General features: G+C 47.5%; 2 protein-coding genes and 1 non-coding gene across 3 annotated transcripts; 1 reads left to right on the plus strand and 2 right to left on the minus strand.

Moving 5' to 3' along the window:
* Positions 1-2,048: 2,048 nt before the first annotated feature.
* Positions 2,049-27,897, minus strand: Cmtm7 (CKLF like MARVEL transmembrane domain containing 7). The gene is made up of 5 exons (XM_038322865.1): positions 27,602-27,897; positions 8,198-8,374; positions 7,152-7,250; positions 4,033-4,114; positions 2,049-2,561 (listed from the first exon to the last, which is right to left on the minus strand). Exons 1-5 carry the CDS (start codon positions 27,734-27,736, stop codon positions 2,548-2,550), a joined length of 507 nt encoding a protein of 168 aa, XP_038178793.1. The 5' UTR covers positions 27,737-27,897; the 3' UTR covers positions 2,049-2,547.
* Positions 27,898-35,210: 7,313 nt separating this feature from the next.
* Positions 35,211-93,008, minus strand: Cmtm8 (CKLF like MARVEL transmembrane domain containing 8). Its single transcript, XM_038323278.1, has 4 exons — positions 92,636-93,008; positions 43,319-43,492; positions 36,534-36,650; positions 35,211-35,566 (listed from the first exon to the last, which is right to left on the minus strand). The coding sequence occupies exons 1-4, from the start codon at positions 92,780-92,782 to the stop codon at positions 35,483-35,485; spliced, it is 522 nt and encodes a 173-aa protein (XP_038179206.1). The 5' UTR covers positions 92,783-93,008; the 3' UTR covers positions 35,211-35,482.
* LOC119810886 lies at positions 88,724-88,830 on the plus strand. The gene has a single exon (XR_005284830.1). It is a non-coding gene; the product is annotated as a U6 spliceosomal RNA (small nuclear RNA).
* Positions 93,009-144,179: the final 51,171 nt, after the last annotated feature.

Here is a 144,179-nt window from a genome sequence, read left to right on the forward strand (position 1 = left end):
TCATCTCCTGAACCCTGGGGCTGCTGGGAAAGACTGGGCAGGTTGCAGCTTCCCTACTCTCCCCTGGGAACCCTACTTTCTCTCCTCTCCCCTCTTATTTGAACACTTGGCCCTGCCCAGCTGTGGCTAGGCAGTAGTTTGACAGTGAACCAATAGGAGACAGGGGAATGGTTTCTTTGTTTATTGTTTTGTAGCCCTGGTTCTGCTGGAATGGGCTGTGTAGACCAGGAACGGACTGTGTAGACCAGGCTGGCCTTCAACTCAGATCCCCATCTGTCTCACAAATTCTGAGATTAAAGCCATGTGCTACCTCTCCTGCCTCTTGTTTTGTTGCTGTTGCTCTGTGTTATTTTTGTATTTTATTTTTTAAATTGAGACAGGAGCTCACTTGATATGTATTGGGACCATTTGGAGTCCTGGCTTCCAGCTGCTCTTCCCTACTAGAGATCTTTACTTTCCTTCTGATTTGAGTTACTGAAAGCTGTGTCAAAGTTGTTTACCGGCTCTGCTTCATGAGCACGTGTTGCCTTGCCTTGAGGATCAGAAGATAAGGTTTTCACCTGTTGGCCCACCTGACTGTTGGGTATATGAGCCTCCATGGTGCTATTGAATAAAGGGCTTCTTACCAGTGACTAGAGGTCCCTGTCTCTCTCTGTCTGTGTGTCTTTGTGTGTTTCAAACTCCAGCCCCTTGCCTGAAGCTCACAAACTGTATGGTAGCACATAGAGTGCAGACAGGCGTTGTGTGCTGCAGATATGTAGCTGATGATAACCTTGATTGTGATCCTCCTGCCTCTACCCTCCGCAGTGCTGGGATTACAGGTGTGGGCTGCAGATATAGGGAAGTAGCCTGGGTTCCCATGATGGCCAACGGGCCACTTCAGAAAGCTGCTCCTTGACCACACCCTCAGCTCCTTCTCCCCTGGTGGGGGCCTCCTTAGACTCGTACCCAGAAAGGGCTCCTCCAGTCCAGCAGGGCTTCCTAGATGCAGAAGAGAACACCTTGGTGTCGGGGTGCCCAGGGCGTGAGTTCCCACCATTCTGAGCAGCCCCTGTGGCTGCACAGCCATGTCACCTGTGGACAAGGCTTTAGGAGATTCTTCCCTTGTGACACATCTCTGCTTTCTTGGATGGAGTTGGTCAGCTCACCCAGGGCACCTTGGTGGATCAAGGGCTGGTTCCAGTATTGTCCCCCTGCATTAGCCTGCTGGCCCACAGCACAGTGGCCACTACAACATACCCAGCCTCCCCTCTCACTACCCTCTCCTCTCAGCTTCCATCGGTGTCCCTGCCACATGCAGTGGATGCTTCCTGATGACTCGTCAGACTTTTTGGGTTTCTTTGCGTAGCCCTGGCTGTCCTAGAACTCACTCTCTAGACCAGGCTGGACTCAAACTCACTGAGGTCCGTCTACCTCTGCCTCCTGAGTGTTGGGATTAACCATGTGCCACCACTGTCCAGCATCACCATATAAGGATTCTGTCCTGTGTTCGCACTGTCCCAGTGTATTCCTGAAAGTGACATCAGACCCCACATCCTAACTAGAAGAGAACTTAAGGTGCAGAAAGTGGAAAGTCAAAGCTGGACGCGGTGGTGCACAGCGAGGATCCCAGTGCTCGGGAGGCGGAGACTGGAGAATCAGGAGTTCAAAGGTCACCTTTGCCTACAAAGCAAGTTCAAGGCCAACCTAGACTACAGAAGATTCTGCCAAAAATGGGCAGGGTGTGTGTGGCTGGGCATGTAATTCAGTTAGTAATGTGGTTGCTGAATGTGCACGGAGCCCTGGGTTCCATCCCCAGCACCGCATAAAGCTGGGTATCCTGGCACACAGCTGTAATCTCAGCACCGGAGAGGTAGAGGCAAGAGGATCAGGTGTTCAAGGTCATCCTCAGCTGCGGTTTAGTTTGAAGCCAGCCTCAGAGGGAGAAGGGGGAGATAGGGCATTTAGCATGGAGCTCATACCGAGCACGGGGGTTGAATGTGTAATTGACACAGGCTGACATAGAAAAGCCTGGTGTTATAGGTATCTCATTCAATAACAGATCCTGCTGCTATTGACTGATGTTTTATTCAAAACCAACCCCCTCCCACACACACGGTGACAAAGGCAGAGATAGGGACCGGACAAACGGAGTGGCCACATAGTGTTTCTGCTGGCTCCTCACTTAGAACAGAGGCTCTTGAAGACCAGCTTGACAGGCCAGATAAATTAGGGTCCGATGCTTCTGTGAGGACTCTGGGAGGTCTTGGTCCTGAGGGCTATGAAAAAAGGCGTGTCTCTGCAGGCGGATCCAGAAGTCTCTGTTAGGCTCAGTGCAGTCCTTCCTTGGTACCTGAGTGGTGCTAGGAGCCCAGAGTGGAGAAATGTTCTCTGTGGCAGACTCGAAGGAGGCTGTAGCTGCTTGATGCTCAGGAGCCCAGTGTCCTGGCAAAGCCAGGGAAGGTACTGGCCTTGTCATCTGAGCAGTCCGTAGCCATGTCTGGGGTCCTCCTGGGGCGAGCCTACATCCCGCAGGTCCTTTTGCGGGGACCAGAGGCGATGGCCTTGTCAGGCAGATGCATCTTGAGAAAGAAATGGAAAGTTAGGTCACCTTGCCAGGAATAGAACTCATCCCGAAGCCATGGGCTTCTGCTCCACATGTCCGAGCTTCAAATAGAATGTGTGTGCGTGCGGCAGGGGAGGGGGAAGGGAGGAAGGTGGAGGTCAGGCGTCTTCTTCTTGCTTTCCACCGTATTTTTTGAAACATGGTGTCCTTGCTGAACCTAGCACTCACTGTCTAGGGTTAGGGTGTCTGTGCCCGTAAGCTGCCAGCATCTGCCGGCCTCCATCTCAGTGCTGGGCTTACAGATGGATACCACCATGTTCGCCTTTTTAAATGAGCACTAAGGATCTGGATAGCAAGCATTTTACTGCCAGAACCCTAGCCCCCTAAATGTTTTTAAAAAGGAAGAAAAGAGGGGAGCGGAGAGGTGACTTGCCAGTGAAGAGCATTTGCTGCTCCTGTAGAAGACCCATGCCAGGTGCCTCCCAACTGTCTGTAACTCAGCACTGGAGAAACTGAGGCAAGAGGACCGCCAAAAGTTCAAAACCAGCCTAGGCTACACAGGTAGACACTGGCTAATCCTCACCCACCCAAGCCTCCAAAGAACTTAAGGATAAAAAATCATCAAGGATGTGTATCAGGGTTAATTTGTGAGGGCATTCATTATAGCAGCATTTAGTAAAAAAAAAAAAAAAAAAAATAGGAAAAAGGGCGAGTGACCCCATCAATGAAAAAAATAAAATAAGATTCCTAATGATGCCAGGACAATGTCTGGCACGAGATGAAGTAGTGGGGAGAAAGGGCAGGTGTGGTTTCGTGTTTGAGATAGGGTCTCACTGTGTGGCCTTGGCCTGGCACAAGCCCAGTAGACTAGGCTGCATGGTGGCCTTAAACTCAGTGATCCACCGGCCTCTGCTTCCCAATGTTGGGATTAAACTTGTGTACCACCGTTCCCTTCCCTGGTTCTCTTTAAGCACATTTGCAAGTTTTTTTCAGAGAGGAGATGTTGGGAAGAGACCAGGCACTGCTTCTGAGTGCTAGGCTTGGTGTCACACACCTGCAATCCCATTGCTTTAGAGGCTGAGACAGGAAGGTTGCAAGTTCAAACCTACCCTGGGCTTCATCATGAGATTTAAGAAAAAAAGCAAAACAATGAAAACGACACCTATATTTTGTAAGAGTTCTGAGTCTTGTTATTGTTCCAGGAAGCTTATTGTAAGAAATGCTTGGATAATCCCAGCGCTTGGGAGGCAGAGGCAAAAGAATCAGAAGTTCAAGGACATACTTGGTCATACCCAGAGCGTCCCAGGATGTCTCCCTGGGCATGTAGAGAAGGGTAGGAAGGCAGGCAGGGTCCTTAGGTTCCTTCTTCCTTTTGTGCCCTGCCCTCTAATTCTACTTTGGCCCTTGGTACCAAAACATTCCTTATTGCTGAGCCAAGAACGAACCTCCCTCCCTGTGTGCCCTGTGTCCTGAAGACGGGAGCTTACCTGTTGACTGGGTTATGCAGGTGATCTTGTAAGACAGCCACAAGCTTGCCAGGCAGAGGAAGCTGGCCAGGAACCCAAAGATCTACAGTGGGAGAGCGAAAGAAGCTCACAGTCATGGGGCCATCGCTCTGATTTTCCTCTGTGTGCCAGGAAGGAAGCTGGGGAGCCGGCTGACCTAGTCATTTAGTCCCCACTCAGTTACTGAGGGGAAGTTCAAAAAGACCCAGCCTCAGGCTTCTGGTCCCCTGGCCAGGCTCAGGAGCCAGGTCTCTGGGTCTCTGGCCTTGTCCTTATTACTTTAGGTAAGTCTAAGGCCCTGATTTGGGTTTATATTCACAACCTAGTTTGGGCCAAGCCACTGGACCCTGATGATCCAGAAGCAGTAAAAATGAGAGAGGTGGTATTGTTAATTTTAATTTAGATTTAAAAGTTGGACCGGTTCAGAAGATTATATAGCATCATTGGGTTTCATTGGTACCGGCCTCTGGTCTCAGCCAGCTTAAGCTGAGGCTTTATGTCTACACACATTTAAACATTATCAGTAAAAATAAGGTAGGGCCGGGCTCCTACCCTTTCAGGGGTCCATCTAGTGCTGGGTTTGAGGAGGGTTGAACTTGACCTAGTAGGCTTCTCAAAGATGGTTGAGGGAGAATAATCATGGCCCTGGTGTCTTGGGAGCCATAAGGCTGGTGGCCAGGTTCCCTCCTTGTGACACTCTCCAGTAGCCAGCAAGGGGTATCTCCACATCTGCCATGTTTCTTAGCCTTCAGGTAGCTGACTCAGAACCTACAGTCCCCCAAGGCGAGGATGGTGCTCCACCCCTGCCCTTCCTGCTTCACAGCTCCAATGCTTAAGACCCCAGAGCATGCCGGGTGCAGGGTCTGACCCCGGGCAGTGGGCTCCAGGACTCACACTCTGCTCGCCTGCCGCCCAGGTGTCCACAGACCCACACGAAGGCCTCGGGTCACCATGCTCCCACTAGTGCTGACGCTGGTCAGCTGCTGACATTGGACAGGTGTGCTCCAAGAGCAGCCAGACAAAGGGTAGATTTCCAAAAATGGCTGGTGTTCTTTCCGGGCCCAGCTCACTGGTTTAGGTACCCAGTTGTCCCCAGCAGCCCATGCCCAGAAGCCTTCTCCTTGGCTCTCTCTGTACGGATTGTCTGAGTCACATAATTAGCCGACTAGAGCCAGCCCTTGCCTTCCATTGTCTATTGTGCACAATTAGCGCATCACTACCCCAGTCCCCAACTGTCTGTACTGTATAATCCAACAGTCTATTATCCCATCCATGCAGAATGCCCATCTACACCACAGTGCCTTGTTTGTTGGCTAATTGTCACATGGGCCCTGTCCTCCTCGCCTGTGCTAGAGGGCTACTTTCTCATGAGCAGGGACCTCATTTTGTTTTATTTATTTATTTTTTTTCCTGGCTTCCCTGTGGTGTGATAAATGTTAGCTGCTGGGGCTGAGAGACCATGGGGTTGACACAGTTTATGTACGACCTGATTATACAGCCCAGTGGGAATCCCTTCGTGTGTGCCCTGAAACACAACGTATACGGTGGATTCCTGGGCTCTTCCCACGGCGTGTACCAACCTGCAGGTGGTAGCACCTATCTGCTCAGAGGTCACACGGAACATGAGGTGCACTGGGCAGCACTGTTTACGGACTTGGCCACCCCTCTGCAGTCATGTTTGGTCCCCACTGTGTGACCCTGAGCAGAAAGGCTGAGGCAAACTCCAGCAGCAAACAGGCTGACAGACCATGGTCTGGAGAAGTCTGGTGATATTTGTAAGAGAAACTTGCACAGACCCTAAAACTCATTTTAAAAGTCTTAGCTCAGTTGGTAGAGTGCCTGCCAGCAGGCACCAAGCCCTCAGCTCCATCCTTAGCACCACACACACCAGGTGTGGTGTTGCATGCCTTAGATCCTAGCACTCGGGGGCTGGAGTCAGGAGAATCTCAAGTTGAAAGTCATCCTTGGCTACTTCTTAAGTTAGAGGTCAGCCTGAGCTACAAGAGACCAAGTCTTAAACACAAAAAATTTTCTTGCCTGGGTACTGGACTAAAGGTCACTCAGATATGAAGTTGGTGAAATCGCAAATCAGATCACAAGAGTCTATGGACGTTTCAAACATGCTCCCATACCATATGTGTCTACACATTCGTCTGCTCATGTATGTCCCACAGGGCTGGACTTCTGTACAGTCTAGCTAGCTGGACATGGCTATTGGACAGATCATTTTAATCTCTGCAAGGGATAAGGAGCCCCTTCTGAGCCTGAATACTGTTGAAACTAAAATGGAGACTGGGAAGAAGCTCAGTTGGCAGACTATCTAGCATGCAGGCAGTCTAGAGTACGGGTGGAGCACCCCTATAATCCCAGAACGGGGGGAGGTGGAGGCAGCAGGATCAGAAGTTCAAGGTTATCCTCAGCTACATAATGAATTTAAGTTCAGCTTTGGCTATGTATATGTGCATATATATATACCCATACACATTTCTTTTAAGATCTGAGCAGGGTGGTGCATGCCTACAACCCCAGTACTCAGGAGGAGACAGAGAGATGCAGGTGCAGGAGAATCTCTGTAAGTCAAAGGCCACCCTGGGCTAAGCAATGCATATTAGGTCAGTTTTAGGTCAGCCTGGTCTGTCTAAACAGTGCATTCCAGGCCAGCCTGGACTACCCAGTGAGACCCAAAAGAAAAGAGACAAAAGACTCATGGCAGACATCACTAGTTCATTGCAGTACCCTTCCCTCTTGAAGCAAAAGAGATGCCCAAATACTCTGCCGTGAGCATACGCTCAGAGTTGGCATGGGGATTGAAACCCTTTTGCTCTGATGTAAGCAGTGGCTGTAAGGGAGATAGACCCAGAGATAGGGTGTAAAGAGTGGGCCGGCTACTCCTGAAGCTGTATAAGTTTGTCTACAGTCCTCCAGTCTACTTCCCAGACCCTCTGAAATGAGCCCAAATGTCAGGCTCTTTGGAGAGGGTAGCTGGCTGGATTGAGGTAGGTGTGAGTTTGAAGAAGGAAGGCCCCCAAATCAACCCCTTCCCTGGCCACTATTAGGAGGAAAGGAGCTAAAATCTGAACTGGTTGTAGAAAGCATCTCACCGCTCCCGCTACCAGGCCACTCTGGTTGTAGCTCTTGGAGGCTGCCACGATGGAGGCGATGAGAAGAAGCAGGGTGCCAATGACATAGTGCAGAAGCTCCTGGAAGTCGGGCGGAAGAAAGAAAGGTATGAGTGGAGAGCTCACCTGGGGCAGGGAGACAGATGGGAGCGCTCACTCTGGGGCAGTGAGGAGACAGATGGGAGAGCTCACTCCGGGAGAGCTCACTCCGGGGCAGGGAGACGGGAGAGCTCTGCTCTCTCCCTTGGAACACTTAGGACAGAAGAAGGGCATGTCGCTCAGGTGACCAGTGTAGAGTGCTGGGCTAGGAGCCACACTGGAGAGAAAGGATGCTGGGCAAGCAAGAGACACAATCTCTGGTGAGCAGAGCCAGAGATCAAGAACTGCCCAGTTCCCAAGATCATTTTGTAGGCCTTTTCCTAAGGAGCTAGGTTTAACCCAGCATTAAATAAGCAAAATGAAACAGAAGGAACTATGACAGTAATAAATGCCCTCAAAAAAACTAAAACAAAAAGCAACAACGTCTAACACAAAACCCAAAAACAAAACAAAACAACAACAACAACAACAAAACACTCAATACATTAGGGTCTCTGTCTGATGACAGATAACTATAAAAATTCATATCTAGCTTCACGGCAACATGAAAGATACAATGCTTCCCTTCAGAGATCACAGGAAAGGTCATGACACCTGCCTTCCAAGCACATACTTTTAACTCGGGAGGCAGAGGCAGGAGGATATCTGCGAGTTTCAGACCAGCCTGGCCTACATAGTAAGACACAAAGCAGATCCTTCTGGTTTACCTTCTCACTCTCTTTCAAGGCTTGTCCTTCTACACGCCACACACATAGCGGATAAATGCCAAAGGAGCCACAGCCTTCTAACGCTGGGATGTGAGTTTGAGGGACCCTCAGGAGGCCAGCAGAGATTCCACCAAGCACTGAGGAGTCGGGGTCCAAGCAGCCGTGTCCCAACCCGTGTCCCAACTCCTGTGTGCTGACACTGGGGCCAGGTATCCCTCTTACCGACAGGGGCCAGCTGATGCAGGTGAGCACACGGTAGAAGCGGAAGAGGTGGACCAGGTAAAAGACGAGAATCATTATCAGGTCGCAGATGGTGACGACTTCAAAGAAGCTGTAGGCGCCATAGTCGATCCAACGGGAGGAGCTTCGCACACAGATGAAGGCGATCAGCAGGGTGACCTGTGGCAGACATGGAAAGGTTAGCACACTTCTGCCCAAGACAGGCACCCAGGAGTAGGGGGACACACAGGGAACCAGCTGGGCTGTCCCTGTGTCACGGCTACAGTCCAGGTTATTCCCACACAAATTGCCTGGGAGGTTGAAAAATTTGCCTTCATGTAACACAGGCTTTAAAAAGACATTGGGTGGGTGGGGGGGGGGGAGCCAGGGCTTATGTATTAGCTAAAGCTAATATACAGCTGTTTCAGATGGCAAAGATAGCAACTCATCTATTGAACTTATCAGTGGACAACAAGTTATTATTGATTGACGTGTGGCATATATGATCCAATGGAAGCATTCAAGAACTCTGCCACGTAGACAAAAATCATCCCTGTTTCATAGAGAGAAATGGAGGTCACTGGGTCACTAATAATTAGTCCAACTAGCTCAGCTTGCAGGCAATAACATATTTGAATCAGTGTCCATGCACGCGTGTGCATGCATGTGTGCGCGCGCGCGCACACACACACATATACATGTGTGGACTTCTAGAAGAGCAGGCCGTGCTCTTAACCACAGAGCCATCTCTCCAGCCCGCAGCACGGCCTTGAAGCAGTTACTCACGTCTCATCCACAATCAGGAAGCAGAGGGATGAATCGTCCCAGCTCCCACCTCTATTTATACAGTCCAGGATCCAACCAGAGAACGGCGCCTCCCACACTGAGCAGAATTTCCCACTTCGTATGTGTGAATGTGTGTGTGTGTGTGTACAGGTGTGGGCACATGGAACAGTGCCAGTGTGGAGGTCAGAGGACAAGTGTCGGGGGTCATTTCTCTCCCTGCACCAGATGAGTTCTGGGGATCAGGCTTAGCTGTGAGAGCCTTTATATGCTGAGCCAGATTACTGGCCTTGTTGGCTTATTTTTGAGACAGAGTCACATTATCCCAGCTGGCCTCGAATTCCCTGTGAAGAGGCTGACTGTGAACATCAGGTCCTCCTCTGTCCACCACCTGAACTAAGACTGCAGGCATGTGCCATCATATGCAGTTTTATGTGGTGCTGGGGAATGAATCCAACTCCCCAGCCCAGGAATAGCCACTTTTAAGAGACTTATTAATTAATTAATTAATCTATATTTTATGCACATTGGCGTCTTGCCTGTGTGTATGTCTGTGTGAGGGTGTTGCATTCCCTGGAGCAGGAGTTATAGACAGTTGTGAGCTGCCAGGTGGGTGCTGGGAATTGAACCTGGGTCCTCTAACAGCCAGGGCTCTTAACTGCTGAGCCATCTCTCCAGTCCCAAGAGAATGATTTTTTTTATTAGTTTTAATTGCATGTAGCTGTGGGTGTGTCTGCATGAGAGTATGTGCACATGCGTGCAGGTGACTGAGGAAAACAGAGGTGTTGGATCCCCTGGAGCTTAGAGTTACTGATTGATGATTGTGAGCCTCCTGACAAGGGGCTGAGAACCAAACTTGGGTCCTCTGATAGAGCAGCAAGTGCTCTTAACTGCTGAGCCATCTCTCCAGCCCTGGAATAAGCACTTTTAAAACAGGCCCTGGTCTGTGGAGGTGCAAGCAGGGGCAGACAGATCTCTAAGAATTCAAGGCCAGCTTGGTCTACGTGACAAATTCTAATCCAGCTGGAGGTACGTAGTAGACTCCTTCTCAAAACAAACAAACAAACAACAATAGAAAACAACGACAACAAAACAAAACAAAAACCACACACACACCAAAAAAAACCACACTTGGCGTGTTTTGAAAGTGATATATGAGTTGTTCTGAGTTTTGTGTTTTGATTCTTGCTCGGAGAGCTGGACTCTGCCAAAGGAGAATGATGGGCACAGGTGAGGAACACACTCCACACCTGCACCTGAGGGTCTGCCTGACAATGTCCCCTGGCCAGAGACACCATGGGGGAGGTCTTAGCTGAACCACAGCTGATGCCACTAAGAGCCCTGTCCTGAGGATGACCGACAGCCCCACGTCTAGTACCAGTGGAGAACAGGGTGGTAAATCCCCACCTCTGAGCCACAGGCCTGGTGGGTGAGAGTCCTGACCCGTCTGCTGCCTGGAGGCAGGCGCCCAGACCTGTAGACCCGAGAGACCTGTAGACCCGAGCTCTGCTATGGACAAACAACAGCTGGCTGGTGGCATGCAGGACCTCCAGCATTCTCTAGACCCCCATGCATGCTTCCCTAGGAGCAGGATCTGGTACCAAACACTCACGCACGTTGCATTCTTAGCATTAAATGTGACCTCTCCTGGGACTGGGGAGATGGCTCAGTGGATAGCAGTGGCTGCTGCCAAGCATGATGATCTGAGTTCAATCCTTGGGACCCTCATGGTAGAGAGAACCAAGCCCCGTGGCTGCCCTTTGACCTCCACATTCATACTATGACAGGTGTGTACCCACACATGTTACATGTGCACATAACATAAATAATGAATAAACAAAGAGCCACAGAGGAAGGCATGTGTTCTGGTTTGCCATAACAGCGCGTTTCAGCTCACTTTTCTGTTTTTCCTTGGAGACAAGGGTGTCATGAAGCCCAGGCTGGCTTGGAACTCACTAAGTAGCCAACTCCTGATCCTTGAACTCCTGATCCTATTTCTAGAGTGCTAGGATTACAGGTTTGTTCTACCAGGCCTGGTTTAGGCAGTGCGAGGGATTGAATTTAAGGCTTATTGCATATGAGGTAAATAAACACTCTACAGCTGAATCACATCCCCAGCTGTCCCTACATTTTTCCTCTAAGATACCGTCCTGCTGGATCAAGAGACTTTGGAATAGTGCAAAGCCATCCCAATTACCCCACTGGAGGCTGCCCAGAGGAGGTGACATCTGCCAACCCTGGCTCACAGCAGCTCAGACTCAGACCCCTGAGAGTCCTGTCCAGCCAGCAGTAAGTACTTACTGGATTGTTGGGGGACTGCGAACCACCAGATCCTGAATTTCTTGTAAACAACTTGTTTTCCTCTGCTCTGAGCAGCCTGCAGCTGATGTGAGCATGAGACCTTGCCTACAGCTGCTCTGAATAGGAGACCCTGATGTCAGGGGTGTGGATTCTGATGAGTCTGCAGCTGAAAGATCCTGAGAGCTGGGGCATGGCCAGAGCCCTATATAAGTTGCCCCTGAGCACAATAAAGTGGACATTCTTAGCATTCTTGTAGCAAGGATGACCTGTGCCCCTGTGTCTCTGTCAGTGTGCATGTATCTTTTTTTAATTTATTTATTTTTAATTAAAAATTTCCACCTCCTTCCCTCCTCCCATTTCTCTCCCCCTCCTCTCATCCCCCGCCCCCTCCCCCCCAGTTCAAAGAGCAGTCAAGGTTCCCTGCCCTGTGGGAAGTCCAAGGTCCTCCCCCCTCCATCCAGGTCTAGGAAGGTGAGCATCCAAACAGACTAGGCTCCCACAAAGCCAGTACAGTGTGCATGTATCTTTATGTGTTTTTAAGTCTCCAGCCCGGTTCCTGGCTCACGTATCATAGAGTGGACATTGCGTTTTTACATTGGATGTCATTAAGATTTTTGGGGGGAGTCGAAACAGGGTTTTTCTGTGTAACAGCCCTAGCTGTCCTGAAACCCACTTTGTTAGACCAGCTATGCAGAGAAACTCATTTGTTTCTCATTGAAACTCATTGAAAAGAACTCATTTATTTGATAATTATTCATTGAATATCAACCACATCCCCAGTTCTAATCCTTGTCTGTCAGGACATAAATTTACAATAAAGCTAAGCATGGTGGCCCTTGCCTTCAATCTCAGCAGAGGCAGAGGATTGCTTCAAGTTCGAGGCCAGTCAGTGCTACAGAGTGAGACTGTCTCAAACCAGAATTAAACCAAAGCAACCGACTAACCAACCAACCAACCAACCAACCAACCAAACAAACAAACAAACCGATGTAGGGACTGGGGTCTAGTTTGTTTGGCAGAGTGCTTGCCTAGTGCTCACAAAACCGTAGGTTCAATCCTCAACGCCTCATAAACCAGGTGTGGTGGTACAAACCTAATTCCAGCATTTGGGAGGTGGCAGAGGGAGGATCAGAAGTTCAAGGTCATTTCCTTCTACTTTGTGAGTTAGAGACCAGCCTGAGACCCCTGTCTTAAAAACAACTTTAATCCCAGCACTCGGGAGGCAGAGGCAGGCAGATCTCTGAGAGTACGAGGCCAGCCTGGTCTTCAAAGCAAGTTCCAGGATACCCAGGGCTGCACCGAGAAACCCTGTCTTTAAAAAAAAAAAAAGCAAAAAATGCTGGGTGGTGGCGCACACCTTTAATCCCAGCACTGGGAAGGCAGAAGTAGGTGGATCTGAGTTTGAGGCCAGCCTGGTCTACAGAGTAAGTTCCAGGACAGTCAGGGTTGTTACATGAGAACCCTGTCTTGGAAAACAAACAAAAAGAAACAAAAAAGAAAGAAAGAAAGAAAGAAAGAAAGAAAGAAAGAAAGAAAGAAAGAAAGAAAGGAAGAAAGAAAGGAAGAAAGAAAAAGAAAAAGGACAACCACCCGTTTGGTGAGACAGTCCAGCAGATAAATGCACCTGCCGTGTAAGCCTCATGATGGAGTCCATCCCAGAACCTGTGTGGAAAATGGAAAGAGAACTGTCTGCACACGGTTTTCTTCTGCCCTCCATCCAAACATGAGCTGCGGGACGCACGCCGTGCACACACGTATACACCACAATGATAAAGTTGAAAGCAAACAAACACCAAAAAGGCCACACCAACTTCCATTTTGCCAGGGAGGGCCCTCAGGAGTCTTGGACAAAGAGCACATGGTGGGACTGGCACTCTGGCCAGTATCATGGGAAATCAATCCTTAGAGAATCAGCGAGGCTTGTCAGACCCTGTAAGAGGCCTGGCACGCAGCTTTGGGTAAGTGCCAGAAGTGTGTGCCTGCTGAGTCCCTCAACAAGGCTTCAGGATGCCTTGATTCAAAACTGAAGCAGCCGGAGCCAAGCCTGCATCAGCCTGAGGAGAGGGATTAGTCTGGAATGAAAAACGACCAAGCAAGTACACAAGAACCATGATGGGCCTGTGCCCTGGGTCACAGCCCGACAGCCACTATTGTTCAGCATGTGGATCATCCCCCCCTGGGGACCCGGATAGACCGAGGCTGCTTGAAGACCCGCCTTCGGTAAGAACTCTGGAAGCCGAAGGGGAAGGCTGGCGACATGCTTTGGAGGGCAAAGGCTGTTACTGCCAAGTCTGAGGGCTGAGTCTGAGCCTCAAGTTTCACATGGTGGAATGAGAGTATCATTCCTGTAACAGCCAGGGGAATGCCAGGAGAGGGGAAAGACAGGAGTGGGGAAGGCAGCAAGAGCCCCCCTCAAGACCTCCAGGGGTTTGGGGGGACTCTACTGCCTGGTGATGCAGGGAGCCCCGTGGGTACACAAACAAGAGGGTCCATGCACCTCCCCAATCCTCCCTCACTGCTACGGAGTCCTGAGACTTTTTTCACAACAATTTCAGACTGAGTCTAACTCCTCCCACAAACCACCAAGCAGTAATGAAATCAGCACGGGCCTCTCCACCTCAATCCAGCTGAGCCTTGGTCCTCTGAGGGGCAGCTAAGGAGCAAGCAGCCTGGAAAGCTCCTTAGAGCAGCAGTTCTCAACCTTCCTAATGCTGCGACCCTTTAACACAGTTCCGCATGGTGTGGTGACCCCAACCATAAACTTATTCCCTTGCTGCTTTATAACTGCAATTCTGCTACTGTTATGAATCGTAATGTGAGTTTCTGTGGTTTCTGATGGTCTTGGGTGACCCCTGTGAAAGGGTCATTCAACAACCCCGTCAGGGAGCATGACCCAGAGGTTGAGGGCCGCCACCTTAGAGGAAGGAAAGATGCCTCTGGGGTCCGAGGCCTGGATACCTTGTTCTCCCGAGGTCTGAGTGCTGTCATCTGTACCCATGCACAGAGGAAGGTGGCCTTCCCTGGCCTGTGAGTGAGTTCTCCTCACTGTGTCCATGGTGAGTTTGTGGAGACAAAGGCCTCTCTTCAGCGAGGTCCCCGCCCCCTTAGCCTCCACTTATTAAAAATAACCTGGCATGGCTGACCTTGGCTAGCCCCACATGCTCCCTTCACCAGCCTGCAGGGTTGGCCACCGTCAAAGCCTGTTAGACAAAGCAGGCTTTCAGTCTCTACAGAAGGCCTCACCCCTGACCTGGAAGTTCTGAGAGGAAGTGGGGGGGGGGCACGAAATCTGCCTATATGTCTGTCCTCCATAGTGGCTACACTCATCCACCTATACCCAGAACTCAGGTGACCCAGACACAGGCCAGCAGTCCTCAGGGTGACAGCTGGGGAGAGCTACATAGCAGGAGTCGGCTGAGGTCTTCATGACCCTTGCTCCTGAGAGCAAAGGCTTCTTAACAAACCCTGTCTCAGGCTTGGGTTACAGAATGCTCCTTTCCTAAAGCATGGCAGAACTGAAAAAGAGGTTAAAAAATAAAAAGTTAAAAAAATATCATCTGGGCATTGGTGGCACACGCCTTTAATCCCAACACTCAGGAAGTAGAGGTAAGCGGATCTGGGTTCGAGTCCAGCCTGGTTGGCGGAGTAAGTTCCAGTACAGCCAGGGATACACAGAGAAACCCTGTCTTGAAAAACAAACAAACAAACAAACAAACAAACAAAAAACCATAAAAGTCAGTCACAGAAGAAGCAAAAGGTATGGACTCTGAAAAACTCAGAGTGGACTGTTCACATGCAAATGTCTCAGGAGTGGTTTCTGCCCCTCAATTGCATCTTAGTGCATCAGGCCAGCAACACAGACGAGATGGGAGCATAGGGCACCTCAGAAATGCACAGCTGGTCTAAGAGTTTCAGATGATTTGAACCCACACAGAGAGACAGACACGAGAGGCAGCCATATGTCCCCGTCAACTGATGCAGAAAATGCATATGGCAAGCATTTCATGATGAGAAACAAAACAAAAAACTTCTCAGGAGGCAAGGACCAGCCTTAACCTGAGTACAGTGTATAGCAGTATATAGTGTATGGTGTACAGTTATAATGGTGTACACTGTATGATGTGTATATATAGTGTACAATGTATAGTATATAGTTTACAGTGTATAATTACATACAGCATGCAGTGTATGGTATACAGTGTATCATGTGCAGTGTATGGTGTACAGTGTATAATGTACAGTGTGCAGTGTATAGTGGTGTATAGTGGATGGTGTACAGTTATAGTGGTGTATAGTGTATGATGTATATATATATAGTGTACAATGTATGGTGTACAGTGTATGTGTACAGTGTATAGTATATAGTGCAGTGTTTAATGTACAGTGTGCAGTGCATGGTGTACAGTGTATAATGTACAGTGTGCAGTGCACAATGTATAGCGTGCAGTGTATGTATAATGTATAGTGTGCAGTGTATGGTGTACAGTGTATATGTACAGTGTATGATGTGCAGAGTATCATGTGCAGTGTATGGTGTACAGTATTGATGCTCTTCAGAATCTGGCCACACTTTGAACCCTTTAATGGGCTGTGTGAGTTTGGCATGGCTTTTATAACTAATGACCCACGCACATATTGATTCCCTTGCAGTTCTGGAAGCCAAAGCTGCATCCCTGGGTGGAAGTGAAGATGGCAGAACCTTGTTCTGTAGTCTCCAGCCCAGGATTCGTTTCTTCCTTCAGCTCCTGTAGTGCACAGGTCTTCCAGGGCTCCCAACCACACAGCCACACACCCTTCCTCTTTTTCTTCTTTTTCCCTCACACTGAGTTCAGTTAGTGCTACTTCCGGGAGCATGTAGCATTGCCAGGAACTACACCACTGAGGAAAATGTCTCTCTTTCCCACTTCCAGAAATAAATTTTAAAATCTGATGGTTCATTTTCAAAAATGCTTCAGGCCAGCTTAGTTCCTGCTGCAGATGAACAGAAAACACAAGACCCCTGCTGATGCCTGCTAGTCCAGCTATTCCTGCCCACCCAAACTCTGCTAAACTACGCCACCCCCCACAACCCAAACTACAAGTTTAGAGTAGAAGGTTATAGTTAAGCTTGCTGGCTGAGCCCAAGCAAGACAGCTGTGTGTTAAGCCTGCAGCAATTCCTGTCACCACTGATGGGGACTGGAGACACAAGGATGAGAGCATCATAGTTTACCTGGGGGCTTACTCAGTTTCAGAGGCTCAGGGCGTGATCATCACGGCAGGAAGCACGGCAGCAGGCAGACATGGCACTGGAGCAGTAACTGAGAGCTTCCATGATGAGACAATGAGCAAGCCAACTGGACGGTGTGGGCTTTGAAACCTTAAAGACCACCCCCAGTGACACACCTCCCTAACAAGGCCACACCCCCAATCCTTGCCAAACAGTTCTGCCAACTGGGTACCAAGCCTTTAAATCTATGAGCCTGTGGGGGCCATTCTCGTTCAGACTCCCGCATGTACCTTGCCCTAGAGTTCTTTCATCCACCCAGAGTGATGCAGTGAACAGGACATCCTGACCAATCCTGAGAAGCCTTGGAAAGCTAGTGTCCCAGCTGGGGATGATGGCACTAGAGAGGTGGAGAGGCAGGGGATTGTGAGTTCCAGGCAGCTGGGGCAACCTAACAAGACCTTGTCTCAGAAACAAAAGCTAGCATTGCACCATTGATGTGCGTGTCTGTGGTTTTCTGGCTTTCCAAGCGAAACCGTAGGAAGGATTGGGAAGGTCCCCACTCAAGCAGTCACGTACTGTTCTCCAGGACACATCTGTCCATGATTGTGACCTACGTTGTTACAAGGAGTTAAAAATGAGACAGTGTGCTGGGCAGTGGTGGCGCACACCTTTAATCCCTGCACCCCGGAAGCAGAGGTAGGTGGGTCTCTGTGAATTCAAGGCCAGCCTGGTCTACAGAGTGAGCTCCAAAACAGCCGGAGCTGTTACACAGAGATACCCTGTCTTGAAAAACAAAAACAAACAAACAAGCAAAAGGTCCGGTGAAGTGGCAGGGGCAAGAGCTCAGTGGGTAAAGTGCTTGCTGTGTAGACAGGGGGACCCAAGTGTGAGCCTCAGCACCTGTGTGAAGTCAGGAGCCATGTGGCTCACTTGTCACCCCAGTGTTGGGGACGTGGAGATGAGCAGGTTCCTGGGGCTTGCTTGGCCAGGCGGATGAGCTCCAGGTTCAGAGAGAGAACCCATCTCAAAAGGGGAACAGTAACCGAGGACACTTGAGGTTGATCCTTAGCTTCCACACACACATGCGCACATATGCATCTCACCAGCACACACAGCTAAGCACGCGCGCGCGCGCACGCACGCGCACACACACACACACTGATTCAGTTATTGTTATTGCCACAACATTGTTGAAACAGGAAAAGGCTGTTGAAATAATTTTCTTCCCCATCGACTTTATTTTCCACTCAGCAAATATTGATCCTCACTCCTGCTCTTATTTGCAATTAGAGTCGGATAAAAACAACAAAAACAACACAGCTCTTTCAGTGGACAGCAAAATGTGACATGAAGTCCTGAGGGCGTCTGTGCTTGGAGCTGGGGGTTCAGAGGGACACTAGGGAAGACAGCAGGCAAGCCAGATCGCAGCCTGCAGCAGGTGTGCAGACCCACAGAGCATCCGATTCCGCCAGATGTGTTCAACCTGTGGCCAGTGGGCTGCATGTGCCCTGGGATAGCTCTGAGCATGAACATGGCTTGACACGAACTGTTAACTCACTTAAAATAGTCAGGTGTGTGTGTGCAGCTAGGGATGCTGCTGTGAACTCAGTTCTCTGTGCCCTCTGTCCTTGCCCCCTTAGGCATTTACAGCTGGCCTCTCTTTACACTGTGGCCAATGAGGACTGGACTGCTCTCTCTAGTCCCCAGGACAAGCTATGTAACAGGCCTCCTTCTCCAGAGCTTCCCCATGAAGTTGGCTGAGGCTGGGCCCAGGAAAACTTGCTTTTGTCTAGCTCCATTCCCCTAAATGTCTTTCCCACCTCACAGAAGAGCTGCAGCACTCAGGAAGCAGAGGCAGGAGGATTTTGAGTTTTGAGGCCAGCCTGGTCTACAAGAGCTAGCTCCAGTACAGGTAGGACTGTCACACAGAGAAACCTTGTCTTGAAAGCCAAAAAATCAACCAACCAACCAGCCAACCAACCAACCAACCAACCAAAGGCACTGCCTTCTGTCCTTTTAGGGCCTTACTACATGGCCTAGGCTACACTCAAACTTGGATCTTTCTGCCTCAGTGTACATTCTGAAAACTGGAATTACAGATGTATGCCACCACAGCTGACAGGATTTTAATTTCTTCAGAATAGCTTTGGGAAGGGACCATGGAGAAGAGACAGGTGGACAGCAGAGGTGGGGAACAGATTCTGTAAGCCAGGTGGTTACAAACAAGACCCTCAGGTGGCCTATATCACTGCCTCATCTGTAAAATAGGAACACTTACTCACACCCGACCGTGATGCAGTAACGATATGAGCTCTTAAAAAGAACCTTTAATTCATGTATGTGTGTGTGCGTGCACACCAGGAGGCCAGGGACATAAGTAGTTTTGAGTCCTCGATGTGGGTGCTGGGATCCAAACTTGGATCCTCTGCAATGGCAGTACATGCTTTAACTGCTGAATCATCTCTCTAGTCCAACAAAAAAGTTCTTACTTTACAAAATTTCACACAGGAAGCCGACCGGGCATGGTGGTGCAGGCTTTAATCCCAGCACTTGGGAAGCAGAGGCCAGCAGATCTCTTTAATTTCAAGCCAGCTTGGAACACAGTGATTTCCAGGACAGCCGGGGATACACAGAGAAACCCCGTCTTGACAAAAAAAAAAACAAAAACAAAATTCGATCCAGGGCTGGGAATGTGGTTTGGTTGGTAGAGGGCTTGCCCAGCATGCAGGAATCGCTGGGTTTGATCTTCAGTTCCACCTAAAACTGGATGGTAATGTGCACCCCTGTACCTACAATCCCTTGCACTTGAGAGGTAATGGGGCGAATCTCCCCGTTTAGGAAGATGCAATGTTCCTTCTAAAGGCTTTTCACTGCACGTGTTAGGCCCTCCTAAGGGATAAACAGAAGTAGCTGCCTCTGAGGCCCTTAACTGTATCCTCGGCAGCCCCTCACCTCTGGGACAGTGTGATGTACCCATGGGGATGATGCTCCATCCCTGTTTCCTATGCCATCAGTCAGCATGCACTGACTGAATTCCACCCTCACTCAGGACAGACTACATAAGAGTGTGTCTCCCTGGGGTCCCCCAAGGATGTGCCTGTCATGCTGAGCCAGTCTGGAAGAGCCTGTTCACCACACACAAAAGCTACAGGTTTGGTGAGAAAGTGACTCGGTTGGCCCTGGTCAGGTTCAACTGCAGAGGTGGAATTCAATAGAGGGTTTTTTTTTTTTTTTTAAACATGGGGAAGGTTGTAATTTTCTCAATGCTTGTTTATCCAAAAAGGGGAAAGAAAACTACAGTCAGAGAAATAGAGAAATAGCTCAGTGGTTAACTTATTGCTCTTCCGGAGGACTTGGGTTTGGTTCCCAACACCCACATGGCGGATCACAATTGCCTATAGTCCGTAACCCTCTGTTCCAGAGACTGTCAGGTACTGTGGTGCACAGAAACTCATGCAGGCACACACACATACACATAAATAAGAATAACAAAATAAATCTAAAAAAGCCGGACACAGCCAGGGCCTGGGGAGGATGGCTGGCTGGTAAAGCATCTACTAGCCAAGCAGGAACCACAGCACCCATGTTTGTATTCTTGGCACTCTGCAGGGGAGGCGCCAGGGTCAGAAGTGCAAATTTATGTTCAGGTACACGGTGAACCGAGGGTGGGATACATGAAACCCCATCCAAAACCAAACCAAAACAAAACAAAAACCAAAAGAACTTAGGTTCTGGGCTCTGACTTGGTTGGAACCCGAGTGTTACGAGTCATGGCTTTCAGGCCTTAAGACGAACGACATAGCTCCTCTTCCTCAACGCTCGTCTGCAAACGAGGGCATAGGACCCAGCATAGGACCCAGCTTCCCCAAACACGAGAGTTTAGCCAGGAAACATGAGAAAACGCCTACCTCAGCGGCTCTGACCTGCCGGGTGCTCAGCCTGTCGCTGTTTAGTTTAACTGACACTTTTCTACTGTAAGGGGGGAACGTTCTTTGTTTGTTTATTTTGTTTCTTCTTAAGCAAGGACTGGAGTTGCTGACAGCTGCTGCGGGGGAGGGAGGGAGGGAACACCTGTGGGAAGGAAAGTCGGGAGTCCTGCTGCAGGTTCTCATTTCCCGGCTTCCATCTTTCAAACCGTCCCCTTGGCAGGAAGGGGCTTCTGAGGGCCCCATAGCTGTCCTCTCAGGGCGCCTGGAAAGCTCTCATGAGCAGCTTTTCACTTGCTCCATCCAGCCATTTGTCCTAACCATGGGTGGGTGAGCTGCCTCAGGACACAGCTCTCAGCTTTGCTGACTGCCGGCATGAGCCAGGGGAACCTGCCTGCCGTCTGTTGGAGGCTGCCCCTCTGCAGCTGCGGATAGCCCACAGGGAGTGGAGTGGGGTCAGCAGAGGTGTTGTCACATCTTGGAGTCCGTGGGGCTCCCTCCCAGCTGGGTCCAGGCCCTGCCGAGCCCAGGATGCCTTTACTGGCCTGTGAGAAATACAGGGAGTGTGGCCAGCCAGCCAGTGAGGAAGCTGCAGAGCCAGTCTGGTGACAAGGGAAGCAGCAGCTGGCAGGTCAGAGGGGGCTTCCAGGGCCAAGGCTGGCCAGCAGCACAGGCGGTAGGCAGATGGCAGGCAGGAAACAGATGCGCTGCCCATGGGCCATGCAGGAAACCGGGTCGGGGGAAGAAGGGGAGGTCTTGTCTACAACTAGAATTTGAAGAACTACTGTCCCTAGGTGCCACCCCCAGCGCAGTCAGGAGGGCCCTGGAGGGTCTCTGGGACCCACTGAACAGTTAAACAAGCAACCTGTTGGAGTGTTGGCACACTAGGGGACCACACACCCTTTCCCCTCTGCCGCCCTTAAGCCTGGTGCACCCTCTTCCTGTTTCCAGGCAGTGGTTCTCAGCATAGTAGCGACTGGCTTTTCAGGGTGCCTAACAGGGCAGGGGATGGGATACTTGGCTGTGCCTACAAAATCCTTTGGCTTTGCAACTTGAGGATATAAAGTCTCCTACTTGTGGGGCTCCACCTTCTAGAACTGTCTACAGTCATTGTCGCCATTAATTAAGTACAGGCACATTTCAAAGCATGACTGATTAGCCTGTCATTGCTCCTTTTCCAAAAGGCCAGGCAAATCCCCTTTTACAATTATGATCACTATTCTACTTGGCACCTTGAAATTTGTGGATAATAAAGGGACAGCTATGGATTTATAGACATCGAAGTCTAAAACCTGGGCCAGGGAGGGTGATAAGTGCAGCCTGGGAGAGAGGCCCTAGCTGTGCACACCGGAAAACTCAAGTTCCGTCTCCAGAACCCACATGAAAAGCCACATGTGCAGATCAGGTGTGTGCATGCAAGTTCTTGTGGGTGCACACACACACGCACACACACACACACACAAAGTACAATAAAAATATTTGTAAAGGTCTAGAAAAGTCTGGGCCATGGCGGTGCTGCCTTTAATGCCAGCACAAGAGGCAAGGGCAGGAGGATTGCCGAGAGTTTGAGGCCCGCCTGGAAAAGTGTTCAAAGCCATTCACCTCTGAGGGGCACCGTCTCTCTGCAGAAGGCAGGTGGCATCTATTCCGAGGAACAACTGGCACGTTTGTTCAACATGATTTCTCTACAAGGAGGGGCACGTGACCGCATTTACACGGACAGGACTGGAAGTCTATGAGCTTGAAAGTGTTGTGGGGGAGGTGTATGGCGGATGAGGGTGAGGGGTTGGGGAGGCTGTTACATGAATCGGTGCCTCCATGCCTGGCTGCAAAACACACTAGGAAAAAACACATTGCAGCTAGGCCTGCTGGGGTGTGCTGTCATCTCAGTACTCTGGAGGTGGAAGCAAGAGGGTCATGGTTCAAGGTTGTTCTCAGTGAGTCTGAGACTAGTCTGGGCGGCTTGAGACACCGTCTCAAATACGGGGTGGGACCAAGGGGTGGGGCGCCACAACACAGCCTGGTACGGTACTTGCCACATGCTCCATCACGGAGTTGACTTAAACCCCCAGACAGATGTAAAAAGCCAGGCGTAGCGACAAGCACCTGTAACCCCAGCACTGGGGAGGTGGGGCAAGCCAGTCATCTAGATGCGTCAGCAAGCTCCAGGTCCCAGTGTGGGACCCTGGCTCAGAAAACCAGACTGGCAGCTCCTAAGGAGGGACACTGGAAGTTAACTTCCAGCCTCCAGACATGGGTGTGTGCACATGCATGCGCACGCACGCGCGCGCACACACACACACACACACACACACGCACGCATGCACGCACGCACGTACACACAACCCACTCTTGCACACATAAATGAATGGAAACAAACATACCCACAGACAAGCACCCCACAAAGATTTAAAAGCCAAGCAGCAGGTAAACAGTAAGTTATAGTCAATAAACCCAAAGCGAGCATCTTATATGTACACGGTCATTCTAATTTTGTTGTAAACAACACAAAAACTATATGTATCGTCTACGAAGTTCTAAGAAGTCTTACTTCTTGCTCCCATTGGAGGAGAGTAAATGGAGAGCAGGTGTTCTTCTTTGTCCTCTGGATGTTATGTACAATGAACAAATCTCTTTGATTAGGATGGATAAAACCCATAGTTTTATTATCAATTAAAAAATAGATTTATTTTTCTTCCATGTGATGAGTGTTTCTCCTGTATGTTTGTCTGCATGTGTACCTGGTGCCCACAGAGGCCTGCAGAGGGTGTCAGACCCCATTCTCTGAAACTTGAGTTACAGACAGTTGTGAACTGCCATGTGGGTGCTGAGAATCGAACCCAGGACCTCAGGAAGAGTAAGTAGCCAGTGCTCTTGACTGCTGAGCTGTCTCTCCAGCCTTATCAATTTTTAATTTGTTTTTGCCTTTAGCAGAAAGTGGTTGCCTGTTCTCAGGTCAGGATTGGGCAGAATCTTAGCAGTGTTTCTTGGCTGCCCTTTGGCCTCTATTTCTGGCGTTATAAAATGAGGGTGCAGGTCACACTTGGATGAGGTCTGAGCGTACTTTTAATTATTACAATGTTTGAGGGATGCTAACATATTTATTTAGTTCTTTTTGAGGCAGGCTCACTCCCTGTGTAGCCTAGGCTAATACAGAGCTTGGTATGTAGACCAGGCTGGCCTTGAACTCACAGAGATCCACGTGCTGGGAATTCTGGGGTTCAAGGTGTGCGACACCATGCCCTGCCCATGTTGTAGTTCAGGTTAGTTTTGGACTCTGTGTAGCCAAGGATGATCCTAAACTTCTGATCCTCTTGGCTCCACCTCCCGAGTAGCTGGATTACAGGTGTGCACAGCACTTCTAGAAGATTCCAAAACTGTCCTCTGACTTCCACACCCATTCTTTCCCTTCCAGCTGTGACCTCTTGGGCACCTAGTTGACACCAGAAGACTTCTCATCAGCCTACACTGTCAGGCTGGGCAGACTGTGGGTGTCCCTGAAATACAGTCCCACTTCCCAAACCTGGAGGCTGCCCAAATGCTGCCCTCCCCCACCCCGAAACTGCTTCTCTAAGGCTATTTTTTCAAATGGCTGACCTGTGAAGTCCAGCGGCCGTTACTAGAGTCTCAGTGGTTGTCTAACCAACCACAACGTTTAACCGTTTCAGACACCACCTCAAACCTCTACCACCAACAGTCACTGCTGACTTCCTTCCACACGGCCCCGGCCCGGCCCTGAGCAGCCCCTGATTTTCATCTGTGTCTATAAATTTGCCTATTTTCAACATTTCGTCTGATCAGAACCATAGAATGTCATCTTTTGGTGGGCGGCTTTCCCGCTCCCACTTAGCACAATGTTTTGAGAGTTCCAACAGAGTTGCCTATCTCACAACCCCACCTCCCTTTTCTTTTGTGGTAGGATACTTAAGTGTCGTGCTTTTTTTTTTTTTAAATTCATCTACCATTTATGGGTTCTATGTGGTTTCTAGCTTCTGGCTATTGTGAATAACGCTGCTATGAAAATGAATATATATGAATGTACATCCTCACTTCTCCTAGGCTAGCAGGAGTAGTGGTCATAGGCACCTATTTAATGTGCCTGTGTGTGTACACACTTGTGCACGTATGCATGTGTGTATATGCGTGTATGTGTGTACACACACGTGTGTTTGTGTGCCTGTGTGTATGCGTGTGTGTGTGTGTGTTTTGGTGCGAGCGTGGGTGCGTGTGTGGAGCAAATTCACCTTTCATGCTTGTGTGTCTACTGCATTCTGCGTCCTTACGGTGGCTGTGTTAGTTTACATGCCCACCAGCGGTGGCCCAGAGTCCCAGCCTCTTCATACCTTCCACACCTTAGCCACTTGTCACCTGTCCTTCATTATCATCCACTTCATGCGTGTGACACTGTCTCACCGTGGTTTTGATTGCTCTGGATTGTTAGGAAGTTCAGACTCTGCCGGAATTGTGTGTTCTGGGGATGCATGGAGATACCTGTGCCAAACAGTCTTCGGCTGCTCCCGCCCTGTGGCTTTAGGTGTTCGCAGCGGTTCAGGCGGTCTCCTCACTAGTCAATGACATGACTCACTCTGTTCCTTAAAAGCATTTAGTGCGAGGATGCAGTCATGGCGTACAGAATGCAGCTTACACATTATTGAATGCTGGCTTAAAAAAGAAAAGAGCCAGGAGTGGTAGTAAGTGTCTTTGATCTCAGCACTCAGGAGGTAGGGGCAGGCAGAGCTCTGAGTTCAAGGCTAGTCTGGTCTACAGAGGAGTTCCAAAACAGCCGGGGCTACACAGAGAAACCCTGTCTGGAAAAACAAAACAAGCAAAAAGATGCTTTTAAACGAATTCCTTCAAGTTAGGAAGAGTGATCACATCACTGCCCATCGAGGAAGATGAAAGAAATCGACCGCAGGATTGCAAGACTCACACCTGCATAAATGCCATACGAGTACCAGGGCTCACTGGAGACTCGTTTCCTTCCTGACCTCTGGCCCCTTCTTTTCTAGAAGTGACAAGCCCAGAAGAGCCCAAGGCCAGTTCCCCTAAGTAGTTCCCCCCTCCTCTCCCCACCCCTTGTCAGGTCCCAGGTAGTCCAGGCTAGCCTGGAACTCACTGAATAGCTGAGAATGACCGTGAACCCCCTGGTTCCCTTGCCTCCACCTGAGGTCTGAGTGCCGAGATTAAAGGCACAGGCCACCATACCCAAATTTATGGGGTGCTGGGAATCGGTCACAGGGCTTCATACGTTCTAATCAAGTACCTAACCAACTAAGCTAACCAACTGAGCTAGTCTTAGGCTTGGCCTTTGCAGGTTTTAGTTTCTAAGGGATGTGTCTCTGTGTGGGGGCAGGTGCAGGAAAGTGTGGGTGCCCAAGGAAGCCAGAGGCATCAATCAGATCTCCCTGGAGTTATAGAGCCGCCTGAATTGGGTTTGGAAATCAACTTGGGTCCTCTGGAATGGAAGCACCAGTTCTTAACCAGGGAGCCATCTTTCCAACCCCAGCCTCTGTGGTTCTTAAAGAAACATGAAAAATCTTTTGATTGGAACACTGAAAGCTTAACACAAAGCTGAGAAGCAGGTCTGTAGGCCACGGAGATAGTGGCCCTCTGGGTGCTGTCAGCACAGCTGCTTCTGTTGGTCATCCTCAATTGATAAGCGAGAAGTTTCTAACAATGAAGATTCCATGTCAGAACAGAGTCCCAGAAAAGTGGGGCAAAGGCAGGAGCCAGACAGGAGGCCCAAGCAGGTAGCCTCCCTCCCGGGGTTTGATCAGCTGCAGCGAAGGTGGGAGACTCCTGGCCTGGGTTTTAAAAGAGAGGCAGCAGGCACGTGAAGTCACTGTTAAAATCTTTGCTCTCCGATTTGGAAAAGGCTGGTTTCACTGTCACCCACAAGCTGGCACAATATCCCTGTTCCTCAAACTCAGGGACCGGCATAAACGCGAGAATTCTCCCCTCCATAATTAATTTTGTGCACCCAAATCACAGGCTAACAGGGACAATTTTCATCTGCTTCACTTGTGGATGGAGGCCTCTGATCCTTGGATCTCATCTCCACCTGTGCCTGGAGTCTCTCTGACTCCCGCCAGCTTTTAAAGATCAAAGAGGTAGCCTCTTGCTTTTGTTTGGCTGATCTAGGCCGGTAGCTTGGGTCCTACACACCACTCTGCTCAAACCAAAACTGCTTAGCACCACACCTTTTTAGTTCCTTTTAAAAACACCCCTGTGTCCCAATTTTGGTCCCTCCAGGTTCCCTTCTTAAGAGAGGCGAGAACTTCTCCTTCCTCCCTTTCCACAGGGAACCGCTAGGCAACCAAAATAATGGTTACGATGGTAGAAAGCTCTGGCCCAGTATCCCAGCCCCGGGGGGCTGCTCCCGCGTAGCCTGCCGGACCCCGCTTCCGGGTCCGTGACTTTGCACCAGGTTCCCTAAACTTGTGTCCCCACAGCTTTCTACAAAACTACCACTCCCCTCTCCAGCCATAGTGAGTGGAGCATCAAACCGTCCGACCCAGTTTCAAACACACCACACAAACAGAAAAGGCGTTGAAGATGAGACATTTCAAAGAAGTTGAAAACAGCAAACAGGAGGGAGAAAAGAAGGGTGGGTAAAGAGCGAACTGGAACAGGCCTGCCTGGCAACTTCTGGCCTGGCCAGAGGCTTCTGTGCAACCCTGCTCACACTAACAACAGCCCCCTCACCCTGCCTGGCTCCAAGTGACCATCAGAAGTCCCTCAGCCACAGGCCTTCCCAGTTAACCATCGGCCTTCCGAGGAGCCTCTGAGGCCTGGGGGAGCGCAGGGGGCCCAGCGATGATATTAAAGGCGGCGCTTCTCCCCGTCCCCAGCAGAGATCGGAACGCCAAGCCGAGCCCTCCGCTCTCCAGCGGCCGGGGGCACGGCCCGGGGATGGTAGGGACAGCAGGGGACTCTCCCTTCCCTGCCCGGGTGCGAGACGCGCGGCCTGGAGAAGAGGAAGGAAGACGAGGAGGAACTCGCACCCCAGGTTTCAGTGGAGAGGCGGGCCGGCCCAGCAGGGCGGCGGTTGGAGATGCGAGGGGACGGGAGACCTTGCGGGCTGCTCCGGGAACTTTTTGGGAGGACACTAAAGCGGTGCGCAGTGATCCCGCGGTCCCGGCCAGGTGCAGCCCGTGTACGCGTCCCCAGGCCACTCCACCCTTCTTACCATCTGTGCCACTTTGAGCAGGGCGCCGTGGGTGCGCGGGTACACCCGGTCCAGCAGTCCCTCCGAGGGCTGGCCTGGCCCCGGCGCGCCGCCGCTGCTGCACGTGGTCCGGATGAGCCCCGATCCATGCGACATCGCGGGGGCCCAGACCGGCCGGCGGCCTACGGGCCCCCGAGACCTCTGGCTAGTAAAGCAGGGACGGGGCGGGGCGGGGCCTCAGGGGCGGGGCGCTCGGGTCCCTCTTCCCAATTGTGGCGGGACCCAGAGGGGACCCGGGAGCAGATGCTCCGCAAACTTCTGCCCACCAGACGCGCGGAAGTTGGACTGGCGTGGGCAGGAAACCGGACGCCTGGGGCCCTGGCCTCTCCCAGAAGCGCACCGCCCAGGTCACAGCTGGTGACGAGCCTCCAGGGATTTTTTTTTTAAATGTGTGTGTGGGTGCGGCTGCCTCTGGGTGCTGACACCAGTAGGGCGAAATGCCCCGGGCATATCGTGCTGCGCTGTTCATTTCTGCATGTGTTTGTGTGTGTGCACAGATGCGTGTACACACCGTCCTTCCCCCGTCCTCCCTCTATTCTGCTTTTTTTCTTTGTTTTTGTTTTGTTTTAAGGCAGTCTCTCTCTTGCTGGTGGTGGCACTTACTTCACTTCCAGCCCTGGGGAGCAGAGGCAGGAGAATCTCTGAGTTCGAGGTCAACCTGCTCTACACAGTGAGCTCCAGGACCGCCAGGACTACGTAGAGAGACTTTGTCTCAAAAACAAACAAACAAGTTAGAATCTCTATAAACCCAGCTAGCTTCAAACTCACAGAGATCCTCCTGCTTCTGCCTCCCCAGTGCTGGACCGTAAAGGTGTGTACCACACCCCAAGGAGTTGCTCCTTTTAGATGCTCTAGGCTGTGTAAAGGTGGCAGTTAAAGTTAACCAGGAAACATCCTCGTGTTGTGGTACATCTTTTTGATTTTGTGTCTGCCTATATTGTGTACACACACACACACACACACACACACACACACACACACACACACGGAGGCCAGAGGAGGACCTCTGGAGTCCTGCTCAGTCACTAGCTGTCTTCGTCTCTCCCCTGCGATGCAGAGTGCCCCATAGCCCTGGTTGTATTGGTTACTCTTGCTCCCTAGACTGAGAAAAATACCTGGCAAAAGTGAGATTATTTGGACTCATGGTGGAATGTTTTTTCTGGTCTGCTGTTGGACCTGGGGTGAATCAGTGTTTTTCGTGTCTCAGAAGTCACACAACACAGGCTTAGTCCTAGTTTTTTTCTCTGTGACTGTCCTGGAACTCACAGAGGTCCTCTGCCTCCCCGGGTGCTGGGATTGAAAGGGTGTGCCACTGCTGCCGCCCGATTTAAGACTTAAAAAAAAAAGACTCTTTGATTTTTAAATTTATTTATTTACTTTCTGTCTATGAGTACACTGCCTACATCCATGTCTGAGCACCATGTGTGTGCCTGGTGCCCGAGGAGACCAGAAAAGGGTGCTGGATCCCCAGAACTGGAGTTACAGACAGTTGTGAGCTGCCATATGAATGGGAATTGAATTAAGGACCTCTCTGGAAGGGCAGCCATTGCTCTTAACCAATGAGCCATCTCTCCAGCCCATGGAAACTGCTTTTCTTTGATACACAAGGTTGAGGCCTCACTTAAAGTGATAATGGCTGGAGGCCAGGCTAAACCTTTTGCTGATACACTCAGCAGAAATGGTTACCCCTGATGCCAGGAAGCCCCGCCCCCATCCAGTCTTCCCTCACATGGTCCAGTACCTTCCTTTACATCCGCTCCAGCCCACAGCATCATACATCACCTCCCTGTATCCCACATCAGCCACACTGGAGCAGAAGTCTCCCCTTGCCTTTCACAGCTTCCTGCTTACAGGTCGCTTCCCGTTTATTTTTGAGTATTTTGGAGACAGGGACTCACTAAGTAGCTCTAGCTGGTCTGGAACTCTCTAGGAAGACCAAGCTGGCCTCCAACTCACAGAGATCAACATGCTTCTGTCTCCTGAGTGCTGGGATTAAAGGTGGTGATACATGTTTGTGGTTTATTTTAAAGTTATCAGACTCATGATCTTGCAAAACTTGGCTGTGAGTAATTTTCCATCCTAAACTAGTTTGGGCAGGGGAGGTTGAGTGGGTAACTAAGTTGAGTTTGGGTGGAGTGGGGAGGGAAATAGCAAGGCCAGCAAGCTTTGGCAGGGGGCTGGTGTTTTTGCTCATTTGTACCAGGACCTAAGCTGGCTTCAGGCACCTTTAAAAATGAACTGTTAGATTTGATTTTTAACAGGGTCTGTCAAATAGCCTAGACTGGCCAGTAAGTCTCAGAGATTCTCCTGTCTCTGCATTCCCAGTCCTAGAATTGTGGGTGTGTGGGTGCAAAGGATCAAAATCGAGGTTCTCAGTCTCGTGCGGCAAACACCTTTCCCAGCCAAGCCATCCCCCAGCTGCCGACGTGTGGGCATTGTGTATACTCATATACTTACATTCTAGCATTGCACGTCCATGTTATTTTCTCTGAAAACCTATCTTTTCCAGTACATTTCAATAAAGTCCATTTCCCCCACAATGTGCCATCTTTTCGATTCGAATGCTGTCTTGGGGGTAGAGGTACAGACTTTGAATTGGTTTTCACCCAGGTGTCTTCAGTGCTTCCTACAGAGAGACATTTTGCATTTGAACTCTTCCGGTGCTAATACCCTGAAGGGACATCTCCAGTGAATGGAGCAATTTAAAAATCTGAAAATGAACTATTGCAATTAAGCATTCCCTCTCTTGGTTTTCTTATAGTTTTCAGATGCTAGCCAAATGTCTCTCATTAGGAGGATGGATTGGAAAAGCAATGGCGAGAGATGAAATGCCTCAAGCATTTTTGTATTGATTTGCCCGGAGTAGGTAAACACATTAAGTTAAAAACTTAAAAACTGCCCAGTTCCACCTGAGGCCAGGAAATGCTGGAAAGTGAATTCAGCACAAATGGCTGGAGACTTTTTCTAGGTGAGCATATAAAATAACGACTTTCACCATGGCTTCTTAAAAGTATCTTTTTTTTTTTTTTTTTTTTTGGTTTTTCGAGACAGGGTTTCTTCTGTAGCTTTTGGAGACTGTCCCGGAACTAGCTCTTGTAGCCCAGGTTGGCCTCAAACTCACAGAGATCCGCCTGCCTCTGCCTCCCGAGTGCTGGGATTAAAGGCGTGCGCCACCACCACCCGGCTATCTTAAAAGTATTTTAATTACACTTATTTGTGTGTGTGAGTGTGTGTGTGTGTTTGCGTGCCCCACAGTGAGATCAGAGGGCAGGTCGCGCCCCTTATGTGAGTGGGGGAGGGGAGAGGAGGAAGGGGTTGAACTCTGGCCAGCAGGCGCAGTGATAAGCATCTTTACCGGCAGAGCCATATCTCCAGCCCTACCATGGAACCTTCCTATGTAAATATCATTTACTTTGTTTTCCTTGTTCCTTCCCTCATTTTCTTCTCCCCCCGCCCCAGGTCCTACTATGAAGTCCTGGCTGATTTGGCAGTTACTGCCTCGACCAGGATGGACTCAAATCTACCGGTCTCTCTTAGGTCCTGGATGCAGCATGCTGGATGATGGTGGTGCACACCTTTATACCCAGCACTTAGGAAGCAGAACAAGCAGGTGGAGAAACCCTGTCTCAAAGGGGAAAAAAAAGTATGCAACACTATGCTGTGTGTGTGTTTTAAACAACAACAACAAAAATCAAACCCACAGCTAGGCAGTGGCAGCACATGCCTTTAATCCAATCACTTGGGAGGCAGAGGCAGGTGGATCTCTGTGAGTTTGAGGCCAGCCTGGTCTACAGAGCGAGTTCCAGGACAGATTCCAAAGTAACAGAGAAACCCTGTCTCAGAAAAACAAAAAGCAAACAATCAAAATCAAATCCAGTTTAAATGCTTCAACTATTGGCACAAAAAGAAGACAAAACAAAACCATCCCCTGCCCCCCCCATGACACTATCACCTTAAAAAGAATAAGAGATGGGTAATTCTGGAGCCAAATTTGAGTCACCATGGCCCTGGAACACAGATTTCGGTGAACCCAAACTCCACTGTTCCCCTGTAGAAGCACTTCTATAGCTTGACAGAACAAACAGCACCTTTAAAATACAATGGGGTGCGTCAGAGAGAGGTGGTTACAGCAAGATGGGAGGCGTGTCTATGAATCTCCATTCTGTATGCTGACACTCTTAGCTTTGGGAATGAGGAAGCCTGTGTTCTGCTAAGTTATAGATGCCAGGGGTTTTCAGTCTATGTCACAAGTTATTAGTTGCTAATCAAACACAGAGGTGAGCAAGGACGGCCATTCAAGAGGGTGGGAAGGGGTGATTAGCCTGAGATAAGGTAGTTGTTATCTGAGGACCAGCAACATTCCAACCTCTCCGCATCACCGCAGTTTCTATCGGCCAATCAGTTACGGCAGACGCGGCTTCTTTCCAGGAACCCTTGTTGATATCAGCTTCCCGGAATCATTTTGTCATCCGAAAATGCAAACTTGGAGATGATTCACCAAAAAGTTCTCATGTTTTTTTTTTTTTTTTTTTTTTTTTTTTGAAGAAACAAAGCTTCCTTTCGGTTGAACCTATGTTTATTGTTTTGATGAGTTTTCATGGGAGCTTATGGGCCTGCTTCCGAGAAACCACAGAGAAAGGCAGAGGTAAGACTCTGTTGAAGATCTTTGGGATTTCCAGCCTACAAAGAGCCATGCTCATCCCAGGGGACTTTACTCCCTCGCACTTGGAAGGGCCTCCCTTGGAAGCTTCCCAGAAACATGCCTTTAGGCCTCTACTTCGTTGCCCTTTTAAGGAGGCTTGACTGCAGTATAACGTACTTGACAAAATCCACTGGGTACACGGAAGGTGAAGGTGTCCTTGCTTTGGTGTGAGAGAGGACGGAGAGATAACATGCGAGACTGTTTTAATTAATTCATTGTAGTGGCATTTTGTGTGTATTTTAATAAATAAAGTTTGCCTGAAGATCAGAAAAGTAAAACAGCCCCACTGGTCAGCCTTACAGACCAGGCAGTGGTTAACACACACATTTAATCCCAGTAGCCACACTAGCTTGCCATGGAAACCAGACGGTAGTGGTGCACATCTTTAATCCCATAACTAGAAAGGACCATAAGACTAGAGGAGACAGCTCTCTCACACACAGTCTCATTCCGAGATTCCTGGAGGCAGGATTGCCATTTCAGACTGAAGAGGTAAGAGCCAGTGGCTGACTGTTTTGCTTTTCTGACCTTCAGGTTGAACCCCAATTTTTGTCTCTGAGGTTTTTATTAACCATGCTTCATTATTCATTTTTGTTTTTGATAACCTGAGGGATAAAATACAAATGAGATTACCCAAACATTACTTTTTCTTGTTGATACAGTCTTGCTTTGTAGTTCTGCCTGACCAGGAATTCTTACATAGACGAGGCTGACCTTGAACAGGAAAGATAGTTTTCTTGACTACTGTAATGTTGCTCTTCTTAGGAATTGTAATGTAAATATCTTGTGTTTTCTGATGGTCCTAGGCAACCCCTTTGAAAGGGTCATTGGCTCACAAAGGGATCGTGACCCACACACAGGTTGAGAGCCACTGTTTCATAGACCATGTGGGCAGTGAATGCGTTCACTCTTTCAACCAGCATAGCAAGCAGAGTCTCTCCAGTGTATTGCAAGTAACATGAGAACTGCTGGCAGCTTTACTGTGTGTTTTGCAAAGTCATCAAGTGGTCGGCTGTCCCAGGGATGCCATGGAGAACCAAATAAACAGGACAAACGCAAACATACAGGTGGAAGAAACACCACTGATCAGGGACCACAAAAAGTTCTAGAAGCCAGTGGGACATCATATTGAAAGAACATTTGCTTCAGTCCTGCATACATTAACCTCACTAACGTTTCTGTGGTTTTTCTTGTTTTTTTAAAAACTCAAGTTGAAAAGTCACCCCAAGACACTTGCTGTGGCAGCAGGAACTGTGCCACCTAAAAACACTTCCTCTCGGTGTGTGTGCCGGGCTTGTCTGAGTGTTCCCACTAAAGATGACAGCTGTCCTCGTAGGGCTGAGATAAAGATCTGGAGACATCTGCTCACAGGGTTCTGCTCAAATCTGGCGCAGACATCTCTGGGGTCAGCAAGAGCTTAGATACGGTTCCTCGGGTACTGTCCCCCTTTTCCGAGACAGGGTCTCTCACTGGCTGGCTCAGAAGTCCACAAGTAGGTTTCGCTGGTTGACTAGAAAACTGCAGGGCCCACCTGTCTTTGCTTCACGAGTGCTGGGATTGTAAATGCACGACCAGGGAAGGAAAGATGGCTCAGTCATCAAAGGCAGGGCCCACAACCACAAAGAAATGCACTGCCAGGCTTGATTTGTTTTTTGGAGGGGAGGGGCAGAGTCTGATGTAACCTCAGGCAGACCTTGAACTTCCCCAGCTTCTCTAGCTCTTGAGTGTTGGGGTTACATGTGTGGACTACTATGCCAAGGGTTGAACTTGGGGCTTCTAAAGTACTCTGCCAGTAAAGTAACAGCCTCAGCGTTTATTCATTTATTTTTCATTTATTTATTTATTTATGTGGGTTCTGGAGACCAAAGCCAGGTCCCCTGCTTGCATGGCAACTGAGCGACCTCCCAGCCCTCAACATGAGTTAGAGGTGTGTGTGCCTCTTGATCCTTTTAATGGCTACATATTTATTTTAATGTGTTCTACAATAAGCAAGCCTGTCCTGGCGGCACCTCTTTTTGCAAGAGCTCTGTTACTAAGCTTGAGGCCTTGTCTCATTTGATTGCTCTAGCATGTGGGCTAGCAAGTGAGAGTCACGGGCACTGTGGTTCCCAGGTCTGAAGAGGTGGGTCTGTCTTGCCACCCTGTCCTGGGGACCATTTTCTGACAAAGATGGCTGCCCGAGCAGCCCTGCAAGCAGGAGAGTTTCCCAGCTCTGAGGTTCTGGGTGTGTCCCTATCAGTCGTATTCAACATCAGCTGGGGTGTTGCACCATTTAATCTGCTATCTTCAACACTGGCTTTGGAGAGATACAGCAGCAGGTGAGAGCCACATATTGCTCTCGCAGGGGATCCAAGTTTACAACTGCCTAAACACCAGCTATAGGGGATTTGATGTCCTTATACTACACAGACACAAATACACATACACATAATTAAAAATAAAAATAAGCCAGGTGTTAGTGGGGCACACCATTTTAAACCCAGCACCTGGGAGGCAGACGCAGGTGGATCTCTGAGTTTGAGACCAGCCAGGTTTAGAGAGCAAGTTCCAGGACAGGCTCCAAAGCTACACAGAGAAACCCTGTCTGAAAAACCAAATAAATAAATAAAAATAAATCTTTAAAAAGAAAAATTCGCTTTAGGCCAGTGAGATGGATCAGTGGGGCAAAGAAAGACTCCTCTTGCCAGGCTCGAAGCCCTAAATTTTATCCTGGCACCTGAAGGGTGGAAGGGAGAGAACTCACTCCTCCAAGCTGTCTTGGGACCTGAGCATGTGACACACTTGTACACCACACCCATACACAAACACACATACACAGGCACACACGCTAAACAAAGATATCATTAAAAGTGAGTTTTACAAACTTGACACTTTCTTAACATTCAGTCATTTATTTATATATTATGTAAGAAAATAAAGACTATGAGGAAGTCAAGAGACCTCAGAGTTCATCAGAAGTCACGACACTCTGCAAGTTAGTATCGAGCTTAAATGTAACAAGCCACTAGGAGGTAATTTAACTAAAATATAAAAAACATTAGTTAAATACAGTTCTGGGGGCAATATACATTATAGCTACAACTGCTTTCACAGCCGGATGCATCCTGGTGCGTCTTCATCTCCATTTTCCGAAGAGGAAGTCACTGTGCGGTCCTGGATCTCCAGGCTATGAAACTGAAGTATGTGTTTCCAGCGTAGCAGAGGGTGACCAGGAAGGCGAAGAACTGTGGGGATGGAAGCATGGTACACGGGGAAGTGAACGAAGAAGCATGGCGGACACTTCCGGATTAGAGAGTGATGGCTTCCTCTCCACTATGTCAGGTGCTCAAACTGCCCCAGACCCTAGGCTTCCTTCTATAAATCCACTTTATTGCATCAATAACCCTTTTCTTTAGGGGTGATGAGGGAGCTGTGTATGTCTAATCTAGACAGGGCTCAGCCTCCAGCGTCTGCCATCTCCTCGAAAAAGTGAGGTGAGGCAGCCCCCACAATACACACCCAGCCAGCGTGTCTATGAATCTCAAGTCTCAATTTGCTAATCTCTGTTTAAAGTTAGGAGGGACCAAGGGGACTGCTCGGGGCTGGAGAGATGGCTCAGTGGTTAAGAGCACTGCCTGCTCTTCCAAAGGTCCTGAGTTCAATTCCCAGCAACCACATGGTGGCTCACAACCATCTGTAATGAGATCTGGTGCCCTCTTGAGGAAGAGACCTGGTCAGTCGTCCTCATCCACTTAGACCGAGAAGCCCAATATGGACCAGTTCAACAGAACCGCCATATACGGGCTGCCCATGCATGCGTCAGCATTGCCAGGGCACACATTTCAAAGTTTCAAGGGGACAGCTTGGGGAGGGTGAGCTTGTGGCAGCTGCAGAAAAGGAGGCTGTCACTGTTGCTTCAAGATGCACCCTGTCCTGCAAAGCTAGGATGCTGTGTCTTCAGCCATCACCTTTCTGAGCTGGCCCTTGGTCCTGTCTTCTCCAGGGGAAACTCGGAACCTTCTTAGGAGAGCAGCTATGGTCACACTCTGGCTCCTTCTTGCTGTGTGTTAACCCAAGCCCTGTCTTGTTGGCCATCAGCCAGTCAACTGCTGTGTTTGTCACTATCGCATGTGGCCCTTTTTCTCTGCAGCTAACTTTGACCCCCTCCCTCCTCCCCAACAGGCCTGGGGGAGAGTTTTCGGGAGGACTCACCGAGGAGGCTGCCCAGCTGTTGAAGTTGTGACCCTCCTTCTCTGGGGAGACGGAAGACGCGTCCACTATGGCGGCCGAGAGGTACAAGAGGAAAGCACTGCTGTTAAAGCACAGGCCCTGCGAAGAGGGGCGGACTGTTAGCTAGGGAAGGCCAAAAGGAGGCAGCTGAGAGAGCATGTAACTGCAGCTCCAGTCCAGGGTGCCACATGTCCCCAAAGGCCCCCAGACTTCAGACTGTTCCTTTAACCAGCATTCTTTGGTTCCTGGTCCCCACTCCTGAGAACCTCAGTGTGATGATCCTGGTGGAGGGAGGCGGGCAGCTGGAGGGGCCATGCAGTGCTGACTGCCCCGCCCAGCCCTCACCTCAGCTGTGGTCATTGAGCACATGTCCTCGGGCAGAGACTTTCTCCAGCGCTGCTAGGGCTGGGAGGGGAAGTTAGCTCGAGCTGCTTCTTAATTGCATGTATGTATGTTTTATGCATGTTTGTTTTGGGGATAGGCGTGTACCACCACCGTCAGCAGCTTCACAGATGCTTCTTAAAATGAGAGAGAGGGAGGGATGGGGAGCAAATAACATCAGAGCCCACTGGGAGCTTTGGTCACCTTGGCTTCCCTGTTTTTCTGGAAGAGGCCTCAGTTGGTTCTCTTTATGTTTTTTTTTTAATAATTTATTTTTATTTTATGTACATTGGTGTTTTGCCTGTATGTATGCCTGTGTGAGGATGTCGGATTCCCTGAAACTTGTGAGCTGCCATGTCGATGCTAGGAATTGAACCTGGGTCCTCTGGAGGAGCAGCCAGTGCTCTTAAATGCTGAGCCATCTCTCCAACCTCCCTACCTTTTCTTTCCTCTTTAATAATGGAGCTTTGAAAAGTCAAGCGGGCAAAATTGTAAATGTAATTTTTTTTTTTTTTTTTTGGTTTTTCAAGAGGGTTTCTCTATAGCTTTGGACCCTGTCCTGGAACTAGCTCTTGTAGACCAAGTGGGCCTCGAACTCACAGAGATCCACCTGCCTCTGCCTCCCAAGTACTGGGATTAAAGGCTGGAAGAAAAGGTACACAGAATTTTCCAGACACAGATGCCAGTACCCTGAGGTGAGCTGCAACCCCTGTTTCCATCTCAGCCTTCTGTGCATGCTGGCCCTGGTCCAGGGTGATGTGCTCATGGAGACTATAGCTTTGTTATGGATAGAACCAGAGTCCTGGCTGCCTGAGAGTCACCTGTGATAGGATAATCTCAGTCACATCAGCTATGATGTAATTCAAAAGAATTTACAAAGAAAAACTGGGGAGCATGCTGGAGCTGTTCTGCGGTACCCAGGACAGGATACTGGGCACCAGAGAGAGACACCCTGCACTCTAGCTCAGTCCATACAACAGGGCATTCTGCCAGGTTGTATGCGCACAGCCACAGTGTCTAACCTGGGCTTTCACCTGAGAACAGCGGTCTGTGTGTCAATGCCACTGAGAAAGCCTTCAAGGAGTACAAGAAAGCTGGTGTGCCCTCTATCCAAAGAAAGTCTCCACCGACTTCCTCAGTACCTTCTTTGCCTGTCGTGTTTGCAGATCGACTCCAAGTTTATGAGTAACCACAGGAATCTTTCTTGTGATTTATTGGATAATGGGCAGGCTTCAACGAGTCAGTCTGTGTCAACCCTTTAAGGAAAGTAAGCTAGAGGATCAGGGACAAAGATGACGAGTGTCCAATGTCATGCACACCCAAGGGCCGGGTAGACACTTCATCTGTAAGTAAGATCTCCTCTTGTTGTGCAGCCTCACTCTGGGGTTCTTTCCAACAAGGCCAGTGCTGCTAGGAGGGTGGTCAAGAGCCAACACCCACTTTTTGCCCTGAACAAGTCTGGGAACTTGAACACTTGGAAGAAGTAGGTATATGGCATTTGCGGAGGTGACATGGTCCTCACGTGAGTTACTGATCGTTCACATGGACAAAAATAGCTCGATTTTAAAAGTTGTGAGCAAAAATCAACACTATCTTATGTATCTTATCCGTTCAGAAAAAAATAGTATATACACTGCTTAATAAATTGCCTTTAGCCATTTAAGCCTAGAGAGAAAGATTAGAGGGAACAAGTTCTGTTTCTCCGGATGGGTCCTTGTGACGGTGGGTTGTGTATACAGGGACACACATTCAATCCTTGCCAAAGGACAGACTTCCCTCCCACCTTTTAAAAAATGGTTTGAGGCCAGGTGTATTGGTACACGCCTTTAATCTCAGCACTCAGGAGGCAGAGGTAAGTGGATCTCTGTGAGACAGACGAGGCCAGCCTGGTCTACAGCATAGTCAGGGCTACACAGAAAAACCCTGTCTCAAAAACCAAAAACAAAACAAAAAAAATAATTAAAAAAAAAATCAAATCTCTGCAATGGTAATTAAACTGCATCCAATTTGGACAGAGAAATGTGAAGTAATGAGACAGTGTCCCAACCAGGATGTAGCTCAGTTGGTAGAATGTGTGCAGCCACAGACTCCTCAAGGTGCACTCTGGAGCTGAGGGCAGGGTAATGGAGGTTCAAGGTCATTCTTGCCTGGTCTCAAAACCAAAACCAACCAACAAAACAAAGAAACTAGCTCCTCAGATGGCTCCAGAGGAGAATGGGGGGTGAGGAGGGGGCTCAAAGCATCAGAAGGCCCTGCTCGTCTGCTGGGCGGTGTAGCTCAGACATACTAGACCCTCCAAGCTCCTGCTGGTCTCCAACATCCCTGTGCCGTGGGAGTGAGCTCCAGAGAGCGTGGAACTTTACAAAGGTGGTCAGCTGCTCTTTGTGGAGGGGAGAAGAGGGAGGCCCGGTTCCCTCCTGAAATTCCATCCCGCTTTGCTCTGAAAGCAGTCTGTCTTCTCTGGGATAAAAGCGCACACAGATAAAAGCTTGGCTGGCCCGGCGCTCTTTGTTTAGCCTCCAGCCCGTGCACCCGTGGTCCTCAGTTTAAGATGCTAAACTGCCAAGGACATCTACCCTCGACAGGAGAGAGAAAGAGCGATCAGTGTCCCGGCGGGCTCCTGCAGGCCAGAACTAGACACCAACTTCAGAAGAGGGCTTGTAAGAAGTGACTGAGCCACCTTCCCATGCTGGGGGAGAATTTGAGGTCCAGCCAGGCAGGTCACTGCCCTCCAAAGTGACCCACACTACCAGATGGAGTGTTTGAGAAGTCCCATGTCAGGGGCTGGAGACGGCTCAGCGATTAAGAGCACGCAGGGAGAATTGGGGTTTGGTTCCCAGCATCCACCTGACAGCTCACAACCACCTGTAACCCCAGTTCCAGAGGTCTTGATGCCTTCTCTGGCCTCCCTGAGCTTCTGCACATACAGAAATAAAATAAAATAAGCATATATTTAAAAAAATACACAAAGAAACCGTGTCTTGAAAAACAAAATGTTCCTTACAGCTGAGGGTACTAAATCAACAAGGAGGTCTCTAATCAAAGACCAAGTGATAAGAGTCAGACTCTCTCTTAGATGGTTCTCTTTATCCACCATGTGCAACCCAGAGGTTAAACCCAGGTTGGCAGCTTTGGTGGCAAACACCTTTCACCTGCTGAGCCATCTCTCCGCCCACTGCAGCTCTGTACACTAGTTCAGGATCCGCAGGCTTGTATGGCAAGCACTTTGTCAACTGAACCATTTTAGCCCATGACTTAAGCTCCCTTTTTTCCCCTTGCCCCCGCGAAAATATTTATTTAATGTGTATGAGTGTTTGCTTGGAAATATATATATATATGCATTGTGTGTGTACAGTTCCCATGGAGGCCAGAAGAGGGCGTCAGATCCCCTGGACCTGGAGTTAGAGACGCTTCTGAGCTGTGTGGGTGCTGGGAACTGAGCCTAGGTCCTCTGCAAAGAGCAGCAAACGCTTTTAACCACTGAGACATCTCTCCAACCCCCAGATTTAAGTTTGATTATACTCAGTTATGCTCAGTACTTCCTAGGGTTTTCTTTTTTATTCACACTTATTTTGTGCATGTGCTCGTATCAGGCTGTGTGTGTGTAAGGTCAGAGGACAACTTCTGGAAATTGGTTCGCCCATTCCACCCTGTGGGCCCCAGGGATCACACTCAGGACATGGGTCTTAGAGACAAGCACCTCTACGTGCTGAGCCATCTAGTCAGCCTTGGGGTTTGGTACTGGAGTCTCCCTCTGTAGCCCAGGCTAGCCTGGAATTGGAGCCCATCCTTCCGCCTCAGCCTCCTGGATGTGGGGATCATAGATGTGAACTGATTTTCTACTTCCTTTCCAATTTTGAAGACTTAGGTGCTTAGAGGTCACCTAAGACAAGACCTTCGGGTATCAATAGTAACACTGGATCTACAGACTGGCAAAAAGAGACGATGGATAGGTCTCTTTGGGGCATGTGACCCCAAACGAGTAACTTGAGAGTTTTTTCTTTCATAGAGCAAGCCGAGCAGTCTGGCTGTCTCCTTCCAGCCCAGACACACAGATCAACTCTAAGAACACGCCCATCTCAAAGGCGTGACCAAGAGGCTGGACATAACATGTCCTCTTTTGTTACAGTAGCTGCATTCAGGCTCCGCTGGTGGCAGGTGACTGGGAAATTGACTAGTTGGACAGAAACCTTTAGACTAGAGAAGAAAATGGTAGCAAGGGAGAAGGGGCAGCCCCCAGCCCTGGTGCTGAGCCAGAGGAACAGAGCTGGCTGACCCGGCTCACCTGCAGGCATTCCCCAAATCTGCAGCCCCCAGCCCTGGTGCTGAGCCAGAGGGACAGAGCTGGCTGACCCGGCTCACCTGCAGGCCTTCCCCAAACCTGCAGCTCCCAGCCCTGGTGCTGAGCTAGAGGGACAGAGCTGGCTGACCCGGCTCACCTGCAGGCATTCCCCAAACCTACATGTATTTAAGAAAGCAGTTGAGAAACAACTTTGTCTCCTATAGCACTGACACCAGCAATTGCCAGCAAACACAAACCTACCTCAGCTGCTGGAAGAAACAATCTCTTTTCTTTCCTTTTTATATATTTACTAATTTTTATCTTGAGATTAAGGTTCCCGTAGCCCAGGCTGGTCTCCGACTCATTATTCCTATCTGAGAAGCCTCCATCCTGAGGACTGGGACCACAGGAATGCACCACGCTCAGTTTATGTGGTGCTGGGGATTGAACCCAGGGCTTCATGCACCCTAGGCAAATGCTCCACCCACTGATTTCCACGCCCAGCCCCACCTCACTCTACTGTGCTCTCCTACTCTGTTGTCATGGCTACTGTTACACCACAGTACCAGCTACTTCTGAGTCCAACATCCAAATGACTTTGCCCTGCCCAGTGTCCATGGGGAAAGGGGACACTGACTCCCAGGGCCACCTGTCTGGTCCTGGATGGTGGTGATAAGCACCTTTCACGGGATCACTTTCAGAATGAGATACAAGTACTTGAAAATGCCAATTGAGAATCTTCACTTTGGGATGTGGGAAAACAGTTAATCCATTCTGTAAAGCAAAAGGAGCCCTCTGTCTTCTTGGGTTTACTTGGACTCTGAAGGCAGCTCATAAAGAAGGGGTGCAGGCTTACTTTGAACAATGACTGTGGTGTGTTAAAGTCTGCCAATGTATCCTCGGGTCACAACTCCCAAGGAGGCTGGCTTTCAAGTCATCAAGTCAGAAGTGTGTGTATATGTGTGTATATTATTTGGAAATGAAGTAAACCAATATATCTTTAGAGTTCTATTTTATACATGCATACATGTGGTGCCACTTTAAAAGAAATATATTATTTTAAATGAAACAGGGCCTTTCTATACATAGACCAAGATAACCTTGAACTCACTATTTGGCCAGTTTGGATTTAAACTTAAGATCTCCTTGCCTCAGTTTCTCAAGTGCTGGAGCTGCTAGGATTATTTAGGCATGTACCACCACATCTGTCTGTCTGTCTGTCTACCTATCTGTCCGTGGCAGGATCTCATGTACCGCAGGTGGGCCTCAAATTCCACATGCAATGAAAATGAACTTCTGATCCTCCTGCATCCGCCTCCCAGATGCAGAGACTAAAGGTGTGACACACTATGCCTATTTAGGTGGTGCTGAGGATTGAACCACAGCTTTGTGCATGACAGGCAAGCACTCTTCCCACTGATGATGGCCCCTTCCAATTCCCTGTCAAGACTTCCCACGCTACAAGGCACTCCCTTTGGCCTGAAGATTGTGTGATCACCACTGTTATCCTGTATACGGCACAGCACGCTGCCTGGAGCCAGGACAAAAATCCAAACCCTTTAACTATTCTTGCTTCCAAATAGAAAGACACCAATTTAGTTAGTTTATGTTTCTGTGGTGCTGGAGTTTAAACACATGACCTTGGACATGCCAGGCCGGTGCATTACCACTGTGCTGAACTCAAGTCAGCTACCACACTACTACGTCTCTGTGTGTTTCCCTTTTCCCTTGCTATTAGTTATAGAAAGCAAGGCTCCCCACACTCTGGTTCCTCCCAAACTCCACGTGTTTTACAGCCCTCCCGTGCTCCTTTTCCATCAGTCGTGCACAGAGAGCTGTGATTAGAGTTCGAAGGAAGGAAGATCTGGAGACAGTGGTGTCCTGACACCCCTGTTTTGTAGGTGACCCTGTTTATAGTGACAGAACCCAGCTTTCCTTGACTCAGTTTGTCTGAGGATGTTCTACTTTGCTCAGGCCATCAGGAAATGAGGGATCATTGGCTGCCCCTGTCCTGTGTGAGCAGAGGTGACCCCGAATCCACAAGAAGACACTTGCTGTCCCACCTCACAGCCCCGAGTCGGTGCAGTCCCTGAGGTGGACTTACCACTGTGGTCCAGGGCACCTGGGGAATCCTGGTGTAGGTCATGGTGATGTAGACGATGAGGAAGAAGACAGTGAGGACCCAGTAAAAGACAGCTACAAACATGACCCAGCCGAAAGCAGGGACGCGGAAATACTCAGTGCCCGCGATAAGCGTCCATACTAGCAGTCCGAATACCTGCGAAGTGGCAGCGGAGATGCAGAGAGAGGCGGAAGGAGAGAAAGAACGGAACAGAAAGGACAGCCATTAGTCAAAATGCCCATTACAACTTGTACACGTCGAACAAATGTCCACACACATGAACATACACCCACAAATGCACACACGCATGTGCACACCCTCGTTTACATAATTAAAAACAAACCCTTTAAAACAAATCCCTCCCTTATACTACGTCTCAGATTCTCTGTCATAGCAACAAGTAACAAGTACAATTCCCAAGCCATACACGGCAGTCGGCGTATAGACCACATCCCGGGAGGCAGCCCCCGGAGTTCACGGGGCTTTGGCTACAGGGCCGTGTCATGCAGGCCAGGCTCTCTTCTGTGGTGTCCTTCTTTGTGCTAAACAAAGCAGTTTGGCCTATTGGCCTCTCACATCACAGCCTCGCTCATTTTAGACAGAGACAAATTAGAAAAGAAATCACGGGTGGCGGCGAGTCCCCGTCTGCTCTGATGGTCTAAATGGCCAATTTGGAGAGCACGCCTTTTGTCACTCAGTGCATCCTGGGAAATTCTGGGATGAAGTTGCTATGTTACAGAGGTCAGTCAAAGCCATTCTGGGTTTAGCAACATGCTCCCCGAGCACCTGCTTTGAACCAGGCGTGGTACTGGTCTCGTTCAGCCACAAATGTGAGAGAGGCACGGGTGTCACCGAAGCGGAGGAATTTACTATGTCATGTGTTAGACACATAGCCTGTTTCGACACAGCTGACAAACATTGGTCATGACTATGTGTAGTTCACGGCCTGTATCGATTGATGATGGTGATGATGATGGTGTGTGTGTGTGTGTGTGAGAGAGAGAGAGAGAGAGAGAGAGGGAGGGAGGGAGGGAGAGAGGAAGAGAGGGAGAGAGGGAGAGACTGGAGGCGAGGTTTCTCGCCGGGACCTGGGGTTGTCCCTTCTGTCGGGCGCCTCTGCCTCCTCAGCACTGGGACTGGAAGCTTGCACCACTGTGCCAGGTTTTTCAGGTGGGTGCCGGGGATTGAACTCGGGTCCTCATGCTTGCGTGGCAAGTACTTTACTCATCAAGCCATGGCCCCAGCTCACATGACCCGTTCTATGCAGCCAACGAACACAGCCATGTTTTCCCTTTACTATTGCCTGTGATTTCATGCCTAACAGGAGGAGGCCGTGGCCTCCTGCATGAAGCCTAAAATGGTCGCCTTCACAAGTCTGCCAGCCCCTGCTCGACACCCCACATGCTATGCATCAGGAAACATGTGAGGGTGCATGCACACACATGTATATGCACAGGGTTTTGTTTCCTACTTTTTTTTTTTTCAAATAAATCAGGTTATTAATACATAGCGCTAGGGACTGTAGGAGAAAAGGGCACCTCCCTCCTGGAACCACATCGACTCCAGCCTGCCGGGGCCCTACATCTGCTTCAGAGTCTGGGACTCACTCTTCTGGGGGCCCTCCGCCTACTGCCTCTCAAGTCTGTTCAGCTAGCATGGTGACCATCTTCATTTATCCACTAGGGGGCACCGAAGCACTGCTGATGAATGGCCAGGCCAGCCCAGCGTCGGCTATCTGCAGACTGTGACTTGAGGAAGGAATAGAGAGAAGAGGCGCTAGAAGGAGCTTGACTCTCATTGTTAGTACCAGACATCGCCACATTCTGCAGGAGATAAGGACGAATCAATGCGAAGACCTGGAAGGCCGATTTAATCCCTGTGTCCTTGGCCTCTGTGTGATGTTTATAGAGATTTTGCTGAGGTATCTTCATGAGCTGCTGCAGAACCTTGCAACACACCCACCAGAAAATGCACCCAAGGGCCTCAGGCCTTGGGGTGGTCCCTGACAGGGCAGCTGGCCTCTCCTTTCCCGATCTTGGAAATGGGGGGCTAGAGGTATAGGACCTGGGTTCGGCGCCTAGGTGGAGAGCATTCAAGGTGCCTGATGAGGCGGGTTTCAAACCACATGGCTCTTGTTTCTATTCTGAAGGATGTCCTGAGGGTGTGTCCCCCTCACACCCTCCAGCCCTTCCTCAGCACCACCGTGGAGTCCTTAGGGTGATCAGAGTAGAATGAAGCTTCCAGCCAGGGTGCTGTTAGGAGCTTGGGACTCAGGTTAATCCCACATTTTAAGATCGACCTACATTGGAGGCCAGGTCACAGGACCCTGTTATTCCTTTCCGGTTGACAGTGCATACAGGGTGGGTGTTAAAATGTCACCCACAGACAGTTGCGTTTGAGTCACCTGAACCCCTGAAAGTAACCCCAGTGGAATCAGTGGTCTCACGACAGCAGATTTGCATGTGGTCTATTGCCCGTGCCCAGTCTCGGGTAAGTAGTGACACGCACACCAAGTTCCACGGAACTCGCAGAGATTAGTGGTCTCATGTTTATTCCCTCCGGCAAGCACGACCAAATGCTTTGTGCGATCTACAGAAAGGGCTCCTGGAGTCCTTGGCAGTGAAAGTGGAGGCCCCGTGCCCGTAATTAGAACCACAGTGCTCAGGCCGAAGTTGGCACATTTCTTTTTTCGTCATGGCAGCATGGTGAACGTCTCAGGCTTTGAGTCCCATACAGTCTCTTTCCCAGACACTTTAGCCAGACCAAAACAGTGTAGAAAGCACTGGAGGAGGGGGCGTGGCCAGTTTCACGGGGACTTTGTTTACAAACAAGGCAGGCTGGACTTGGCTAGCGGGCTGCAATTAGCCAGGCTCTCCAAGTGTGTGGTCCCAGACAGCGAAGAACAGTCGCCTAGACCTGCGGCTCAGCAGTGCTGGGAAGAGGCAGGGCAAGAGGTCACAGTCCCCATCCTCAGGCGGGTCCAGGAACTGACTAGCCCTGCATACCCTCCCCCTCTCCCACTGAGTGTTCTCTGCACCAGGGGTTGAAGTGGCGATCTTAGATGCTGTCTTAGGGTGGACTGCGGTGAAACACCATGACCAAAAGCAGCTTGGGGAGGAAAGGGTTGACGGGGGATACACTTCCACACTGTGGCTCATCACTAAAAGACAGGGGCTCAAACAGGGCAGAAACCTGACGCAGAGGCCGGGGAGGGGTGCTGCTCACTGGCTTGCTCAGTCTGCTTTCTCTTAGCATCACCTACCGCGGGCTGGGCATTTCCCCCATCAATCACCAATTTGAAAAAAAAAAAAAAAAAAAAAAAGCTTTCAGGCCTGCCTACAGCCTGATCTTCTGGGGGCATTTTCTCAATGGAGGTTTTGTCCTCTCAGGTGACTCCAGCCTCTGCCAAGCAGACATAAACCTCTCTAGGACGGATACGAATCATGCATCTAAGCTCTCAGACCTCCCAGAGGACACGAACCATCACAACAGTCCTGCCAGTCAGTCAAGAATGCTCTGTCCACATGAGTCACCAAGGGCAAACATCAGGCAAGCCAGAAAGCCAATGAATCTGCCAGGGCAGAGGCCCCTGTGGTGACGGCTTTATCGCTGAGCCAAGGCTCTGTGTTTCCTGATGTTCTCAGGCGGTCCGAGGCAAGACCTGGATGGAGGGTTGTGAGGTCAGCCCGACTCTTGGGTTGACGCAGGCGTTTTCTTCTGTTTTGGTGAAGCAGAGTGTAAAAGGAGAAGATGAGGGAAGGGTTAAAGGAATAAAAGAGAGCTAGAGGCTCCCGGAGGGCTGGGGACTCGAGTCAGTTGGGAGAGTGCAACCCCAGCCAATGTGTGAAACCCTCATCAGAGACCTCACACCACACAAAACCAATGTAGTGGTGACATCTGTAATTATAGCACACAGATGGCAGAGGCAGGAGGATGAGAAACCTTCAAGAGCTTGGGGCTGAAGAGATGGCTTAGGGGCTAAGAGTGTGTTTTGCTCTTGTAGAGAGGACCTGGATTCAATTCCCAGCACCCACGTTGAATGGCTCACAACAGCCTGTAACTCCAGGGGAATCTGGTACCTCTGACCTCATGTATACAGACACACATACTCGTGTACATATACCCCCCCAGAGACACACATACACACACACATACACCTACACACAGACACATATACACAATACATATACCCACATACATAGACACACATATGCATATATATAAACACACACAGAGACACATATCCGCACACATACATATACTCACACAGACACATACACACATATATATGCTCATACATATAGACACACATACTAATATACATATGCCCACATAGACACATACACATAATTTTAAGGAGAAAAAAAACCCTAAGTAAAATACTGCAAACTAGCCTCTCTGCTGCTATGTGGAGAAACACCGGCTCCCATAAGCTGTGCTCAGTCCCTTGCTCCATTAGCCATGCATGAGGTGTTCCACTCACAATTATGTGGTCTCTTTCTTGACTCTGGGGGAGCTTAACTGGGGAAGGGGCGGGGCAAGAGTAGACAGAGTGCTGGACCACCAATGATCCCCAAAGTCACCCAGGGCCAGTGGCTTCCAAGTTCACTGTCTCATGTTCAAGAAGAACAAGGAAAGCCAGGCAGGAAATGAGCAGAATAAACGTAGATTCACTAAGGAAAAGAAAGAAAGTAGGAGGGGCTCTAAGGACGGGTCTGAGGATTCTTTCTGCTCCAGAACCTTCTGGAAGGAACCACAGGTCCACATCTCCCATGTACAGGGTCTTTCTTGACTACATAGGAATTTCAACATTTTTTTTTTGTCTATTTCTGCAAGATGTGCCATTGAGACCGTGCTAGTGACTGCACTGCACTGAATGTATAGATACTGTCCTTCTAATATAATATGTTTGAAAGCACATCAACCATGGGGGCTTCTAACTCCAGGTGAGCCTTACCACTCGAAGGAAACCCTTTCTCCCTCCTTAAAAGATGTTATCGACCTCTTCGAATCAAAGCTTACTTGCAAGACCAGAGGGAAGGGAGAGATTCACAAGAGAATACACAGAATTTTGCCTGAATGTTAAATCATTTCCCGACCTTCCCTCCACGTGAGCTCCAGCACCCTTTCCTGGGTTCCGGCTACCCTCAGCACATCTGGGGAGAGCTCTGTTGATTCATTCTTCTAGCTGCTGAGCGAGGGTCAGGAAGGTTAGCGGACACCAAGACAACCAGCAGCCTCGCAGCGGGCCAAGGCATACACGGAATACAATAGTCTCCTTTCCTTGACAGCGTTCAGCATCGCTTGGGAAATAAGGCAAAGAGAAAACTAATGTAGTCATGCAGCCTGCGAGGGTCATGGCAGTGCATTCCCGGCAAGACAGCTGATATTCCCACAAGGGAGCCTCTGGTGATTCTATGAGGGGTGTCTGCATTCCAGGCACCCACGCTGAGGATGCTGGCAACAGCCGGGCTGGCAGTTTGAGACAGCCATGGAAGAGAGTGGTGGGGACGACTCTGGCAGATTCAGGTTATTCACTGAGCAGGCAGAGATGGGCTAGAGTTGGTTTTTTGGAAATGTACCGTGGTTGCAGCATGCCACATGGGCACATCTTCAAAATCTCCTTGGCAAGTCGGGCATCGTGGTGTGCACCTTTTTAGCCCAGATCTCAGGAGACCATGGCAGACAGAACTCTGAGTCTGAGGCTAGCCTGGTCTATGCAATGAATTCCAGGTCAGCGAGGGCTACAAAGTCAGACTTTGCCTCAAAGACAAACAAGTAAAACAACAAGCAAATTTTAAAAAATCTCCACAAAAACAAAACAATAAAATAAGAACAACAGAAACCACCGCTTGGAATTGTTTATCTGGGGAGGAGCATCCACTTAGGAATCAGAGGTGGTCCCTGGAAGGATGTGTTTCCATACGGCATGGTCTCAGAGGTCAGAGGATGGGCCCTGTTAGCCTGGCTTTCACACCATTCCCGGCTGCGCTTGCCTGCGCTCCTGAGGGAGGGCTCCAAGCCAGTCATTCTGAGCTCACCATGCCACAGCCTCTTTAGGTAACTCATGCTGTGGCTTCAAGGAGAGCTTCCACATCCATCTCCTTGTTGGGTGAGACAGTTTGCTTTATGTCAACTCGACACAAACTGGGGCCATCTCAGGAGAGCACCCCAGCTGAGAAGAAAGCAGGCTGAGTAAGCCCCGAAGAGCAAGCCAGTAAGCAGCACTCCTCCATGGCCACCGCATCAGCTCCTGCCTCCAAGTTCCTGCCTGGTTTGAGTTCCTGCCCTGGCGTCCCTCAGTGGACCGTGATTCAAGATATGTAAGCCAAAACAAAACAAAACAACAAAACAAACGGAAAGAAAGGAAGACTCAAACCCCTTTCCTCCCTGAGCTGTTTTTGGTCATGGTCCCAGTAAGAGTAACTCTAACAAAGACAGTGGGCCTCAAATGGTCAACCGGGCATTTCAGTCAGCCACCGACTCCTTGGGACTCCCTCAGTGACAAGGAGTATCTCTAGGGTGGCAGTGTGTGACGCTGGGCAGTGGAATAGCTTGACTCACAGATTCAGCGATGAGCTGAGGAGGAAGTTAAGTGCTGGTGTGGAGAAATGACGAGGTACCTCTATAGTGAAAATCAAACCCATACATAGTGCAGCCTGCCTAAAAAAGAAAAAAGCCAAACCAGAACTACTATGGGGGAGACGACAGTTCATAGGAATGTAAAAAAAATAAACTTCAAAAAACCGTTTTAACGCGGGCAGCTTCTGGCCTCCTCAGACTAGTGAGACGATGAGCTCACTAGGAGGTCTGTGATATTTCAGATGAAAAGCGCTGGAAACCCAGGTGCAGAAACAGCCTTGTTAATATAGATATCTGCGGGGACATTTGCCTTCCATTAAGTGGTTTTTAAAAATCTTCTCCTTTATTCTAGGAACAAGTGAGGTGGGTTTTGTCTGAAGAACAGAGGATCGTGGGGGATTTCAAAGCCAGCCAACAACAATGCATGCACCATTTAGAATTTTGCATTTCTTTCCTTTAGCTCTGACATCCCCAAGGTACACTTTGGTCTGTTCCACGATTTAAACAGGTCTGTAATGACCACCAGGACGGTCGCACATCAGCGTCCCCACAAGGGCTGAGAAGACACTGCAGCTAACTGAGCCAAACGTGCGCAGTTCACAGTGCAGGCAGGCTCCGCAACCCCCAACATGCCTCTCTGGCCCACAGATTCTGAGTCTAAAGGGCTCTTGAACAGTAGCAGATACAAGAAAGACCACCTTACCTCTGACTTTTCGTCCTGAAAATGGGGTACAGAAGCCCTGTATAGGGGGATAACCTCCCTGAGTGGCAAGGACAGTAACATTTTTATGGTCAGAGATGAGGAGTTGAAGCCTAGAGCCAGCGAAACTGAAACTTGTTAAAAGATTTTTCCCTTGGTCTCCCTTGGTATTTCCATCCTTTCTTAACTTTTAAAAGACACCTGCTTTTTTATTTCATGTGCATGTGTGTGTGTATGTGCACGCGTGTGTTTGTGGAGATCAGACTACAGCTTATGGGAACCAGTTCTCTCCTACCCTGTGGGTTCTGGAATTGGGACCCGAGTTCTTGGGGTGGAAGGAGGAATCCGACTCCTGTCCCCTGACCTCCATGTGTGTCCACACACACACACACACACACACACAGACACACCCAATAAACAAACAAGTGTAAAAAAAAGAAAAGAAAAAGAGTTTAAACCTTCAGTCGCCTGAGGATGTCGCAGCAGGCCCCACCCACTTCTACAGAGTCTCACAAGCACCACTGTGGGACCAAGCCTTTGACAAACAGGCAAAGGGAAACACAAGCCAACCTACAGCAACACTGAAGTCAGTATGTTCTTTCTCAGACAAGATCCACAGCAAACAGGACAGTCAGTGGCATGAGCTCTACTCTGCCACTGAGACTTGAAATTAGCCCACATGCAAAGCATTGGGTGTAGCTATGTTTGAGCAAAATTTCCCCAAACAGGCAGCATGCCAGGTTTTCCTTCATGTCAAATGGGATTTGGGGACATCATGTGAGGGGGACTCTCCACCAGGGAGGAAGCTGTTACGGAGTATTTGATCACACTGTGTAAAGATGTGTCTCTGTTTGACCTTACCTGCCTGAGGTACCGTCTGATTGAGTTCATAAAGATCTGCATGGCCAATAGCTAGTCAGGAGAGGATAGGCAGAACTTCTGGGGAAGAGATGGGAACTCTGGGAAAGAACCTGAGGCGGGAGATTGGCCAGCAAGACTCAGATGAAGTCAGACATGTGGTATCGAGGAGAAGCAACAAGCCTCATGGCAGAAGATAGATGAATAGAAATGGTTAATTTAAGTTATAAGAACCAGTTGGGAACAAGCCTAAGCTAAGGTCAAACTTTCATAATTAATTAACAAGAAGTCTGTGTGTCATAACTCGAGAGCTGGCAGTCCTGTTACAGGGAACATTGCTTCGTAGAGAACATGCCTCTGGGCTCTCCTCCTTCCCATATACAAGGCTCTAAGGAGTTATTACCACTAATGGAATCAATTCCCAACACATGTATATACACCACATACACACACTCACGCACGCACGTGTACACGCACGCACACAGACACACGTGTGTGCGCGCTCACTCTCTGCGGTTGTGCGTTCCTGCCTCTCTTAGTCTTCCTATAGTTTTCTCTATTCAGCACAAGCTGGCGAGTGACCCCCACTTCCAGGTCCTGAGGTTGTTTGAACAGTGCCTCCCGTTTCCCTGGGAACTATGCTAGTCCAGCTGTTTCAGTGGCATGAAATAACCACGAATGGGGGTTATTTTTAAACCCTCCTTGTGGAGTCATGTCAATAAAAGGGTGTCATTAGCTGAGTCCAGTACCGTCTGTAAAGAGTGAAGCCATCACCCACGTGGGAAAACGCCAGGGAAGCAGAGCCCTTGGCACTGGGCCAAGAAGCACACAGCTGCTTTACAGTACATGTCAAACAAGGGGTGGGGCGGGGCAGCCATTATCCACCACACAACAGCTGTCACCCCAAATGAGGGACTGGAAGCCGATCACAGGGTCAGCAATAGTCCCAACCAGGCCATGGCAGGATCGGAGAGACAACGTTCAGGTGAGGCCACCGGGAATAAAAATAAAAGGACATGCCAACGAAGATATGACTGAATTTTGAGGCATCATCTATAAATCAAATCCTACCTAAAAGTTCTCCTGGGAGCTAGCGAGATGGCTCGGCTATGGAGAGAACTCGCTGCTGTTACAGAGGACCTAGGCTTGAGCCTCAGTGCCTACCTGGTAACTAACAACCATCTGTACTTCTAGTTCTGAGGGACCTGATGATCTGATGCTCTCTTCTGGCCTCCAGGGGCCCTGTGTACATGGCGCAAGATATACACGCAGGCAAAACACTCATAAAGGTAAAAAAAAAAATTTTAGAACTCCTTTTTTTTTGTTGTTTTTTTTCGAGACAGGGTTTTCCTGTAGTTTCTAGAGCCTGTCCTGGAACTAGCTCTTGTAGACCAGGCTGGCCTCGAACTAAGAGATCCGCCTGCCTCTGCCTCCCGAGTGCTGGGATTAAAGGCGTGCGCCACCACTGCCCGGCCTTAGAACTCCTTTTTAAAAGGTTTTTCTGCCAGGCGTGGTGGTGTAGGCCTTTAATCCCAGCACTTGGGAGGCAGAGGCAAGTGGATCTTTGTGAGTTTGAGGCCAGCCTGGCCAACACAGAGAAACAAACAAACAAAAAGTTTCTGGGCTAAACAACCAATTGAAGTTCCTGTTTGAAGCCTGGGCAGGGGCTGGAGATGGCTCAACTGTAAGAGCACTGACCGTCCTTTCAGAGGACCCGGGTTCAATTCCCAGCACCCACATGGCAGCTCACAACTGTCTGTAAGTCTAAGATCTGATACCCTTACACAGACATACACCATGCAGGCAAAACACCAGTGCACATAAAATAAAAATTTATTATTATTATTATTATTATTATTATTATTATTATTTAAAGAAGAAGCCTGGGCAGAGCAGTGTCCCTTTGGGTTAAGAGTCAAGTAAAAGAACAACCAGCAGCAGAGAGAGATGAAGGACAGACAGCAGTATAGAGAGAAATGGAGGATAGACAGCAGGAGAGAGAGAGAGAGAGAGAGAGAGAGAGAGAGAGAGAGAGAGAGAGAACAGACAGTAGTAGAGAGACGGCATCATTAAGTTAGGTGCTCACAGTATCCATTTCGAGGCTCATGGGGGAGTAGAGGTATCAGCTGGAGCTCCCAGTTGGGCTTCTCGCTATAGCTGAGCTTCCCATGGCTGAACTTTCCAGCTTCTACTTTATATCACAGAACCAGATACTTTTATATCATGGGATAAACAGTCTGTTGGAAATGCCTTCCTTTCTTCCATCCCACCTGTTCTCAAGGACATGATGTTTGTACTCTCCGACTGTTTTGCTGTTCTTCTCTCCCTCTTGCAGAGTTGGGGGAAGGTCGCCTCCAGACTTCAGAGAACACTTTTAAGACAAAGGTGCCGGAGTCTGCAATAGGGTGGCGGGGCCAGCTTTTACAACACATGTAATTACATCGTAATCACATCATTCCATATAAACGGAACCATGCAACGTGTGACCTTTTGTGTTTGGATCTTTGTCACCAAGGTTTAGCCGTGTCGTGGCATGCATTAATATTTGATTCATTGGGTGTACACACAGCGCAATGGCCAGGAGGACTCTGGTGTTTCCTTTGACCAATCTCCGATTTATTCTTAGAGAGAGGGTCTCTCACTGAATCTGAAGCCCACCGTTTGAGCTTGGTTAGCGGACCAAGCTTCCAGGATCCACCCGTCTCCACCCCAGTGCTGGTCTCCAGTCTCAGAAGGTAGAGGGACCTCTGCTGCTCACTTCCCGATGAACCCCACAAGGACTTGGTTTTCAAGGTTAATTTTTACTGGTTATAACTCCCCAGTGCTTTTTATGCTATCCCGCCATCCGGTGACAACCAACCAAGAGCCGCTGCGACAGCTGACAGCCCCTTCACAGTAGCACTAGTGGCAAAATGATATATTCCATTGCCTTTTTAAAAAACCTCATTAGCCTTTCAAATATAACATGGACCTGGGAAGCTAGAGATAAAATCGTTAGCTACAAATTCACAGGACAAAGTCACTTGACTTTCAGTTAAGAACAGACTTGGCACTAGAGAAAGCAGGGCAAAGGAAGGGCGGAGTGGCGACATTTCAAGTTCAAGGTTCAAGTGGGGAAGCGTAGTGCCTTCCTCTGAGGGCCTGGGGGAACGAGGAAAGGGGTCGAGGGGCAGGAGGTTGTCCGGCTGAGTGGCAAGCAGCTTTCCTTACTGAGTCATCTCACTGGCCCGATGTTGAGACCTTTTCTAAGGATGCCAGAAACTACCCTCACCTCCTTCTGAGTGCTTTGTAGCATTCCTGATAGGCCAGCATCTGCCTCTCCTGGTTTCCTGCTGGTGACCAGGTTCCTGTCTCCAGCTACGCTAAGCAGCAATGCAAAGTGCCACCACGCATGGCTAAACCCTCTTGGCTGGATCCAGGTTTCCCTTGGGATCATTTTACACAGACACGACCAGCAGATCATCATGACGGTATTTTATGTTCCTCGTTGCTGTGACCAATTACCTGACAAGAAGCAACTTAAAGTTTCAGGAGATTGTTCCTTTGCTAAAGTGTTCGCCATGCAAGTCTGATGAACTGAGTTCGAATCCCCAGAACCCGTGTAAAAAAGTTGGGAGCCCAAGACCAGAGTCTTCTGAAACATAGGCCTGGCACCTGAGGCTGTCCTAACACCCACAAATGTGTCACGGAGTACACACACACACACACACACACACACAATTAAAAAGAAAGGGAGGAAGGATTTATTTTGGATTCTGCACCTCAGCTCCTATTCCGGTAGTCTAGTGCCTGACATAGAGTGAGCGGCCCCGGAATTCTGATTCTCGCACGCCTCTGACCACCTTCAGACACAGGGCATTTGGAAGAGACCGAGGCAGTGGAGTTTGTGGGGTCAGTGGATGACCAAGAAACGTGGCCTCACAGAAAGGGTGAATTAGGTTAGAGGCCAGTCAGTTTTCTTCTGCAATTCCCCAGAGGTTATTAGGTTATAGCAGGGTAAGTTGAATTTTTTAAAAATAGCGCTCATTTATTAAAAACATTAAAAAGTGAGAGATTTGACGTGTGTGTGTGTGTGTGTGTGTGTGTGTGTTTATGCACGCATGCGCTCATTCCAGGCTGGCCTTCTGTTTATTATCTTGCTAAACATGACCTTGAGTTCTTATTCTCTTCCACGGTCTTCCAAGTGCTGGGATCATAGGTGTGTCCCACCACATCTGGGTAATTGAGTTCAGGACTTTGGGCATGCTAAGCAAGTATTCTACCAACTGGTCTACACCCCTAGTCCCACAAAAGCCATTGTTAACTAGCAGGCCAGTGGGCTGGTCAGCAGGCCGGCCATTGGTGTTAGCAGGGGGCCTGAGGAGCCTCTGATCCAGGCCTGACTTAGTAGGTGTGCTCTTGGATTGGGCTCTTCTGACAGCTGGCAGTATAGTCTGAGGCACAGGCTCAGCCATTTTCCTGACTTTGCAACAGCCCATTCAACAGCTGAGCCACCCCTGTTCACTCCTCAGCTTATTCCTAGATAAAAGCCTGGCTGTTACATTTCTTTGTCATAATCTTGATTGCTACGAGAGTAAACAGGCCTTGCTGGGTCTGGTAGCACCGGCCTGCAATCCCCGTAATCCCCGTCACTCCAGAGGTGCAAACAGGAGAAACACAAGTCTGGAGCCTGTCTGAGCTGCAAAATGAACTCAAGGCCAGATTGAGCTAGTTAATGAGTGAGTTAATGAGACCGTCTCCAATTAAAAAGTAAAAAGGGCTAGAGAGATGGCTTAGTGGTTAAGAGCACCGGCTGCTCTTCCAGAAGACTTGCACACACATAGGCAAAACAGTTATACATATAAAATTAAATAAATTTAAGAAAAAGTAAACAGGTTAGAAGGCCAGTTGGCAGAGTGCTTGCTGGCACACATGAAGCCCTGGGGTCAATTCCCCAGCACCAGGAATGGTAGTAGAAGCCTAAAATTTCAGTGCTCAGGAGGTGGAGGCAGGCATATGGGACCAAAATTTCAGGGCAGCCTGGGCTACACGAGACCCTCTTTCAAAACAATCACAAACAGCACAAAAAAAGAAAAAAGTAATCCTAACTATGGGAACCTCCTCGATCAACTCCTACGTCCCCTTAACGTCCTTTGTTGTTTGTCCTTTTCTGTCAGACAGGGTCTTTATAGCCCAGGCTGCTCATGAAACCCTTTATCCTCTTGCCTCGGCTTCCCGATGGCAGGGCCTGCAGGCGCACGTCACTATGCCAGCAATCCCTGTCCCACCTACAATTTGTTAATGCTATGTTACCATAAAAACAGTGCCTGTGTGCCCCGAGTATTTTTCCAGTTGTGTTCAGAGGCCAGCCTGGCAGCCAGGGAAGGCTTGCCAACGCTGACAGTAGGATGCTCCAGAGTCGGGCGGAGTTCCCGGGAGGAAGTAGTGTCTGCAGCTGGGAGGCTGCCCAGCCATGGGGCTCCTCCCTAGAGCTTCAGGGAAATAACCTGGGAAGAAAGTGGCCTCTGCCTCTTGGTTTTGAATATCAACTTGACACAACCTACAATCACCTGGGTAGAGAGTCTTTTTTTAAAAAAGTTAAATTATTTTTAATTTTACGTGCACTGGTGTTTTGCCTGCATGTGTATCTCTGTGAGGGTGTCAGAACACCTGGAGCTGGAGTTACAGACAGGTGTGGGCTGCCAGGTGGGTGCTGCGAATTGAACCTGGGTCCTCAGGAAGCGCAGCCAGTGCTCTTAACTGCTGAACCCAGGAAAAAAGAGTCCTAATGAGGAAATTTTCAGATCAGGTTGGCCTGTGGGCATGTCTGCGGGGGAACCGTCTTGATTGTTGAGGTCCAGAAGACCCTCCCTGTAGTGGACGGCACTTCATAGTCTGCACCATGAACTGTAAAGAACGCTAGCTGAAGAGACGACCAGCAAGCCAGCAAAAATGTTTTCCTTTGTAAGAGTTGCTAAGGTCACAGTGTCTCGTCACAGCAATAGAAACCCTACCTGAGACAGTTCCCAGTACCCACTTTGGGCTGTTCACAACTGTCTGTAACGCCAGTTCCTGGGGGATCCAACTTGCTCTTCTAGCACACATGCATGCACTCATATATAAAATAAAAACAAGCAAATCTTTAAAACAAAACATGGTGGTGCATGCCTTTAATACCAGGACTTGGGAGGTGGCGGCAGTCACATCTGTATGAGTTTCAAGACAGCCTAGGCTACATAGAGAATCCCTGTCTCAGATAGATAGATAGATAGATAGATAGATAGATAGATAGATAGATAGATAGATAGACAGACAGATAAATAGACAGACAGAAACAAAATAAAAAATGGTGCTGCACAAAGCTACCTTCCAAAGACAGCTTTGTGGAAACATTTAATAATAATAAATAAATGTTATAAATAACATCTGAGATTATGAAATACCATCTTCCCTCCTCACTTCTGTCAGGGGGTTTAGAGTGTCAACATTTATCCTCCTCAGGGTGACGGCTCTTACCCACTAGTCCAAAACCAACGTGTTGATTCTTTGCTTTGTAGGCAAAGATTAAACATGATTCACTTCAGTTTTCTCAGGCAAGCAGAACGATTTCCTTCTCCTAAGCTTCCTTGAAGCCTGTTATTTACCAAGTTTCAATCTGTCTCCTGGAGTCAATGATGTGAGCTGCTGATTCTTCTCTGCTATTCTGCAGACTTTTATCTAGCAGACTGCGGAAGCCGACTCCCGCTCTGTGCTGTCAGCTGCGGCGTGAGAGCCAACACATAACCAGGCCAAAGGAATCCTTCCTCTTCAGCCCACGTGTGTCACAGGGGCGAACACCAGGCACCTTAATAACCCCACACAGCCTTTCAGCAATTGTTTCGGGCTACTGGTTCCAGACAAATATTTGCCTTGGAGGCTTTGGTATGGAGAGACAGAAGCACACTGGCTCCCTTTGTTCCTATAGACAGATAACAACTATCTAGAAAACACAGAACACGCCCATCATTCATTTCTTGCAAATGTGTAAAAAAAGCAACGGTGACAGTTCCACAAAGATCTGACCCGACACGTTTCCTTCATGCTTCCTCACTCCCCAAGCCATCCTCCACCAAGACAGCAACAGGAAGCCCGGAGGCCACCAGTGGATGCGCTGTCTGTGGGGGAAACGCTGTAAAGAAAACGCCATCCATGGAACAGTGGATAGTCTGGCCTCCAAAGCACAAAGACCTGAGTTTGATCCCCAGCACCCACAGAAGAATGTGGGATGTGGTCGGGCTTGCTGGGTGGTGGAGAGAGGAGGTGCTCACCGGCCACCCGGTCTGGTGAGGCAATGGCTCCAGAGGAACAGCGTTTGATTGTCCTCTGGCTTCCATACACACGCATACATACATGCATCTGAAGACACGCTCGCTTCATATGATCTCACAGAACCCCATGGACTGTCACAAGTCCTTGTTATAAGACCTGGAAGATACTCTAAGTGACTGAGTTTGCAATACCAATTTGGGACTATCTATTATCACATGCCACAGAATGTGACCCTACCAGACACACAGTGTAGGACGTGCTATATTTTTTCCTCAGATTGATAATATAAGCCTTACCACAGACAAACCAAGTTATAGAAGATTCTAGAAGAAAAGTGACCTAGACACTTAAAATACCTTGAATCATCTCTAGCTGGAAAAGTCCTTTGTAGTGATAGAGATGATTCAAGACACAAGACATCAGGATTGACCCGGACAATCCTTGACTGGATCCTCAGAAAAGAAGATATATATATGGTAGAGTGTAGCCTGAGCTGCATTGTGGGTACCTGAATTGATGGTACCTCCCTCAGCACGCTGAAGGCATTGCAATTGCTTACCAGAGCATCTCTGTTCTGGGAGTTGCAGACTGGTCTGCTCTGGGAAGAAGTGCCCCATGCCTACAACTCTCATTGCTTGAAGAGAAAAATGAAACAAGGGTCGGTAAGATGGCTCGGTGGGCAAAAGTGCTTGTCGTCACTCCTGAAGACCTAAGTTTGACCCTTGGGATTTACAAGGTGGCAGAGAATTCACTTCCTTATGTTGTCCATCACTTCTACGGTCATGCCTAGGCTACACACACACACACACACACACACACACACACACACACACACGAACACAGAATTTATACATTACACAGAGTGTCATAAAGTCTGTAAAATTTCAATATAACCCATTATTCACAGAAAAGGATAACGAGCATATTAACCAGTAACTGTAAAAGACGGCCAGGTGTGATCCTAACAATCAGGAATGGAGGAAAGCGGTCCAAGCCAGCCCGGACTATACAGGATTCCTCGATCTCAAACAAAACAGTCACACAGACAAGGGCTTGCATTGTAATTTTCTCAAAGGTTGATTAGATTTTCAAAATTAAAATCGGTGATCTGGGGGCACAGCTCAGTGGTAGAAGACTTGACACCTCACAGGTGCCAGACCCTGAGTTAGCCCCGGAGTCGCGAGGCAGAAATACCATTAACCAAAACTGAAGTGGAGGCGGAGAAAACAGCTAACCATGGGTGTGCTGCCATGGAAATTTCATCAAACTGGGAGAAACGTATTACTTAGGGGAATGAAAGAATAAAACCCGGACACCATTCTCTGTCAACTCTGAAGCTATGTCCTTAGCTATGCTGTGTGTGGAGGCCCGAAACGGGAACACAAGTGGAACACCCAAGTCCAGCCCAACGCGTGCAGACGCTCTTTTCATACTATGTGGACAGCATTTGGGTATTTCAAACTTTCTAGAAAATTTTCACTGATGGAATGTGCTTGAAGCGTTAGACACAGACCAAGTGAACCCTAAGCACACATTAAGGTAAATTTTGCGACTTATTAGCACTAGGGCTCTCAGGAGAATCCTGAATACCTTGCCAGGAGAGGTCTCCACTCCCCAAGAGGTTGTGAGTACCAGCCACGTAGACCAAGGCAGGAAGGTCTGTGAGTTCAAGGCCAGCCTGGTCTCTTTAGTGCTGGGATTAAAGGTGTGAGCCATTATGCTGGTGTGAGGCCCAGGTTGACCCCAGCTCTTGCTTCTCTTGTCTGGACTCCCCAAGCACTAGGCTCAGACACCTTTAATTTAACTAACAAGTCAAATTAAAGAGGTGCTCAGGTAAGGTCCCCCTACAAGGGGAGCTGAGGCTCACGCAAATGAACTCACATCTCTGCGGTTGCTGGAGTTACAGGCGCGAGCACCGTCACCCCTGCCTATCTGTCTGTCACCTTTGATCATTAAAATGCAGCTCGAATCTTGGGCTCCCTCGTGAACACTTTAAGTCCTTACATTAATCCCCAAAGTGTTTTCCAACTCTTTCCTACACACAAGCTTTTATTTTTTAAAACTACCCAGTGCCCCTGAGTTGTAAGCCCCTCCCAACTACTATAAACTAGTAATCAAGTCCTCCAGGAAGGTGAGGAAACAGTAGAAGAAGCCCCTCCCCCTTCTCTTCAAAGTTTGTGCCATGAGATCACGGCTGTGATTCCAACATGCAAGGCAGCCAAGATGCTCACACCAGAGGTGAAGGGGGCTGAAGTGGGGGGCTCCCACTGTAGCTACAAGGTCACAAAAACTGATTCAAAAATGTGGCTGTGGCATGCCTGTGATCGCAGCGGGGACAGAGACAGGAGGCTCACTGGGATGAGCTGGCTACCAGTTAGTTTCAGGTTCAGTGAGAGACCCTGGCTTTGGGGCTCAAAGGAATGAAGAGGGCAGTGGGAGAGCAAGGATACTGTCACCCTCTCTGGCCTCCATGGACACACACACAAAGGAAACTGTATGATTTTCCTACTAATGGGGAGGCAGTTTTCCTCCAATCATCCTTTTACATCTTAGGGAGATTTGTCCTCCTCGTTCAGTGTTTTGATCACAAATCTTCCAGAAAAAACACAGGAGGCGGGAGCAGTGAAGGAAATGTGTGTTTAGAGCCACTTATTAAATGAATTACAGAGTAGACACGGGGAGGATGGCTCTGGTGCCCTCTGTTGGCCAGAAGGAGCATTGTCACCCTCTGACACGGTCACCCCTGGCCTTGGCACTGGTAGGAATGCCTACATCAATCCAGGCACATTGCACAACCCTAAGGGGCACCAGGAGAATCCCAGAGGTCAGCAGCATCATACGGTTAGTTCATGGGACAGAAGCAGAAGCTGTCTCAAGGGACTGGAAAAGAGAAGCCGGAACCCGACACAGGGAAACAGGTCCCAGAAGATTTTGCTCCGGCGAACATAGCCAGATCGGACGTGTTGGTCAGCCAGCTTTCTGTTTCTGTGATAACACGCTGAGACCACGGGACCGTGGGGAGGCAGGACATGGGGGCAGATGTACACATGGGGAGCAAACCATTCATTTGCCTTATAGATGGGAGTAAAAACAGAGCTTCCACGGTCCAATGACTTAATGTCTTCCTGCCAGGCCCCATCTCCTAAAGGCTTGACCTCCCAACGGGGCCAATCTGGGGACTATAATTTTATTACATGGACCTACAGGGGACACAAGATCCAAATGACAGGGCCTGGAGAGATGGATCAGTGATTAAAAGCACGGGCTGGCTGCTCTTCCAGAGGACCTGGGTTCAATCCTAAGCATCTACATGGCAGCTCACAACTGCCTTTAACTCCAGTTCCAGGGGACACCCTCACACAGACATATGTGCAGGCAAAACAGCAATGTACATAAAATAAAAAAATAATAATTTAAAAAAGTTTTAAAAAGAGAAAATGTTGTTTTTGTAGAAGACCTGGGTTTGATTCCCAGCACCCACATGGCAGCTCACAGCTATCTGTATCTCCAGCCACAGGAGACTCAATGCTCTCTGGGGAACCAGGCATACATGCAGGGAAAACGCCCAGAGAAGATAACAAGATAAGTAAAACATTAAAAACTAAAAAGCCAAGCTTTAAATTACCATGTCAGAAATTCATGGCTCATTCTATACATTGACCACCCATCTGTAATCCAGCATCTGTCATTGCCAGTGCCGCCCCAGGTGAAGGACGAGGTCAGAGAGACGGCTCTACTCTCAGAAGGGCTGGGCAGTCAGCAAACTCAGGGAAGGGAATCTGGCTAATAGGACGCACGGTTGGAAAAGTCTGATGGGAAGGAGGCCCCGCCTGTCACCTGAAGCACAAAGGAAGGGTCCACAGTTCAAAGAGAACGGGATACCCACCCACATAAAAGCAAAACATAAGCCCCAACATACTATTTTCATGCATTAACCTATTTTGTGAACAATATATATACTCTATGCATATTATATAGATGACAAGGTGTATAGACTGCTGCCTTTCACATATAGAAAGGGCTGAAAATGAAAATAGAAGGTCACATTTGCTTCTGTTTGCATAAAGCAATTTCTCAACCGGAGGTGACTTTGCCCCTTTGGGGCCTTTGGCAATGCCTGGACAAACTTCTTATCGTCATGACCCAAGCTGGTGATGGGTTACTGACATCTGGTAGGCAGAGTACAGGAATACTGTTGAGTACCCCACAATGCACATGAAGGCCTCCCTGGAGCTTGAGCAGCCCCGTGTGTAGAAGGATCAAGAAGCAGCCTCACGTCTTCTGTTGACGCAGAGTCAATGGAAGCGGGAGGCGGACATCGAGAGTTCTTGGCACACTTTGGTTGTTTGAATCACATGACACATCACCTAGCCAATGCCTATTTGAAGACTGAGTTTAATTTGGAGAAGATAAATGCACAGCCGTGCTGTGGGAAACAGGAACGGGGGGGGGGGGGGGGGCTCTTTAGGGTTTGGGAGCCTGGGTTTAGAATCTAACCAGGTCAGAAACTCATCCTGTGCCTCTCTGGGCTTCTTCTCCCCCCCCCCCTCTGCCCCCCATCCCCCCCCCCCCCCCCCCGCATCTTGACACCTCAAGACAGGAAGAGCCCGAGGCAAGGATGAGGACACACCTTGACAGTATAGTTTAGTACTGCTCAATCATGATTACTTTATGGGCCCAGTTAAAGTCAAAACAATTTTGTTTCATTTTTATTTACGTAGCCTTGGCTAGCCTGGAACTTACTCTGTAGACCAGGTTAGCCTCAAACTCAGAGGTCCTCCTGCCTCTGCCTCTGAAGTACTGGGATTAAAGGTGTGCGCCATCACACTTGGTTCAAAACAGCTCTTAAAGCAACAGTTTGGCTGAGTCTTGGAACATTAGGAAGAAAAAGAGTCTATAGTAGGGGATGGGGAAGGGACTCAGAGGGTCAAACACTCATTGTATAAGCCGAGGAGGGCCTGGGTGGGACCCCTAGCACCCATAGGAAAAAAATCAGGGTGCAGGTGTCAACAACCCCAGCATCAGGGTGCAGAGATGGGGACCCTGGGGGCAGAGCTCCCTGACCAGCCAGGTGAAACAAAATAGCGAGCTTCTGATTCAGTGAGGAGACCCTGTCTCAAAAAATAAGGTGGGTCAGCAGGCCACAAACAAAAAGAAGACATAGAGGGGAGCAGTGAGGGAAGGAATAGGGTGAAAAGGGCTAAAATCTACTAAGTAAATGTATGCAACTCACAATTTTTAAAAATGGGAAAAACACAAGGCAGAAAAGCAGTTGAGGAAGATTTCCCAGCGTCAATTTCTGACCCCCACAAATACACCCCCAAAAGTACATTGCACAGGACAGAAAAATCTCATTAAATTTTCAAATTAGACATAAAACCTGTAAGCCGATGAAATTCAAATCAACATCTACTTATTTTTATGAAGCTGAACCGTTATTTAAAACTCAAATACGGTACTGACAACAGCAGGGCAGATTCTTCTGGGTTTATTCAAATAATGCCCACGCCAGCTAATATATCCACTGGAACAATGATGTGGCTCACATCGTTTTCCAACGGCAACCACAGCTGCTGCCGGCCCTCTCTGGGCAGTGGCCCTCGCTGGGTGCTTACATAAGCAGCCTTTGTTCCAATGTCACTAGCCCATGGCAGGGCACCACAGTTTACCACCAAGGTGACCGTAAACATAAGCACAGGTGTCTGTTCTGAGATAATGGCAGGCTTCGGGCAAATTCGCAATTCCAAAATAGGCTTTTAACATTAAACTAACACAAGAATGTTGTTAATAACTCCTGAAAAATGCAAACATGGGCCATAGAGTGGGAGACGCCAGTAAGGTGGGTTGGCTCTGAACTCCACCTTCCAGCCGCCTGGAAGTCATCCTCCACACCTGGTTTTAGAGAGTCTGCTTCACATTTTAACTTGCTCAAAAGCAACCCATCACCGCCCTTCCCACATCATGCTTCCCCATGTAAAACTATTACGACATGGACTGTAATTATTTAAATGTATTTGGCAGAGAATTGACATCCGGCCTTACGTGATCTGCTCAGTTAGGTGATCTGCTCAGTTAGCGGCGTGGGGTAGGGATGCACGACTCAGTTAGGTGATCTGCTCAGTTAGCGGCGTGGGGTAGGGATGCGCGAGTCACATTACTCCTAGAGTCCAGGGGGCAACTTGCTAGACTCTCTCCTCTCCTTGCACCTTCTTGGTTTGGGACTGGAGCTTAGACCATCAGACTTGGCAGCAAGCGCCTTGATGTCCTGAGCCATCTCACAGGTCCAGAACGGACAGCTTTACAAAATCAGCATGCCCTACCTAGGCCAAGAGTTCAGGATTCTGCTTATTTAGATTGTTGGATTTTGGTGAAGTTTTGTGGTCTTGTTCTATAAAGGTCATGGATAGTACAGATTTCTAAAATTTACATTTTGAAATTGTTTATTACTTATGTACAGAAATGGTTTGTTTTTTGAAGGGGTAGGTGTGTGCGTGCAGTGCGTGCACACGCCCATGTGTGGTAGCTTAAATAAGAACGGCCCCCATAGGGTTATTATATATTTGAGTGCTTTGGTCTGCAGTTGGTGGAACTGTTTGGGAAGGATTGGGAGGTGTGGCCTTATTGGGGGACACGTGTCATTGGGGATGGGAATTTGAGGTTACAAAAGCCAAAGCCATTCCCAGTGTCTCCTCTCTCTGCCTCCCAACTGTGGTCAGATATAAACTCTCAGCTGCTGCCTCAAGCCATGCCTGTCTGCTGTCACACTCCCCACCATAATGGCTATGGCCTCCAGTTCTCTCTAACTGTGAGCCCCAGTAAATGCTATCTTCTATAAGTTAGTGTCTCTTCAGAACAACAGAAAAGTAACCAAGACCCCGTGGAAGTCAGACGGCATTGGATCCCCTGGAGCTGGAGGTACCAGTGGCTGGAAAGGCTGGACAGCTGCCTGACACAGCTCCCAGACCCTCTTCAGGCCCTCGGTCTACCTTACATCTCTTTCCAGGAGGAGGTTTTTAATCCTTGGTTCTCTAAACCCCCCCCCCCCCCCCACGGCTTGCTGCTCAGCCAGGGGAAAGGCTATCAGTTTTTCCTTGTGGCTCTCAAATACAAGAACGAGCTAAGTCTCAAACTTGCGGTCCAATGGCCAGTTCTGTTTAGTACACACAGCACTGAGCACACAGTCTTTAGAAATTGTTTTTTGTTGTTTTGTTTTTTAAGGCAAGGTTTCTCTGGGTAGCTTTAGAGCTTGTCCTGGAACTTTCTCTGTAGACTAGGCTAGCCTCAATCTCACAGAGATCCACCTGCCTCTGCCTCCCGGCCTCAACTTTTTTTAAAAAAATCAAATTGAGATTTAGTGTTTCCCTGAAAAACATCAGAACCACTGCCCGCGGGTCATACTTCCCCCACTGTCGCAATCAGCGACAGGTTCGTCACCATTCACGGCCACCTCCACTCACTTTGTGCTACCTGGGTGATCTCGTGATTGCTGCTGTAAAGAGACTTTAAGAGACTTTGACTGTTCTCTCATTCCTGGCTTCGCCTTGGGAGTGTCCCTGAGCTGAGGCTTGCTTCTTTCACTATGTAAATGAGCCAAGGGCATGCATCTGGGCTAATTCGTGGTGTGGCAGATTCAAATTTGATAAACCGCTGGTAACTAAAGTGTCTTAAGAAAGCTGTGTTTGCATTTGGTTCCCCTCATGTATGTATGTCAGTTCCTCCATGACACTGCAAGCTCAGGGTCAAGCCTGTCATGTGTTCGCAGAGTTCTGGACACAGAAACAGCAATGCTGTAATGACCATGGAATGCACAGTCAGGTGACCTGGGGTTAGACTCCAGTCTAGCTATGCACCATCTGTCAATTGATTCAACAATCTGGAACCTTCGTTTTATGGTCCACAATATAATATTGCAAGTAAATAGTATAGATCACATGAATCCAGATTTTATTATTTGTTTTAAAGTCATAGATGAATCATTCATCCCATGTTAAAAGCTAAACTCAAAATTCCATTTTGGACAGAGGTCAGCTGGTAAATGCATGATCTCAGGTTCCTGGTGGTCTCCTCCGTTTTGCTTTGTTTTTAGAGACAGGGTTTCTCTGTGTAGCTCTGGCTGTCCTGGAACTCACTCTGTAGAGATCCACCTCCCTCAGCCTCCTGAGTGCTGGGATTAAAAGCATGCGCCACCACTGCCTGGTTGTTGAGACAAGGTCCCCCACTGAATCTGATGCATCCCAATGTAGTCGGACTGGTTGCCTAGGAAACCCTGTGGACCTTCCTTTCTTCTTCATCTCACTGCTGGGACCACACACAGGCAACGCGGCGCTGGGTTTGTGTAGGTAAATTCTGGGGAAGCCCTTTGTCAACCAAACCATTTCCCCACCGTTCCAGACGAGTAGCATGCCTTTTCCACAAACAAACGGAGCCAGAACCAACGTCTCTCCTATCACTTTTTAAAAAAGATTCTTATTAATTCTGTGGGTGTGTGTGTTCGTGCAGATGCATATGGAGACCAGAGGCCCTGGCTCCCTGTGGAACTGGAGTTGCCAGTGACTGTGAACCCTACATGGGTGCTGGGAACCAAACCTGGATCTTCTGCAAGAACAGCCAATTCTCTTACCTTTGCACCATCTCTCTCGCTTCACCCTTACCACGGTTTTGACTGATCGCGTCCAAAGTTTGGGGAATACGCAAAGCAGTGTGTGTATTAATTGAAAGAATAGATTTCTAAATATGCATTTCATTCATCTTGTAAACTTTGAGATGCATTTTCATATTTGCCAGATGGTTATTTCTAGGACCTCGATGTTATAATTTTACCATATTCTGAATTAGTATCCATGTGCATACACGTTCATGCAGACCTGCACACACACACGTGCAGACCTGTATGTATAAGCACACACACATGCAGACCTGCACAATACATGCAAACCTGCAAGCACGCATGTGCGCGTGCGCGCGCGCACACACACACACACACACACACACACACACACACACACACACACACACACACGCTAGCTAGGTGTCACATACACTTACTTATATCTGGCTTCATTTTGGTCCCGAAAGCAGCCTCCTACAGTGTGAGATTGGTACTGATGACTCAGAAATGGAGTGTACCATACACCTGCTATCCCACAACGAGCAAATGGCATCATAACGTGATCCTGCTGTACAGTACTCCACTTCTAGCTGGAAGAGATGCGTTTCAGGGCCCGAGATTCTGCCGGGCTCCGAGCTTTTGAGCCTAGATCTAGACATATTCACCTGGAGAACAGTCTCTAGCAAGGAGTCTGGCTGAGAATATTTTGTCATATCCCTTATTAGTCAGGCAGTTCATGCTGTGATAATTGAGAGGATGTAAAAGGAAGATTAGCTGGGCTCAGCCTTCCTAAGGTTTCCATCCACCATTGATGTAGGCGTGTTTCTATCTATCTGCTGTTTCATTGGTTAATTAATAAAGAAACTGCTTGGCCTGATAGGTTAGAACATAGGTGGGTGGAGTAGACAGAACAGGATGCTGGGAGTGAGGCAGATGCCTTGGGCAATTGCCCTGCCTCTCCTCTCTGGGACAGTCGCCATGAAGCCAGCCACCAGGTCAGACATGCTGAATCTTTCCCGGTAAGACACCACCTCATGGTGCTACACACATTACTAAATATGGGTTAAAGCAAGATGTGAGAATTAGACAATAAGAGGCTAGAGCTAATGGGCCAAGCAGTGTTTAAATGAATACAGTTTGTGTGTTGTTATTTCGGGGCATAAGCTAGCCAGGCGGCTGGGAGCAGGGCGGCGGGAATGCAGCCCGCAGCTCCTTCTACACACCATGATGGGGAGGATGTGAGAGGTGGTGTTTGTATCATGATGGCTTGAAAGTCAAGAGAGAGCATCCATGCTCACCAACTTCCTCCTTCCCTTTTTTTCCTGTTTGGCCCAGGCCTAGGGATATCGCTGTGCACATTCAAGAAAGCCCCTTCCCCTTAGCTAATCTTCTCTGGAAACACCCTCACAGGCTCTCTCTCTCTCCTAGCAGCTTCTCCATTCAATCAAGTTGCCCGACAGGATCAACAGTGACAATCCCTGCTGGAAATAGTGTCTGAATCACAAGGCTTTCGACAATAAATACAGACACGTTGGCCACTGAGATGACTCAACAGGTAAAGGCGCCTGAGTTTGATCCCTGAGATCCATATGGCAGATAAAACTACCTCCCTTAAGTTGTCCTCTGTTCCTCACATGCTCGTGTGCACACGTGTGTGTGCGCACACGCATGCACACACTGATAATAATAATAGTAATTAAAATTCTGGCCTTAAAAGAAAAATCAAGGCAGGGTTTACTTAGCCCTCAGGGGTGGCTACCCAGCCTAGTGAGGTGTGCAGAGCCATGTGTGGTAAGAACTGACATGTCCACCAGGGACCCCCTTTTTATTCATGATGTGCTCCAGAGCCCCCCAGTGATCTGCTGGAACCATGGATCAGTGAGCAACACAATATATAGACTAGGTCAGTTAGAGATTAACACTGTGTTAGTTATGTGTTCATCTCTGTGACGAGACCAACTCATGGCAAGAGGGAAGGCCTTATTGTAGCTCATAGCTTCACGATGCAGTGGGGTTGTGGCTGCGGTTCTGACCTGGGTGTGGGAGACTGCAGCTTGGCGCATCACTGAGATGGACGAGAAGCAGAAAGCAGAAAGGAAGTAAGCCGGGCTCTATGTCTCAAGCCTCACAGTGGCCTGCTGTGGACTAATCCGTCTGCATACTGTGAATATATATGACTCTCATTGGTTAATAATAATATAGGCGGATTGGCCTATAGCAAGCCAGGACAATTAAACTGAGCACTGGGATGAAGAAGGGTGGAGTCAGGGAGATGCCAAGGAGATGCCAGCCAGGTACAAAGGAAGCAGGACGATAGAAAAAGAGGCAACAAGCCATGAGCCATGTGTCAAAACATAGATAAGGAATCTGGGCTAATTTAAATGTAAGAGTTAGCTAGTAACAAGCCTGAGCTATTGGCCGTGCATTTATAAGTAATATTAAGTCTCTGTGTTGGTTATTTGAGAGCAGGTGGTTAGGACAGAAAAACTCCACCTACAGTGGCCTACTTCCGACTCACCTCTTCAAGGTCTACAACCTCCCAAACACTGCCCCCCAATGGGGACCAAGTGCTTACAGAGTCTATGAGGGAACACGACGTTGAAACGGTAACAATCAGTTACAGAACTGAACACCTACAGTGTTGGACTCTAACAAAGGTATTCAAGCGCCTCTCAAAATGTCATTGCTCTGTGCTGACCATAGTCGACTTCAAGTAGCTGAAAGAAACGAAGGGAAACAGGACAAAGGGGCAGGGGACCACCGTGTCCGGCTTTCGAAGTGGCTGTGTGTACCCGTGGCCAGCAGTGTAGAGAACAAGCATGTTCCAAATAGTACTACTGCCTGTTGCAATGAACCACTGGTGGACCTCAAGGCCACATCTGGCTGCCATTTTGTCATTTGTCTTGTTGTTGTTGTTACATGAAATTTTATTGATTTGTTTGTTTTTGACACGGGGTCTCACTATGTAGCACAAACTCAACGTGTCGCTGTAGATGACCCTGAATTGCTGATCCCCCTGCCTCCACCTCTCACACGTTGGGGTTAAAGGTATGTGTGTCACCAGGCCTGGCTCGGTTTTAATTTTACGGATTTAAAATTGTCATAATTAAGTGACCTACATTGTAATCGAAGTTTTCAAGCCACAGCGGCAGACGTGGGTCAAGAGCTGGTAGAGACCACATGGCTTGCAAAGTCAGAAATGGTGTCGCCTGGCCCTCGCTTTTCAGGAAAAGTCTGTCAACTTCCGAGCTGGAGCCCTTTTCTCCAGCAGGCCTTGAACGTTACTGACTCAGATGAATATATTCATGTGTCCCAAGGAAATGTCATTGTTCCCACCGCAGCAATGACAGGATGACCCCAGAGGGGTTACATCACCTATGACCCCAATTACTGCAGCGCTCAAACACGTGACTATAAAACATGGGCGTCAGACACCATGCCAGAGGCGGGGAATTAGCGAGGAATAAAAACAGACACGGGTTCTGCTTTCAAGGAATCCATGTGCTCACGGGGAGTGAGGTGAAGTGTAAATCCAGTCACGTGCTGTGTGACAAGCTCAGCCTACAAAGATGGCATGAGTGACGGGGTCCAGGTCACGCTGCAGCAGAGAGATTCTGCTTGCCTGGGACGTCATGGCCGGCGTGATGTCTAAGTGAAATGCATGGTAACGATTATGTAAATCAATCTACCGCCCTGCCTGTCACAAAACGGGTAGCAGGATGGCACACAGTATGTCCTTGGTATATAAACTAGGTGGTTTATATATTCTCTATACTATGTTTTTCATCAGTATCATACAATACATCTACTTATAAAGTTTACTGTAAGAGGGACAGCTTATCAGTTAAGAGCCATTGCTATTCAATAAATCACTCAGGACTGGAGTTTTGTGTGTGCAGGAACACACACATATTCACACTAAGATACACACACATAATACCCCCCAAAAGTAAACAGTATTCTGTGTTATGCTGGCGGTAGCATCAAATACCTTACATCCGTCACATCTCTTGTTTGGACCGGTTTCACTGGGCTTGAGGCCTGAGGCCATATCATACATACATGTGCTCTCTAGGTTTCTGTAGCAACATCTATGGTGTTCTTGACATAACAAAACCGTATCCCTGTCCGGAGGTGATGTGTATCTGCACATAGCTGCAATCATGGTTAAGTGCTGAGGTGAAGAAACAATCACCATTCAGCACAACGACTCCAGCTCGGTACCCATCCTTATGCCTGGCTCTTTTAGTTCAGTTTTAGTTGTGTGTATGGGGGCGGGGTTTAGGTGCACATGAGGGCAGGTGTCTGAGGAGGACAGAGGCGTCAGATCTTCTGGAGTCACCGACAGTTTCCAACCACCTCGAATGGGTGTTGGGAGCTAAACTCAGATCCCAACAGTACATGCTACTAACCACTGAGCCATCTCTGAAGTCCCAAACCTCCCCTTTAAAAATTAATAGACTTATAAAAAGCTTTAAAAATTTATAGACTTATAAAAAGCTGCAAAGGCGGGAGGGGGGATAGAGAGATTGTCTACACAATAACCCAGTTCCTCCTATCAGAAACATTTTATATAACTCTGGTACTTCAGATCCAAACCAGAGAGCTGATATGGGCAGGACATTCTTTTTTTTTTTTTTTTAAATATTTATTTATTTATTAGGTATACAATATTCTGTCTGTGTGTATGTCTGCAGACCAGAAGAGCGCACCAGACCCCATTACAGATGGTTGTGAGCCACCATGTGGTTGCCGGGAATTGAACTCAGAACCTTTGGAAGAGCAGGCAATGCTCTTAACCACTGAGCCATCTCTCCAGCCCCTGGGCAGGACATTCTTAAGCTTAAGTAGATGGCACCATTTTTGTACATACTTATTATTGCCCATTATTATGATTGTTATTATTATTATTAATTTGTTGTTTGAGACACATGTATTACAGGCTGGCCTCAATCTCTCAGTCCTTCTGCCTCAGTCTACCTAGTGCTGAGAGTGTAGCCTCATTTGTACGTTATTTGAATACTATTTGTATACTCATTTGTATACTATTTCTGTGTGTGCCAGATCTTCATGTATGTCGGGTCCTTGCATGTTGCCTTTAGTATGTGCCTCCAACTAAGCCACATCCGGTGTATAACCAATGCTTCACTGGGAGCAAGATTCAAGGACTGTTCTTACTCCTCACCAGACCTGTGTTTGTTCTTCCATTGGGTCAGAGGGCAAAGGGTCAGCCCACACTAGCCAGGGCCTCTGAGGGCATCCGCATGACTTGCTGGATCAGTTTCAACGGTTCTCTCACAAGAAGAAGCCACATTAAATCTGCACCTGGTTCAGGCATGGTGGCCTAGGCCTTTGATCCCAGCACTTGGGAGGCAGAGGCAGGCAGATTTCTGTGAATATGAGGCCAGCCTGGTCTATATAGAGTTTCAGGACAGCCAGGGCTACATAGTGTGACCGTGTCTCAAAAACAAGCAAACAAAAACTCTAAGGCTGCATCCATCCCTGCTTTCTTGAGAACAAGGCACAAGGCATGACCGAATGTCCCTGCTCTAACTGCCCAGACACCGGGAGCTCCCAAAATAGTGACAGGAAAAAACAAAACTTTCCCCTCAAACAATTGACAGGCCTTTTCCTTTTTGGCATGGAGAATTCATTCAGCCAAATATTTTTACCTCCAGGTCCGGTAGAATGAAGACAAATGAACACGAATAGTTCTGCCCTCTGGGGCTGTGCTCCCAGTCCACACACGCTCACAAATGAAGTTTCAGAGAAAAGACATGGGAACCACCTCACTCTAACTAGTACTTTCTGGCCAGGAAAAAAAAAAAAAAGAGTCATGTGTGGTGTGTGTGCTTACGGTCCCGGCTTCCTGATGAGGCAGGAAGCCTGCAAGATTGAGGGCAGCCTGGGCTACACAGGGAGACCTTGCCTCAAACAAACCAATGAGCAGAGACAGCCAAATGGAACAGTTAAAATCCAGCAGCTTCCTGCCTTTATGTCTTTGTTACTCCAGTACAGTCTCTCTGATATCTTGATTCTCAAACTGGTGGGTGGGTAGGTGGGTGGCAGACAAAGAGACGGGGAGGGGAGGGGAGAGAGAGAGAGAGAGAGAGAGAGAGAGAGAGAGAGAGAGAGAGAGAGAGAGAGGAAGATGAGAGAGAGACAGAGAGATGATAGATAGATAGATAGATAGATAGATAGATAGATAGATAGATAGATAGATAGATAGATAGATAGACAGACAGACCCTTCCGTCATTTGATTTCATTTGACCATCCTAGGTTTTTATGCCAACCTGTCTGCCTCTCCCCTCTTTCCCCCATGTTATGACAACTCTATTCAATGCCCCTTTCTTACTCTCTCTTCTTTAAAACAAAAGAACAATTCAAATCAGGGTTTCATGTAGCCCAGGTTGGCCTCTTTGTACCCAAGGATGACAACAAAGTCTTGATCCTCCTCCCTCTACCTGCCAAGTGTTGGGATTACAGGACTCTAAAATCATACCCACCCAGCTTAAAGGGAACACACACACACACACACGAGTTAATGTGTATGATTGTTTTGTCCTGCACATATATTTGTGCATCATGAGTGTGCCTAGTGCCCTTAAAGGCCAGAACAGGGCATTAGATCCTTTGGAACTGGAATTACAGATGGTCGTCAGCTACCGTATAGGTTCTAGAACTTAACCTGGGTCCTCTACAAGAGCTCTTAGCAGCTGAGCCATCTCTCCAGCCACTAAGGGAGCTCTTTTCAAGGGCAGTCCCCAGGGGAGTTTCAGGGGAACAGAGCTTAGAGCCAAGGTTAAACTTGAACTCCACACCCTGCCACGATAGGGTTACAGAAAATCTCTGTGCTCTGGACTGCCAAGCACAAGAGCAAGGGGTTTCCGCTTGTCCTCGTGTGTGTGTGTGTGTGTGTGTGTGTGTGTGTGTGTGTGTGATGAATCCCTGCCCCCGGCGCCCCAGAAACAGCTGAGAGCAGTGAATCAGGAATTAAGGCTCCACCTGGGTGACACCGGCCTGGTTTGAACCTTTCCTGCCTCTTCCAGGTTGTCACCGTGCTCACCGGAAGCCCCTCCCTTTAAGCCTCACAGTGTCTCTGGGAGATGGGACTAGGCTATCTCCAACAGGAACTGCCACAGGTCTTTGCCTGCTTCACCTCCCCTTCAGCGACCATGGGGAGTTTACCCACGTCCAATAAGAGATGACCTAGGCGCGGGGAGTCTTCCACCTCCAGCAGAGGAAACAGCCGTGTGACCAAACCAGGTCACTCAGGACCTCCTTCTGTACTTGGTTACCACCAAGAAGAAATAAATTCATCTGCCAGGCACGGCAGCACACGACTTTAATCCCAGCCAGCATTTGGGAGGCAGAGGCAGGTGGATCTCTGTGAGTTCAAAGCCAGTCTGGTCTACATAGTGAGTCTCAGGCCAGTCAGGAATATACAATGAGATTCTATCTCAAAAAACCCTCCACCCCACAACCCAAGACCTAACTATGGGGATAACTGAGACAGTGTGCAGTATCTGGACCACAAAGAGAGCTTCCTGAGAAATCCACAGGAAAGCAGGTGAACCCAGCCCCATGCAACTTGTATGATATGTCAGCCTTCTTTTTTATTTTATTTAAGCCAGTTTGGTCAAATTTCCATCATCTCCAACTACCTTACTGTGGAGAATTAAAAGGAATGCTGGCAACAGTTTCAGGAAGTGTCTCTCTCAACAAATGGTACTGATCCTTAGCGCACCAGGTACAAAGTGCCAGACACAGTGCCTGCGACGGGGAGAAAGGACAAGTCTGACAAGCAGTTGCTGGCCGCACGCACGCACACGCGTGCAAAGCCCTGAGTTTGATCCCCAGCACCCTACACAGTAGCCATCCACCTGCCCCAGGCACCAAGCCATTTGACTGTCAAAAGAGAAAAACAGGTTTCAAACTGGTCTAGGCCACTTGCCCAGCCTCCCTTCGACACTCAGGAGTGAGGCTTGCCTAACTCTCTGTTAAAAGTGCAGGAGGCAGGTCCTTCCTGGATCCAAAATAATTACCAAAGGCTCAGCATGGTACAGGCTCAGCATGGTAGATTTGTTTAGTTTCCTATGGGAAATCTAAATCTTCTGATAGCTGGCTTCTCTTGAGTGGCAATGAATTCAATAGGGTCAGAGTCATGTGTTGTTTGGGACAAAGAACACAGCTTCTGTCCCCTCTAGTGGACACGAGGCAGCTTCTCAAAGGCAACCAGCCCCAGAGTCCAGTCCATTTCCCAGAGAACAGAATCAGCAGGGTGAATTCTGTTCCTTTCTACCCCCTTGCCCAGTTCTTAAGAAATTATTATGACTAAAGGAATATCTTTCTGTAACAACAGATGACAAGGGACTTTGAGTCCCTCCGCCTCCAGCTCCGAACTGCTGCTGTGTCCCACTCCGCTAGGTTTATGCCAGGCTGAGGAGCCCAGCGCTATGTGCTCGCCAGGTAAGCGCTCTGCCAACCGAGCTGCCTTCTTTTCAAGACTGAACAATTCTCTCTAACCATGGGACTGGAAAACGGCACCATGGAAACGCCAGCTACTTATTCAGCTCATGAGTAAATAAATAAATAATGCCAGCAGGTGAAAAGGTTGCCCTCGGTTTCATAAGGAAGTTCTTCTGGGAGCCATACAAAATGAGTTCACCCTGACCAGTGTCTCCTCTGAAGAGGGATGGTAGGGAGGAGGAGAAGACACAGGAAGAACCAACCTCTAGGGCTCACTATGTGGGAATGGTGAGGCGGGCACTGGAATCCAGCCCGCAGGGGCGGAGAGGGGGCTCTTTGAGGAGAAAGGCACTTCCCAGCACCCACATCAGACGGCTCACAACTGCCTGTCACTTCAACTCCAAAGACTTGACACTGTCTTCTGGCCTTCCTGGGCACGAAACACATGTGGCATACATACATACATAAAACATAAATCATGAAATACATTAGCTTCTTGTAAATGTTAAGACTGGACAATAGCCACGAGAGGCAGGGATTGGTGGAGAAAGCATGGGCTCCTACAAATTCACAGGTGTGCAGGAGGCTCCTGGGACACAGATTTCGAGCAATTGAGGGGCAGTAAGGTACATGCCATTTAGATAGCATCACCTGCTCAAACAAAAGGCTCTGGAGCGGGGGCTGGAGAGATGGCTCAGAAGTTAAGAGCACTGACTGCTCTTCCAGAGGTCCTGAGTTCAATTCCCAGTGACCACATGGTGGCTCACAACCATCTGTAATGAGATCTAGTGCCCTCATATGGCCAGCAAACATACAGACAGACAGAACATGGTTTACATAATAAATAAATAAATCTTTTTAAAAAACAGAGTCTTTAACAGAAGGGTCAATAATCCAAATCAAGGCTGGGCAGTGGTGGCGCACGCCTTTAAATCCTAGCACTCAGAAGGCAGAGGCAGGGTGGTCTCTGAGTTCAGGTCTAGCCTGGACTATGTAGTGAGTTCCAGGACAGTCAGAGAAGACAGCCAGAGGAGCTATGCGGTGTGGGTGGGAGGGGGGTGGAATCCAAATCAAATCTAAGGCTAAATAAATAATTCCCCTGCTCGATGTATCGTAGCGAGGCCGCTGTTTACAAAGACGGAGAAAAGAATGAAAATCAAAGATGTTAAACCAGAAAGAAAGGTCAGTTTACAACCAGCTGCCAATTTGGACATCAGCCACAAAGCCAGTAACACAGAGGAGGACACCTTCAATATTTAGGATTGTGTGACCTGAGTAAGTATCTCCCAAGAATGAGGAAAGAGAAATTTTTCAGAGAACCGAAGCAGCTGGCAGGCTTGAGCACCGAATGAAAAGCAGCCGCCGCGTGGGCTATGAGCTTGGCTCCACTGCTGACTACACAAAGCAGCCATGACGCCTCTCCAGGAGGTGGAAAGCGGATTAAACAAAACTGTATTAGGTAATCAAAGTTCTTCCAGGCTCAACAGAAATAGAGGGACCTCGGATGAAATATCCTTTAGTAATAGGGGCCACTCTGGGCAGGTAGCATAAAAGGGGTTTAGGGGAGGTGGGGGAGGGAGGCTTCGATAATCAACAGAACAGGAAACACTTTATGTTTATAAAATTTGGAGGGAAGGGTCTCTGGTCTTAGAGAGAAGAGGTCTCTGAGTCTAGCACATCAGTGAAGGTATTTTTGTTGTTGTTTTGTTTTTTGTTTTGACAGGGTTTTTCTGTAGCTTTGGTGCCTGTCCTGGAACTAGCTCTTGTAGACTAGGCTGGCTTCGAACTCACAGAGATCCACCTGCCTCTGCCTCCTGAGTGCTGGGATTAAAGGAATGTACCACCACCACCGCCGACCAAGTGAAGGTATCTTCTATAAAGCCATATTGTTTGTTTTTTTTTTAAGAAAGTGAAAAGAAAAAAAGAGAAGCCATAAATATACAAAATTAATCCCACTGTTCCACCCTGCCCCAGAGCTGTTACATTCTAGGGGTCCAGCACCTTTGGGAAGGTTTTAGATGGACAGGATTTGAGTGAAGCTGGTCAGCTCGACGGGGGCACCCTCCTGTAGCGGGGGCACCCTCCTGTAGCGGGGGCACCCTCCTGTAGCGGGGGCACCCTCCTGTAGGTTAACAGCTCCTGGGACTTGAGGGGTATTCCAGTTGCAGTGCTGGGGTCTTCACTTTGTTTAGGAGTTGGGCGAGACTACAGATTAACCTGTCTGCTACGTGTGCACAATGCCTAGGGAAGCCCCTGAAACAGACGAGAGTAACTAACAGATGAATAGAAAAAAAAAAAAGCGAGGAACAGAACAGGAAAACACCTGTCTGAAGGGTGGCTGCCCAGGAGGTCAGTGCAGAGGAGGGGCCAAGCCTGGAACATTCATAAAAAGGAATACGACAGAACTGTAGACTTCAATGAAAAACAGCTGAGTGTCAGCCACGAGGAAAATGCTAATGGGTGCAATCAACAAACTGTAAGGGGAGGTATCCATCAAGTCTGCGGTCCTTGAAGTTCAAAACGAATCATCTTAGGAACACGTTGGGTAGGACCAAGACTCAAACCATGTGAACATTCAGGTTTTTGTTTTCGGGACAAGATGTCACGCAGCCTAGGCTGGGTTCAAAGTTACCAAGTAGCCAAGGATGACCTTGAACTCTGATAATCCCGCCTCCACCCCACCCTTCATGGTTCTCTTGGGTAACAGCCCTAGCTATTCTGGAACTCACTTTGTAGAGCAGGCTGGCCTTGAACTCACAGAGATCTGCCCGCCTCTGCCTCTGGAGCACTGGGATTAAAAGTGTGCCACCACTGACCGCTGTCCTCCTTCTTCCAAGTACTGGGATTACATGGATTTACACTACCACACCCAGTACTGGGATTATACGGATTTACACTACCACACCCAGTACTGGGATTATACGGATTTACACTACCACACCCAGTACTGAGGCTGGGACCTAGGACTTTCTGCAAGTCCTCTGCCAACTGAGCTACATCCCCAGCCCCTCATTAATCATGAGATACTGACCTGCACACTTGCTTGTCATGCTGCACTCAGAAGGATACAATACACAGCATCACTTCTGTGGGATACACTCACTGCACACAGCTCGAGTCTACCCAGTAGAAAACGTCTACCCACTAGGAAATACAAACATCTTTTTTTGAATTTTTCTTTAAAATTTTTTTCAAATATTACAGAATACAGATTAAAAATCATAGCATGAATGTGGTGCCAGATGTAGCATGAATTCTACTGGTTCTTATTAATAAGAGCTCAGAGTTAGATATTAGGGGTGAAAACGGAAGTACCAGAGAAACAGTGCAGCCAGCCACTAGAGAGTTTTTATCTCTACCAATGCTCAGACCAACAGGGTGACCCAATCTCTACAAATCCTCAGACTGCTGCTGTCTCTGCAAAACTTCAGACACCATCTGTCCCCACCAAACCTCAGGCTGCAACTGAGCTCCTGTCTGAGCTCCGCCTTATATTCCTCTCTCTGCCCAGCCATATCCCTTCTGTCTCCACCTCCCTAGTGCTGGGATTAAAGGCGTGTGCCACCACCGCCTGGCCTCTAAGGCTAAACTAGTGCTAGTGGCTTAGCTCTGCACTCCGATCTTCAGGCAAGCATTATTTGTTAAATTACAAACAAAATATCACTACCAAAAATGCTTAAAGAAACAAATCAAAATGCAAAAATATGGGTGCATTTACACCTGAGGAGAAGGCAGGACAACCTGGGGGCTTCAAGATGTGACACTTGTCCTACTAAAATTTTATTATTATTATTATTATTATTTATTATTATAACAATTATTTTTGAGACAGAGTCTCACTATGTCGCTTTGGCTGACCTAGAATCTGCTATGTAGACCAGGCTGACCTAGAACCCACAGAGATCCATCTACCTTTCACTTTATGTTTTAAGAAAAGTCTCTCGGGCTGGAGAGATGGCTCAGTGGTTAAGAGCATTGTCTGCTCTTCCAAAGGTCCTGAGTTCAATTCCCAGCAACCACATGGTGGCTCACAACCATCTGTAATGAGGTCTGGCGCCCTCTTCTGGCCTGCAGGCATACACACAAACAGAACATTGTGTACATAATAAAATAAATATTTAAAAAAAAAAAAAGTCTCTCGTTGGCCTGGAGCTAGCCAAGTAGGCTAGGCTGGCTGGTGTGGGAGCCCCAGGGATCCCCCTGTCTGTCTCCCTTTGTCCTGAGGTTATATATGCACACCACTGTACCCAGCTTTTGACATGGTCCTGGGGACCTGAACTTGGGTCCTCAAGCATGCTCGGTGAGCTTGTAATTCTTCTCAGTCCCACTCCCTTGATCTTGACTTCCCAGTCTTCAGAACCATGGGAAATAAACCCAGTTGGCATATGGGTAGTTGTTTAAGATTTGAGTTTTAAGCTGTGTATAGTTGGGGGTTTTGTTTGTTTAAAAAAAAACAAACAAACTTTATTTGGCTGATCATGGTGGCACATGCCTTTAAGCCCAGCACTCAGAAGACAGTGGAAGGCAGATCTGAGTTCCAGGACAGCCTGGTCTACATAGCAGGTTCAAGGTCAGTGAGGGATGTATAGTGAGACTAAGTGTCAAAATAAATAAGTAATAAGAACAAATGACAACCAAAACAGGAAAAGAAAATTACAACTCCTAAACAATAACCTGTTTTAAAAGGGTTATTGTTTATGTATGTGGTTTGTATAACGTGTGTGCACACATATGCCTCAGCACTTACGGATGCCAGAGGGCAATTCTGTGGTCACTTCTCTTCAACTTAACATTTTTTAAAGATTTGTTTGTTTATTTATATGTATGTATCCTCTGTGTGAGGATGCCTGTGGAGTCTAGAAACGATTTCTGATTCTCAGGAGTTGAGGTTACAGGTGGTCATGAGCCACCAGATGTGGGTGCTGGGAACGAGTCCTCCAGAAGAACATTGAACTGGTAATCACCTCCATCTCTCTCCATCTCTCCAGAACTCTCCCTTCCACTTGTTAGCGGCTTCATGAGGCTGAACTTAGGTCAACAGACTTGGGCAGTGTGCTGGCTCGTTTAATATCAACTTGACACATGCTACAGTCATTGGAGAGGATGGAGCCTCAGTTAAGGAAATGCCTCCATAAGATAAGCTATAGGCACGCCTGTAAGACATTTTCTTAAGTAGTGATTGATGAGGAAGGGAACAGCCCATTGTGGCTGTTATCCCTGGGCTGGCTGTCCTGGGTTTTACAAAAGAACAGGCTGAGCAAGCCATGTGGAGCAAACCAGTAAGCAGCCCTCCTCCAGGATCCTGCCCTGTGTGAGTTCCTATGTCGACTTCCTTTAGTGATGCACAGTGCTGTGGAAGTGTGAGCCACATAAACCCTTTCCTCCCCAAGTTGCTATCACAGCAATAGTAACCTTAAGACAGACAAGCAAGTGCCTTTCCCTGATGAGCCATCCCACAGGTTCACACACCACACACACACACACACACACACACACACACACACACACACACACACACACACACACACACGCGCGCGCGCACACACGTTTTAATGCTTTACAATATTCCAGTTGTTAAACAGATAAAAGGAGGAATGCCGTGGGATAAGGGTCTTTAATTCCACCACTTGTATTATTTTAATAAAATGCTGATTAGCCAGTAGTCAGACAGGAAGTATAGGCAGGGCAACAAGAAGAGGAGAATTCTGGGAAGAGGAAAGACACAGTTTGCATCCAGACACAGAGGAAACAAGATGAGAATGCCTTGTTGATAAAAGGTACCAAACCTCATGGCTAACACAGACAAGAATTATGGGTTAAGATATAAGATATAAGAGTTAATAAGAAGCCTGAGCTAATAGGCCAACCAGTTATAACTAATGCAGATCTCTGTGTGTTTCTTTGCGACTGAACGGCTGTGGGACGGGACAGAAACCCCAGTCAACAGAGGAAACATCGAGTCAGATGTGGTGTAATCCTGGGACTTGGGAGGTGAAGGAAGAAAGATCATGTGTTCAAGGCCAGCCTATGTATGCTACCTGAGATCTGTCTCAAAAAGCAGAAAGGTGGGAGGGTGGGAGGAACCTTGTTCTGAGAGCCTGGGAAAAGACACCACTCTGCTTCTCACTTGCCTGAGTCAGCAAAATAAGCACAGAAGCCAGTTCCCAAGTGCTGTGGAAGATGGGGAACAGAGAACTCAAGTCACAACTCTCACCTGAGCTGTTACCGAGACTCCCAGTTGTGTCAGTCAGTCTTACCGTGACCATTTAACCTAGCCCTGGCCTCCCACCTTTTGTTAGGTCAACATAATGACATAATAGAAAGTTAAAAAACAAAAATCCGCAGGGTGGTGGCAACGGATGTCTTTAATGCCAACACTCGAGAGGCAGAGACAGGCGGATCTCTGTGAGTTTGAGGCCAGCCTAGTCTACAAAGGGAGTTCCATGACTGGCTCCAAAGCTACAGAGACACCCTTTCTTGAAAAACCAAAACACAAAACAAAACAAAATCCGGCATTAGCTTCCCAGGCTGTATAAACATTAAGTCATGACGTGGAATACGAAAGAAAAGGAACCCTCTGGAAAGTTCTATCAGCGCTAAAGGCCCTTTGACATAAGTTGGGGGGGGGGGCAATGTGCATATGCATTCAGGGATGGGAACTGAGGCCAGAGAACAGGTGTCCTGTCTCTGCCCCACAATAGCCCTACAGCCTGGGATTACAGGTGACAGTTCTGGGGATTTGAACTCTGATCCTCAGGCTTGCACGGCAAACTCTCTGAGCTAGTGACCCACACCCCCATACCCCAGCAGACTATTCAACATAGACTATATCACTATCAACGCAGATATAGCTATCGTAGACATCCTCAAACATCTCCAACCCTAAGGAAACGCTTTGCCTTGTGATACTGAAAACACAGCACACAGGCTCTCCCCCTTCCTCACGAAGGTAACCTGGAGTCGAGAGCCGTACAGCATCTCCCCATCTTGACTACAGTCACAGTGAGGGCCACCCAGGAGCAGCTCTGAAGCATCTGCTTCTAGGAACCCCTGTGAGCCTGCTCAAGGTGAATATTCTCAGCGATCTCAGATGCCGATAGAGATTTCATGTTGCAGTCTCTAAAGCTTTCATTTCAAAAATTCTGTGCTGCCTCCAGCTGTCTCTAGAAACAAGGCAGATTTTAAATAAGTACAGCTATCTTTCCTCTGAATTCTTTCCCTCCAAGACGGAACCTCTTCTAATTAGATTTGGGATATGGGAAGGAAAGGGCAGGTGAGATAAGAAACAAGGTTGGAGTTTCAGGTCATTAAGCTCGGACCTCTGGAAAATCAATTCCCCCGAGGTTTTTCAGGGTTTCTTTGGCTCAAACCTGACAGGACTGAAGTTGATGTAATCTTTCCACTGCAGCTGCAAAGCCAAACCATTCACAACCGTAGCTAGATCATTCTATTAATCTTTTACAAAGTTTAAATAAACTCAGCTCAGTAAAATAAGCAGATCTCTCGGTTTCCTATGGTGGTTTTTAACCTTTAAGATTCTTAGCGGGAGCAGTGGCACACGCTTTTAATCCCTGCACTCAGGAGGCAGAGGCAGGTGGATCTCTGTGAGTTCGAGGCCAGCCTGGTCTACAGAGTGAGTTCTAGGATAGTTAGAGTTGTTAGATAGAGAAACCCTGTCTCAGGAAAAAAAAAAGATTCTTTAATGTTACGATCCCACTAGGTGTATTGAATCCTAGCCCTCAGAGGTTGAGGCCTGAGCTACACAAGGAGACCTCGGCTACACAAGGAGACCTTATCTCCAAAACGAAAGGCTTGCAGGTGTAGCTGTTGGTAGAGCTTGCCTAGCATGCTGAGGTTCAGTCTACAGCGTCATGTGAGCGGGTGTGGTGGAACAGGCCTGTAATCCCAGCAATCAGGAGGCGGATCACCATTGGCTACATAGTGAGTTGAGGCCAGCCTACAGTACAAGAGGCACTGTCACTAATAAACAAGGAAACAAACAAATATTTGTCCCGCCACTAAGCACAGTTCCTATGAGAGCCGCTGATCTATGCTGAGGCAGGCGGCTTGTCAATAGTGATGGGGAACAACTGGACAACCGTGTGCAGAAGACCGAGGTGGAATCTTTACCACGTACTAAAGCATAAAACTAAAGGGGAATAAGCGCAGGAGTGAATGTCTATGACTTAATTAGGCAAAGATTTCCCGGAAATGACAAAATGCACATACAACAAAAAAAAAAAACTGGGGGCTAGCGATATGACTCAGTGGTTATCAGCACTGGCTGTTCTTGCAGAGGACCCAGGTTCAGTTCCCAGCACCCACATGGTGGCTCAAACCACCTGTAACTCCAGTTCCAGGGGCACCTTCTTCTGACCTCTGCAGGCACCATGCATACACATGGTACACTTACATACATGCAGGCAAAACACTCACACACATAAAACAAGAAGAAATAAACCTGTAAGAAGAAAAAAGGAAAAACTGGACTTTATCACAATGCAAGTCAAAGAACACTATCAAGAAAAGTGAAAAAAAAAAATCAACTCCTAGCAAAGGAGAAAAGTTTTCAAGGTGTGGGTGGATCTGCTGAGGACTTTACAGCTGGTTCAACAGAGAATTCAGGACAAAAAGCAAACCAGATCTGGGGAAACAGCTCAGTCAGTAAAACGCTTGTTTTACAGACACTCGGACAGTTTTTCTTTGTAGCCCTGGCTGTCCCAGAACTCGCTTTGTAGACCAAGCTAGTCTCGAACTCATAGAGATCTGCCAGCCACTGTTGGGATTAAAGGTTTGCGCCACCACTCCTGGCTAAAAGAATTTATATTTAGGGGGGAAAAAAATCCTACTGTGGTAATGCTTGTTTGTAATCCCAAAGCTGGGCGGGGGGGCAGAGATTGGAGGATTCCAGGGGATCAGTGGCCACCAGGCTAGCTGTACAAATTCCAGGCCAAAGAGAGACCCTGTCTCAAAACAAGGTGGACATTAGAAGTTGTACACATACTCATGGCATGTTTACCCCAACAACATGCACGTCCACATATGCACACTCATACACACATGTGCAAATTAATCTTCAAATTGGCAAAGAATTTAAATAGACATTTCTCAAAAAATAGATATACATATATAGGTACACACACACACACACACACACACACACACACACAACGCAAAAAGACACAGGAAGATTGCTTAGGGATTTTGGTCAGCATGGAAAACCAAACCAAACCCAGAATAGTGAATCGCTTCACACCTGATGGTATGACTAGAATCAAAGTCCATCCTGGCGAGAAATGAAAGCCTTGTATCCTTGATAGTAAGCAATCCAGTTGCTTTGGAAACAGTCTACTGAAGCCTCAAGACATTAACCTGAGCCACCTGGCATGCTTCTTTGGAAGCTCCGTCTCCCTGGGAGTTGCCTTGGTCCGGACTCCACCTCCAAAAAAGCCTGCCAAGCATTGACCCCTCCCCAGGGAGGGTCAGGACCACTCCCACACACCCAGAGAAGAAACACGTGATCTTCGGGTTTTGCTTGCTGTCCCCCCCATACTCTCCCAGCCCCCCAGGAGTGCTGGATTAAACGTGGGCATCTTTTATTCAGTCTAATTTGGTCTGATTGGAATCATTTGCGTCGGCAGAGAGGCTCATCGTAAGATTATTCCTAACAACCTTATGTGATTCCATTTCTTTAGCTAAATGCCCCAAAAAATAAGCAAAACAAACAAACAAAGCAAATCCATGTCTTTTGCAGAAGTCTACCCATTAAGGTTCATGTAGTAGTACTCATAATAGTCAAATATGGAAACAACTCAAATGTTTTCCCCATGGTGAATGCAAAAACCAAGTCATGTACACATTAATGGGATGGAGTAGCATTTGACTATAGAAATAATAAAATACTCACACACTCTACAGAACAGGTATTTTGACATCTGTTTGTGTGTATGTATATATGCATGTGTGTGTGTGTGTGTGTGTGTGTGTGTGTGTGTATGTAGCATGCGTGAGTGCACATGTAGAAGCCAGAGGTTGATTTCAGATGTCTTCCTCCATTGCTCTACACTATTTTTTTCTTTTTTCTTTTTTTTGAGACAGGGACTCTCATTAGACCTGGGGCTCATCACGGGCTAGGAAACTTGCTAGTCCATTTGTCTCTATTCCCTTGCACTGGGGTTACAGGTGCCTGTCACCTCACCCAGCTTTTTACACAGGTGCCAGGGATCCAAACTCAGATCCTCATGCCTGTGCAGCAAGCATTTTATGAACTGCACGGATAATTCTTGGAAGCACGATGACAGCCTTTGAAGCGTAAGAACCGCGGTGCAGAACTCCATTTACATGTAATGTGCAAAGCAGGCAAATCCACAAAGACAGAAAGCAGGTTAATGATTTCCCCCAGGCAGACAAATGGGAAGAATGGCGAGTGCCTGCTAGCAGGTACAATGCTCTTTAAAGAGGTGACGTTCTAATTAGCTAATGGGGACAATTTGTCCAAACTTATAATCATCTATGATCCCTGGAACTGTACACCTTATAAAAGGTCAACTTTACAAATGAGTCAGATCTCAGTAAAAGCAGCCCTGGTTATGAAATCATGGCCAGGGAGGACACAGCCTCCACCCGGGGGGTGAGGGGGGGACACTAATGTTTCTTTGATAGATAGACATGGTATCATACTTTCTATTTTTATTGTTTTTGGAACTGAGGACTAAACCCAGGGCCTTGCGCTTGCTAGGCAACTCTACCACTGAGCTAAATTCCCAACCCCGTATCAAACTTTCTAAATATTTCTGTTTATACCCATAGACTGCTGCTCTCAGCCTGGGTCTGAGAGCCTTCGATTGCAGCTTGTGACAGTGAATGCAGAGACTAGTAACTGGTCGAGGTGTCATCACTAAATGACCAGTTGAATGTTTTGCGCTACATGGGACAGCTGTATCTCCCCTGCTCAGGCGCAGGGACAGCAGGAGTAGGGGCAGGAAGAAAGAGCTGGAGGATGGGATGGAGAGGGGGGAAATGCTGTCTCCTGGAGGACATGACTGCTGGACCCCCAGACCTACAGCAGATGTGGCTGCTTGCTTGAGACCTTCCCAAGACCCCATCCCTCTCTAAAGAGCCATAGGGAGCTAATATTTATTGGGGAGGGGAGTCCCATTCCTTAGTGGTGTGGACCCTTGTAAGCTGTCCTTGCTCAAGTAAATAACCCCTTACCTACGCTCACACAGGCACCCCTCACAAAGTGCATGCACCACCGTGCCCTCCTCATCCTTTAGAAGTGATTCTAAGTATTCTAAGAGTAGAATGATCCAGAGAGATTCCTTCCTGGAACTCACTCTGTAGACCAGGCTGCCCTTGAACTCTCAAAGATCCTCCAGCTGCCACCCAAGTGCTGGATCAAAGGTGTGCCTGACTCATTTAGCCTTAAGAATGTTTCACAAGGATGTTTGCTAAAATGTTGCTCAAAGCCAGGTGGAAAGCCTTTGATTCTAGCACTTGGGAGGCAGAGGCGGGTGAATCTCAGTGAGTTCAAGGACAGCCTGGTCTACACAGTGAGTTCCAGGACAGCCAAGGCTGCACAGAGAAATGTCTCAAAAAACAAACCAACAGCCGGGCGGTGGTGGCGCACGCCTTTAATCCCAGCACTGGGGAGGCAGAGGCAGGCGGATCTCTGTGAGTTCGAGGCCAGCCTGGTCTACAAGAGCTAGTTCCAGGACAGGCTCTAAAAAAAGCTACAGAGAAACCCTGTCTCGAAAAAAACAAAAACAAAAACAAAAACAAAAACAAAAAAAAAAAAAAACAAACCAACAAAAATGTTGTTCAAAGAAGGAAACAAACACATATTCAACAGTAGGAGTCTGGATGTTTCTGGGATACACGTGATCATAAAGACTGGAGTAAGGGAGCGGGGCTAGAGAGATGTTTAAGGGGTTAAGAAATGGCTGCTCTTTGCATGCATGTGTGGCCACTCACAACTATCTACAACTCCAGTTCCAGGGGATCTAACTCCCTCTTTTGGCTTCTTCAGACACCAGGCACAAATACCCATGCAGGCAGGATACCCATGCACAAAAAATAGTAAATAAATACTTTTTTAAAAAGACAAAAACAAGTTGGTCTGGGAGTTAGAAATTATGTAATAAAGGATGCTTCAAAACAAAAAGATGGAATAGAGAGCCCGGCAGTGGTGGCTCTCACCTTAAACCCAGCACTGGGGGTAGGGGCAGAGGCAGGCTAGTCTCTGTGAGTTCAAGGCCAGTCTGGTCTACAAAGTGAGTTCCAGGACAGCCAGGGCTGTTACAGAGAGAAACCCTGTCTCAAAAAACAAAAACAAAACAAAACAACAACAAAAAAGGAATAGAGTAATGGCGGACCACGCCTTTAAACCCAATCTCCAAACTCAAGAGGCACAAGTAAGTTTTAGTGTATGCCAGGGCTACATGGTGAGACCCCATCTCACAAAACAAGGAAAGAAAAGGAGGGGGAGGAATAAGTGAATGAAGAAAAAAAAGAAAGAAGGGAAAAGGGGATAAAGGGAGCAAATATGATTAAGGTACATTATAAAATATTGGGAAAGAATAAAATTTTAAGAATACACACAGCAGGTTGGGAAGATGGCTCAGCGGTTAAGAGCAATTGCTGTTCCTGCAAAAGACCACAGCTCAGGTCCCAGCATCCACACTGGCTGCCTCACACCTGCCAGTGACCTCAGCTCCGGAAGACCTGATGCCTCTGGCTTCCGAGGGCACCTACACTCATGTGCACAAACCCATACACAAACACAGGTGAACACACATGATTGAAAATAAAATAATCCTTAGAAAAACAAAAAAGGATGGGGCTAATGAGAAAAGGTATCCAGTGTTAGCAAGAAACGACAGGTGCTCACTTTGGCAGCTCGCTTACTAAAACTGGAATGATACAGAGAGGATAGCATGGCCCCAGCGCAAAGATGCCAAGGCAAAACTGTGAAGCGCTCCATATTGGGAGGGAGGGGACTGCTTGGATTAGGTAATTGAAAGGAGCTGGGTGCGAGAAACCCGCAGAGACGGGGAAGGGATCATTGGTGCGAATCAGGGGCAATGGACAGGTATGAAAGCCAGATGGACAGAGCCGCCAGCCAGTCCGTTGGACCGACAGGAATCCTGGGGGCTAGGGCCCAGTCTCTTCTCCCTCTGCCTCACTGGGTAAAACAACAGCAGATGAGATCGTGCACAGTGGTCAGCCTATTGGTCAGAGCAGAAGGGGGTGAATCTGGGAGACAATAACGGTACGAGTTTGGATAGTCATTGCATTAGTTCCCGGTGCAATTTTCACTGTGGAGACACAGAGAAGAGCGACAGAAGGAGGAAGAGTTTGGTTCGGCTCACAGTTCCAGGGTACAGAGCATCGTGCGGATGGAAGCATGGTGCAGCCAGCCTCACTGCACCCACAGCCAGGAAGGGGGTGAGAGAGCAAACACTGGTGCTCAGCTCTCGGGCGCCATCTTCCTCAGTTTAGGATCCCAGCCCTGAGTCAGGCTGAGTTCGGTCATCACCATCCACCCAATCTAGAAACTCCCTCGCAGACGAGCAGAGGCCTGTCACCCAGGTCATGACATCCTGTCAAGTGGACAAGCCATGAACCACCACAGCCACAGCAAGAAACAAGCAAAGCCGTTGATGGAGCTGTGTTTTCTAAAAAGTATGCATAGTAGCATATAACTCTTGAGAAGCTCCAGATCATGCTACACTAGGAGGGCCCACCCACGAACAGTAGGCCCGCAGCACGCCTTTGTCCTGGAACCATCCTACACATTTCAAGACTGTTGAAATCCCTAGCCCGCGTGGGGCACTAACCAAAAAAAATCTCCAGCACTATGACAATCACGACTTCAAGACGCTCTCCACTTCTCGATGTGGCAGGGCACCATGCCTTGGAAGAACCACCTGGCGGGGAAGGGGGGCAATAGTTCATCCTTTTAAAGTTTCTTTTTCCTCACTGGTCCTTTCCTGAGTTTTCTGCAAAGACTTCTGCGAAGTGGAAACCGCTCACTCTTTTGAAAAGGAGCTGACAAGGTGCTGGTTTAGACCTCACCCTCCCACCCCCCACCCAATCTGTGCTTCCTCAGGCATGTTTGCTTGTGACAGTTAAGTAAATAAAAGGGGGACTGAACGTTATTACATGGATGCCACAATTCATTTGAAAGTCACCAATAACAGGAAGGGTTCAATTAACTGAGACTGTGGCAATCCCTTTGATTCTGTTTCAAGTGCTTGTAATCATTACAAAGATTGCAGCATCCTACAATTCACAGGTCAAGTACAGGGCTGTTCCTAGCTTGTAATAAAACTGAAAAAGAAAAGGAACCCCTATAATTTGGTTTCAACATAAGAGTTGCCGTGGCACAGCACTGAGTGTTAGGTTGAGTGGCAGCCACTCCTCTCCCTGCCCCCACAGAAGACCAGGCAAGCAATTTGAATGACAGATACTGTGAAATGGGGTTTGTTCTTTATTATTTCACATTTATTTGGTTTTTCAAGACAGGGTTTCTCTGTGTAGTCCCAGCTGTCCTGGACCTCCTTCTGTAGACCAGGCTGGCCTCAAACTCGGAGATCCACCTGTTTCTGCCCACTGAGGGCTGGGATCAAAGGCGTGCACCACCATCACCCTGCTCAGGGGTTATTTGACTTTTTAAAACAGGCACAGTTAACTCTGTCCAGCAAAGGTGGGTACAGACTGGGGAGATGGCTCAGGGTATAAAGAGCCTGAAGCACAAACATAAGGACCTGAGTTTGGATCCCCAACACCAATAAAAAATCTGGGTGTGGTGGTACACACCTATAATGTCAGTGTTCAGGGTTTGAGACAGGTAGATCGAAAAAGGCTCACCAAATGTCCAGGTTCAGTGACATTAATAAGGTGGAGGGCTGGTAAGATGGCTCAGTGGACAAAGGTGTCTGCCACCAAGCTTGACAACTTGCTTTCAGTCCCAAGGACCCGCATGGTGAAGAGAATTGACTGCCCTAAGCTGTCTTTTGACATCCACCTGCCACTTCCCCCTCCCAAATAAAGGAGGGAAATAGAAGACATCTCCACAAGTGCCTGGGTGAGCGAACATACCCACACACGCCCATGCACACCCATGCACACTCGTACAGAGGACGATTTTATCTGCAAGGTTTCCCATCTCTCAAAAAATTCGCTGCAATCTAGAGAGACCCAAGGCAACCCATCAACAGTGGCTATTTCTAGTGTTGGGATGACCAGTCCTTACGTTTCTTCTTTTGCTCTTGTATTTTCTAAAAAAGGATGCAACAGAGAGCATGTGGGTATAAATCTGAAAACAAGAAGTGGTGGTGGTCCAGGCCTGCCCCGCCGAAGCCCAGCTCCGTCTCTTGAGCGTCTGTTTGCTTAGCTGAAGCAGGAGAGCGCGCCAACTCCTTCACTCACACAGCAAATATTTTTGGAGCTCTTTAACGCCAGGCCTTGCGCGGTGACTCCAATACTTTCGGCTATTTATTGGGGCTGCAGATACCCTCAGGGCTGGCTATGCCAACCTCTTGGGAAATGAGCTAAGCCAACACTTTCCTGTCTTTCTGTGCAAGAGAACCACTTGGAAGCTGACTCGGTGGGTTTGGGATATGAGGCTGTGAAGCCAGCAGGCTCTCAGGATCCATACAGGTGCTGCTAAAGGTTTCTCAGAGAGTCCACCCAAGTCCTGACTCACTCTACACCACGATCACCCCTCCCCCGCACCCCTTCCCTAACCTTCATATGGGCTAGATTTCAATTCTACAAATGCTTCCTTGGGTCCGGAGATGCAACAGAAGAGGGAATTCGAATCTCTTTAGGTAAGAATAGAGACCAAGAAAAAAACAGGCAGGCATGGGTTTGAATCTCAGCTCCACCACCAAGAGTAAGCTTTACTCCTCCCGTTCTCTGGGCCCCAGTTTCCTCAAGTGTAGAAGGAGCTTACTTGCAACCACCTTCACAGGGGAGCGTTGCAGGGACTACATGAGCTCAGAAACTTCTTTAGGACTTGACACCCTGGCAGAGGGCGAAGACAATAGACAGTGGCCGCCACTAGTTGTCAACAGAACTCCAGGCGGAAGGCCTGGCTTCCAAGGGAGACAAGGCGCAAGCCCTGCCCCCTCCCAGGCACGTGCCCAGCCCCCACCAGGATGTGCTCCAGAACGGTACAGAATCACTTAGGTTCTCAAAGAGGCTGAGATTCCCAGGATTTATTGAGGGAAACGTTCTTGATTTATCTCAAACTAGCTACAGGAAGATAACTGCGAAAATGAAAATTTTCTCCCCTTTATAACTAACATTAGGGAATTTTTTTAGAGCTGGGGGAGCGGCTCAGTGGTAGTGCATCTGCCTAGCACGTGAGGCTCTGGGTTCCAGCCCAGCACTGTGGAGGAGTCAGTTTGAGAAAAGCTTTGTTTTCAGGGACCCCATGCACGTGGAGATCAGGTGAGGGAGGCCCTAGGTGTTCCGGACACTCAAGATCAATAAACGCCCACCGAGTATCCGGCTCCCGGATAGGCCACCATCCTCGAAAGAAAACAGCAAGCTAGGAAGCCGCCCGCAACAGACATCCTGAGGGTCACGACCGTCGGTCCCCAAGAGAGCCCAAGGCGAAAAAACCTGGATGTGAGTTTTGCACTTTACAAAGAAGTCGAGGCTGAGCTCAAGAGCGTTCCCGGAGCCCGCGGGAAGACCGGAGCCAGCTCGGTGGGCGGAGCTGGAGACGCGTGAGCTAGCTGGGTCCACCTGCCTCCCACCGCCCGGCCCGGCCCGACACTCACGATCTCGGCCACAATCAGGAGCCCCGGCAGGGTGCGGAGGAACTCTCGGTCGTAGGCGAAGCTGCTGCTGGTGGTGGAGAAGTTCTCTGCGAAGGAGCTGGCAGTGGTGGTGACCGTGTGCGAGCGCGGGCGCTGCGATTCCTCCATCGTCGCGCCCGGAGCTGGCCCGGGTCCCCGGGGACCCTACCCCCACCCAGCAAGCTCCCTGGGCCCAGGGTCGCCGGCCAGGGATAGGGAATCGAGACCGGTGGGTAGCGGGCGCGCCGGGGGTGGCCTCCGGGGTCTGGCCCGCGAGTGTCCCCACTTGTCGGCGCGCGCGCTCCGGAGCTCCGCGGGGACCCGGCAGCAGGATCGCTGGCAACCGGTGGCTGAGGGAGGCGGGGGAGGGGAAGAGAGAGGAGGGGCGTAGACGGGGCGGGTGGGGGGCGGGCACTCGGGAACCTCCCCTCGGGGGCGCCGCCGCGCGGCCACTGCACCTGTCGCCCGGGGACTGAGAGCTCGCAGGGGTGCAGGGACGCGCCAGGGAAGCGACACCTCCTAGCTCCGGCCGCAACCAGACTCCGCCCACCTAGGGCCACCGGACTCGGACCTGCTTCCTCCCACCTGGCCGGACTAGCGGCAGGGCCTCTTAAGGAAACCCGGACCTCCAGGGACGTGGCGACTCTGGGACTCAGACAACCAGGCGGATGGGGGAGGGAGACTGTAATTGTGATCCAGCCGGACCTTAGACCCGGGATCGATGCGATGCCGCCTGGACAGTGGACAGTTCTCACCCGCTTCGCTGCAGCCGCCACCAAAGCCGGGTGCTGTTTCCTGTCCCTCATGTCGGGAACAATTTGAGGAACAAACTTAATTGCGGGGCTGTGAGAATGAGACGTTTTCGGGCGTTTTTCACAACTCTGTCCGGGACTAGCTGGAGCACAGAGCGCAAGATGGAAGGTGGGGAGACGTTCAGGGTTTCTGGTCAAGATGTATGTATCATTGTGACCGTCCTCATTAGCCTTAGAGAGGAAAAAAAAAATGTTTCAAACAAGTTACAAAGGGACCGTCTGTGCAAAGTGATGTTTATGACAAGCTACCAGTGCTTGCCTGGGGTAAGGGAGGAGGAGGTGGGCATCGCATTGTGTGGCAGCGCTGTGCCCGTCAGGTGAATGCTGAACTGAAGCCTGGGTACTTGTGTAATTACCATGAAGTTTTGGCTCTACTTTGCAGGGCCTCAGTGGCGCCACCTGTGTTTCAAAACAAAACAAGGTAAGAACTTTGATGGATGATGGACCACTGGACAAAAAGAGTAAGACATTTTTATCTGAACCCATCAAGTGGGGAGGAAATAATCCGATCAAAATACAGTTTTTTATTCAAAGTGAAGGCACCCGGTGGTGGTGCACGCCTTTAATCCCAGTACTCAGTACTCGGGAGGCAGAGACAGGGGGTTCTCCGTGAGTTCAAGGCCAGCCTGGTCTACCAAGTGAGTTCCAGGACAGGCTCCAAAGCTACAGAGAAACCCTGTCTCTTTTCTTTTCTTTTCTTTCTTTCCTTCCTTCCTTTCTTTCATTTTATGTATGAATGCTCTACATGTATGCTGGCAGGCCAGAAGAGGGCATCAGATTCCACTATAGATGGTTGTGAGCCACCATGTAGTTGCTGGGAATTGAACTCAGGACCTCTGGAAGAGCAGTCAGTGCTCTTAACCACTGAGCCATCTTTCCAGCCCGAGAAACCCTGTCTTGAAAAAACAAATAAACAAACAAACAAACAAAGTGAAGGCATAATCGCTTTAAAAAGTAGCCAGGTGTGCTCTAAAGGGAGCACTGAAAAAAAAGCACAAACAGCAAGCTAATAATAGAAGGAGTTAGTGTAAGCCTGGAGCCTCCCCAGGAAGACCTCTGGGGATAAAGAGTCTCAAAGAGAGGCCAACAATTCCTGGGTGGGGGCTCACATCTATAATCCCAGGACTGGGGGACCTGAGGCAGGATAGCTACGAGTTCAAAGCTAGTCTAAAGCTACAGAGCGAGGCCCTGTCTCAAACAAGAGTCTGGGCTATATAGTAAGCTCAGTGAGAGCCTGGATACAGAGAGCCTATCTCAAATAGTTGGAGGTCATCTGAGCCTCTCCAGAAACAGTTCAGGCCAGGCTGGGCTGCAGAGTGAGATCCAGTCTCCCCTCCTGCCCCCATTAAAAAAAAAAGAAATTGGAGTGTCCTCTCTCTCTCTCTCTCTCTCTCTCTCTCTCTCTCTCTCTCTCTCTCTCTCTCTCAATATAGGGTTTCTCTGTATAGCTCAAGCTGTCCTAGAACTCACGCTGTAGACCAGGCTGGCCTCGAACTCAGATCCACCTGCTTCTGCTTCCTGAGTGCTGGGATTAAAGGCGTGCACCAACAACTGCTATTGCTGCTGGGGATTGAGAGTACCTGGAGGAGTCTAAGGTAATGTGTGCAATACAGCCAAAGTCTTGACAATTTCATTTCTATAATACCAAAGACACTCCCTTTCGGAGACCCTTGGGCCAGATGGCTTTCAGAATCCTGGCTTTTCTTTAGGAAAAGTAAAATAAGTGGCTGAAGAGATGGTTCAGCCACCAAGAGCAAGTACTGTTCTTAGAGAGGACCAGAGCTATGTTCCCAGCACCCATGTCAAGCCTATAACTGTCTGTAACTCCAGCTCCAGGGGATCCAATGTCCTCATCTGAATTCCTTGGGCACCTGCATCTCTGTGGTTGCACTCACATAGACACAGTCACATATAAATAAATCTTTATTGTTTTTTTTCCTTAGACAAAGTTTCTCTGTGTAGCCTTGGCTGTCCTGGAACTTGTTTTTGTAGACCAGGCCGGCCTTGAACTCAGAGATCTGCCTGTCTCTGCCTCCCGAGTGCTGGGAATAAAGGCATGGGCCACCACCACCCAACACCATAAAAATAAATCTTAAACCAGGCAGTGGTGGTGCACACCTTTGATCCCAGCACTCAGGAAACAGAGGTAGGTGGATCTCTAAGATGGTCTATAATCATGAGTTCCAGGACAGTCAAGGTTACACAGAGAAAGCCTGTCTCAAAAAACAAAACAAAACAAAAAAAATCTTATAAAAAGTAAAATAAGCCGGGTGGTGGTGGTGCATGCCTTTAATCCCAGCACTCAGGAGGCAGAGGCAGGCAGGCCTTGTGAGTTTGAGGCCAGCCTGGTCTATAAGAGCTAGTTCTAGGTCAGTTAGGACTGTTACACAGAGAAACCCTGTCTTGAAAAAAATCAAAAAAATAAAAATATATGCCATTTTCTTTGAGTGTGTGCATATACATGGGTATAAAAATGTGTTTGGCATTTATGAGTGTTATGTGGTGTGTGGGGGTGTGCACATGTATGAAGCCAGAAGAGCTGTTCAGTATTGTGCTATCACTGTCTGCATTATTCCCCTGAGACAGGGTCTCCCCTGATTCTGGAGCTAGGCTGGCACCAAGCAAACCACAGCGACCCCTCTGTATCCATCTCTGGCAGCACTAGAGTTAGAGACGAGTTTGTGGCCAGACCCAGCTTTGTATATGAGTGCTTGGGACTTGAACTCAGGTCCTCAGGCGTATGCAGCAAGTTTTCTTCTCTACCACCTATCTTCCCAGGCCCAGTAAATGCACACATACAGCCTATGAAACAAGTACCCTGACCTAGGTCCCAATCAATTGTACTAATTGTCTATAGTGGAGATATATATATGTGTTTGGGCTATCTATTACAGTGTCACAGATATTCCAAACATCAGTAGCTTAAAAATCACCATTTTATTTGCTCAGGAAACTGTCAGCCATGAGTTGCAGCAAGGCTAGGCATGGAGGAGCTTCAGTTCCATGTTGGTTTGGAAGCATCCTTTCAGCTGGGAACTGCTCGGCATAGGTAGTACAAAAGTTGCCCCTCCCATACACATTATAGCATTCTCACCTGGCCTGCATTTCCTGTGAGAGAGAAGCCGGACTCTCTCACAGTATGGTGGGCTCTGGCTACCAAGAGGGGCAAAAGCTGTGTGTTAGTTATTTTTCTTGTTGCTTCAAAAGAACGTGAAGAGGGGAGAGCTCACTGGCTCAGAGTTTGAGAAGGGATATAGTTGCCATAACAGGGGAGGTATGGTGGCAGGAATATGAGGCAGCTGGTCACATGGTATCTACAGGCAGGAAGCAGAGAGAGAGAGAGAAGTGGTTGTATTCAGTTGATTTTTCTCCTTTTTATTTTTATACCACCCACATTCAGAATGAGTCTTCTCCATTTGGTTAAACCTTCCTGCAGACTCCACAGATACACCCAGAGGTGTGTCTCCTAGGTGATTCTAAATCCAGTTAAAAAAAAAAAAAAACGGAAGATGAACTATCACAAGCAGGGCCTTCAGGCCCAGAACATCAGGATACATACCATCTTCAAAACAAAACCAAACACACAGTGTAACTGGTGGTTTCTTGTCCCCCCTGGTCCTGAAGGCACTTTAAAAATAACCACTCAGAGGTTTAATATTAATTACATGCTGTTTGACCTATTAGCTTGGGCTTATTATTAACTAGCTCTTACAACTTAACCCATTTCTACTAGTTTATATTTTACCACCGGCTCATGGCTTGTTATCTCACATCTTGTTTCTCTAGTGACTGCTTGCAACTCCCAGACTCTGCGTTTTTTTTCCCTTTCTCTTTGGATTCCCTGCCTAGCTATATTCTGCCCTGCCATAAGCCAAATCAGCATCTTTATTAGCCAATGGTAATAAAACATATTCACAGCATACAGAGGGGAATCCCACATTGACATAGACAACATGTTCTACTGGCAAAGGCCAGCCCTGCTTCCAACAGGAAAAAACAAAGGTCATCAGAGTTATGGTCATCTCCTAATCTACTAATGAGATAACGAAGGTGATAAATAGTTTCAATCAATTTCAGTTAGGTTTCCTGCCAACTACATTTTATGCAAATTTAAGAAACTCTTCCCTGAGGACCTTGTGTCAAACAGAACTTAGAGTTGAGATCAGAAGGAATAGAAAACTGAAGAAGAAATCAGAAAGATGGGAGGGACTTCATGGGAGCCAGCCAGGTGGCTTGCTAGGTTAAGGCATTTGCCACCAAGCCTGGAACCCATATAGTGGAAGTAGAGAACTGGCCCCTGTGGGTTTTCCTCTGACCTTTAAACAGATGCTGTGGGACAGCTTTACCCCAAATAGTAATACAAAATTAAAACAGCCAAATGTGGGGGTTCACATCTTTAATCCCACTCAGGAAACAGGCAGGCAGATCGATAAACCTTCCAGGCTACCCTGGTCTACATAGTGACAGTGAATTCCAGGTCAGCCAGAACTACACAGTGAGTGCCTGCCTCAAAACGAAACAATTCTACCTTCATCTGCGGCTGGAGAGATAGCTCAGTAGTCAAAAATGCTTGCTGCTCTTACAAAGAACTCTCAAGTTTGGCTCCCAGCATCCATTATCAGATGACTCAAAATGGCCAGTAACTTCAGATCCAGGGGATCTGATGCCGCTGGTCTCCAAGGCTCCAACACTCACACCCACAATACACATATATATGACTAAAAATTAAAACAGATTTTAGAAATTTAAAATTTTAAATAAAAAATTGAAACAAAGATGAGCATGCACACCAGCCTCCAAATAGATACATCCTCATTGGCACAAGGGCCAGGGTGAACTGGTCAAGAGCAGCAATGTGCCAAGGGATCCCAGAGGGTTTGTGATGGACTGGCTGCAAGGCCATATTATCCAATAAGCAAATAAGATACAGTCCTCTTGTGGGTGCAGAATCCTAGAAGTCAACAGAAATTTAAATAATTTAGTGGACATTTTGTGGCTTCTGCCTGCTACTTAAGAAAGACCATGACACCGTCCTTTTTAAAAAAAAAATAAGATTATCTTCATAGGTTTACCTATCATTTATTTCTTTTAATTATTCTATTACTTTTAAATTAAGTAAGGCTATTTCAGGAAAGAATCATCAATGGATGTTAGGGTCAGTGGGTGCAAGTAGATAAGAAAAAGATCATTTACATCATTCCAAAGACTGCCCAGGAAATGCCATGCCCCACTGGAATTCCATAACTTTGCAGGAGGGATGCCCATGAAGTCGGTGGGCATCATGTACCTCTTGATGTCATGGACTGAGCAGACTATCACTGATGCCTGCAGTATTCCCATCTAATTGTGCATTGGGTTTAATCACGAGGAAAGATCAGAGCAAAGCTGGAAGTATGGGCACACGTGCTTGTAGTCCCAGAGGTGAGAGGTAGAGGCAGGCCCTAGAGCTTGCTGGTCAGTCAGTCTCGCCTACTTGGTGAGTTCCAGGATAGTGAGAGTTTTATGAATGGTGATTGCGGGTGGGATGGACTGGGGCTGGGGAGATGGCTCAGCAGGTAAGAGAACACACTGCTCTTTTGCTCTTGCAGAGGACACAGGTTTGATTCTCAGCATTCACATGAAGGCTCACATCCACCTGGAAATCTAGTCCCAGGGGATCCAACTCCCTCTTCTGAGACTTCAGAGACTGTCGTACATATGCTGTGCACATAAACTCATTCTGGAAAACATACATAAATGAAACAAGTAAGTCTTTTTTAAAATGCTTTTTTAAATCTTATGTGCATTGGTGTTTTGCCTGCATGTATATCTGTATGAGGGTGTTGGATCCTCTGGAATGGGAGTTACAGACAGTTGTGAGCTGGTGTGGGACAATTGTTTATAGTCTTTTTTTTTTTCGGTTTTTTGAGACAGGGTTTCTCTGTAGCTTTGGAGCCTGTCCTGGAACTAGCTCTTGTAGACCAGGCTGGTCTCGAACTCACAGAGATCCGCCTGCCTCTGCCTCCCGAGTGCTGGGATTAAAGGTGTGCGCCACCGCCGTCTGGCTCAATTGTCTATATTCTGTCAATTATGTTTTAAATAAATGCTGATTGGCCAGTAGCCAGGCAGGAAGTATAGGCAGGACACCAGACCGGAAGTAGAGGTAGGTCAATGAGAACAGGAGAATTCTGGGAAGAGGGAAGCTCCCTCTGCAGTCCTGATCCATCCACAGAAGAAGCAAGATGTGATTGCCTTGCTGGAAAAGGTACCAAGCCATGTGGCTAACACAGATAAGAATAATGGGCTAATGTAAGTTATAAGAGTTAATAAGAAGCCTGAGCTAATGGGCCAATCAGTTTATAACTAATGTAGACCTCTGTGTGATTTCTTTGGGACTTAACGATTGCAGGAACTGGGCAGGACAGAAAACCTCAGACAACAGTGAGCTGCTGTGTGGGTGTGGGTGCTGGGAATTGAACCTGGGTCCTCTGGAAGAACAGCAGCCAGAGCTTTTAACTGCTGACCCATCTCTCCAGTCCCCGAAATAAATAAATCTTTTAAAAGGTGTGTGTGTGTGTGTGTGTGTGTGTGTGTGTGTGTGTGTGTGACATATAAGGAACAACATCCAAGGATGACTTTTGGCCTCCACATGCATATCACACACACACAGACACACACTATGTGTATATCTGCAAAAGAAATGAAGTCAGTCTATCAGAGAAACACCTGTCCTTGTACGTTTATTGCAGCACCATTCATAGCAGTTAAGAGCTAAAAACAACCTAAGTGCCTATCAACAGATAGATGGAAAGTGTGCCATAGATACACAATGGGATATTCTTTGCCAGAAAGGAGTGAAATTCTATCATTTGCAGTACATAGGTGGCACTAGGAGTGCAATAAGTGGAATAAATCAGACACAGAAAGACAAATACTGCATCTTCTCACTCAGTGTGGAAGCTAAACAGTGGATCTCAGGGAAGCAGAGAAAGTCGCAGTTGTTACTAAAGCCGGAGAAGGGTGTCAGAGAGGGGCGGAGAGAAGATGGCTGTGTGGCACAACTGCCTAGGAGGAATAACATCTGGTTCTGTAACACAGGAACTGGGATTGACAACAATTAATTGAATATATTCAAGGATCTATGGGAGAGGATGTTTTGGTTTTCCCGACAAAGAAGTAACAAATGTCCAAGGTAATAAAAGGTAGTCACACAGATGTGGTCATCAAACATCATATATATATATTTAAATGTTATACTGCAATCCATAAATATTTACTATTACTATATGTTGGTTAAAATAAAAATATAGTTTAAAGATTTTCCTGAGCTTGTAGATATGGCTTAAGGCCTGGGGTTCAGTCTCCAACACCTCAAAAACAAAAAAACCAACAAATAAAAAATTAAAATCTCTTTAAGTCTTGGCCTCAAGAAGAAGATGGATTCCCCAAAATTTGTCCGTTTTTTGTTTGTTTGTTTTGTTTTTGTTTTTCATTGTAAAGTATCACTGTGTAGCTCTGGCTGTCCTGGAACTCGCTCTGTAGACCAAGCTGGCCTCAACTCACAGAGATCCGCCTGTCTCTGCTTCCAGAGTGCTGGGATTAAAGACCTGTGTCACCAGCACAGGGCTTTGTTTTATTTATTGTTTTATTTATTTATTTATTTATTTTTAAAAACAAACAAAACAAAAACAAAAACAGGGTCTCACTATGTAGCCCTGGCTAGTCCAGAACTCATTATGAAGACCAGACTGATTTTGAAATCACAGAGATCTGCCTGCCTCTGCCTCTGGAGGACAAAGACTAAAGATGTGACAACTATGCCCAGTTTTCCCTAAAGTTCTTATCTGCATTCAGAGGCTCAAAATTTATTTACCTCTGGTGTGCCATTCACTATTAGAATACACAGTTTGGGGCTGGAGAAATGGCTCAGTGGTTAAGAGCATTGCCTGCTCTTCCAAAGGTCCTGAGTTCAATTCCCAGCAACCACATGGTGGTTCACAACCATCTGAAATGAGATCTGATGCCCTCTTCTGCCCTGCAGGCAGACACACAGACAGAATATTGTATGCATAATAAATTTTATATATATATATATATATATATATATATATATATATATATATATATATCTCACAGTTTGGAAAGGAAGACCCAGTCTCTTTCCTCAAGGAATACAACATATCAAGAGAATGAGATTCAGCAGGGATAGGTAGTAGGTACCCCACTAGGCTACAAATGAGCCAGGACCAACTTTGCCCAGGAGGAGGGTGGCAAGATCAGCCTGGGCTAGGGCACAGATTCTTCAGGGAGCAAATATTTACACTGGTTTTCAAGAGTTGTTCAGATTCAGCTAAGCAAAGAATGACAGGATAGAGGAGGACATTACAGAAGGAACACAGCCCTTCATGCAGAAAGCTCAGACAAGCATTTCTGCTCACACGGCTCGAGGGAAATTTCTTCCTTGTGGAAATCATGAGCCCTTCCTCCCTGTTCCTCCTCTTCAGTGAACACTAATTGAATTCTTTAGCTAAGAGAAAGGTTTGGCGACATCCCATTGGTGAACACTCTTCTGTTTGATATGGAGAGGGAAGGGGATTTGGGATGAGACTCAATGACAGAGCATCTGCCTAGCAGGTGGAAATTCTAGGTTCAATTCCTAGCCCTGGGCATGGTGTCATAGTCTTGCAATCCCATCATTTAGGAGGCAGCAAAAGCAGGACAGAGGAGCCATCCTTGGCTATACAAAAAAAGACTCTGCATACACCACACAAGATAGTCACAGAGTACAATCTTTTTAGGGAGTAAAATGCTTAAGTGTCTCGTGTTCTGCACACGTGCTCCGTTTGTTCAGCCATTATTTACACAGGCTAGCAGAAAATTGAACTAGACACACACACAGAAGATATATGCATTTCCAGTAAGTGAAGAGAGGGTACCGGCTGGTTTTCCCCACCTGGAGGCTTAGAACACCCTCATGCCAGGTTGCAGAGCAGATAATAATGGAGGTGTATTGAAGGAAGGCCAGTTTTGATGGCACACGTCTTGCCAGGACCTACCAATCCAACAAGGAAGCAGGACAGCCACAAGCAGATGGTGACCCATGGGTCAACCGTGTCTCCCAATGAGGTACAAGTGAGAAAGACCCTGGTTTCCAGAAAGAGGCCAAGTTAACTTGGCAACTGCCACGGTAGAAGCACATAGCGTGCTTCGCCAGAACGCAACCGGAAGTTTCTCAGAAAATGCTAAGAGAACACAGCCGAAAGTTCACAGAACTGAATGTGAAGGAAGCACTGTGGAACCAAGTAGGAGCGTCCAGAATGCAGCCGGGAGTTCCACAGAACATACCCTGCCCCTACCCCACACCCCACTGCCTCAGCATACAACCGGAAGTCTCCGACAACAAAACCGGAAGTCTCAGAACAAAACCGGAATCCCTATTGAATAAAGCTGGAAGGCTGTAGCTACTTAAAACACTGTGCACTTTTTGCTAGCGGCTTGCTGAACGTCTGTGGACCAGTCTTGAAAGTTCGGTTAGTGGCGGTGATAATTCCCAGTTCTGCCAGAAGTTAAGGGCTTGAAACCGAGCTCACCTGGCTCTCCTGATGTCAACACCTTTCACTCATTAGTGTTCATTATGCACCCACGTTTGAATTCCTGTCTGAGGTGCTGGGTGAACAGTGCTGCCCTCCCAATGCTGGGTGAGCAAGGACCTGCCCTCCCAATGCTGACCACACCCAAGGAAGGGCTGAACTGCGTCTACAGTGCAATCAGAAGCTCACCAAACGTTGGACAGGAGAATTAGAAGCAACAATTATACCCGTCATGAACCTCACCTGAATGCTCTGGCCAAAGGAATTTTCAAAACAAGCAATTTCCAGAGGGGTTTTACTTACCAAGGACTTCTGCTTTGGGAAGAATTAATTGGAGGGTTCTTTTGTCCCCTGGGCACAAAACATTATTTAGATGTTTGTTTATAGACAATGAACTGTTTGCAAAGAGGTGATGGACCCCAGGAATTTAAAGTCGGCTAGGGGCCTTTTCCAGACTCACCACCAGCAAGAAACAAACAAAACACCAGAGGCCTGTGAAGGTACATTTGCACATTCTTGAAGAGTTCCCACCAGGAGGTAAACTGCATTATTATTGTTTCAGAATTTCTGTCTTCTGTGTGTTTGTAAAACTAAGAATCACTCCCCTGGCGCCCCCCCCCCCCCACCGTGTGTGTGTGTGTGTGTGTGTGTGTGTGTGTGTGTGTGTGTGTGTGTGTGTACACGTGTTATGTACATGCATGGGAAGGGTAAAGGACTACCTTGGGTCCTTTGTCTCAGATGCCTTCTGTTTGAGACAGTCCTCTTATTGGAACTTTGCCAAGCTGGTTAAGCTAAGCTGGTCAGCTAGCCAGTGAGCTTTAGGAATCTGCCTCCCATCTTGAGATGCTGCCACATCTGCTTTTTACCTGAGTTCTGAGGCTCTGAACTCAGGACTTCACACTGCCTGACAAGCACTGTACTAAATGAACTATCTCCCCAGCCCCCACCTTAAAAAAAAACACAAAAACCAAAACCGGAAAAACAAACCCTTTTGCTTAGAGGCAACTAACTTTTCCGTTAGTCCCTGGTCTCCATCCATGTGGCTGTTTTGGGAGGTGGGAGAGGCTCTGGGCCTGACTCGTAAGGTCTTGCTCTGGCTGCCTGGACTGAAATGATAGCATTAGGCTAATTACTGGGTGACAGGCAGCTTGAGGTCATCCCTTTCTTTTACCTGGAGTATGTGTAACCAGAGGAACCAGTTAGATCCTGGCAGTCAGGGTGCAGAGATCAGGGGCACCCCTTGATGGCAATGCTTTTCAAAGTGGTATACTAGTACCCCGTTTCTGGGGCAAATGGTGGGACTGGCAGAGAGAAGAGCTAATGAGACTGTGCCCACTGTGATTGGCAGATGGTAATTGTTCAGCAAGTCCTGAGGAGAGGTCAGGTTGGAGGGAAACAGCGCCTTTTACAAAACCAGAGGACCGTGGAGTCTCTGAACGGTTTGCTAGATGACTGAGACAGAGCTTCACTCTCAACTGTTTTATTTATCTAGAAATGGTTTGCTCCGGAACACAAGGAACATGGGTACACTGTGTGAGGCACAACATAGGGGATCTCTTGGGTTACCGCATTCCCTGTGTGCAGCAAAGGTCTAGTTTCCTCCTGGTCCACCCCTCCCTCCTTCAAGAATGGACATTTTTTTTAGAGGATGACCTTGAACTTCTGATCCTCCAGCCCCACTCCTGAGTGCTGAGACAGGATGGGAGGGAAAGGAAACAGATCTTTACACACACTTTTATCTAACCCTCAGAGACATTCTGCAAAGTAGGTGTGGTCAACCCATATCTGCAGTGAGGAATCTGAGGCTCGGAGTGGTAATCCTAGGATTGCATCACTGGCAAGGTGGTGGACGGACTGGATTTCAACACTTCTCCAGAGGTCTCTTTTTCAGTGAAGCCTCCTGTAGAGGGTGACTCATTCACGGGAGGAATTTCTACAACATCTGTGTCATGATTCATAGCCTTTTAATTACTCTCCTGACAGTCTGGCCTGCTTGGTACTCCTCGTTCCGTTTCACAGACAAGAAAACAAGCAATTAGGCTCCCAAAGTCAGCACCCAGCCTAGACCTAGGAGTTGCAGAAACTCGAGGCTGCCGATTTCAATGCAAAGAGATGGGTCGGCCACATTCTTAAAAAAAAAAAAAAAGAAAGAAAAGAAAAAAGAAAGACTTCTCTCTCCATGAATTGTAAAGGAGAATGGGGGAGGATGTTGCTGGGGACACAGAATGCTTTGTGGGACCTGACTTTTAGAGTTTTTTTTTTCTCCTCCAGCAGCCTGACTCAAAACTCTTTTAAGTAGCTCATGATGACCTTGAACTCCTGATCCTCCTCTCTCCACCTCAAAAGTCCTGGGATCACAGTGTGTGCCACAATGCTTGGTTTGTGCAGGGCGGAGGAACAAACCCAGGGCCTTATCTATGCCAGGCAAATACTCTGCCAACTGAGTTACGTCTCTAGCTCCTGGGTTGGCTTTTTAGAGGGAAGTAGACATTCCAGGTTGCAGGTGACAGTCACATGAGGACCCCAGCCTGTAAATTTCTGGCCTTCTTGTAGAAACAAAGACCAAGTTCTTTTCAGTCTGTCACTCAAGGGGGAGATTGGAGTGCTCCCAGTCAGAAGTCCTCTCTTTACCTGCTTTCTACAGGAGACCAGCTTTCTCTGCTTCTGGTCTCTGGGGAAAATGGTGGTCAGCTCTTTTCCCAGGTTGATAAAGACAGTTAGAGTGAGCTAGAATTTACATCTTAGGCCTCAGTTTTCTGAGAGAAGGCTTTGGTCTTGTGCCTGTCCCTCGCCTGTCAACAATGCTGGTGCTCTGTAACCCTGTCAGTGACAGAACAGCAAGAACAGACATCTCAGGACTGGGCTCCTCACCCCCGCCCCCCTCAGTGAGAGAACAGCAAGAACAGATGTCTCAGGACTGGACTCATCACCCCTCGCTCTGAGCGAGCATTACCTGAGGAGCTTCAAAACTATCCAAGTCCAAGCCAGCCCCAGGGACTTGTTTCTTTTAAAGTTTTATTTATTTTATCTCAGTGGGGTAGCACATACCTTTAATCCCAGCACTCAGGAGGCAGAGGCAGGCAGATATTTGTGAGTTCAAGGTTAACCTGTTCTACATAGTGAGTTCTGCAGCAGCCAGAAAACATACACACATGCAGGCAAAACACTCATCCACCCGAAAATTTTAAAAAATAATGAAAAAAGAGTTGATTATAAACTCTTTATTCTCAACATAGATTATACACTAGAGATACCTAGAAGTGTGTGTGTGTGTTCCAGTATACTTGTATGTTTGGTGTGCATGCGTGTGTGTGCATGTGGAGGCCAGAGAACAATTTTGGCTGTTTTTCATTAGGCGCCTCTGCCTTGTCTTTTCTCATGGGCCTAGAGCTCACCAAGTGTGCTAGGGTGGCTGGCCAATGAGCTGCTAGGACCTCCCTAGCACAGGGACTCCAGGCTCCAGACACCATGCCTGTCTTTTCATGTGGGCTCTAGGAATCAAACTTGAGTTCTCATGCTTGCAAGGCAAGCACTTTACCAACCGAGCTATCATGAAGCCAGCTTGCTTTCTTGCTCTCTCTCTCTCTCTCTCTCTCTCTCTCTCTCTCTCTCTCTCTCTGTCTTTCAAAATGTGTTGTGCTAGGCTGTGGTGGTGCATGCCTTTAATCCCAGAACTCAGGAGGAAGAAGTAGGTGGATCTCTGTGAGTTCAAGGCCAGCTTGGTCTACAAAGTGAGTTACAGGACAGCCAGGGCTGTTACACAGAGAAACCATATCTCGAACAAGTATTATTTGTGTGTGTGCGTGTGTGTGTGTGTAAGGAAGAGACAGACAGACAGACAGACAGACAGACAGTGAGGTATCTGGGGATACCACAACAGGCATGTGGAGGTCAGAGGACAACTTTGTGGAATAGTGTTCTCTATTTCCACCGTATGTTGTTCTAGGGATCTAACTTGGGTCACTAGGCTTGCATGGCAAGCTCTGTGCCATCCCTCAAGCCCCAGGAGGCTTTTCTCTAGTATGCAGGCGGAGCTGCTCTCTTGCAGAGAGAACTTAGCTGGGGTGGAGTATAATTGGGAGGCGCTTTGGAGTCGTTCCCACGGTGACTGTAATAGAGGAATGTAACAGAAGTATTTGAAAGCCCTGGCGTGGAAGGTTTACCGCTCCCATTAATTCTCCCCAGTGCCAGCCCTGGCGTGGAGGGTCTACCACTCCCGTCAATTCCCCCGGTGCCAGCCCTGGCATGGAGGGTCTACCGCTCCCGTCAATTCCCTCCAGTGCCTCTGTTTCCCACCTCCCACCCTTTTTCCTAAACCAGGAGAGTCAATACTGAAAAATCTCTATTCTGTTCAGCTAGTGAATTCCAAGAAAGCAATTATACTATTGTGCAATTTGATTTAAGCTTAAGGAAGGTAAATAGCTCCAGGCAAAAATACAACCAAAAGAATCTCCTTGCATCTTTACCTCCAAGAATATGTCTCTTTCTCTACCCCTCCAGAGCCCTGCTCCTAGATGTGGGATTGCACTTTCTCTCTTCCCAGCCACTTTTCCAAGCACATGAAAGAAGAAATTACCGGAGTTTGTGATGCTGGCCTAAGTGTCCATTTGTTATTGATTTGACGTCTCAGCCCATAGAGGTTTTTCGATTTTACTTAAGTCTCAGCCTCTGGGCTGCTCAGCTTTTCTCTTTCCTGCCTTGTGAGTAGCTGAGTTGACAGGGGCTCTCTGTTTTGTAGCCATCCAGACTGCTCTCCGGTGCTCTCCCTGGACAGCATCCGAGGAAATGATAGACAGATACTGTGAACAGTTGTCATTTGGGTGGGGGGCAGGCAGCCCTTGCTGCGGGGGGAGACCCCTCAAAATTAGTTTTCTAGAAAGGGTTCAGTGCTCTCTCCCTGTCTGTCATAAGAGGTCTGGCCTTTCAGTCACCCACCCTTCCCACCCCTCCCTTTTGTTTTCTAGAGGAAGAATCCCATCTCCCAAGCATGACTTCTGACAGATGTTGAAAGGGAAAAACCAGGGCGTTTGTTTCGTAGGAGGCAGGCGGTTTCCAGCCACCAGGCACTGGGGAGCTGTGGCTGTGCCAATGAGACAAGACAGGACGGAACCAGGACTTGCCACCACCCCCTCCCGGAACAGCAACACTTGTGCACAGCTCCTCAGCTCCTGCTGGACCATGCCTGAGGTTGAGGGAAGAATGAATGAGTGGAGGGATGGGTTGGTGGACACTGGGAGTGCCATTTTTACCACAGAGGGCCACGATGGGAGGGTGAGTTAGAGCCTATCTCTTGTTCCACTTCTGGGTCCAGATAGGTTCAAGGCAGTGTTTGGATGCTTGCCTCTCATTGCCATCCCGATGGATAGGAATGGAAGTCCATCTCAATGTAAATGATACACATTTTAGCCAAAGAAAAAAAAGTTTAGGCCAAATATGTACATTTTCCTTCGTTGATGCCTTGATGCTTGTCACCTGGACCACCCTCCCTCCCTGGTCTTTGCAAAACCTCTTATTCTTGCTGTTGGAACCAATTAAGCCTGAATTCTCTGTGAGTCCTACCTAATAAAACTTAACCTTGAGCTGGGTATGTATGAGTGCTTACCTGCAAGCATCAGGACCTGAGTTCAGATCCCCATCACCCACGAGAAAGCAGGCACAGCCTGGGCATCTGTAACCTCAGCTCTGTGGTCACTGGAAACAGGAGGATCTAGGAGACCCTGTCTCAGAATGAGGTAGAGTGATAGAAGAGGATACTTGATGTCATCTCTGGCCTCCATACATACACACACATGTGTACATAGACCACACACACATACACACATATATACACTCACAGAGTTGAAACCCTTTATGCCATCATTATACCATGTGCAATGCTCTACTTTTGAAGTGATCTCACTAGAATTGGGCTTTGGTGATCTTTCTTATATACCAAGTGCTTAAGGACAGAGACCTCCATTCCCTCAGGGACTAGGGAAGGGCTTCACACACAGCTGGGCTCCAGTACATGGGCATGAGTGGGCGTGTTCCCCAGTGGCAGTGGGTGAGAGGGTGTGTGAATATTTTAACCAGTGTCCAGGAAAAGAAAAATAACACAGCTCTCATCTCAAAGGGGATAAAGGATGGTTTATCCTGGAAACAAATCTGAGTGAACAAGGCCCAGGAACACAGAACTATGTTACCCCCAAAGGAGTTTCATGGAGTTTTTTTGTTTTGTTTTGTTTTCAAGACAGGGTTTCTCTGTAGCTTTGGCGCCTGTCCTGGAACTAGCTCTTGTAGAGACCAGGCTGGCCTTGAACTCACAGAGATCCACCTGCCTCTGCCTCCTGAGTGCTGGGATTAAAGTGGTGCACCACCACTGCCCGGCTCATGGAGTTCTAGTAGTAGAACAAAGAAAGTCATAAATTAAGGTCATTTGAAAATACACAGGTAGCCAGGTGGTGGTGGCACACACCTTTAATCCCAGCACTTGGGAGGCAGAGGCAGGTGAATCTCTGTGAGTTCAAGGCAAAGTTGGTCTACAGAGCGAGTTCTAGGACAGCCAAGGCTACCCAAAGAAACTCTGTCTTGAAAAACCAGAAATAAAAAAAATGCTTTGGTGGGTACATCAGAGAAGCGGGAAGCAGGGTACATGCAGGCAGATGGCTTCAGATGCTGTCAGATTCCATTCTTGGCTCCTTTAATGGCAGAGAAAAGGGTTTTGGTAAGACATTCCAAAGGCTTTTAATCTTTTTACCAAGATGTTGGGTCTGTCACATAGATAGGCAAGGGCTGGCTCATTGGCTGGGGGAGGAGGCCAATGATAGCCTGGCAGAAGTTGTGACTAGGTTCCCAGACTCTGCAACATTCCAAGCTCTCTCCATTCCTTGATGTTTTAGCAGGCCCTCAGCCTCAGCACACACAGCTTCTTTATAGGAATTTTCTGTTTACACTAGCAGCTGTCCACTAGGTAGAGATGTGCATTGACAGTAATTCAATTCACTAAATCTTCCTGGGTTTTGTTTTGTTGAGGCAGGGTCTCATGTAATGGGTCTTTCTTTGGACCACCAGTTCTCAAATAATGAGACAGAGATTTCTTATTAAGTATGAAAGCTTGGTCAGTTAGTTAGTTAAGTTAGTCCCTAACTAGCTGTTGAAATTTAAATTAACTTTTTATATTAATCTATGTTTGCCCCATGGCTCATTACCTCTCCTCTGTACCATAGTCCAACTTTCTCTACATCTGGCTGGTGAATCTCCCACCTCAGATTTTTTCCCCAACATTCCTATCTCTGCCCAGAAGTCCCACCTATCCTTTCCTGCTTAGCTATTGACTGTTCAGCTCTTTATTAAACCAATCAATTAGGCAGTTGAGGTAAAAAAGAGAAATCTTCACTCACACGGTGTACAAAAAGATTATCCTAATGTCTCCCCCTTTTAGTTCAATAAAAGGCTTTTTCTCTAACATCAATACAATAAGAACAATTATTAGGTAAGAATTACATTCACAATATCCAGTCCATTTGTATATGGCAGTTTTGGAGAAACTACACTATTATCTATCCTATCTTGGTGAATCCAAAGTTTTGTATTTAAATCACTTTCTGTCATAACTTGTATTACCAACTTAAAACTATCATTTTAGGTTAAAGCATTAAAACATTTTCTTATATAAACAACTTAAACTTTTATGACTCTCAACCTTTATAAACTTTGTATCTCTTTTGTGAATGTCTTCTCTGAATTGGTAACAAGGAATACTGTAAAATTATAATTATCTAGTCTTCAACCCCATCAGAGACATGAGAAGGATAAAATTACCTGAGTAAACAGGAAATGCAGAGCAAACAAATTTCAAAACTATAGAAATGACAGAAACAACAGGATGCCTGGACAGTCACCCAAGGTTCCTCTGCAATGTTGGGGCATCTATCTTTGGCCTAGAAGCCCAGAATATCTGACAGACCTTTCTGTGAAGCAGAAATTTTAAAGGACTTGTCTACCTTGTCTTGGCAAAGTTTAGCAGTCAACTTCCTTTGTGTCCTGCTTGTTCAGTTTGGACAGCATACTGTCAGCAGTTGAGGCAAGGGCTTTAGTGCGGCGAACCCCCCTGCCCAGCAGGGAAGAACGACCACCGAGTCGAGGATTCTTCTCAAATCACACTTTATTGGAACCTCTTGGTTAAAGGGAGAGCCTGAAGCGAGGGGCCCCGTGGACGAAGCGGCAGCTGCTTATATAGGGGGAATGGACACGGGTTGTGCCTGCGGGAGGTTCTGTCTAGAGCCTTGCCTAATATGGAGTTGTTTACTCGGCGCTGCAGGGGCTCAGCGCCATCTTGTGATGGTGGCCGGCAAATCAGCTCCCTGCAGTTCCCCCTTTTAGTTTTTATAGCAAAGTAGGCTACAAGGGGTCTTATTCCTGTTCTGGCTCCCACCTCATGATGTGAAGGCCGATCAAGGGAGGCCCAGGCTTATGGTACTCCTTCTCCTGTGCAATGGGCCAAACCCCTAGGAGGTGCAAAGGCAGTATCTCAAGCGTCTCAGCATACCTTCCCTGGTGCAATGGGAACTAGCCCTACAGGGGTGCAAAGGCTATGCAGGACAAATGCCTACTGGTTCTTAAGAACCGATAACCATATTTGGGGAGAGTCACCACACTCCAAAGTGTCTAAGGCCTGTAGGACAGCAACCTTATCTCTATTTGTTTGGGCTCGAAGACGGCAAATCAGCCACAAGCAGACCATGCATCCTCCCAGACAGCATGCCAGAAGTATCCCAACCCCCACCCATTCCTTAAAAAAGGAGAAAGCGGAATATAGCCAATCAGAAAACTGTTCAAGGGTGATGGGCTGGACACGAGTATTATTCAGGATAGTGATATGGAACAATTGATTCTGGAGTAACAGCTCCGCTTCCCGCTCCCCGCCAGATACTCCCCAATTCTTCGTGACTCATTCCTGGAATTGTTAAAGATAAGAGAAGTAATGTACACATGTTTCTGATAGGAGACACATCTGATCTGGACCAGATGAGTCAATTCATCCACCTGGGTCTGCACATAATCTATCCTCTGATTGGCAGCTATTATGCCAGAAAGGATATGATTGTTGATTTTATTCTGGGTTTCTAATGCATCAGCTGTTTTTGAAACCACGTTGTTAATTGTGGTCGCCGTTTGCACCTGATTAGCCATGGCTATGAACTCTTATATTTTTGGTTGTGAGCCTAGCCTTTAACGGCTGAGCCATCTCTCCAGCCCCATGACTCTGATATGCTACCAGAAACATTAAGGAGCCACGTCCTAGTTAATTGTAGCGTCGCCAGGGCTGAGATGTCTGCAGTGGCTCCTACTTCATTAGAGAGCAGCCATTGATACCAGGACCATCCTGACCCGATAGTAGAATTTTGATTAGACTGATTATAAAGGTATTGGTGACGCCCTAAAATGAGTGGCATTTTTAGGGGTGGATGCACCTCCCAACGGTACCATGGACTCCACTCTCATGGCCAAGGTGGTAGCATTGATGGATGTAGCATTACTGGGCCCTCCTGACCCTGAGGTGGCACCCTGAGTCACCTGGGCTAATGCTGCGCCCAGGGACCCTATCCCAACTTTACTCTGCATCAGGGGATCCATCCAATTGATCAAGTTTTTGCATAAAAGCCTTATGCAGGGTCCCTTCCCCTCAAGGGAGAAGCACATAGTCCCATTTAGGGCTATCTTTGCAGCATTAAACAACTCCTGCTTAGCGTCTGAGTTAGGCAGACAGGGTGCCTCCAGATCGCAGGAGGTGGAAAACAATGTGGGCAATATGGAGGAGTTAGCATGAACAGGCATCGGCATGGGCCAGGCCCTCGTTACCACCCATAACGTCATTGGACTCGCGTTCAGCAGGGTTGTCTCCATTGTCAGGATCAGCATCCATGTTGTTGCAGCCCTCATCTTCAGCTGTTGGTCTCAGGCTCCTTGTCAGCCGTGTCGGTACCCAATGAGGGACTTCTTGACTCTGTGGGAAAACACAAACAGCTCCCCTGGATCCCGCAATGACTGGATCCGGTCCATTTTATTTATTATCCAACACATCCTTCCACATAACAGACACTCCCTTATCTTTGAGGGTCATGTTAGCATGTCTATCAGCCGCCGTTCGGCCTTGACCATCAAAAATTAGAAAATTAAATGTAAAATATGCCAAGGCAATTCTATACCTGGGGGACGCTGTTTCTGCTATTCCCCGTTTTTGTTTTGTTAGAATATCTTTGAGGCTTCTGTTAGCCCTTTCAATGATCCCCTGGCCTTGGGGATTATATTTTTTATATTATATATATTATATCATATAACATATATATATATATTTTGGTTTTTCAAGACAGAGTTTCTCTGTGGCTTTGGAGCCTGTCCTGGAACTAGCTCTTGTAGACCAGGCTGGCCTCGAACTCACAGAGATCCGTCTGCCTCTGCCTCCCGAGTGCTGGGATTAAAGGCGCGCACCACCACCGCCTGGCTATATTATATTTATTATATATTTTAATATATTATTTTATATAATATAATATAATATAATTAATATAATATATTATATTATTTTTCTCTGCTCAAGGGCTCTCTTTGGCCCTTTTCCCTGGGCTTAACTTTTGGATCCTTTTTCTATTCCTTTTTTCTTTTTTCTTTTAGGTCTGTCCAAGTCTTCCCCTTTTGATTCCGATTCTGATAAGCTGTCCTGGTGTGTCATTAATGCCTCTCTACCTTTTCTAATTAGATCTGTATTATCACCCTCCCGTAAGCAGTTCTTCACTAGTTGCCATAGTGGCATAGTGCCGCGGCCTATTTTGTCCTCATGTTTAACTCTTTCCAAGTCCCGTCCTAATTTTTCCCATGAGGGCAAGGTGAAATCCCCAGAGACCGCGAACCATGGTGTGTTTTGGTCAATGTCCCTCACTACCGCATCAATTGTGCTCCGAGAGACCTTCAGGCCACGCTGTTTAAGCAGTGCCTGCAAGGAGTTAATCAGGTCGATGGTACCAGGACCAGCGCCATGAGTATTGTCCATAATGTGCACTTATGCACGGGCGCGCCCTACCGGGGAGCCGCTTAATTTATGGCGGTCTTACTTCCCTCTTAGAGAAAAGCCGCTTTACCTATAAGGGACTTACTTTCGATTCTAGCTAGGCACGGTCGCAATAACAGAGGCACTCTCTTGACCAGGCTTATGGCAGCACAATCAAAAACAACACAGGAACACACAGATCACAATTACCACAAAAGCGAGGCAGAACACTCCAGGGCTCAACTCCAGCAATCATTATACCTGGGAGACTTGCTTACCTATGCGCCTCCGCTCCGTGTGTCGAGTTCTGAATCCTCCTACGGCCCCTCGCCCGGTGACTGAAAGATGTCCCGGCATCCCGGGGTTCCGACACCAGTTGCTGCGAACCCCCCTGCCCAGCAGGGAAGAACGACCACCGAGTCGAGGATTCTTCTCAAATTACACTTTATTGGAGCCTCTTGGTTAAAGGGAGAGCAGGAAGCGAGGGGCCCCGTGGACGAAGCGGCAGCTGCTTATATAGGGGGAATGGATACAGGTTGTGCCTGCGGGAGGTTCTGTCTAGAGCCTTGCCTAATATGGAGTTGTTTACTCGGCGCTGCAGGGGCTCAGCGCCATCTTGTGATGGTGGCTGGCAAATCGGCTCCCTGCACTTTAGCAGTCAACTTCCTTTGTGTCCTGCTTGTTCAATTTGGACAGCATACTGTCAGCAGTTGAGGCAAGGGCAGTTTCTTGCCTAGTGGCTAACCTTGTCACAATGAAAGCAAATTCCATATGGAGGTTCTTAGATGCCCATCATCTTCTTTGAAGTATATTGGTGCTTCCAGGAACAGACTTGTCTCACTGGTATGGAAAGCCTTATGTTTTTGAAGCATCTTAAATGCCATATTCATTCTGTAGCTCTCTGAAGTGTTTAAAGACCACCTATCTATCTAACCTTGAAAACATACCTAACATGACTACAAGTTTGATTGGTGTCTAACTACTAACTTGCATTTTTTTTATTATCCTAAACAGTTTATAGTAGCTTTCAAGGACTAGAACTTTATATTACATTTCAAAATGAGTGGCATAGGTACAGTACCTTAAGCAAAGGTAGAAGCATATATACAGTATGTTGTAACAAAAATGACCTTAAATTTGTATAATATATAAAAATCTATACCAATGTACAGCACATTGTAACAAAAATAACCTTAAATTTGTATCATATACAAAAATCCATACCAATGTAAAACATTTGAGAGTAGTTGCTTTTTAGTTTAAAAGTAGATTTAATAATCTACCTTTTTATCGTATCATTCCTATATATTCCCTTTTTTCATCCCTGTTCCCCTCTTTTATTTCAACACAGATAGGAGAGAAAGAATGACAGAGGAAAGAAGAAAGAGATCCCTGAATCTAACCTCCTTTGCTTAGTTTTTCCCCTCCAATGACCAATAATAACTTACAATCAATCCCCCCCCAATGACAACAAACATCCATAACCCACCCAATGACCAAAAATCACCCACCCCATCTCTTGCGAATGTGGGCATCTTGATCTTAAAATTGCTTCCTAGTTTCTGGGGGTGACAGCATTTTTAGAGGACCCCGAGGAAATTGGGACCCTGATCAAGTCCTGGGAGAGCTGGCTGTATCCTCTGTTGTCCATTCAGTATGTGATGGAAAAATACAGGGCTTAATTGAAGTCCTGGCTGGAGTAGTCTGTGAGGCTGGACCATCTTAGCTAGAAGTTGTCCTGGATGCAGAGTTTTGAGGAAACTGTAACCGAGGCATTCTGAGAGACTGGGTCACCTGAACTACTTGTCTTGTCTTTGTTAGTGTCTGGTCTGTTTGTTCTGAAAACAAACTTTTAAAGGTAACATATGTATGTGTATTAACACAAATATGGAGTGTGCAGTGTGTACAGTCAGCCAAAGATGATTTTTCTGTTCTGTGTTTGGGCAGGTGAAAGGCATCTGTCAACTCTGTAAGTCCATTTGGACTGCATCGTGAAACTGTCACAAGGACTCTGTAACCAACAAGATTTACCCGTCTCATCCAGTCTGTGAGCTGCTCCCATGTAGAGGGTCAGCATATACATCAATTATCGTGTAGTTTTTCTTGATTTCTTCCCGCGTGTCTGCAGCCAAGATTTTCAGGAGGTCTCCCCTGGTCAAATCTGATCTTTATTAATTTTGAAGGAATCCATAGCTTTTCATTTCCTGTGGAAACAAAAGCTTAACCTCTTCCCCAACAAAACACATATTCCTGTTTCTGTCTGAGGTCAACACGTCTTTAAAATATACAGGACGATTCAGCAGGTTTTCTACTCTCCAGTGTCTCTCCTCAGCTGTTGTTTTTTGTGCATTAGCACTGTATAGGGCACATGTCCTGCATGGTGGTGTTTCCCATCCTGACGTGGCTTATTCTTTTTATATTACTTTGTTCTCTCTTTTATGATTTCACTTTATTATTTTCAAACATTAATTTTTTCTATGACTGTCCATGCCCATTTCCTTTCTTTCTTCAGCACCTAAGTACATTTCAAGCTTACTGTTGAAAGGTTCAGAGGATTTCTTGGTCTGGACCAGGCTTTCTGCTCATCTACAACTGTTCTCTGATTACTTGAGCCAAGTCTTAAAGGGCCAGGCCACCTGCCGACAGCTTTTTTATTAAACCAATCAGAAGGTGCCTTCGACAGGTGAGGTAAAACAGAGACACATCTTCACACAGTGTATAAAAAGATTATCCCAACTGTCTCATGTAGCCCAGTCTAACCTCAAACTCACTATGTGTGGGGAGTGAAATTATGATCCAGAGTGCTAGGATCACAGGTGTGGGTCGCTACACCTCATTTATGTTGTGTTGGTGTCAAACCCAGAGCCTTGTACATGCTAGTTAAGCAATTTGCCAAACCAAGCAACAGCCCCAACTGTTTTTCCGGTTTTAATACTGGCAATTTAAGGCAGGGGTCTTATCCAGCTTGGATTCTAGGGACCTGGGAACCTACAGCTCCATATGACGTGGTCACCATATGGAAAACCATATAGATTCTGGACTTAACGCCTTCTGATCATCTCCCATTCCCTCCCCTAAGTCCTTTCTAGCCCTGAGATGCTCTCTTTGGGGCCCTTTCCCTTGCAGGGCTGCTTGTCTAGAAGTTTCTTTCCAAGACCTTCATACAGAGAGCTGTAGAGCCTGTCCCAGCTCTGTGCAGAGGCCGACATTTCCAAGTCCTTTCCTGGCCATCCTTAATGCCTTTGTCACCCTTTCCCCTCTTTAAGTTACGTCTCGACACCTGTTCCCACATATGACCAGTTTTTATTGCTCCTTTGGTGTGGAAGGGATTTGTGTGTGTGTTTGCCTCAGTGTCCAGCACAGTATTCAGGATGCAACAGGCACAATAGTTAAAAACCACTATAGAGGGCTGGAGAGATGGCTCAGAGGTTAAGAACACTGACTGCTCTTCCAGAGGACCTGAGTTCAATTCCCAGCAACCACATGGTGGCTCACAACCATCTGTAATGAGATCTGGTGCCCTCTTCTGGTGTGCAGGCAGAACACTGTATACATAATAAATATCAATACATCTTTAAAAATAAACCACTGTACAATGACTGGAGTTGGAATGTATTGAAAATCAGAGGACAGCTAAGACTTTCCACTAAAGAGAGAGAAAGAGAGACAGAGACAGAGGCAGGAAGAGCTCCATGAATTTGAGGCCAGCCTGGTCCAGGCCAGTCAAAATTACAGAGTGAGACTGTCTTAAAACCAAATCAAAATCGACCCACCAACAAACAAAAAGCAATAGAGAAAAATCTGGGGTCTGGGAATATAGCTCAGCTGGTAGACTGCTTGCCTAGTGTGCACCAAGCCCTGGTTCAGTTGTGATGGCTTACGCCTGTTTTCTCAGAGCTCAGGAGGTAGAGGCAGGAGGATCGAATGCTTACGGCCATCTACTGTCTTCATGAGTTCCTGCCAGTCTGTGCGATGTGAGGCTTTGTCTCCAGAAGGGGGAAAAATTCTGGAAGTCGCCTTGTGGAGACAACAGAACCCAAGGGCAGGATCTGGCCTAATTTTCTTCTTCTTCATCCTGGTTTCTTCGCCTTCCCACAGGAGCAGCCATGGCAGGAGAAAGAGCAGAGAAATGGTCAATGGCCTCCGTGTCAGCTGGGCAGAGCCAGGTAAGGTTCCTGATCCAGAAATTAGAATGGTTGTCATTAGGGTTGTAGGAAACACAGGTGTGTATCACTGTTGCTGCTTCAGCTCTCAGTGGCTGAAAACAAGCTCGATTGTGTCAGATTTTGTGGGTCGGGCGGGAACTTGAACAGGACTTAGCCGTGTGGTTCATCTGGTCCTTGAGGTGTGGGCTGACATTGCTCAGCAGGTAGACGGACTGACCGGTCTGGAGGATCCAGGGTGGTGGCACTCTTGTCTGGTGCACTGGTGGAGATGGCTGGAAGACTGGTTGTGCTAGGACTGTCGAGCAGGGCATTGGCATGTGCCCAAACCAGCAGGGACATTCTTGGGGAGCTTGGCTTCATATATGGTAGCTGTCTTACCCCGGAGCGAGTATCCTAAGATGACTAAGCAAAAGCAGGTTAGTGTTTTCCGTCTGAGCCTAGAGAGTCATGGGACATCCCTTTCTTCCCATTCTTCTGCTTACAAGAGGGTCACAAGGTCAGGCAGATTCAAAGGAGAGGAATGACACCTGTCTCTATTCTGGTTTTGGCAGTACCAGGATGGAACCCAGGGCCCCGCACAAGCTGTGCAAGGCTCTAACCCTCAGCTGTATTCCTAGTCCTAGGTCCCAGTGGGTGCTCGTGTGTGGGGTTGGTCGTGGGCTCGTGTGTGCCATGATGCACAAGTGGAGATGAGAGAACGACCTCAGCTATCAGCCCTCGCCGTTGACCTTGTCTGAGACAGGGTCTGTTGTTGGCTGCTGCGTAGACCAGCTTTGATGGCTTCTCCTGTCTCTGCCTCTCTTCTTGCTGTAGGAGAGCTGGGGTTACAGATGGGGACTACCATGTCTGGGGTAGGTGGGTTCTGGGTATTTGAACTCAGGTCCTCGTGCTTGCGAGGCACACACTTTACTCATTCCCCCGTCTTAGATCTTAACTCAGCTTCTTATGGAGGAGTGATAATGTCAAACTGTGAGTGGGGAGAAGGCGACAGATGATGCTGAGGGAATCTTTAGAAGCATGAAATGATTTGAGGTGAATAAGGCTTCCTTGTCTGCCTTAGGCCCTGCCTCTTAAGGGTTTTTATTACCTTATAATAGCATAAAACGGAGGGCAAGCCTTGAACACACGGGGCCTTTGGGGAACCAAACAAAATCTAAAGGTGGCAGCCACCCTGGTGACTTCTTACTGAGCCCAGTGTCCCAGCATCTCAGGCCAGGTCCTGGCCCCAGGAGGGAGGACGGGTGGTAATCATGTTACCAATTCATTTGCATTCCTATGGGGATCACATAACCTTCCACCATTAACAGGAGGACCCAAGGAAACCAAAGGTCAACTTTTGGGAGAAGCAGTTTCAAAGTGGTTTGACTGGATTCTGCAACTCAGCCCAGGATCTCCTGCTGGAGAGAGTCCTGGACAGTGCTCAGGGCTGAAGTTCTGTTGATGTGGCGTAGGACAAGTCCCATGGGTGCCTGTGCTGCCTCAGTTTCCTCAGTTGTAGAGTGGGGATGGAAGCGCCTGCCTCGTCACTGGCGAGACCAGTCATTTCTGAAGTGTGGACGGCTGTGCAGCGCGTGTGCTGAGTTACAGGTTTTAGGTCATTCCATGTGGCGTGCTAGCTAAATGGAGGCATTGCTTAGGGATAAACTAGCGCTTCTTTCGGATGGTGGTTTGAGAATATGGATACGAATTCTTTAACACCTCTGCCATCCTGACATGAGGTCTAGGTTCCCTCATGTGTGCAGCACCTTGAACATGGGTGGAGTGAAGCTGTGTCATGAGAGGTGGGACAGCTCCTGCTTCCTTACTGCAGCACTCCAGCCTGAAGCGTCACGCTGTTGTGGAGCCGGTTAGACTGTCCCGAAGAACCCAAACTACACCAAGAGGCTGTGCGAGCTCTCCATTGCTGTGACAGGAGACCAGAGGAGATCAGCCTACAGGAGGAGAGGTGTGCTGCAGCCCGTGTTCAGTCCCTGGCTGCTTGGCCTCGTAGCTTCAGGGCCTGGAGAGACAACCCGATGGGAGTGGGTGGAGCTAAACTGCACACATCATGATGGCTGGGAAACAAGAGAAAAAGAGACTGTCCCCAGTTGTCTTTTAAAAATGCAACAACCAAGGATTTAAGAACTCTCAACCATTGAGTTTTACCTCTCCTCTCCTCTCCTCTCCTCTCCTCTCCTCTCCTCTCCTCTCCTCTCCTCTCCTCTCCTCTCCCCTCCTCTTTCCTTACCCCCTTCTCCTCCCCTTCCACTCTCTCCCCTCCCCTCCTCTCTCCTTTCCCCTCCTTTCCCTCTCCCCCCTCTTTTTTTTTGAGGCGGGGTCTTGGTGTGGGAGGTCTATGTGTTGCTTTTATTGGTTAATGAATAAAGAAACTGCCTTGGTCTGTTGATAGGGCAGAAGTTAGGTAGGGAGGGCTGGACTGAATGCTGGGAGAAGGAAGGTGGGGAGAGAGATGCCATGGAGCTGCTGGAGATAGAAGTGCTGAAACTTTAGCCGGTAAGCCACTGCTACATGACGTACACAGATTAATAGAAATGGGTTAAGTTAAGATGTAAGAGTTAGTCAAAAAGAAGTTAGAGCTAATGGGTCAAGCAGTGATTTAATTAATGTAGTTTCTGTGATTCTTTCTTGTATAAGCTAGCTGGGCGGCTGGGATGAACAGCGACCCTTCCCCCAACAAGGTCTCTATGTATCCCTGACTGTCCTGTAAATGTCTATGTAGACCAAGCTGGCATTGAACTCAGATCTTTCTGTCTCTGCCTTCTAGGTGTTGCCATTAAAGGTGTGCACCAGCCAGCCTCTCAATTCTTTTTTTTTTTTTTTTTTTTTTTTTTGGTTTTTCGAGACAGGGTTTCTCTGCAGCTTTAGAGCCTGACCTGGAGCTAGCTCTTGTAGACCAGGCTGGTCTCGAACTCACAGAGATCCGCCTGCCTCTGCCTCCCGAGTGCTGGGATTAAAGGCGTGCGCCACCACCGCCCGGCCAGCCTCTCAATTCTTGGGATTATAAACTGTTGGGTAGCAATTTCCTCAGGGATTAAACATTCTACCTTGGTGGGGGGTTGTGGAAGCTGGCGGATAAAATAGTTCATCTGGCAGAGAAGCTTCTTAAAATGGAGGAAATAACTCAGTAGCTTCAGGGAGTCCCTGAAACTGACCAGATTCACTAGGACTCACCAAGCATATCTAACCACTGAGCATTGCTGAAAGAAATAAGCTGCCTAGGAGAGGCTCAAACCAGACCGGCTGCCTGAAAGAGACAGTCTTCAGCCTGTTGAGCTGCCCATAGGTTGTACAGCGAGCTCCAGGATTCTCGACCTCATAAACTGTTGTCCATGTGGAGGTGGGCTTTAGTGATATAGCTGTCTGTGAATCATTTCTTTTTTTAATATTTATTTATTATGTATACAATATTCTGTCTGTATGTATGCCTTCTGGCTAGAAGAGGGCACCATACCCCATTACAGATGGTTGTGAACCACCATGTGGTTGCTGGGAATTGAACTCAGGACCTTTGGAAGAGCAGGCAGTGCTCTTAACCTCTGAGCCATCTCTCCAGCCCCTGTGAATCATTTCTATAACTTAACTCTTCACCCATATTCCTTTAAGTAAATCCTCATCCATACTGCTTTAAGTAAAAGTCCTTAGTTCACTAAGTTGGACTTTGGTGGTCCCCTATTTTTAGTCTGTCACTGGTTCCCTATCTGCGGCAAGTAGACATTTGTTCACATCTCTCCGGGAATAGTGTTACGCTTACGTATAAACGTGCTTATGGTGTAACACTAACGATGTAACTACCACACCTGGCTTTAGGTCCAACTCTTAAAAGTTTCCATTACCTTCCATGAACACAAAGCTGAGGACTAAACCATACACACACAGGTTTGGGGGAGACAGTCACAATGTGGAGGCCACGTGCAAGATACTCTGATTGGTCCTTCTTTCTAGGCAAGCCCAGTTAGATGATGGCATCTCAGCGCAAGGACAGGTATGAGTGACTGTGACTTTAGGCTATCTAGGCCCAACCAGCCAGGTCTTCCTAGCTGATACCTCGGCCAGCCGTGTGCTGCAGTGTCTGGGTCCCTGAGCACAACAACGTAGTGTTTGTTTGCACCATCAGGTGTGTACATAAATAAATATATTTTAAGCAAATCTGGGATCATGTAATACTTTATATATCACGACTTTTCCTATCAGTATATATATCATTTTATCATCCTGCTAGCAAATGTATGTTACACCATTTTAAACTTCAATTAAGTTATTTCATGGTATGATGTTTTGAGGGGTTTTGAGAGGACCCCTGAAAATCGATTATGAGTAAAGAAAGGTACTTGTTGCCAAGTCAGACAACCTGAGTTTGATCCTTGGGACCCACAGAAATGTGGAAGGAAAGAATCCATTCCTGCAAGTTGTCCTCTCACCTCTACCCAAGCACTGTGACTCTATGCTAATAAGACACTCTAATTTTAAAACCTTTAAATATTTTTTAAGATCTGAAGAGATAGGGCTTGGGAGTTAAGAACACATGCTGCTTGAGCTGGGCCTTTAATTCAAGCACTCGGGGCAGCAGGCAGAGGCAGAGTCAGGCAGATCTCTGAGTTCAAGGCCTGTCACTGTTACCTATATATGGAAATAATCAGGCTAGCTTAAAGATAGACAAATATATTTTATTTATTATAAGGGGAAAACTCATGCCACAGGCACAGAAGATCCAGGCTCTGCTTAACCATGGGGTAAACTACACAGAGAATGCACCTGGGTGGTGCACAGGTTTTATCTCCTGGTCCCAGAAAGCCACGCTTAAACTAGGTTCCACCTCTTAAAGATTATTGGTTAACAAGGCTTTCCTCATGAAAGGCCATCCTGGTCTACAGAGTGAGTTTCATGACTTCCAGGGCTGTATAGAGAAACCCTCTTTTGTGTGTGGGGGAAGCATTACTATTCTTGCAGAGAACCCAAGTTCACTTCCCAGCGCCCATATCAGGTAGTTTATAATCAAGTGTAACTCCATCTTCAGGAAGTTCAACACCTTCTTCTGGTCTCTGTGGACACCTACACTCATATACATATGTCTTCGCACAGATACAAAGGCATGTCATTCAGCTGTGTAGTGATGGCACATGCTTTTAATCCCAACACTTGGGCCATTTCCAGACCAAGGACAGTCTGTGTGTCAAAGATATTCCACAACCAACTGTGTCTTCATGATTGTTCAAGATGCACACACCAGGCAGAGCAGGTGGGTCTCTGAATTCGAGGCCAACCTGGTCTACAGAGTGAGTTCTAGGACAATCAGGACTATGGAGAGAGACTCTGTCTCAAGAAATGGAAAAATGCATAAAAAACTATTTTTCAGGTTCTTCTAGAAAAGTCCTTACTTTTCGGCCTAGAAATGCCTAAGCACCAAAGTCGAAGGTGGCTTGACATTGTACTCTATAGGAAGATTTGCTCTCACTTATGCCTTGTGCTAGTTATTGTCATGGGGCTGGTAAAACAGGGTCACTAGTCACATGGATCTTTAGGGGGAACCATGTGTAAAGATTATTTATTCCCTAAGCCAGACAAGCATGTATAATTATCTGCTGAGAGGAGATTAAAGTTTTTAATAGTCTTGGAAATGGCAGTGGGTTAAGAAAGAGATTTAGACCAAAGCTTTTCAATAATTACCCCATTAGAGCTGGCTTATTAACTTTTGGTATTAAATGAATACATCTATAATACACTCGTTCCAAGAACAAATTGTCTTGAGCCTTCTTCACATACCCTAGTGCTAATACAACCTTCAGAAGTTACAGTGGATAGCCTTTGTCCTTCAGAGAACTAGACCCAGTGTGGCATGCTTGGAATCCGGTACTCAGGAGATGGAGGCAGAGGGATTCAGTTTGAGGCCAACCTGAGAACATAGGAGGCTCTGTCCCACCCCACAAAAAAGAGCTTCATATAGTGATCATTTTACAAACAGTTTTCTTTATTTATTATGTATATAATATTCTGTCTGCTTGTACTCCTGCAGGCCAGAAGAGGGCACCAGCTCTCATTATAGATGGTGTGAGCCACCATGTGGTTGCTGGGAATTGAACTCAGGACCTTTGGAAGAGCAGGCAATGCTCTTAACCGCTGAGCCATCTCTCCAGCCCCAATCCCTACCTTTGCTACTATAAAAACCCAACTCTGAGCCCGGGGCTCTCCAGTCCATTGGACACTAGGAAAGTCCAAGTTTGCAAACTTGTGTAAGAATAAAGGCTTTTTGCTTTTACAGATGGGACTCGGTCTCCTGGTTGGTTTTAGAGGAACTCTGTGATCTGGGTATAATACTACCAAGCCTGACTACCTGAGTTTGATCCCTGAGGCCCACCAGAGAAAGGACTCCCTTTTGTAATGAGTCTTCATGTCCCGCCAGCCAATTCCCAAATAATGACACAAAGACTTCCTTATTAATTATGAAAGCTCAGCTTATAGCTTAGGCTTATTAGTAACTTGCTCTTATAACGTAAATTAACCCATTTATATAAATCTATGCTCTATCACATGGCATTACTTCTCTTTCATCTTGTACTTCCTGTTTCCTCTCTGTGTCTCCTGTGGGCCTAGATTCCCTCCTCTTCCTTTCTCTCCCTGAAAATCACGCCTATACCTCCTGCCTAGCTATTGGCCATTCAGCTTTTTATTACACCAATCACAGCAAATATATCTTCACACAGTGTACAAATATCCCACAACACCCTTTAGCTGTTCTCTGACTTCTACATGTGTGCTGTGCAACCTCCTCCACATGCACACATATAAAATAAGTAAATAAATAAATGTAAGAACATGAAATGAGAATATAGAGCTGGGAAGATGGCTCAGCAGTTGAAAGCTCTTGCAGAGGACCCAGATTCAGTTCCCAGAACCCACACGGAAGCTTGGAACTGTTCCAGGAGATATGACGCCTTCTTCTGATCTTCATGATCACTAAACATGGACATGGTTCACATGCATACATGCTGGCAAAAAACTCATAAACATAAAATCTAAAAAACAAACAGTAGAATAGTTGTTTTATAAGAAGGCCGAGCTGAGCGGTGGTGCATACTTTTAATTCTAGCACTTAGGAAGCAGAAGCAGGTAGAAGCCAACTTCCTATAGAGTGAGTTCCAGGACAGCCAGGACTACACAGAGAGACCCTGTCTTGAAAAACAAAACAAAACAAAACAAATCAAAAAGCAAATAAACCCCCAAACCAAAAACAAAAGAGCCGAAGTTTTAAAAACATTTTTATTTAGTTGGTCTGCACCTTCTACCATGTTGGTCCTAGGGTTTGTCAGGATTGGTGGCAGTGCCTTTACCCGTAAGTCATCTTACCTGTCCAAAATAGTTTTCTAAGTATTGTTTTGTTTATTTGTTTTTGAGACAAGCTCCTCCTATGTAGTCCTGGCTTTCTTTGAACTTTCAATCCTCCTGCCTCGGCTTTTCAAGCACTGAGATTATGGTGTGTATCCATATGCATAGCTTACCATTTCTGCTACTTTCATTTCCCCTGTGGGTCTTGGAGGCAATGGTTGCAGACCACTTTTGCTTTCTATCTGTCTGTCTATCTATCTATCTATCTATCTATCTATCTATCTATCTATCTATCTATCTATCTATCTATCATTTTTCTGTATTTGAGAGAACCTTGTAGTGGTGTGAATGCAATTGGCCCCTGTAAGCTCATAAGGAGTGACACCATTAGGAGGTGTGGCTTTGTTGGAGCAGGTGTGGCCTTGGTGGAGGAAGTGTGTCTCACAGATCCTCAAGCCTTGCCAGTGTGACAGCTCTTTTCCTGTTTCCTGTGTGTGAAGATGTAAGGACTCTCAGACCCTTCTCCAGCACCATGTCTGCCTGCATGCTGCCTTGCTTCTCACCATAATGGTAATGGACTGAACCTCTAAACTGTAAGTAAGCCACCCCAATTAAATGTTTTCCTTCTTAAGAGTTGCTGTGTTCATGGTGTCTCTTCACAGCAATAGAAACCCCAACAGCCTTGAAAAGGATTATTTTAGGGAACATAAAATTCACCAGTCAATAGAGTTATACTAATTCCCCTCCCATCTACAGGAAGACATTGTGGGAGACAGTTTCCTGCCATATAAGACCATCATCGTTGTCCGTCTCCACACAGCTATGCTGGTGAAGAGTGCTCAGATTAGACCCGGCCCTGCCTCCCTCTCACCCCTGTGTGCCCTTCTGGGCGCTAGACCAAGACGAAAGATGAATTTGTTCCTTCTGGTGACCTAGCCTCTGGCTATTTTAAGATCTTCCCTCACATTTAGTCTGAGCTGTCTGTCACCTTGGCTAATCATATTCAGGACCCACCCACCCCAGTCGGCCAGCCAGAACTGCTTTGAGGGGGGCAGTAGGAGTGGTGGTGACTGGGGGTTGGTGATTGATGGCTGGGAAGGGACGAGAAGGGGCGTGTCAGTGAGATATGAGAAAGGATATGTGCTGTTGCGTGGTGGGTGACTATATAGAAAACAATGTGCACTTTCTATTTCTTTTTTAATTACTTATTTTATATGTATGGGGGGGCAGTTTGTCTGCATGCACCTCTGTGCACACCAGATGCCTGCCTGGTTCCCTTGGAGGCCAGAAGAGGTTCAAATGCCCTGGAACTAGAATTATAGAAGGCTCTGAGCTGCCAGATGGATGCTGGGAATTGAACCAAGGTCCTTTAGAAGAGCAACCAAGCTCTTAACTACTGAGCTACCTCTCCCGCCCTGTACTGTACATTTCAAGAAAGCTGGACTGGAAAAAGTGGGTATCATGATATATGCCTGTAACATCAACAAATGAGAGCTGGAGGCAGAAGGATTAGGAGTTCAAAACCATCTTCACAACTTCAGTTGCATAGAATGTTCAAGGCCAGCCTGGGCTATATTTTACTCTGTCTTAAAAAAGAAGGCAGGGGCCGGGCGGTGGTGGCGCACGCCTTTAATCCCAGCACTCTGGAGGCAGAGGCAGGCGGATCTCTGTGAGTTCGAGGCCAGCCTGGTCTACAAGAGCTAGTTCCAGGACAGGCTCTAAAAAAGCTGCAGAGAAACCCTGTCTCGAAAAACCAAAAAAAAAAAAAAAAAAAAAAAAAGGCAGGGGGAGAGGACATCTAAATGACTCAGTGAGTGAAGGTGCTTGATGCCGAGTATTTTTTTCTTTTTGGTTTTTCGAGACAGGGTTTCCCTGTAGTTTCTAGAGCCTGTCCTGGAACTAGCTCTTGTAGACCAGGCTGGCCTCGAACTTGATGCCGAGTTTTATAACCTGAGCTAATCCTCTGCATCCACATGGTAGAATGAGAGAAAAAACCCCTGCAAGTTGTCCTCTGACTACACGTGCACTCGCCCCACCCCTCCACCTTCCTAAACATGGGACACAAAAACTTTTTTTTATCAAATGTGTGTGTGTATGTGTGTGTGTGATGGGGTACATGCCACAGCATCACAGCATACATGTAGAGGTGAAAGGCTAACTCGTAGGAGTCAGTTCCCTCCTTCTACCCTGTGGGTCCTATCCTGGTATTGAACTCAGGTCATCATGCCTCAGTGGCAAATACTCTACCCACAAACCCATCCCTCTAGCCTAGTTCCTCACAAACTATCCTGCTTATTTTGAAATAGGCACTCTTGTTTTTCCTGGAATTTTCCAAGTAGCCTGGGTTGGCCAGCCAGTGAGCCCAGGGATCCTCCTGTCTCTGCTTTCCCAGGGGTGGGACTGAACACACAAACTATGCTCAGCTGATTTTTTATTAAATGTTTAATAATGTGATAGGTATATCGTTATTCCTCGTTTTGTGTGTAAAGTGTGTGTGTGTGTGTATAGTGTGTGTGTAAAGTGTGTGTGCAAGTGGAGGCTATTGATAACCTTGGCTGGCATTCCTCAGACACCGTCCTCTTTGTTTGCTATGCCAGGCTCTCTCACCGCACTGGAACTCCCCAGGTAGCCTGGGCTGGCTGGTCAGAGAGCCGCAAGGATCTACCTGCTTCTTCCTCCTAAGGTCTAGGGTTGCAAGTATGTACCACCCACCACCACACCTGATATAAATCTGCTTTTCTGGCAAGACATGGTGGCATGCACCTTTAATCTCAGTACTTGGGAGGCAAAGGCAGGGCATTTCTGAGTTTGAGACCAGCCTGGTCGACATAGCGAATATCACACCAGCCAGGGCCGAAACGCTGTCTGAAAACAAACATAACTCTGCTCTTCTAAAGTGTGTGGTCATCCAGCTCAAGTTTTGGCTCTCCCAAAGGTGCTTGACGTTCACTACAACTAGTCTGGCTACACTTCTATTAACACATAATGGTGCCTGTGTGCGCATGTGTGCCCACACACACATATACGGACACAGACAGACAGATAGATGCCCCCCCCCCACACACATACAGACAGATAGACAGACAGACACATACCCTCCCACACAGACACAGACAGACAGACACATACCCTCCCACACAGACACAGACAGACAGACACATACCCTCACACATACAGACACAGACACACACACACCCCCACACATACAGACACAGACAGACAGACACACACTTCTTACAACAAGGCACGCACACCCACCCAGATTGCTTGTTGCATGGAATATTGCCTGAACTGCCACGGGGTGTGACTCTCACAGGAATACAGAACTTAATTTCAGTTGTGTCAAAAAACAGTCTAACTGTGAAAACAAATTTGTCCAAGGACAACAAAGACACTTGTGAATCATTGTGTTGGTAACTTTACAACCCGAGGGTAGTCAGGAATTTCTATTTTTATGACTATTGTCAAGAGAATCAGCTAACAACAGGAAAACAAATCCGACTGTAATCAGATAGCCACACAATGAGGCTGTCTGCACAGACACAAAGCTCCTCCGGGGCCTGAAGGAGGTCAGGAGTCTCTTCCCAACTTCTGGTTACAGACAGCAGCTAACAACAGAACTCAGAAACACATGCAGAGACCTGTGCTTAGGGTTGGGGCTGATATCCAGTAGCTTAAGTAAAGAAGATAAAAATGGCTCTTGCTGGGCTGGGGGTGTGGCTCAGTGGTGGAGCGCTTGCCTAAAATGTATAAAGCCCTGGGTTCGATCCACAGCTCTGACTAGAGCAGCACCATGGAGGTAGCATGAAATGGAATGAAATAGAGTAGAGTAGAGTAGAGAGTAGAGTAGAGAGTAGAGTAGAGAGTAGAGTAGAGAGTAGAGTAGAGTAGAGAGTAGAGAGTAGAGTAGAGTAGAGAGTAGAGTAGAGTAGAGTAGAGAGTAGAGTAGAGAGTAGAGAGTAGAGTAGAGTAGAGAGTAGAGTAGAGAGTAGAGTAGAGTAGAGAGTAGAGTAGAGTAGAGAGTAGAGTAGAGTAGAGAGTAGAGAGTAGAGTAGAGAGTAGAGTAGAGTAGAGAGTAGAGTAGAGTAGAGTAGAGAGTAGAGAGTAGAGTAGAGAGTAGAGTAGAGTAGAGAGTAGAGTAGAGAGTAGAGTAGAGTAGAGTAGAGAGTAGAGTAGAGTAGAGTAGAGAGTAGAGTAGAGTAGAGAGTAGTAGAGTAGAGTAGAGTAGAGTAGAGTGGAATAGAGTAGAGTGGAATAGAGTAGAGTAGAGTAGAGAGTAGAGTAGAGTAGAGTGGAGTGGAGTGGAGTAGAGTAGAATAGAACAGAACAGAACAGAACAGAACAGAACAGAACAGAACAGAACAGAACAGAACAGAACAGTTCTTGCTAGTGCTGTGGGGCTGAGGTCTGTGCCTCTGTAACTGTGTGTAAACCACACACATCACGACAGGCATTTCACATTCGTGTGTGCCCTTACCGGCCTGTACCACCTGTACATACCAGTATGTTTGTAGCACATGGGCTGACCAGGAAAATTCTGAATCTAAGTATTGTTTCTCACCTTGATGTTTACTGACTGATCTATCTTACTATTTGAATGAAGAGCCCTTTATGCCTCCCTGGAAGTTGATGGGCCCCCATATGTAAAAGCAAAAAGCTTTTATTCTTACACAAGTTTGCAAACTTGGACTTTCCTAGTGTCCAATGGACTGGAGAGCCCCGGGCTCAGTTAGAGTTGGGTTTTTATAGTAGCAAAGGTAGGGGTTGGGGCTGGAGAGATGGCTCAGCAGTTAAGAGCATTGCCTGCTCTTCCAAAGGTCCTGAGTTCAATTCCCAGCAACTACATGGTGGCTCACAACCATCTGTAATGAGATCTGGTGCCCTCTTCTGGCCTGCAGGCATACATGCAGACAGAATACTGAGAATACTGTATAAATAATAAATAAACAAATCTTAAAAAAAGGTAGGGGTGAGGGATTTCTAAGGTTCAGGGCCCCTGATTGGCTAACATTTATCTAAGCGTGTTCTGGTGAAAAGCGATGAGTGTGTGCTGGCAGGTGATCCTATCTATAACAGTTAGAACGTTAGGAATTTCCTTTGGATAGTCTGTTCCTGGGTGTTACCAGCTTATGGCTTTTCCTGGAACCTGATGCTGCCTGTGATGGCAGCTGTGTGGTCTGGGCCTCATGTGTGGTCATGCTGCCCTGGGCTGCACAGGTTGCAAGCATCTTTACCTGCTGAACTATCTCACCAAATAATGATTTTATTTGTTTGTTTGAGCCTTCAGGCTAACTGTTTTAATTTTTTTTGTTTTTTTGTTTTGTTTTGTTTTTTGTTTTTTACTTTAATCCAAAAAACAACTATTAATCTCAAAATATTTTACATTGGTGTGGATTTTGTCTTATTGATACAAATTTAAAAATAATTTTGTTATGCAGTATGTATGTTTCTACTCTTATTTATGGTATTGTGTTTATGCAGCCCATTTAAAAATATAATATATAATTAAGAAATATAGATTAATAGTCATCTATAATAGTCGAATTTATAGTCATGTTAGGTATGTTTCAGAGTCACAGATATATTTAGATAGATAGATGGTATTCAAACACTTCAAAGACCTACAGAATATGGCATTTAAAATGCTTTAAGACTTTTCTTGACAATGAGACCCATCTGCTCCTGGCAGCACCAATGTACTTCAGAGAGGATGACAGGCAACAAAGAAACTCTGTATGGAGTTTGCCTTCTTTATGGCAAAAGCTAGGCATTTTGGCAAAGAAATTGCCTTTGCCTCAATTGCTGACAGTATACTTTCCAAACTGGACCAGCAGGACACAAAAGAAAGTGACTGCCAAACTTTGCCAAGACAAAGTAGGGAAGTCCCTGAAAATTCCCTGCTTCAGAGAAAAGTCTGTCAGATATACTATGCCTGTAAGCTGAAGATGGATGCCCCAACATTACAGAAGAACCTAGGGTGCCTGTCCAGGCAGCCAGATGTCTTTGTCATTGGGTAACATTTCACCCTTCTGGGGTCTTTGTTGGAGTTAAAGACTAAATAATTAGACGTAAAGTTTTTCTTAGTTAGGATAGAAAGTGAATTAGGTACAAAACTTTAAACTCACCAAGATAAGATAATCATTTTCTCTAAATTTGCTAAATACAAATAGACTGCATATAGTAACTAATTCTTACTTAATAACTCTTTTTGTTGTAAATAATTTTACTATGTTAAAATTAAAGCCTTCATTTTTAATTAGACAAAAAGGGGGAAATGCTGTGGAATAATCCTTTTGTATACTGTAAAGATTTGTCACTTGACTTGGTTTAATAAAAAGCTGACTGGCTGGTAGTCAAACAGGAAGTCTAGGTATGAGAACAAAACTAAGGGTGCTGGGAGGAAGAAGGACAGAGTCAGAGGAAGCATGACATATAGAAAACAAACCATGAGCCACATGGCAGAGTACTGGTAGATAAGAAATATGGATTAATTTAAAATGTAAGAGTTATCCAGCAACAAGTCTGAGCTATTTATCGGCTGAACATTTACAATTAATATTAAGTATCTGAGTGATTATTTGGGAGCAGCTGCTGGCACAGGAAAACTCTGCCTGCAGTTGTGGAACTTGCCTCTGTACCTAAAGAAAACCACTAAGGCCAAGCATGTATGTGTCAGGGGTGTTCCTGGTAGAGAGACCATTGTGTGAAGCTGTGAAGTTGAAGCCTGGATCGCCTTGGAGAGCCCAAGATGTTAGAGACATAAGAGTCATGGGACACCTGCCGAGGAGAGCTGCTAACAGGGAGTGGACCCAGCCCAGGAGAAAGAAATGTGTTACAATCAACAAAGCTAGAGTTGGAGATCTGAAGAGCGTTTTGACGTTAGACTTAGAGATTCAAAGTTTGCCCAACAATTCAGAGTTTTTGGTCCTGCTTTGGTCCAGTATTTTTTTGCTATGCTCCCTTCCCTGCATTTTGGAATGATAATGCATAACCTGTGCCGTTATATGTTGGAAGTATGTGATCTGCTTCTCGCTTTTGATTTTACAGGGGATTGCAGTTAAGAGCTTGCATGAATCTCAGAAGAGACTTTGAACTTTGGACTTTTAAACATTGAGACCATGATAGACTATGGGTACTTTTGAAGTCAGACTAAATGCATTTGCATTATGATATTGTTACAAGCTTATGGGGGCCAGAGAGTGGAATGTGATAGTTTGAATGTAATTGGCCTCCATAATCTCATAGGGAGTGGCACTATTAGGAGGTGTGGCTTTGTTGGAGTGGGTATGGCCTTGTTGGAGGAATTGTGTCATTCTGGGGGTGGGCTTTGAGGTTTCCTATGCTCAGGATGCTGCCCAGTGGACAGGCAGTTTGCCTGAATGGTCAGAATTCCCTTGGGCACTGTGAGACTTTGAGACCTTGTCCACATCCACTGTGGACTATGGCATGTCAGGTGTTTGCCAAGGTCTCTTCGAACTCACAGTCTTTGAGATTTGTGGAGAAGGCAAACAACAGTGCACACTCAAAACCAGGAACAAGAAAAGCCTGTTTTCTTTTCCCTGCCTGGTAACTGATACTCCCTGGGTGAGCTGGCTGCCCACACCTGCTGGCCATTCCCAGGGTGTCACAGCCAGCAAGCAGCAGGTGACCCTGACTGGGAGAGGGAAGATGGGGTACAAGTTGTCTAAAGCAAAAGCCCTGCTCATTTCCAAGCCCTAAACACATGACTCTGGAGGAGAAATTCAGCCTGTGAGCGCTTTAGAAACAAGTGAAAACCTGCTAGGTGACCCGGGATGTGTGGGCAGATGTGAGAGAGCTGCCAGTGTGCATCTGAGGCTGCCTGCCCCTCTCCCTTGGCCTTCCGGTTTGTGCCTGCTCCTCCAGTTAATTGCACCAGTGTAACAAGAGGAGCCGAGCCTGCCAGCCTCTCCTGAATAAGAACACCCACTTTCCTAGGGAAGCCTGAAATCGGCTGCAGAGGTCACTGGGAGTCACAGGCAGGGAGTGGGAGGAGCAGGGGTTGGGGGGAGGATCAAGGGGCACTGAGCAGACAGAGCCAAGCTGACTAGCAGACCACTGTCCCACCCTGCTTACATTCAAGCTTTCCTAATTCTAACCTCGTGTTTCGGTTAACTTATTTTGATTCGTTCTTAAGACATGGTCTCCTGTAGCCCAGGCTGTATTCAGACTTGCTCAGTAGCCAAGGATGACCTTGAACTCCTGTTCTTCCTGCCTCCACATCTTGAGAGCTGGGAATTTATTATTAATATTGGCAGAAATTCTCTATGTATCTATCACTAGCTGTTCTAGAGCTTACTATTTAGATCAGGGTGGCCTCAAACTCAGAGATCCACCTGTCTCTGCTTCTTGAGGGCTGAGATTAAAGGCATGTGCCCCATGCCTAGCCTTCATAGTTGTTACTTTTTTCTTAAGAAAAAAAGGGGGCGCTAGAGAGACGTTGCCATAATTGAGAGCCTGGCTGGTCTTCCAAAGGAACCGCTTTCAATTCCCAGCACTCACATGGTGACTCACCAGTCTGTAATTTTAGTCCAAGGGGATCCAATGCCCTCTCTGGCCTCCACAGGTACTACATGCATGTGATGCAAAGAAACATTCAGACAAACACGCACATAAAAATAAAACTCGTTAATAAAAACACAAAGAAGAGGGATGGAGAGGTGGCTCAGAGGTTAAGAGCACTGACTGCTCTTCCAGAGGTCCTGAGTTCAATTCCCAGCAACCATATGGTGGCTCACAACCATCTGTAATGAGATCTGGTGCCCTCTTCTGGCCTGCAAGTATACATGCAGGCAGAACACTGTATATGTAATAAATAAATCTTAAAAAAAAAAAAAAAACACAAAGAAGAAACCTGGCGTGGTGGCTCATGATCTTCTATCCCAGCACTCGGGAGGCAGGGGCAGGCAATCTCTGAGTTTGAGGCCAGCCTGGTCTCTGGTCTACAGAGTGAGTTCCAGGACAGCCAGGGTTATACAGAGAAACTCTCTCTCTCTCTCCCTCCCTCCCTCCCTCTCCCTCCCTCTCCCTCTCCCTCTCTCTCCTTCTCCTTCCTTCCTTCCTTCCTTCCTTCCTTCCTTCCTTCCTTCCTTCCTTCTCTCTCTCTCTTTCTCTCTTTCTTGTTTTTTGAGAGAGGGTTTCTCTGTGTAGCTTTGGAGCCTGTCCTGGAACTTGCTTGTAGACCAGGCTGACCTCAAACTCACAGACAGACCTGCCTGTCTCTGCCTCCTCCTGAGTTCTGGGATTAAAGGTTTGCGCTACCACCTCCTGGTGAGAAACCCTTTCTCAAAACAAATAAAACATTAAATAATAAATACATAGAAGAAAAGAACATGATTGGCTACCTCTATAGCATTCATGGTACTATTGCAGCAGTAGGCACATCTCGCCTGACAGTTCCACCGATGAGGAAAACCCGCTGAAGATGTGTTATCCCCCAGGGGCCTGCATAACTTCTGGCTCTGTGAGAGCTAACCAGCAGGGAGAAGATCTCCAAGACAGGTGTGTCTTGGTTTCTCTGTGCCTTGCAGCCAAAGTGCGTGGTGTTGGGTCTTACCACCTGGTTCTGGTAGGCAACCAAGAGCAATAGCAAAAGCGTGTGTTAATTTAGGGGACCTCTGGAGTTCCCTGACCAACTCATAGAGAGATATTACACAGTTGGCACTGAGGGTTTTGTCTAGTAACCCATGGCTTCTGGGAACAGCATTATCCTCCCATGTGGAGTACCTCTTTAATGCTGCTAAAAAAGTGTGTGTGTGTGTGTGTGTGTGTGTGTGTGTGTAGTATACATATACATATACTATGTAATATACACACATAGCACACACACACACACACACACACACAGTTTGTTTGTTTGCATGCAAACAAAGTCTCACCATGTAGTCCTGGCTGGCCTAGAACTCACAGGGATCTGCCTGTTCCTGCCTTTCATGTGTGGGGATTAAAGGTATTCACCTGGCACCACCGAGGCAGGTTAAGTTAGATACTTTTAGATTATCTTACAGAGTGGTGGGTTTCGATACAGTTTTCACTCCTTACTTTCAGTTAATTTTCTTCCCAACTCTTTCTCACCGTCTCCCCAGCCCCATCCTCACTTCTTTCCACCTCCCTCATCTCTGTGTGGCCCCCCTACTTCATGTCACATGCGTTCTACTGTCCCCTTTCCCCTTTAAGGCCATGTCCCCTCCCTGCTATTTTTATCTTTGTTGAGAACCATTTTCCACCGAGGCTTGTGGCATGTATGTTCTGCTTGCAATGTACAGCAGTTTCAATCTCTTCGTAGCTTCAATATACTACTAAGGTTTTTTATATTTGTTTCTAATTCTGTTAGTTTTTGAGTGTATGCATATATTACATGGTGCATGCATGTCCTGGCGCACATGTGAAGGGTCAGAGGATATGTGGGAGTAGGTTTCCTCCTTCTAGCTTGTAGTTTCTGGGGGCTGAACTCAGATTGTCAGGCTTGGCAGCGAGTTCCTTTGCCCACTGAGCCATCTCACTGGCTTTGAACTTTGGAAACAGGTTCCCACACTGCCAGTCTGGTCTGGATCTCACTGTGTAGCCCAGGCTGGCCGCAGACTCATGACTGGCCTCCTGCCTCACCCTTCCAAGAGCTGTGGTACAAGCATGGGCCACCTCACCCATTCATATGGGGTTAGAGAAAACAGACAGACCCTTTTTAATGGACGCGCTCTGGCATTTTAATGTAGTTTTGATTGGTGTTTCTCTTTTGCTTTGCTGTGTTATGCGTGTTCTCATGTGTTTACTGGCCCTTCATACATCTTTAGAGAAAAGTGTTTCAAATCTTAGCTTATTTGTAGTTTGGTCTGTTTTGTTTTTTGTTGTTATCAGATTGTAGGAGGTCTTAATATATACTGGGTATAATCTTTTGACAGTTACGTGTTTTGAAAATATCTTTGGACCAGTTGTGGTAAAATACACCTTTAATTACAGTACTGAGGAGGCCAAGTGAGGCCGGAGAATTGCTGTGAGTTTGAGGCCAGCCTGGGGTTCATAAGTTTTGGGCCAGCCTGGTCTATAACATGAGATCCTGTCTTAAAAATGAAGAAACGGGCTGGAAGGTTGGCGAAGAGCCCTGGCTGTTCTTCCAGAGGAACCAGGAGTGATTCGGGCACCCATGTGGTAGCTCACAACTGTCCTAACGCCAGTTCCGGGGATCTGTCGCCCCCTTCTGGCCTTCATAGGTACTAGGCACATGGTACAGAGAAATACATGCAGGCATAACACCCATACAGATTAAAAAATAAACTAATTAAAACACCTATAAAGTCAAAGAGAGCAAAAGACACACATAAAAAACAATCAACCTTCTGTCTACACAGCAGTCTTGGGCCACACGGTCTCCTGCCTCTTAATCCCACACAGGAGGAAGGCAGACGCTCTGAGCTTCTGATTTTAGCTCCCTTACTGAAGAACTCTGGAGCAGTTCCTGCGAGGTGCCCAGTACCAGATGCAGGTAGCTCAAACAGATCAATGGGGATTTGGAGACTCTGCTGTCTGGAGCCCAACCACAACCTTAGCTCAGAGAGTAACTCCGTAGGAAGGCTGCCGGCTTTATGTCTTCAGTGCTTTAGTTATGGATTCAGTAACTGCAGGCATTCTGCAGTGCTTGGCTCTAATGACTTATGTTTTTAATTTGATGAGCAATTCCTTTCAAGGCTCTCATTTCTTACGAGTAAGAAAGTCTCCCATTTAGAAATGGGACTTAGAACTACTATTAGCTCTGAACTCCACCCCACTGATAATTAAATTCAAATTAGAATATCAAGCTGGGCATAGTGATGCGTGTCTTTAGTCTCAGTACTCAGGAGGCAGAGACAGGCAGATCTCTGAGTTTGAGGCCAGCCTGGTCTACAGGGTGAGCTTTAGGACAGCCAGCTCTATGTAGAGAGACCCTGTTTTTTGGTTTTTTTGAAGCCACTTTTGCTTATTAATTGGGCAAAATGTTATTTTTCCAGCATATTTCCATGTTAGGTATATGTACTAGAAGCCAGTTGTATTTAACTGGTAGGAATTTGGTCACATTTATTGAGTGCTTTAAAAATACATCTTTTAAGGGGCTGGAGAGATGGCTCAGAAGGTAAGAGCAGTTGTTGCTCTTTCTGAGGACCAGGGTTCAGTTCCCATCACCCACAAGGTGGCTCACAACCATTCATAACTTCGGTTCCAGGGGACTGGCTCCTCTTCTGGCTCCTCTAGCATTAGGTACACACATAGCACACATGTGTACATGTAGGCAAAGTGCTCACACCCATAAAACAAATAAAAAATGTTTAACAATAGATGTTGCCAGTTTGGTAACATATTGTGGTTTAATTGCAGTACAGTTAAACAGAGGCAGAGGCAGGTGGCTCACTGGGAGTTTGAGGCCAGCTTGGTCTATATAGTGAGTTCCAGGACAGCTAGCCCTGTGTCTGGGAAAACCAATGTTTGTATATTGGAGAGAGATGTCTCAGCAGTTAAAGCACTGGCTGCTCTGCAGAGGCTCTAGGCTCAATAGCAAATGTTCATACACATAAAATGAAAATGAATAAATAAAACCTTTTAAAATGTGCATGTGTGTGTACCCTGTAGCGAGTACTTTGTCATCGGGACCACCAACCCACAAATAATGACACAGGGACTAGTCATGAAGGCTTGGCCTTAACTTAGGCTTTTTTCCAAGTAGCTCTTTTTAAAAAAAATATTTATTTATTTATTTATTATGTATACAATATTCTGTCTGTGTGTATGACTGCAGGCCAGAAGAGGGCACCAGACCCCATTACAGATGGCTGTGAGCCACCATGTGGTTTCTGGGAATTGAACTCAGGACCTTTGGAAGAGCAGGCAATGCTCTTAACCTCTGAGCCATCTCTCCAGCCCTCCAAGTAGCTCTTTTAACCTAATTAACCTTTATTTTTAATCTGTGTTCCGCTGTGTGACTTATTACCTTATCTCTGTTCTGCATGTCCTACTCTATCTCACATCTGGCTAGCAATTCTGCCTTTCTTCCCAGAATCCTTTCTGTCCCCAGAAGCCCCACCTGACCTTTTCCTGCCTAGCTATTGGCCATTTAGCTCATTATTAAACCAATCAGAAGGCACCTTGGCAAAGACACACTTCACAGTGTAAACAAATATTCCGTGACATTATCCTTTAAACTGGGTATCATGCTTTGTCCTGTAATCCTAGCACCTTTGGGTACATAGTGATTTCCAGGCCAGCCTGGGCTACATGAAACTCTGGTTTTTTTTTTTTGTTTTGTTTTTTTGTTTTTAAAGGAGGTGTAAGAACAGGGCATGGCATTGGGTTGTTACAGCAAATTGAAGAGAGGGAAAAGACAGACAGGCTGACGTAGAAACCTAGATTGGTCAAAAGAATGAAGACCCTGGGCTGGAGAGATGGCTCAGCAGTTAAGAGCATTGCCTGCTCTTCCAAAGGTCCAGAATTCAATTCCCAGCAACCACATGGTGGCTCACAACCATCTGTAATGAGAGCTGGTGCCCTCTTCTGGCCTGCAGGAATACATGCAGACAGAACACTGTATAATAAATAATATATGTTTGTGTGTGTTACATTAAAAAAAAGAAAGAACGAAGTACCTCAAAGAGAGAGAGAGAGAGAGAGAGAGAGAGAGAGAGAGAGAGAGAGAGGGAGAGATAGAGAGAGAGAGTGAGAGAGAGAGAGAGCCTGTTGTCCAAGAAAGTGCTTTGGTAGAAACCACTGAACCCCCAAAAACGTACTCTTTGGCAGGTGCATTTGATGAGGTAGAAGGAAACCATGTTCACATTCAGTCCTTGTCAGCTGAGCCCGCTCAGGAATGTTCAGGGTTCTTCCAGAAGCTGAGTGCAGTTGTTCTAAAAGGGAAACAGACGCAGCAGAAGGCTTCTGTGGTGTGTGAACTCCTACCTCAGGCAGGCAGGGACACTAGGCAAGGGGACTGAATGATTTCTTAGAGCATTGACTTGGAAGAATGGAACTGGTTTAAAACCATTAAAAGGGAGGACAGAGGAGCAGGTGAGGGCCTGAGACAGAGGGAAGAGTGAGCACACATGGGTCAGACTTGGGTTTCATCAGAAGGCAGGGGACCTGTGAGTAAAGCAAATGTGTTTATCATTTATTTGTTTGTTCTGAGGCAGGGTCTCCTGTGGCCTCTTCCAGTTGCTGGGATTGCTCCAGAACGTCTGGGTTTAAGCAGCAGTAGGGATGGAACTCATGCACACTAGGCACACCCCACCAACTAAGGGACATCCTGGGCCACGCAAGAATTCAGCAGGATTGACTCCCAGCAGGAATCCAAAATGGGGCTGGGGAGACCGTTTGTTAGGGAAAGTGTTTTCTGTGCAGCTCAAGCCCCCAGATGGATATCTAGAATGCCGGTGTGTGTGTGTGTGTGTGTGTGTGTGTGTGTGTGTGTGCCAGTTGTGCCTGCATGCCTAGCACAGAAAAGCAGGTGCTCATTGGCCAGTCAGTCTAGCCAATCATTGAAATCCTGGTTCAATGAGAGGTCCTGTCTCCAAAACTAAGGCCAGGGAGGTGACACAGCAGGTAGAAGTAGTTGCCACACAAACCTGACAGCTTGAGTTCAAACCCTAAAGCCCGCCGTGGAAGGAGAGAACCGGCTCCTAAACGCTGTCCTCTGAGCTCACACAACACAGCATATACACATGCAATAATAACAATAAATTAAATGAAAAATAAAGCACAGAGAGGTAGGGGAAGGCAACTGCCATAAACCTTTGCCCCCTCAGGCACACAGGCAGACACACACGTGGCCACAGGTACACACAGCTGGGCCGTGATGCCTACCAATGAGAAGGGCTGGCTGGCTGCCATCGGTCACACCTTGTCACCGGTCACCCCCCACCCCAGAGCTGTGAGCTGCCAGGCAACCAAGGGACTTTGCTTTCACATGGAGAAGCCTTTCTTAGTTTGAGAATTGCACAGGTTTGAGAATGCCGCTTTAGGTAATAGGAGCAGGCCCCAGATTCAAGACTCAGCAGTTGCTACAAACACAGGAGAATTAACACTTGATGTCTGGAAAATAAAGCTCGGCTCTTTGGCCCCACAGGAGAGAAGCAGATAAGTGAGCAGCCCAGTCAGCCATCAACTGCTAGAGGGAACCCGAGAGGTTACCGGACACCGGGAGCACCCTCCCTGGTATGGATTTCAGTGACCTCTAGGCTTTTGATTCTCTGTGGTCACTGGCTCTTGAGTTAAGGACACACAGCTTTAGAGGTGCCTTAGAGACCATAGCCAGAGAGTGTGGCATGAGCCAGTAGTGACAGAATGCAGAAAACTAGTCTATCCCCTTCAATTCACTTTCTTTCTTATTTTTAAATTATTTCATGTGTATGACTGTTTCGTCTGAATGTATGTGCATGTACTACTTGCATGTGGTGCCCACAGAAGCCAGAGAGGGTACTGGATTCCCTGAAATTGGCATTAAGACATTTGTGAACCATCATGTGGGTGCTGGTAATTGAACTCAGGTCCTCTGGAAGAGCAGCCAGTGCTTTTAACTAATGAGCCATCTCTCCAGCCCCTATATACATGTTTTAAAATTTAAGTTTTTTGAGATAGGATCTCACCATGTAACTCTGGCTGACCCAGATCACACTACATAGATCAGGCTGGCCTCAACCCCTAGTGATCCACCTACTTCTGCCTTCCAAGTGCTGGGATTAAAGATGTGTGCCACAATATCTGGCAGGGTATATTTTATATTTATTATTATTATCATTATTTTGATTTTTTTTAAGACAAGGTTTCTCTGTAGCTTTGGAGTTTGACCTGGAACTCACTCTGTAGATCAGGCTGGCCTCAAACTCACAGAGATCCACCTGGCTTTGCTTCCTGAGTGCTGGGATTAAAGGTATGCACCACCACCACCCAGCAAGGTATATTTTTAAATGTTTTTAAAATATTTTATGTGTATGTGCATTTATAAGTGAGTACATAGAAGCTGGTGCCTTTTAAAACACAGATTCCCAGATCAGCAGAAAACTAGGCTTCCCTGCGTGGCTGTTTTTCTTCGGAGGGTTTTTCTTCTAAGCTTTCACTTGTGTGTATATCGTCTGCTGAGCACTCCGCTGTCTCTGCCCTCCTTATCTTGTCTTCTCTCCCTCATTAGTCTCCTCTGCCCTCCTAGGCAGTTTTACTTCTACTCTTGTGTTCTGTGTGTGTGTGTGTATATATTCACAGATGCATAAAATCATATATATACACAGATATATAAAATCATATATAAATACAGATGCATAAAATTACATATATGCAGATGCATAAAATTATGTATGTATGCATAAAATCATACATTTATGCATCTGTGGAAAATCTAGACACCACAAATAAGAGAAAGCACGCTATCTTAGTTCCTTTCCCTGACACAACACCTTAAGGTAGAAATGGTTTCTTTTGGCTTACACACGGAGGTTCCAGTCCCACATGGTAGGGCGGCTGGCTACACTCAGCCTGGAGGAAGAGAGCGAGGAATGTTTGTACTCACCCCCCTCTCCCTCCATAGAGTCCAGGATCCTAGCCCAGGGAATGCTGTCACCGCAGTAGGTGGACCTTCTCACCTCAGCATAAGCAGGGGGATACCATAGAGGTCCATCTTCAAGTAATTCTAATCTCATCAAGTTGATAGTTGAGATTAGCCACCACACACATGACATTTACTTTCCTGATTCCTCTCCTTCTGTGAATCACCTTCAGCTGTGGTGCTGGCCGTGCTATGACGTCATCCTTGACTGCTGTGGTGCTGGCCATGCTTGACGTCATCCTTGACCGCTGTGGTGCTGGCCATGCTATGACATCATCCTTGACTGCTGTGGTGTTGGCCATGCTATGACGTCATCCTTGACGATGGAACACAGGGTTTTAGTGATACAGGGACAGAAACCACCCCCTCAGGAAAGGGAGGTGCTCCAATCTGTGAGGTAGTTGCTGTAGCTATTGCTGTAAGATCCCAGTGAGAGGTCAGAGGACACACACATGCACACGTGAATGCACACATGCATGCACACATGCACACATGCCCAGAGCAAGCAAGCAAACAAACAAAAGTCAAGAAGCCAGTGCATGGGAAAAAAATCTTCAGAGGGCCGGGCAGTGGTGGCACACGCCTTTAATCCCAGCACTCGGGAGGCAGAGGATCTCTGTGACTTCGAGACCAGCCTGGTCTACAAGAGCTAGCTCCAGGACAGGCTCTAAAGCTGCAGAGAAACCCTGTCTCGAAAAACAACAACAAAAAAATCTTCAGAGGATCTATAGAGATGGCTCAGTGGTTAAGAGCAATGACTGCTCTTCCAGAGGACCCAGGTTCAATCCCAGCACCCACATGGCAATTCACAACCATTTGTAACTCCAGTTGGGGCTGATGCCCTTTTCTGGGTTCCAAGGGCACTATACATGTATGTAGCAAACAGCCATATATACCGAGGGAAAATGTACAGAGAGCTGGTGTTACACACTCTCCCAGCTGAACCAGCTGTCTCCTTCATAGTTCAGCTATGCTTTCAAAGGATCATCCCAGCTGGGTTTGCCGAGTTTACACTCCCTCACAAAAGGAAGTGGCAGAGAGGGTCACGGGACTCTCACTTGAGGATTCAGACATTCCTCGCACCCAGTTGTGTGTAATTCTGCCCTCACTGTGCACCACCTCAGGGTCTCAGGAAGGGCCTAAAGTATCTGGGCTGGGAAGAACTAGGGGAAGGGGCTCCATTGGCACTACCAGGGGGAGTCATCTTTCACTTGCCGACCTCGTAGCAAGGCTGCCTAAGAGTGACCAAAACGTAGCCCCCAGTCTGCTCCCAAACTCGATAAACTCGCTGGCTCCCCCAGGAGAGGAAGGCCAAGGCTTATCCTGTCACACACACCCCGGCCCCACGCCCACCCCAGAGAAAACGCTGGCTACAGATGAGGAGGGAGGGGAGTGGACTGACAGTCTGTAACTGCAATCCTTTCCTTAGTGGCGATAAGATCAGGCTGCGGTTTATTTAAAGAGACAAAGAGACATTGGGATGTCTGCCTAAGATGTTTGTTCTTACTGTGTGTGATCTGTTGGCAGGAGCGAGGCAGTTGTTTGGGGTAAACACTGCTAAATGTAGTAGCTGTGCCCCACAGAGCACATTTGTGAACTCGATACTGAAAATAAATAAAAAATTAAAAATACTTAGCATGTCTTTGGCAAGCTGCCCCAGCTGTATTTTCTTGGAAACGCAGGCATCTTTGTCAACAGAATTCCAAGCACCCATTCACCAACAGAGGGCAGGGTGGGAAGGTAGAAAAGTGACCATATGCTCTGCTTCCTTAGTAAAGGGTACGTGGACTCTTCACCAAGAGCTATTTAGTCAGGTGTTTTATTTTAGTTTATGTTTGAGACAGGGTCATGGCCCAGGCTGGCCCTGAACTTGCTATATAGTCAAGGATAAACTTTTATTTATACATTGTGTGTATGTATGTGTTCATGTATGCATGTCACAACATGCCTGTGGAGGTCAGAGGACAACTTTGGGGACTAGGTGGGTTCTGGGAATGAAACTCAGGTCAGCAAGTGCCCTTACCCACAAGCAGTCTTTCACCCTGACCTTGAGTTTCTGTCTGCCT

Source organism: Arvicola amphibius, chromosome 3, assembly GCF_903992535.2.
Source record: "Arvicola amphibius chromosome 3, mArvAmp1.2, whole genome shotgun sequence".
Lineage (NCBI taxonomy): Eukaryota > Metazoa > Chordata > Mammalia > Rodentia > Cricetidae > Arvicola > Arvicola amphibius.

What these genes read in the sequence shown, in the direction of transcription:
- Cmtm8 (XM_038323278.1), bottom strand. Translation starts at nt 92,782, where the DNA reads ATGGAGGAATCGCAGCGCCCGCGCTCGCACACGGTCACCACCACTGCC. An exon ending in AGGTGCCCTGGACCACAGTG is followed by an intron (nt 36,651 to 43,318) that starts GTAAGTCCACCT and finishes CCCTCTTCGCAG; the next exon opens with GGCCTGTGCTTTAACAGCAG. An exon ending in ACAGCTGGGCAGCCTCCTCG is followed by an intron (nt 35,567 to 36,533) that starts GTGAGTCCTCCC and finishes CCATCCCCACAG; the next exon opens with TTCTTCGCCTTCCTGGTCAC.
- Cmtm7 (XM_038322865.1), bottom strand. Translation starts at nt 27,736, where the DNA reads ATGTCGCATGGATCGGGGCTCATCCGGACCACGTGCAGCAGCGGCGGC. An exon ending in GCATCAGCTGGCCCCTGTCG is followed by an intron (nt 7,251 to 8,197) that starts GTAAGAGGGATA and finishes CCCGACTTCCAG; the next exon opens with GAGCTTCTGCACTATGTCAT. An exon ending in GTGGCCTGGTAGCGGGAGCG is followed by an intron (nt 4,115 to 7,151) that starts GTGAGATGCTTT and finishes CTCCCACTGTAG; the next exon opens with ATCTTTGGGTTCCTGGCCAG.